The sequence below is a fragment of the Mustela lutreola genome, chromosome 5 (assembly GCF_030435805.1).
Source record: "Mustela lutreola isolate mMusLut2 chromosome 5, mMusLut2.pri, whole genome shotgun sequence".
Lineage (NCBI taxonomy): Eukaryota > Metazoa > Chordata > Mammalia > Carnivora > Mustelidae > Mustela > Mustela lutreola.
This window is the reverse complement of record NC_081294.1, coordinates 34,962,157-35,106,335: the sequence shown is the minus strand read 5'-3', so window position 1 is coordinate 35,106,335 and position 144,179 is coordinate 34,962,157. Positions and strand designations below refer to the sequence as shown.

General features: G+C 36.8%; 1 protein-coding gene across 1 annotated transcript; it reads left to right on the top strand.

The window, feature by feature from the left end:
- The first annotated feature begins 43,493 nt into the window (after positions 1–43,493).
- FGF10 (fibroblast growth factor 10) lies at positions 43,494–131,254 on the top strand. The gene is made up of 3 exons (XM_059173939.1): positions 43,494–45,000; positions 126,054–126,157; positions 129,583–131,254. The coding sequence occupies exons 1-3, from the start codon at positions 44,649–44,651 to the stop codon at positions 129,778–129,780; spliced, it is 654 nt and encodes a 217-aa protein (XP_059029922.1). The 5' UTR covers positions 43,494–44,648; the 3' UTR covers positions 129,781–131,254.
- Positions 131,255–144,179: the final 12,925 nt, after the last annotated feature.

The following is a 144,179-nucleotide window of genomic DNA, read 5'->3' as shown; positions in this document are numbered from 1 at the left end:
ATTGAATTAGTTACATTCTCCGTGTTCTCATTAATCTTAATAAAGTTCTTACTTTACTTCAAACTTAACTATACTTAGCATTACATTTGGGTTACTTATTTGAATGTCTATTTTCCAACTAGACAGAGGAGGGCTTATTTTTATCCCGAAAATCCTTATGGTCTGCACATTACATGATACAGAGCAGATGTTTCCTACAGGCTTCAAAACTGAAGTCCTCACACATAAAACATATACATTGAATTTTAGGCTGTGCATGTAGAAATTTCACATCTAGAGTAAGGAAGATGTAAGTCCCGGTCAACCGAGTGGTGCACAAATTGGGTTTCAAATACCAATTTCAGAAAATGCAGTTTATCCAAATTATTAAGAGCATGGGCTCTATATCCCAGAAAAGCCTGAATTCCTGGCATTACCAGGCTTATCTGTACTTGGGCAATCCATTTTACCTCTCTGGCTCCCAGTTTTCATGTGGATTATAATAGTGCTACTGAATAACGCTGCTATTAGGATTAAATGAAACAATATGTATTAAACACATAAAACAATAGCTAGCACAGGACAAGCACTAGACATTAGTTATTGTTCTCATTGTTATTTGTTCTGGGTCCTGCATTTTCAGAACACCATCAGTAAGGAACCCAGTCCAGAGACAGGTGACCAAGGAAACAAGATTGAAAACCATTTCATATGGAAGGTTAAAATATCTACAATTGTTAGCTGGAACTGAGATTTGAGAAGGGTGAGAGGGACAAGAGAGGGGATAGCTGCCTTCAAAAATGAAAGAATGAGCACCCTTGATCTAGGACACTCAAGAGAACAAAAATGAAACTAAAATCGGAAACCACATAGGAGAAGAATTAAGTTCAAAAGAAAACTTTTCTCAGAGTACGTAGAATGGAATGCCCAGAAGTATTTAAGCAGGATTTAGAGAAAATGTTGGGAGTGATGAAAAGTATGAGGCTGAAGCACTGAAGAGTGGGGAGGGCTAGGCTAGCTGGTTCCCACAGCACCTGAGCTCTATCCCTTTTATGAAGAACCTAGGCACAGAAAAATGACAAAAATTTGACTTTAGACACAGAACTTATTAGTGGCAGATCCTGGGCTAGAACCGAGTTTGCCAAATTCCCACTCTAGGCTTTTCTTTGGAAGTCCTCTACAAAAAGAACTTCCCAGAACAGGTAGGGATGTGCTCCCAAGTACGAGTAAGAGGCTAGAGTGCAGGTAAGGCAAGTACTTAAGAAAGAGCAAGGAGAGCAAACCACGTGGAATAAAGTCACTGAGGCTTACACAGTGTCTGGGGCTTCTCTTATCACGTTTTGTAAGTTATTCCTGATAGGAGTTTATTTGTATGTATTACCTGTGTATGATCATAGAGCACTATAAAATGTAAAGTTTAATGAGTATGACTTTCCAAACTTGAGAATGCCTTTGCCAGTTGTTCTCCATAAGTCCCAATTTTTCATCTCACATACATGTATGCCAGGGTTCAACTCAGTGGTCAGATAATCTATTAACTACTCTATACATTTATCTATCTAAGTGTGATATTTAGGCTTTTATGATAAAACATTTTGAAAAATGCAAGCTTTTAGAAGATTCACTGGAGGAGATGATAGGTCCTGGGAATTGAGAGAACCCAACTGTGGGCTCAGACTGCTTCCAGATTCAGTTCCTGAATTTAGGAAAACTGCTTAACTTCTCGAATCTCAGCTTCTACCTCTGAAAAATGGAGATAACAATAGCACCTATGTCACAAAACTCTGAGCATTAAAATGATTCATGATGAAATATTATTTAGTTTTCAGGGCTTTTTTCCCCTTTTTTTTCAATTTTTTAATGTTGAAAGATGTGAGAAATGATTGAAAGATCTGAACAAGCAACTAGAAAATGCTGACTTAAGCTAGAAAGGAACAAATAGTTAATTTAAAACTATCCAGATGAAGTTTGCTGGTGTTGGGTCCAGGGAATACCATGGACAGATGTTTTTCTGCAGAGGAGTTTCTCTATAGTATTACAAAAACTCAAAATTGAAAGGAAGCTCATAGGCCACCTGCCCATCTAATGCTCAAATAACCTCCTTCCACAGGGGTCAACAACCCTCTGCTTAGATATCTCAAGAGATATCATCCCATTTTACACAGCCATAACAAAACTAAGTGAGAAAGACAAATTTCCTTCACATAAAAGCCAATTGGCTTATACCGTAATTTATTCTACTTTTTCTGGCATTGACTGAATGAAAAATAAAAGATCAATGGGTTGATTGATTAAATATAACATTAGCTATTTCAAGTCTATTAGGGATGAAATAATTTTAAAAACCTTAACTGGGCAATAAGCTATATATTCTAAGTAGGTTTTTAATCAGCAGGTATTTTGTTCACCATGGGAAAGATAATGTTTTAGAAATTATTTTTATCTCCTAACTTCTCACAATGTTCAGTATTATGAAGCTTCTTTGTTTTTCCTGTCATAAGAATATATGCTTTATGAGAGCAAAGCCTGTTTGTTCAAGGAGATACTTCCCTGTACCTAGAATAATACTGACATATAATTAGTTCTCAAATATTTGAAAATATGAATAAAAGTGAATAAATTGATAAGGATGGTAGAAGGATAGCTCATGAAAACCACTTTAAACTTACCATATTTAAAAAATAAAAAAAGAACTTTTTAGAATAATTAAATAAATACTTGTTCATCTGAATTTCAACTTTATCTGGCAACTCTACATTTAGAAAAGAGAAAACCTAACAGCAAAAGTATGTGAAATCATCAATAGTTACCTAAAAAATGGAAGAAATATTTTTTTCCAAGACTATATTGATAGATTTAAGGAAATCACAATATACATGTTTAAAAACTAAAACACAACTTAAAAAGAATCAAAAAATATAAAGGTGAAGCTTCTTTAGAAATACAGTTTGGTTTTTAAAAATATTGTTGGACTCCAAGAGATGTTGTGACCTATACTATTCTGTGTGTGTGTGTGGGTGTGTTTTGGGATAAACCCTAAAACAGCTTTTAAGAGTTTCCTGCACTTTGTCCTTCCCTACCTGAAGGTCATTATGAGAGAGTTGTTACTAGGTTACAAGATGGCCTTACTCTTTGGGTTTCAAAGTGGTCTTGAAGAATTATTACATTTAAGGAAAATAAATATCAATTTACAATGTCAAAACATCAAACAGGGTTCTTTTACTCACTGACACTGAGGTAACGGACAATTTCCTAAATATTATGCCAATCCCTCAGCTCTTAGATTGATGACACTTACTGAATCCTCCAGGCTCAATTTAGTAATTAAGAAAGTGAGAAAATATTTCTTGTTAAATTACAAGTCTCCCTAATAATAGCATAAATTCCAAGAATATCAGAACACATATCTGAATTGTCTACCTTTTGCATACCCAGAGATTAACACGGATCGTGGTATAAACAGCTGTTCGATTGTTTATTGAATGAATCAAATTTTAGGACAAAATAAAACACAAATTTTCTATCTTTATTAGTTTAATTCTGGTATGTTTTTCTGTTCCCTCATACCTTAACATTGATAATGGTAAAATGACAACTCTGATGACTCCATTTCTTTATCTGTGAAATGAAAATAAAAATGTGCCTATCCCATGGTGTTATTATAAAGATTAAATGTGCTACTATATGAAAAGTATTTGGGGGGCACCTGGGTGGCTCAGTGGGTTAAAGCCTCTGCCTTCGGCTCAGGTCATGATCCCAGGGTCCTGGGATCGAGCCCCACGTCGGGCTCTCTGCTCGGTGGGGAGCCTGCTTCCTCCTCTCTCTCTGCCTGCCTCTCTGCCTACTTGTGATCTCCATCTGTCAAATAAATAAATAAAACCTTAAAAAAAAAAAAGTATTTGAGACCGTGGTTAGCACATAATAAATGTCATCTATCATCATCACCATCATCATTATCACTAGCTGCAGCAGCCTTATTTAAAGCTAGGCCTTTTTCTAATGAGAATTTCATTAGAAAGTTTATTGTCCCTATGGTTACTCCTCTGGTTAGAAGTCTGGTCTCTGGCTGGATGGACTCCTCTATGGCATTATAGAAGGAACATCACCCCTTCTGGAAGAACCTGGCCCAAAATGTTTCCTTGAAAAGCAATGTCTCCCTTCTATGTTTGTTCATCCTTCCTTACCAACTCTACTTAACAATCAGTCTTCTCGTGATTGTTGATTACCATAGTGACTGTATTGCCTGGCCCCTCCATTTTTCCTTTCATCCTAAAAGCCTATTGGAAAGGTCATTGTCTTAGCTGCTTTTAATCAGACTACATCAACTGAAAATAGAGAATGATTGTACAAACTGTCTTTTACAGTCCAGATCTGTTTGACACAGAATAGCATGTTTTACACTATGTTCATTATTTAACAGTTATATTAGAACTCCCTATTGTCTATTGCTTGAATAGACCCAAATTAATAGACCTAGATTAAATGTTTACTATATGTTATGGCTTAAAATATCTAGTATATTAAACTAGGTAATGTTCTTTCTGTACACACAATATCTCTCAAGTTCTCTTGTGCCAGTGTTGTATTGATAAGTATAATTAACATAAAACTCTTCTTAGCAACATTAATCTGTGGTTGTTTTATGAAGTTGCTAAAATCACCCTCCCCCACATTGTCAAAATTGCCCTCCTAAGTCACCTTGCATAATGGTTAAATATGTAAGACTTTTCTTTTGGGCTTTCTTGATGAGATCATGTTCCAAATGTGCCAGAAACTGATGTTTGATTCTCTCCTTGCTAGCTTCTGGAATCCAGGGATAGTGACACACCCTCAAATGGCCAACTACACTTAAAATTTACTTACCCTTTAATTTGTTTCACATAAAATTTTTTTTTGCAATGAATATTCAAATATATGTAAATAAATATTTTTTAATAGACTTTTTAAAAAAGATTTTATTTATTTCACAGAGAGAGACACAATGAGACAGGAACAGAAGCAGGGGGAGTTGGAGGGGGGGAAGCAGGTGCCCCACTGAGCAGGGAGCCTGATGTGGGGCTCGAGTCCAGGACCCTGGGATCATGACCTGAGCAGAGGGCAGAAGCGTAATGATGGAGCCACCCAGGCTCCCCATAAATAAATACTTTAATAAATTATATTTCAATGCTAATAAATTTATTTTAATAAAAATATGTAACTGCCTTTCTTACCTCAGTGGCTCTCATCTGTGACTTGGCAGCTTTTGCTGAATCCTTCCTAGGAAGTGAATGGAAATTTTTGTGGTTGGAAATATATTTTTTATATAAGCTTTATAAAACATGCTGATGTTTAGCCATAAGATTCTTCCCATTTCATACTAATTAAAAAATAATTCAACAAACTAGTAATATTGTCTTATTACACATTGAAAATAATAATCAAGATAATAAAAGTAAATAATAAAACCAAAATCTAAATGATAAAAAGGCATATACCAGTTATATGATATCCTAGCATATCATCTTATAATTGGGAACACCTTGTTCTTGGAAAATCTTGGTTTTTGGTGAGAAATGGTGGAATGGTAATGGGAAACTGCCTGTGGTACTCTTCAAAATACCCTCTACATGAACAACATTAGCATTCTTTCCTCTTCAAATGCTATTTTCTTTCTTTCTTTTCTTTCTTTCTTTCTTTCTTTCTTTCTTTTTGTTGGTGTAAGTATCCTACTTGATGTTGATGAAAGGGGCAACCAATGTACAGTCACATTATGTAAATGAGATTCTCTGAGTTAATTATTAGTAATAATTTGTAATGTGATGAAAGGATGTATAAATTTGAATTTTAATACATTTTTATTTATATACTTTCAAAATAATTTGCAGCCTAAAGGAAAATAGAATATATAACTGCATTTTAGGATCTTTTTCTTAATCCCAAACATATTGCATACATTTTAAATAATGCTAGACAGAACATATCATATCATGATGCTTCAATTATCCATTTTAATCTTAATAAAAATTCAGAGAATTTGCAAATCAATATTCAACATGATTAAACAGATATATTCCCAAGTTGTTTTAGAGCCAAACTTTCAGAAATATCTTGGTAGGAGAAAATATCCTTTCTTGGAAAGGTTGTTCTCCCAGTTTAAATAACTATAACTTTGAGTCACATAATGTACATTAATATCTATGTACCATAATAACTTAAAGTGGAATGTGTTCTGCTGATTCCTAATATCTATTCAAATATAAGTTATTAACTCAATTATTCAGGGGCCTATTTCCAGTTTATGAATTATTTATTTTCTTTGTTTTGAAAAGGCTATTATAGCTGTTAGGGCCAAGATAATATTAGAGCTCCAGAAATTGATGATAATCCTCATGAGATATTTAAGCATGCAAGGGAGGCACTGATTACAAAGGCAAATAACCTATAATTGAATGAAGAGCCTAAACAAAATGCTTCAGAATTTCAAAGACTCATTCTATATGGATTATTGAACAATAGCATAAAATGAACTCTTTAAGAATATCCATGTGGTTTTAGTTTGAAGTGAAATATAACATATAATTTTTATAAACATTAGATCTAGAAGGGTTTGATATCAAGAACTCTGATGTCATGTAAACCAAAACAAAGTACTGGCCATTGCATGGACTTGGCTGTCCTGCACCCATTAAATTCTAGGATGATTTAAGTTTTTCCAAAGAATATTGTTTGCCCCTTCCCATGGATTAAAATATGGCATAAGTAATGAATATAATAGGATTTAACCCACTGTACAATAGACAATTTTGAACTTGATGCCAAAATATAAAAATTGAGAAATTCAGGAGAGTCTAAAATGGCAGAGGAATAGAAGACTTTAGTTTCATATGGTCCCAGGAATTCAGCTAGAGAGCTATCAAATCATTCTGAACACCTATGAACACAAGCAGAGACCTAAGAAAAGAATTGCTGCAACTCTATCAATAGAAAAGTGATCATTTTCTGAGCAGTAGATGTGCAGAAGTGAATCTGAAGACAAACTGTGGGGGGAGGGAGTCTCCAAAAACCGGATACCAGCAAGGGATACAGCAGTGGAATACAAAATCTTAACTTTTAAAAGCCTGTTCTGGTGAGAGACATTCCTCCTCAGGGGCAGAATCCCAAGTGAGACAGTGGTCTCTAGATCCTCAGGGTCACAGAAACACTGGGGGTGCCTGAGTGTGGCAGAGTTCCTAGGCATCAGAGTAGGGAAGCCAGCTGCAATCACCTAGCCCAGGAATGCTCTCTCAGCTCAGGGTTGCCATATACCATGAACGCTGGCATGGTTGGGCAATGGCTATCTGAGCAGCGGCCCAATAAGTGGAAGAACCAGGGCAAAAACCTCCCTTCCTCCCCTGGTAGGAGTAGCTCAGGTATGCACTACAGGAATCTGCAGGGTCTGGAGACTCCAAATGGGATTGCATGCCTGAGACAGAAATGTACCATCACAGGCTGGGTGAGCTCAGAGTATGGCTGGGCTGGAGATGAGAGAGACAGGAGTAACTTACTGCTTTACCCTGAGGGTGCACTGAGGAGTGGGGCCCTGAGCTTTTGGCTCTGGGGCTGGAGAGTGGAGGCCACTATTTTCATTCCTATCCTCTAAAGTGGCAAGGAAAGCCTTCAGGGAATAAAAACCACATAGAGCAATCCAGAGCAGATTACTTAGCCTGGTCCCCTGGCAACAGTGGTACAATTCTGCCCAGGGCAAACACTACTGAGAATCAGCATAACAGGCTCTTCCTAGAGAAGATCAGCAAGATCCCTGCATCTGGCCAAGACCATGTTTACTGATCACACAGAACTGCAAAACTCCAGAGCTAGGGGAAAATAGTATATAGAATCTATGGGGTTTTTTCCCCCCCACAACTCTTTAGTCTTTCAAATTTTAATTTTTTTCTCTTTATTTTCAACCAATTTCTTATTTTATTACCTCTTTTTTTAAAGTCTTTTTCAATTTTCATCTTTACAGTTACATTCTATCCTTTCAATGCATTTAATTTTATTTTTGCACATATATAAGGTTTTTTCTTTACAATTTTAGGATATAGTTTTCTAACAAAGGGATCAAAATACATAAAGAATTCAGTGTATTGCTTTGTTCTGTTCACCTGTCTGATTATATTCTCTTCCTCTCTTTCTCTCTCTCTCTCTCCCCTCTTTTTTTCTTCTTCTTTTTTTTTTTTTTTTTTTTTTGGTTCTGGAACTCTTCTGAATTGCTTAGTGTATTTCTCTTGGGTGGTTGTTGTCATTTCAGTATTTTGCTCTCTTGTTCGTTTCTTCTTAGGGCAGAATGACAAGATGGAAAAAGTCACCTCAAAAAAGAAAACAAGAAGCAGTACTGACTGCCAGGGACCTCATCAGTATGGATCTAAGTAAGATGTTAGAACTAGAGTTCAGAATAATGATTATAGAGATACTATCTGGGCTTTAGGGGAAAAAAAAGTATAAAAAAGAATCCCTTTCTAGAGAAATTAAAGAACTTAAATCCAATCAAGTTAAAATAAAAAAGGCTATTAATGAGAAGCAATTAAGAATGGAGGCTCTAGCTGCTAGGATAAATGAAGCAGACAAGAGAATTAGTGATATAGAAGATAAAATGATGGAGAATAAAGAAGCTGAGAAAGAGATAAACAAGTACTGGATCACAAGGGGAGAATTTGAGAGATAAGGGATACCATAAAGTGAAACAATTTTAGAATAATTAGGATCACAGAAGAAGGGGGGGCAGAAGGCATATTGGAGAAAATTAGAATGGAGAATTTCTCTAATCTGGGGAAGAAAACAGGCATTCAAGTCCAGGAATTCAAGTCCAGAGAAGGACTTGAATGGAAAGGAGAAGGAAACAGGAATTCAAGTCCACAGAACTCCCTCAATTCAATAAAAATAGTTCAACACGTCGACAGGCAACAGTGAAACTTGCAGATCTCGGAGATAAAGAGAAAATCCTGAAAGCAGCTAGGGAGAAGAGGTCTGTAACCTACAAGGGTAGAAACATTAGACTGGCAACAGACCTAAACACAGAAACCTGGCAGGCCAGAAGGATTGGCATGATATATTCAGGTTGCTAAAGGAGAGAAATACGTAGCTAAGAGTATTTATCCAGCAAGGATGTCATTCACAATAGGAGAGAAAGAAAGCTTCTAGGACAAATAGAAACTAAAAGAATTTTTTATCCTAAACCAGCCCAGTAAGAAATATTACAGGGGATCCTTTAAGTGAAGAGACAGCCCAAAAGTAACATAGATCAGAAAAAAACAGAGACAATATACAAAAACAGTGACTTTACAGGTAATATAATGGCACTAGATTCATATCTTTCAATAGTTTCTCTGAATGTAAATGAGCTAAATGCCTCAATCAAAAGTCATAAGGTATCTGATTGGAAAAAAAAAAAAAAAAAAGCAAGACCTACCAATTTGCTGTCTGCCAGAGACTCATTTTAGACCCAAAGACTTAGACTTTAGACGCCAGATTAAAAGTGAGGAAGAGGAGAACCTTTACTATGCTAATGGACATCAAAAGAAAGGTGGCATCCTTATATCAGACAAATTAGATTTAAAACCAAAGACTGAAGAAATAAGAGATGAGGAAGAATACTATATCATAATTAAAGGATCTATCCAAAAGAAGATCTAACAATTATAAATATACCCCTATTGGGAGTCGCCAATTATATAAACCAATTAATGACAAAATTAAAGAAACACATTGATTGTAATACAATAATAGTAGGGGATTTTAACATCCCACTCACTGCAATGGACAGATCATCTACGCAGAAGATCAACAAAGAAATAAGGGCTTTGAATGACACACTTGACCAGATGAACTTCACAGATATAATCAGAGCATAACATCCTAAAACAATAGAATACACATTCTTCTTGAGTGCACATGAAACATCTCTAGAATAGATCATATACTGGGTCACAAATCATGTCTCAACCAGTACCAAAAGATTGAGATCATTCCATGCATATTTTCAGAACATAATGCTTTGAAACTTGAACTCAACCACAAGAGAAAATTTGGAAAGAACTCAAATACATGGAGGCTAAAGAGCACCCTACTAAAGAATGAATGGGTCAACCAGGAAATTGAAGAAGAGTTAAAAAATTCATGGAAACAAATGAAAATGAAAACACAATTGTTCAAAACCTTTGGGATGCAGCAAAGGCAGTGTTAAAAGGGAGGTACATAGCAATACAAGCCTTTCTCAAGAAACAAGAAAGGTCTCAAATACACAGCCTAACCTTACACCTAAAAGAGCTGGAGAAAGAACAGCAAAAAAAGCCTAAACCCAGTGGGAGAAGAGAAAGAATAAAGATCAGAGAAGTCAATGAAATAGAAACGAAAAGAACAGTAGAACAGATCAATGAAAGCCGGTTCTTTGAAAGAATCAGTAAGATTGATAAATCCCTGGCCAGACTCATAGAAAAAAAAAATGAGAAAGAGAGAGAGAGAAATTAATAAAATCATGAATGGAAGAGGAGAGATCACAACTGACACCAAAGAAATACAATTATAAGGACATATTATGAGCAACTGTATGTCAGCAAATTTGACAATCTGGAAGATAGGGATGTATTCCTAGAGATGTATAAACTACCAAAACTGAATCAGGAAGAAATAGAAAACTTGAACAGACCCATAACCAGTAAGGAGACTGAAGCGGTAATCAAAATTCTCCCAACAAACAAGAGCCCTAGGCCAGACAGCTTCCCAGGGGAATTCTACCAAACATTTAAAGAAGAATTAATACCTATTCTCCTGAAACTGTTCCAAAAAACAAAAATGGAAGGAAAACTTCTAAATTCATTTTATGAAGGCAGCATCACCTTGATCCCTAAATCAGACAAAGACCCCATCAAAAAGGAAGATTACACACCAATATCCCTGATGACCATGGATGCAAAAATTCTCACCAAAATACTAGTCAATAGGATCCAACAGTACATTAAAAGGATTTTCATCATGACCAAGTGAAATTTATTCCTGGGCTGCAAGGTTGGTTCAACATCTGCAAATCAATCAATGTGATACAATACATTAATACAAGAAAGAACAAGAACCGTATGATACTCTCAATAGATGCTGAAAAATCATTTGACAAAGTACAGCATCCTTTTTTGTTCAAAACTCTTCACAGTGTAGGGATAGAGGGTACATACCTCCATATCATCAAAGCCATCTATGAAAAACCCACAGTGAATATCATTCTCAATTGGGAAAAACTGAGAACTTTTCCCCTTAGGTCAGGAGTATGGCAGGGATGTCCACTATCACCACTGCTATTCAACATAGTACTAGAAGTCCTAGCCTCAGCAATCAGACAACAAAAAGAAATAAAAGGTATCCAAATCGGCAAAGAAGAAGTCAAACTCTCACTCTTTGCAGAGGAAATGATACTCTATGTGGATATTAGAATCACTGCATGAGGGAAAACAAAACAAAACTATACATGTCCAGGTTCCTATTCCAGAATTTGGGTCAGTTGGTCTGGGGTGGGGCTCAGAATACAGTATCTTTTAATAAGTTCCCTAGGTGATACTAATGTCAACCAGAGTTGAGAACCTCAGATATAAATAACAGATTTTAGATATAATGTATTTTATTGTATTACATGAAAAAATTTGATTTTGCTGAGATGTTAATTTCTATAGGTCAGGAAGAGGCTGGTAGACACATTTACAATAAAGTCAATTCACTGTTTCTCAAGTGGTAGTGAAAGGATCCCCTACACCATCTTCTTTCATGTATTAATTGGTTAGACAACAGTCCCAGAACATAACTTTTGTAAGCTCTGTGTATTAGTCAAGGTTCTTCAGGGAAATAGAAATAAGATATATATGTGTATAAATTTGTATTTGTAAAATACATATATTCTACATAACATTTTTATATATTTTGGGGCTTTTTAAATTACTAACTACAGATTTAAAGCTCTGAAATGTGCATTTCTTGGCAAGTTACACAAGTGATTCTCTACTTATTCACATTTCCAATAAAAGCTTAAGGAGACAGACACAAATACAAAGGGCAAGAAAAATATGGCAACAGCCTCAAAACAAAAAGATTTAGTAACAGGAAAAAGTCTTCACAGTCAGGGTCCATCAACATTTAAAATTATCCAAATAGTACAAATGCTCAAATCAAACTGATGTCATGCACTAAACTATTAAGGATTATCCCTTGAAGCTGAAAACTAGAAAAGTCACTGACATATGGAGAAGGAAGAGGGAGAAGGAAGAAGAGAGAGAGAGAAGAAAAGATTTTAAGAAATGGTTGATGCGATTGTAGAGATTGGCAAGTCTAAAAATCTGCAAGGTAGACCAGCAGGCTGGAGACCCAGGGGAAAGTTGCCCCTCTAGTTTGCAGACAGATTGGAAATAGTTTCCTCTTCATCAGGAACCTCTGCATTTTTTTTTTTAAGCCTTCAGCTGATTGGATGAAGCCTACCCACATTTGGGAGGGTGATCCGCTTTACTCAAAGTCTACTCATTTAAATGTTAATCTCATCTTAAAAAAAAAAAACCTTCACAGCAACATTTAGAAGAGTAGTTCACCTGGGTACTATGACTAGGTAGGTTGACATATAAAATTAATTGTTCTACTTTACTAACTACAACACAAAAGAAGGATGGAAGAACTTGCTTTTTATCAAACAGAATTGCATTCTCCTACAAATTCAGCTTCCTGGTTACCTATGTGTTCTAAGCAGCCAAAGTAAAGAACTGAAAAAAGAAACCATGGTTTCCTTTATTTCTAGACCTATGCTCCTTTCTTTATATTTTGCTTCCCTTAGGAGATGTCGTATTGAGAGAATCCTCTCAATCCAAGGTCTCCGGCATTAAAGAACTTATTTTTTTCCTTTTCCTCTTCATTTTTTCATTTACTGAATTAACATTCACCTGAAAATAATGGACTCACTTTTTTTAAAGGCACTCAGAAGTTAAAAACAACTTAAAGAACTATGGAACTAGAAGGTGTAAGTCTCGGAAGTTTGTTTATATTAACGTGGCAGTTTTCGAAAATGGTTAGTTTTTTGTTTTGGGGTTTTTTTTTTTGTTTTTGTTTTTGTTTTGAAATTCCTCCTATCCAAAGGTATGTCCTCTTTCCTTAAATCTGGGAAGCCCTGTGTCTGCTTGAACAAATAGAATGACATTACATAACTTCAGGCAAGGTCATAAAAGGCCTTGCAACTTCTTTCAGGTTTTCTTGGGATGATCACTCTGGGAGAGGCCAGCTTTCATGTAAGAAATCTATTCTGCTTGTCTGAAATTGCCATGCTGGAGAGGCCACACAAAGGCATTAATGCAGACAGTCCCCACTGAAGCCAGCTGTCCTAGATATCACTGCTGCAGTGTCAAACAAATGAATGAAGGCATCGTAGACTCTACAGACCAGCCTATTGACTGAACATCATTACATTACTTTATTTGATACCGTAAGGAGAAAAAGAACTGAGTTCTGCCTGAATTCCTCACTCACAGAACCCATGTGATATAATAAAACAGTGATTATTTTAAGCTTCTCATTTTTGTGATAGTTGATTACACAGAAATATACTGTTAACAACTAGTAATCAATATAAAGGACTATAATTAAGAGCTGAAACATTTATCTTTTATCTTGAGTCAAATGTAATAGCCAACTTATACGGAGCTGTTTAATACAAACATTAGCTTTCCTAAAGCTGTATATTCTTTGGGTAAGCTAGCACAGGTGTGATGATAATGTCATTGTGTTCTGTGGTTACTTACATCTGCTTTATTAAAGATACTTCAGAGAATACATGTTAAGGCCATTTGATTTTCTGTCCTACACTTGACCCATCCCCAATCATTGCATATCCATCCAACTGCACAAGAAATTCAGAGTAACCCTAGACCGCCCCCCCCCTTCCCTTCTATCAGCATAGTAAAACCTGCTGTGTCCACCTCTAAAATATTCTTCTAACCTATTCTCTTTTCTGCATCTCTGCCATCGCCCCCCCAGGCCACCATCATTTTTTGTTTGGTTTATGGCTGTAGCCCCTTAACTTGTTACATCACTTCCTCTCAGTTCTTTTTCACTACCATACTTAAAATTCTCACTTTATTTTCATTATCTTTAGAATAAAACTCAATATCCTAAACTTACAATAAGTAAATAAGCCATAGATACTTAATGTATAGCATAATTAATATAGACAATATTATATTCATATAATCATCAAACTAGCTAAGAGACTAGAACTTAATTATTCCCTAAAACAAAAGGATAATTATGTAATATCATAGAGGCATTAATTATTACTTCAGTGGCAATCATTTTACAATATACAAATTTATCAATTTAAGATGTTGTATACCTTGAATTTACACAATGCTATATGTCAAATGTATTCAGTAACACACACACAACAAAAACAAAAAACTCAAAATCCTCACCATCACCCACAAGATGTTTGATCTGGCCCCTACCAAAACTGGCAGTCTTGTATCAAGCAACACCACTGTTTATACACCATGTTCTAAACCACACCAGCTTTTTTTCTTTCTTTTTTTTTTTTTTAAAGATTTTATTTATTTATTTGACAGACAGAGATCACAAGTAGGCAGAGAAGCAGGCAGAGAGAGAGAGGAGGAAGCAGGCTCCCTGCTGAGCAGAGACCCCGATGTGGGGCTCAATCCCAGGACCCTGGGATCATGACCTGAGCCGAAGGCAGAGGCTTTAACCCACTGAGCCACCCAGGCACCCCCAGCTTTTTCTAAGCTCTCTGAACTTCCCAAGCTTTTTCTTGCCACAGTGTTTTTAGGCTTGTTCTTCCCTTTGACTACAATACTCTTCTCATGTTTGACATGCACATCCCCTGATCTTCTCTATTAAAAGGCCCTTTTTATTTTCCTCATAATACTAATTTCAACATTTATGATCTCACTTACTAATTTTTATGCTATTTTCCCTATTAGCAAATAAGCCCCAAGCAGAGCCAGAGGTCTCATTTCTGTTATCATACGTGTTATCACCCATGCCTAGCATTGTCCATAAGCAGAAGAAATGCTCAGTGAATATTTCTGAATACCTAAGTGATTGAATGAGTACTTCGAGTACTTGACACTTTTACTCCACCTTTAAGTAATACAATAATCTGATTGCCTAGAATCACCTAGAGCATAGATTCTATTGCAGAGTACTGATCTACTTAACTAGAGCATTTTCAATAAACATTTTCAGTTATCAACACAGCTGTCATACATCTATTGAGTCACACATCTGTTGAATGTCTGCTTTGTGCCTGATTACAGGATAGCATAATACAATGCACATATGCCTCACCAACCTATGGAACATCTTAGATCACATTAATATTAGTACTCAAATATTGTTATTTCCAACTTCCCATCTGCTTATTCAGGAACTCAAATGCCTTGACCCTCTCCCCCATTTCAGCAGCAAGGGTCTTCTATGCACTCCAACATTAACTAAACCATAGCTCCCCTCCCTACTACTCCAAGCTCTGCCTTTAACACTCACCGATGCTCTGGTTATCTCATACAAGCTTCTGAACCCATTAAGGTGCCGATTCTTAGCTTTCATCTGCGACATTAACGCTTTCAGTCCTATCAGTACTGCAGTGTTCCAGCTTACTATATTAGAAAAGGATAGGGTTCCATAGGTGGATGGGTTGGGCATCTGTACCAGAAAGGATAGACTTAACAATTACACCAAGTAGATTCAAAATTCTAAAAGGCTCAAAGCAATAAAAGTTCATTTCTTGATCATGTGATAGTACTAGGTAGGAGAACATGTTGGTGGGGCAGCCATCTCCCATATATAGTCATTCAGGGACCTGGATGTATGAAGGTTCTGCCATCTTCTGCAAGTAGCTTCCAAAGTTCCCTGGGAGATGTCTCCATTATAGGTATTAAAAACAAGAAAGGAGCACAGAGGAGCACCATGTGGGATTTTATAAGCCAGTCCAGGAAGTAGCACTATCACTTCACATCAGAATCCATGGGATAGAACTCAGTTCATGGTAATAACACATAATGACAAGAATAGTTTGGAAATGTGGTACCAACACAGGAAATCACTTTCCAATAAAAATTCATAAACTCTTAAAGGACAATAGGCTAAGCCTGCTACAGCCTAGTGTTTCAGAATATAGCAGACAGCTTTTCAGTCCACACAAAAGGCACTTCATGTCCCTAGGATCTGCACATTCTTCTACAATAGATTGGATTCACTAGGATCTTTAGTCCATGTGGCTAAATGTAAGCACTTCTACAAAGGTTCAAGGTCCTCCTTGTACCTTGGCTTTTGGAGCTTTCTTATGAACCATAAATTATATCTGCAGGTTTAGTATTTAAGACAAAATGTAGTTTTCCACTTCCAAAAAACTCATCAACCCTCAAAAGAAAATCACTAGAAGCAAATATATGTTCTGACAGTCATGTTGTTTAAAATTACCCACCTCATACCTCAAATCCAACCCTTCTGGGATCTTTGTTAGGAATTTGAGATGAGTCTAAACATTGGTATGAATTTATATTGGTAGGATTTGAGATGAGTATTTGAGATGAACCTAAGAATTTGAGATGAGCCTAAACATTGGTAGGAATATATATAGGAATAGGGACTAAAGAAAGAAATCTAGATGAGATGTAAAATTTGAGCAAAGACCAATGAGAATTTACTCATTCATTCACTCATTCATTCAGGGTCAAAGACACATGAAGAAGGTCCTGCCATCTTTCTCAAGTGGCTTCCAAAGTTCCAGTTTATAAAGCAGAAATAATATTCTTTACAGAAACTATAAACTACCTTATTATAGGTGCTATTTATTATTCTCTTGGTAATTTTCATAGAATTTTCTATAAAACCTATTTCACTAAAAATTTACAAGTCTAGGGATTCCTGGGTGGCTCAGTCAGTTAAGTGTCTGCTTTTGCCTCAGGTCATGATCCCAGCATGGCTGGAACTGAGTCCTGCATCAGGCTCCTTGCTCAGTGGGGAGTCTGTTTCTCCCTCTGCCTGCCACTCCCCCTGCTTGTGCTCTCTGTCTCTGACAATTAAATAAAAATAAAATCTTCAAAAAAATTAAAAGTCTAGCTTAGAGTTCAGAAGTAATTCCTGGAAGCTTTACACTATGATTTCATTGATGATCTTCTCTTAAGATCAGAAAATTAGGACAAATTAAATAGATAATAGGCATTTTCAAGATAAATTTAGGAAATAACCAAAACTAAGGCTGAAAATAGGATAATATATTTTAGAACTGTAACCATAGGCAAGAATCCATGTTCATGAAACTCAGTCTTCAGAAAACTGGTTAAACAATGACATTTGGGAAAATCAGTAAGTGGCAACTCTCCAATCCCCCTCTCTGAAGGAAAGCCTGGACAGGCCTGGCTGAGCTGGCTGGAATTTGAGGGGCCTCCTCAGAAGGTAGCAAAGCTCTTGCCTACATCTGTGGTTTAATGGCTCCAGAATCCAAATACCACTTGTGTTCCAAGAAGAGATGCCAAGGGTCAATTTGCAGAAATGTGTCCAAATGTGCTGTCAAACCAAAGAAGCCTTAGAGTCAAAGCCAAGAGAATCTAGGCAAGGCTACACTAAAAAACAATGGGTCAAAAATGGGAACTGGGAGGTAATGACCAGGATCTAATGATTTTGGCCATCCTTCTTTTAGGTGGTTTGTAAAGTAGAACACACCAGTATATTAAATAGGACAGAGCAGACAGTGAGCAAATTGGCTTTCAAACATTAGGATAAAAATTAATTCTACCGGAGAAGACTTCTAGGGATGTGAAATAAATCATAACAAATGTAACTTGATTTGAGAAAAGCCCATAGATCTTGGCTTTTCCTAAACATATTCATTATTGACTCAATTTTCAAAAAGACTTTTGAAATTTAACCACTAAAGTCATTGGTGGAAAATAATCAATTACTGAGAGTAGACTTACATAAAATCTGGGAACACCAGCAAAACACTAAGTCATGTATCCTCTTTTGAAACAGTTTAATTTGTTGTCACCTAACAAAGCAGAGGCCTAAAGAGTAAAGGTTTGATTATGACAGGGAGAGAATTTAATAGCAGTATTTTTTGAGTGTAACTTTCTTAGATTGGATTTCCCTGAAATAGACTCAGCTACAAGAATTCATGTGCAAGTGATTTTTGAAGCAAGCGCTCCCAGGAAAAGTCAGTAAGGAGTGGGAGAAGAGGACCCAGGGAGGGGGGAAACCCAAACAAGAATGCAATTTCAGCAAAGCCCCCTGCCCCAGCAGCACAGTAGCAACCTGATTCCACCAGGGATCTCTGGAGTGTAGGCTGTACCTCAGAATTATCCTGTCCCAGAGAAGGAGTGCCTTTCACACCCCTGTGTTGTACCAGACAGCATTAGCTAGGAGTCACCCTGTGCAGACATCAACACCAGGTACTTCTAGCTCTCTTCACAGGCAAGCAAAAGTAGTTTTCTTTTGAACAGTCAAAGGTATAGGCTGCTGGAAGCCAAAGTGCAACACACCTAGGGTTGGTACTCCATGAAGGAATAAAAGACATTTGGCGGGGAGGGTAGGGTGTGGAATCTGGGCAGAAGACTGAAAATTGTGGTAGTGTCACAGATGATTTCTTGATTGATTAGTTGATTTTTAAACACAGAGAGAGAGATCACAGGTATGCAGAGAGGCAGGGAGAGAGAGGGGGGAAAGCATGTCGCTGTAAATAGTGCTAAACTAAAAACTTGTGTACCTATGTCCTTATATGCCAGTGTTTTATTACAATAGGGGAGATACTAAAAAGTGGAATATCTGGGTCAAAGAGTACGAAGGTTTCTAATTTTAAAAGGTAAAGAGAAATTCATTTGATGACCTTGTTTCCTATATCCCTGAGAAAATAGAAGCAATCAGAGAAGAATTTTCACAAATTGCCTCAGATACATTTCCCACTGGCCAGGATCTGCATCATGTACCATGTATTTCCTCTGGTCACAAATGATCCATTCATTCTCCTCTCTAAATCCAATGTCTCTGTCCATATACTCTCTCATTCCCTCCTTTCCTGCCCAAGAACATTGTTACTCTAGCAATGCTCTGCACTTTCTCTCTCCCACACGAACTCAATTTTTCCATTTAGTTTTAATATATGTTAGAATATAACCACTTCTCACTATCTTTACTGTCATAACCTTTGGTCTAAGTTATCGTTCTTTCCTGGATCCTGGCCCAATCTGCTAAAATGATCTCTCTGTTTCTATCTTTGTTTCCTTATAATCTATTCTCAACACAGGGGTCAGAGTCATTCTTAAGATATATCAGGTCTCCAGAGTGAAGATTCTCTAACAATCCTGTTGGAATTTGTTAATCATCTCCAATGTCCCAGTCCCTATATGGCCCCTACTTTCTTTTGTAGTGTTTATCACATTTAAATAAAATCAATAATTTACATATCCTAGATTATGCTGGATACTTTATACATTAATGCAAATCACATTCAGTTCTCATCATTGCATTTTTATCTTTATATTTTCCAAGATTGTGAAAAATGTTTAAAAACTAGAAGGGATTCTTGCAACAGACATCTAAATCGCATCACCTACATTGGACCAGTAACATTTCCCTGTATTTGTGTTATCATGTTTCCTTCTCTATCCTCATCCTATACAGCCAACTTATTTTTTATGCACTTCACAGTAAATTGCAGCAATCAGGCTTAACTTTTATGTCACTGAGGCCTGATGATATTGGACATTTTTCACGTGATTATTGTCCTTTCATATATCTTATTTTATAAAATGTCTGTTCAAATATTTTCCCTACTTTTAATTAGGTTGTTATTGGTTCATCGAGTTACAGGGTTTCCTTCTATATCCTAGATACCACTTCTTTGTCAGATGTATGCTTTATGTGTATTTTCTTCCCATCTGTGGCTTGCGTATTCATTTTCTTCATTTTGTATTTTGACAAGCATAAGTTTTAACTTTTGATAAAGTATAATTTATCAATTTTAAAGTTGCTGCTTTCTGTAACCTTAGAAACTTTTGCTTATACACACAGGGAAAGAACATTTTCTGATGTTTTTCTTTTTTCCCCTGAAAGTTTGATGATTTAAGCTTTTGCATTTTAGTTAATAACTCATCTTGAATTAACTTTTGTGTATAGCAAAGTAGGAGTTAAGCTATTTATTTTTATTAATTAATATATTTTATTTTTAGAGCAATTTGAGGTTCATATCAAAACTGAGCAGAAAGCACAGAGAGCTCCTGTCAGTCAGGGTACTGTGCATTACCAGTTACCAGGCTCGGGGTGGAACTACAAATATTTCTGTCCACTGGATCTTAATAGGAAAACACAACACAGTCAAGCACTAGATGAACTAATACTTTGCTTCATAGAGAAAAGACAGCAAAATCAGCTTCCATATTGTGTGTGACACATGGCCAACAGGTCTCTCCCCACAGCCAATACAGGACAATTTGCTCACTTATATCCTTCTCTAGCCTTGGGGCTCTCTTGGGGAGTCTGCAATACTTGAAGCTGGAGGAATGCCTGAGGGCCAATGACTTCCATGCCAAAGCAGAACAAAGGAACACTCATTGCTCCTGAAACAGGAAAAGATACTTGCAGACAAGGTGGTAAAGCCCGCACAGGCTGTGAGGTTCTTCATCTGTTGGTGAGTTACTGTTGCAGACTCAAGGATCCTTGTTTTACAGCAGAGTGGGGATCGAAAGACTGAATGCATGAGACCGCATTCCTCAATAATTCCCACATACAGCCTGTCCCCACACACGCATAACCTACCCCCCACTATCAACATCCTGCACCAGAGTGGTATATTTGTTATAACTGACACATTGTTATCAGGCGGAGTTCATAGTTTATATTTGGATTTACGCTCAGTTTGACAAATGTATAATGACATGTTTCCACTATTTATAGTACCGCATGGTAGTTTCGCTATCACAAAAAACCTCAGTGACCTGCCCATTCATTTCTTCCTCCCACTCAAGACTGGCGACCCCTAATTATTTTGAGTGTCTTCATAGTATTACCTTTTCTAGAATGTCATATAGTTGGAATCATATGGTACATATGAATCCATTTGGGATTGACTTCATTCTCTTAGTAATATGCATTTAAGTTTCCTCCATGTCTTTCGTGGCTTGATATAGCTCATTGCATTTTAGGGATGAGTAATATTCCATTTTTTGGATGTACTACAGTTTATTCACCCCTTTACCAATGAGGTATGTCTTGATTGCTCCACAGTTTTGGCAGTTATGAATAAAGCTGCTATGAACATCTCTGTGTGGGTTTTTGTATGAACGTAAGTTTTTAAATTCACTTGAGTAAATACCAAGAAATATGACTGCTGGATCACATGGTAAGCATAGGCTTAGTTTTTTAAGACACTGCATGTCTTCTAAAGTGGATATATCATTTTGCACTCCCATCAGCAATCAATCAGAATTCTCATTGTTCCACATTGTAGCCAGTATTTAGTGCTGTCAATAACCTCAATTTTGGCCATTCTAATAGGCATGTAGTAGTATTTTTGTTGTTGTTGTTTTAATTTGGAATTTTCTAGTAACATGATGTTGATCAACTTTTCATATACTTACTTGCCCTCTATATATCTTCTTCAGTGAGGTATCAAAGTCACTTGCCCATTTTTAAATTCAGTTGTTCATTTTCTTATTGTTGAGTTTTAAAAGTTTTTGTCTATTTGGATAATGGTTCTTAACCAGATGTGTCTTGAAAATATTCTTTCACAGTTTATACTTGTCTACTTTTTCTCTTGAGATGATCTTTTATAGAGCTTAAGTGTGTAATTTTCATGAAGCCCAGCTTATCAATTCTTCCTTTCCTGGATCATGCCCTTGGTGTTGTTTCTAAAAAGTCATTGGCATATCCAAGGTCATCTGAGTTTTCTCCAATGATGTCTTCTAGGAGTTTTATAGTTTTGTGTTTTGCATTTAGGTCTATGATCCATTTTGAGTAAATTTTTGTGGAGGTGGAAAGTATATGTCTGGATTAATATTTTTGCATGTACAAGTCCAGTTTCTCTAGCGCCTTTTGTTGAAAAGACTATCGTTGCTCTATGTCTTGTCTTTGCTCCTTTGTCAAGGATCAGTTGACAGTATTTTTCTGGGTCTACCTTTGGGCTCTCTATTCTATTTCATTGATCTTTTTGTGTATCCTTTCACCAATACCAGACGGTCTTGATTACTGGTAAATTTAGTAGTCTTGAAGTCAGATAGTGTCAGTCCTCCAACTGTTCTTCTCTTTCATTATTGTGAACTACATGAACTTTAAAACCAGCTTATACAAAATAACTTGCTGAGATTTTAATTGGGATTGTATGGAGTCTACAGATCAGGTTGGAGAAAACTGACATCTTAACAATATTTAGCCTTGTTATCCATGAACATGGAATATTTCTCCATTTATTAAGTTATTGATTTCATTCATTGGAGTTTTGTAGATTTCCTCATATAGATCTTGTGCATATTTTATTAGTTTTATAGCTAAATATTTCATTTGAGGGATGTTAATGTAAAGGGTTTTGGGGTTTTTTTCTTAAGATTTTATTTATTTGAGCATGAGTGGGGGGCGGCAGGTAGAGGGAGAAGGAGAAGCAGACTCCCTGCTGAGCAGAGAGCCTGAGATCATGATCTGAGACAAAGGTAGATGCTTAACCCACTGAGCTACCCAAGCACCCTGTAAATGTGTTTTTAATTTCAAATTCTACTTCTGTATTACTGGTATACAGAAAAGTTATTGACTTTTGTATATTAATCTTATATCCTGCAACCTTACTGTAAATGCTTCAGCTCTGTGAGATGTTTGTTTGTTTGTTGTTGTTGTTTTTAAAGTTTTTCTACATAGGGGCACCTGGGTGGCTCAGTTGGTTAAGTGTCTGCCTTCAGTTCAGGTCATGATCCTAGGATCCTGGGATCCAGCTCTGTATTAGGCTCCCAGCTAAGCCAGGAGCCTGCTTCTCCCTCTCCCTCTGCCTCTCCACCCAATTTGTGCTTTTTCTTGCTATCTCTATCTCAAAAAAACACTAAAAAAAAAAAAAAATTCTACATAGATAATTATGTCATCTGCTAAAGTTTGTTTCTTTCTTCCTATTCTGTATACATCTTATTTTCTTGGGTTATTTTGTTAGCTACATTGATTGTACAATGATGAAAAGCAGTAGGTAAAAGACATCTTTGCCTTATTCCTGGATCTAGTGGGAAAGCTTTGAGTTTCTCACCAATAAGTATGATGTTAACTGAAGGTGTTTTGTAGATGTCCTTTGTCAAGTTTTAAAAGTTTTCCCTTCTCTTCCTAGTTTGATGAGAGTTTATACCCCTAAATACATGTTGGGTTCTGTCAAGTGCTTTTTCTGCATCTACTTATATGACCATATGATTTTTCTTTTATAGTCTGCTAATGTGATGGATTATATTAATTATTTTTGAATGTTCAACTAGTCTTGCACACCGGGGTAAATCTCACTTGCTCACAGTATATCATTATTTTTGTACATTTTTGGATTTGATTTGCTAATATTTTGTTAAATATATTTGAATGAACATTCATGGCAAATATTCTTTTCTTGTAATATCTTTGTCTTGTTTGGTATTAGGGTATGCCTGCCCCCTAAAATGAGTTAGAGAATATTCTCTTTGTTTCTAGCCTACAAAAGAGGTTGTAGAGAATATGTATAATTTATTGCTTTAATGTTTGATGGAATTCACCAGTGAATCCATCTGGACCTGCTGCTTTCCATTTTGGAAGGCTATTAATTATTGACTCAGCCAATTTAATAGATAAAGTCAAGTTTAGATTCTTTATTCTTCTGTGGGTTCTGGCAGATTATGTCTTTCAGGAAATTGATCCATTTCATCTAGGATACCAAATTTGGGGGCAGAGAGTTATTCATAATATTCCTTGATTATCTTTTTATTATCCATTAGATCTGTAGTGATGACTCCTATTTCTGATATCAATAATTTGTGCTTGTTCTCATTTTTTAAATTAATGTGGCTAGAGGCATATCAATTTCATTGATCTTTTCAAAGAACTAGCTCTGGTTTTGCTCATTCTCAATTTCATTGCTTTTTGCAGTATATTTATTATTTTTCTTCTTTAATCTGCTCATTTTTTTAGTTTCCTAAAGTGGGAACTTAGATCTTAATTTTAGCTCTTTATTCTTTTCATTCTTCATTCTTTTATTCTTCATTCATGCTACAAATTTTCCCTTAAGCACTGCTTTTACTACATCCCCCAAATTTGGTAAGTTGTATTTTCAATTAATTCAAAATATTTTTAAATTTCTCTTAATATTTCTTTTTTGAACCATGTTTTATTTAGAAGTATGTGGTTTAATCTCCAAGTATTTAGGGATAATTTTTACAGATAATTTTTACAGTTATTTTAATTGTTACTGACTTCTAGTTTAATTTCATTTTAGCCTGAAAGCAAATGTTGCAGGATTTCTATTTTTAAATTTGTTGAGGTGTGTTTTATCACCCAGAATGTGACTTATTTTGGTTAATGTTCTATGTGAACTTGAGAGGAGTATTTAGTCTGCTGTTGTTGGATGAAGTAATCCATAAATATTAATTATATTTAGTTGAATGATGGTGCTGTTGAGATCAACTATGTCCTTATTGATCCTCTGTCCTTAACTGCCATTTCTGATAGAATGTTTTTAAAATCTTCCAAATATGATAGTGAATCCATTTATTTCTCCTTGTAGTATGTCAGTTTTTGCCTCATGTAGTTTGATGTTCTATTGTTAGTGACACACACATTCAAAATTATTATAATTTCTTGGAGTACTGACCCTTCCATCATTATGAAATGTCCAACTTTATCCCTGATAACTTTCCTTGCTCTAAAGTCTAATATAGCTACTTCAGCTTTCTTTTGATTAGTGTTACCATGGTAGAACTTCCTCCATTAATTTACTTCTAATCTATGTGTATTTTAATATTTAAAGTGGGTGTCTTGTAGTTAACATATGGTTGGATATTGCTTTTTGATCCAATCTGACCATCTGTATTTTAGTTGGTACATTCAAACCATTGCCATGTAAGATCTTACTGATATTGCAGACTAATATGTATGATATTTATTATTGTTTTTATTTGTGGCTCTGTTCTTTGTTCCTATTTTTATCCTCCACATTTTTTCAGATATTTTATGGATTTGAGTATTTTATATTATTCCATTTTCTCTCATTAGCATATCAATCATATTTAGTATTGTCCTATAGTTCAAAATATACATTACCACTAATCTAAGTCCAATGTCAAATAACATATACCACTTCACAGGTAGTGCAAATATCTTCTAATAATAAAATATTCCTAATTCCTCCCTCCTATACTTTGTATCATTGTTATCTTTAATTTCTCCTATAAATAGTATATATTAGCATACATATAATCAAATACAGAGGGGCCATTATTTTGGACTGTTATTTGTTATATCAATTATGAATAATAAAAATAAAAAAATTACCTGTATTTATTCATTCTCTGATGTTCTTCCTTTTTTAAATGTAGATCAGAATTTTTTACCTACATCAGTTTCTTTTTCTCTGAAGAGTTTCTTTGAACATTTCATATAAGGCATATGTACTGACAAACAACTCTCTCAGTTTTCATTTGTGTGAAAAAGTCTCTTTCTTCTTCACTTTTGAATGGTAATTTTTCAAGGTATATAATTTTATGTTGGCAGGTTTTTTTCTCTCAACATTTTAAAATATTTCACTCTATTCTCTTCTTGCTTACATAGTTTCTGAGATGTCAGATGTAATTTTTATTTTTGTTCCTCTATAGGTATTTTTTCCTCTGGTTTCTTCCAAAATGAATGTTCTTAATCTTCGATTTTCTAAAGTTTAAATATAATATGCCTTAGTACACTTTGAGGCTCCTGAATCTGTGATTTGGCTTCTGACGTTATTTGGGGGGAATTAATTACTACTTCTGTTCCTTTCTCTCTTTTTTCCTTTCTGGTATTCCCTATGTGCATACATTATATCTTCTCCAGTTATCCCACTGTTTTTAGATATTCTTCTGTTTTTTCATTCTTTTTTTTTTCTTTGCTTTTTAGTTTTAGAAGTTTCTATTGTCATGTCCTCGAGCTTAGTGATGCTTTTCTCACCCATGTCCAGTCTATTGATGAGTCCATCAAAGGTATCCTTCATTTTGATTACAGTTTTATTGTTGTTGTTCTCTAGCATTTTTTATTTTGTTAGAATTTCCATCTCTCTACTTACATTACCTGTCTGTTCTTGCATATAATCTATCATGTCATAAAATTTCTTAGCATATTAATACAGCTTTTTAAAAATTCCATCTCTGATAAACACAACATTCTTTCCTATCTGACTCTGGTTTTGATACTTGTTTAGTCTCCTCAAACAATGTTTTTTGCCTTTTAACATACCTGGCAATTTTGTGCTGAAAGGCAGACATGATGTACTTGTTAAAAGGGACTGTGGTAAATAGGCCTTTAATAATGCAATGGTAAGCTGTGGGGAAGAAAAGCTTTTTGTGGACCTATGATTATGTCTGCCTTTTGATGAATCTACACCCCTGGACTATGAACTTCACCATGACTTCTCAGTACACCTTCCTATCCTTAGATGGAACAGGATGGCTACATGGGGACTAGATTTGGTATTTCCCTTCTTCTATATAGAAAGCTAGGGCCTGCCAAAGTTGGACATTTCCTTTCCAATAGTTAAATTAGGTTCTAATAAAACTCAGAAGGTTACACTCCTATAAAATAATTTTTCCTGAATAGAAACCTCATTAAGAAGAATGTAATGCTCTGGAATATTTAAACATGGTTTCTGTTTCTTCCCCTTGTGGAAGCTGGAGACGATTTTTCTCCAATATTCACTGTGAGGACCTGGTAGCGTTCCTGAAAGTAAGATCTCTGTGGAGAATTTTAAGTCTGGGTCCCCATGGTTTTTAACTCTCAGAGTTGTCCTCCAGCAATTTGTCAATAACAGTTCATATTTTCCTGCCCTGGTGCTGGTTCCTATGGAGAGATCTGCTCATGCATTTCTGCTTTAGCAAGTTCTGTTTCCTTGTATCTGCCTGTCTCTCCAATATTTGGGTCAGTGGTTTGATCTATGATCTCATTTCTCTAAAAAGATCTAAGAGGGGTGCCTGGGTAGCTCATTTGGTTAAGTGTCCAACCCTTAATTTCAACTCAGGTCATGATCTCAGAGACGTGAGGGGCTCCATATTCAGTGGAGAATCTGCTTCTCTCCCTTTCGCTCTGCCACTCCCCTCACTTGCACTCTCTCTAAAAATAAATAAATAAAACTTTAAAAAAAGATCTAAGAAGAGTTGCTGATTTTTCAGTTTTTCCAGTTTTTGTTGTTAGGACAGTTGATATGACTTCTAAGCTGCTTACATGCTGGCCTGGAAATCCTCAATCTCAATTAAGTCTTTTTTTTTTTTAAAATTTTTAATCTGGATACCCAGTTATTACAACATCATTTGTTGAAAATATTTTCCTTTACCACTGGATTGCTTAAGTAACTTTGGTGAAAATCAAATCACCATACAAGTATGGATCTGTTTCTCAAATTTCTCTTCTATTCCATTATCACTTTTTTTTTTTTTTGGCCTGTCCCATGCTGTCTTGATGATGCAGAATTACAGTAAGTCTTTAAATCTTCTATTCTTCTTGAAGAGTGCTTTAAATATTTTAGATTTTTAGATGGCTATTCACATTTCAGAATCATTTTAGATTTTTACAAATTAAATCTATTAAGACTATGATTAGGATTACATGGAATCTACAGATCAATTTTGAAACAATTAACATTTAAAAATACTGAGTCTTTCAATTTATGAACAAGGTATATCGCTCCATTTATTTAGGTCTTTTTAATTCCTCTCAAGAATGTTTTGTTGTTTTTAGTGTCACTATCTCGTATATCTACTGCTTAATTTACCCTTAAGTACTCTACATATTGTGACATGATTGCCAACAAAAATTTTTTATACTTTATTTTTCAATTTTTTACTGCTAGTTTGTAAAGGTACATAGGTTTTTTTCCATATTAACATAATATCCTATGTCATTGTCGAATTTAATTTCCAGTACTTTTTATAGATTCCTTAGGATTTTCTATATAAATAATCATATTACCTGTGAATTACAGACAATTTTCTTTCTTTCTGATCTTTATATCTTAAAATGATTATATCTTGTCTTATTCCAATGACTACCCAGGACTTCCAATCACTGTTAAATAAAAGTGGTGACAATAGGTATTTTTACCTTGTTTCCAATATCTAGGAAAAAATAATCATTATTCTATCAACCAGTATGATATTAGCTATCTATTTTTACATATGTCATTTAGCAGATTAAGGAAATCTCATTTTATTCTTTGCTGAGAATTTTTATCATAGATGGGTGAATTTTCTCAATTTTTTTCTCTGCATTTATTCAAATATTTTTCTTTGCTTTAATACAGTGATTTAATCATTATTTTAAATGTTAAAATAGGATATTTTAAAAGTAAACCCTGCCTAGTCAAGATTTAACATATTTTAGTTACATATTTATCTTATTAAGGGCACCTTGGCCCAGGTGGTTAAGCCTCTGCCTTCAGTTCAGGTCATGATCCGGAGACCCTGGGCTTGAGTCCTGAGTCAGGCTCCCTCTCCCAAGCCTCTTTGCTCACACACTCTCTATCTCTAATAAATAAAATCTTTTTTTAAAAAGGCATTTAAAACACTGTGTAGTCAAGATTGAATGTTTTTTGTGCTACTATTTGTTATGCTAATATTTGGTAAGTTATTTGTCTATATTCCCAAGAAATATTGGTCTTTAGTTTGCTTTTTTTGCAATGTCTCAGACTATTAGTCTCATAAAATAATTTGGGAGCAATTTGTCCTCTTTTTCATGAAATGTTTAGTGTAACATTGGGATTATTTCTTCATTAGTGTTGCTTAAAATTCATTTGTGAAATCATCTGGGCCTGTAGTTTATTTTGTGGTAAAATTTTCTATAATAATTTGATTTACTTAAGAGATATACAGCTATTGCTGATGTGAGTTTGGGAGTCACTGAGCTTCTGTAAATCTATAAATCTATGTCTTTCAGAATTCTAGTCACTCTTTCTTCTCCTTTTCCCTTTCCTCCTTCTTTTTGCCATATTTTCTCTTTTCTCTCTTTTGGAGTACCAATTACATATATATTAGAACTTACAATATAATGCTATAAGGCCCAGAATATCTTTTTTGTTTTTAAAATGTTTTTCTCGGGGTGCCTGGGTGGCTCAGTGGGTTAAGCCTCTGCCTTCGGCCTAGGTCATGATTTCAGGGTCTTGGATGGAGCCTCGGGCTCTCTGCTCAGCAGGGAGTCTGCTTCCCTCTCTCTCTCTCTCTGCCTGTTTCTCTGCCTACTGGTGATCTCTCTGTCAAATAAATAAATAAAATCTTTAAAAAAATAAAATGTTTTTCTCTATATACTTCAGATCATTACCATTGATCTAGTTCAGTTTCACTGATTCTTTCCTTTGGAATCTCCATTCTATTATGAAGTGACATTTTTAGTAAAGTTACGGTTTTCAGCTTCAGAATTTCTATTTGTTTCTTCTGTTGAATTTTTTTTTTATCTCTACTTTGATTTCCCACCTTTTTCATCATTGTGAGTATATTTTCCTTTATCTCAGTTTACCTCATTGAATACAAACTCTTTAGAGTCTTCCTATGCTAATTTCAACATTTGGGTCTCCCTAGCATTGGTATCTGATGAATGTCTGTTTTCCTAAGAAAGGGTCACATTTTCCTGATTCTTCTGGGTAATAATGAAAGCAACCATCTCTGTTTAAAGAAGTCTTGTATAGGAGGCATGACTGAAATAGTTAGGGATGAAGTCTAGTTGGTTCAATAGTAAGACTGATATTAAAAATGAAGTCATCTTTCCACACAGATGAAAGGGAAGGACAAGGAGTATTTCCTTGGGATAAATTCCTAGAAATCACCTGCTGAGTTAATTTGGGTTATATACTAGATATTATGAATGATAGGCTGAGGATTCTATTATATTCCTGACTGATTACTTTAATTGGATTCAAGTTGGATGCAAATTCTTTAGTAGCTCAAATCCCAGCTCAGTTATTTTATTTTTAGCTAGGGTCTATTCTACATATGTGTATTATAGGGTTTAGCCAGATAATTATATCAAACTTACACAGAGAATCTGGGGTTCCCATTCTCTGGCCCTCCACCTTCCAGAATTGCCCTTTCACTTTACATTGGTCAAGGTCATTATCCTGTATTTTGGTGTTTCAGACCAAAATGTTTCTGGCTTTCCATCAGAGTTTCAGTCATCCACATGGTTCTCACTATTGTCTGCTTCTCCCTTCAAGATACAAACTCTGCTGCAGTTCTAGAGACTGCATCTACCTATGACAATGGCTGGCTGAAGAAAAGAGGGATCTCCTTATTTATCGGTAAGATTGCCAGAAGCCTTCCCTTATGCCAGAACTATGTCATATGCCTATCCTAAATCCAATTACCAACAAAGATAATGGTATATTATGTTTGATTCAATGAGTTCCATGGCCTTGAGGAGAAGGGTGGGTTCACCAAATAAATTAGAGCTGGTCATAACGGGAAAAGCTGGTGATCGTTCCTGGATAGCAGCCAATAGCGTCTGCTACATAAACCTCTGCTTGCAAAATACCAAGAGATATTTTTCACATAGACTAACAGAGGAATGATAGGCTCCAGAATTGTGCAATGTGGTGCTGCTAAAATTAATGACGAAGTAATTTTATGAAAATAGTATTGGGAAATTTATAAAGTCAAAATTGATTCATTTTCATCTAACTGCATAGCCACTTAAATGACAGAGATTAGTGTTGGTTAAGAATTCAAGGTATGAAAAAAAAAGGAATTCAAGGTATGAATACTCTAAGTATGGATATACAAGAAAAAAGGAGAAAACTATAGTTAGGGAAGTATATGGAGTGATAAATAATCATATTGAGAAAAAATATGGATAAAAGGATATCATTAGACTAAGATTTTTTTTTAAGATTTTATTTATTTATTGACACAGAGAGAGACACAGTGAGAGAGAGAGCACAAGCAGATGAAGTGGGAGAGGGAGAAGCAGACTCTCCACTGAGCAGGAAGCCCAATGTGGAGCTTGATCCCAGGACCCTAGGATCATGACCTGAGCCGAAGGCAGACACCCCATGAATGAGCCACCCAGGTGCCCCTAGACTAAGATTTTCTTAAGAAGTCTATGGTAGGGGCACCTGGGTGGCTCAGTGGGTTGAAGCCTCTGCCTTTGGCTCAGGTCATGATCTCAGGTTCCTGGGATCAAGCCCCGCATTGAGCCCCGCATCAGGCTTTCTGTTCAACAGGGAGCCTGCCTCCCCACCCCTCCACCCCCGCCTGCCTCTCTGCCTACTTGTGATCTCTGTCAAATAAATAAATAAAATCTTTTTTTTTAAAAGTCTATGGTAAGTTTTCTCAAAAAAAGAAAAAAAAAAGTAAATAAAGTATATTAAAACAAGAAATGTCTGGTAATAATGAAAGCAATCTTTTCTGTTTAAAGAAGTACCCTAGAGAAGACATGACCAAAATAGTTAGGGATGAAGTCTAGTTAGTTGAAGAGTAAGACTGATATTAAAAATTAAGTCACCTTTCTACACAGACGAAAGGGAAGGCCAAGAATTATTTCCTTGGGATAAATTCCTAAGAATCACCTGATGAAAGATTTTATCATTTTTCTGCTCATTCATGCAATTTTTTGACAATTTCTTTTCAAAATATCCTACTGACTCAGAACTTTCAACTGCTGATCATTCCAGTATCTTTGGGAACTACAAAATATTAAAAATATAAATAATCAAACACAGTGAGCTCATCAGGGATGTCTACAGTTACTCTTGATTTCTTACCTTGAATCAAATATCAGGGACTTGACCTCTAAGCCCTTCCCATCCTAAATAACCTAGATTTTTGCCAGTCTTTTTACAGTTAAGTTACATGAGATTTTTAAAAAGCTATTAAGTCAGAGTACCCCTTAATTCACATTTGCATTTACTCACTATATTTCTTACTCTATTACTATCTTTCTAAAATAAACAGACAAACTAACCTGTTTTACACTGTTTTTGCTGCCATAGATGAATATAATGAGAGTAATGGGAAGTTGGGGTGCACACCTTCTAAAGGTTCTCTCACTAGTTTGGTGGATAATGTTGGGCAAGTAATTTTTCATTCATGGACCACAGTTGCTTCATGTGCAACTATAGGAAAAAAATGAAGAGACCATTTGGTATTAGATGGGCATTTCTGTTCCATTATTCCATGATTCTAGAAAATAAGCTGAGTAACAAGATCCCACGTTCAGTGTTAAGTATCATCCATTTTTCTATTGCCATGGTGAAGTGCTGATAAAATACAACCTTCATTATTCTGGGTCTCATATTTTAGAGAATTTTTTAAAAAGATTTATTTATTTATTTATTTGAGAGAGAGAGAGTACAGAGGGAGAGTGAGAGGGAGAAGCAGACACCCCGCTGATCAGAAAGCCCAATGTGGGACTCGATCCTAGGACCCTGAGATCGTGACTTGGTCCCAAGGGAGACACTTAACTGACTGAACCACCAGATGCCCTATGTTAGAGCATTTTAAAGCCAAAAGTTATTTATCCATTTTCCTAAATATTAGTCCTAGGCCTCACAACTGTTTGTGTCAGAATCAGAAATATAATCTAGATGTCCTAACTTCCAGGTCTCATATATTCCTTCTTTTTTCATCTGATTATGTAATAAATATGCACTGACAAATATTCTGAATTGTATTTCCTTCCCCATGTGAACACTGTAGTTGATACTATCAGTGGAGATAATTAAAATACAGGTTATCAAGCATTTGTCATTCCATATCTTATTTGTTTCTGGACAGACTCAGCATCCAACAGTATGAAAATCTTGAAAGTAAAGGCTGAAAAATTGTATATTTTCCTATAAGAAACAGCTCCAGGAAATTGTCAGAAAATAAACCCAGAATAACATTCAATAGCACACAGTATACACAGCTGCTAAGGCAAAAACTGATTTGAGTTTCAAAATATTGTTTGATTTAAAACACATTACCTTCCCTTTTTATAAATTTTAAGTCCTTTTGAAATGAAAAATCATTTAAAAATCTACTGGTTAAAGTTTACCTCCCTCCCAAATAAAAACATGTTACTTTTTATTAGCTTTCAGTAGTGCTAAAAATAAAACATTATCAGGAAATAGGGATGATTTATCTAAAGGGTGTTAAGATGCTGTCTCTTTTGCAAACTGTGTATGCGGTGGGGGTGGGGGGGACAACTACTCCCCTCTGTCCCATTCCTGTCTAATCTTCCAGCCCCCTCCCCAGGAACCTCACACACTCTTAGACTTGAGCCTCACCCACTTCTTTCCACCAAAGAGGAAAGTTCCTGGACTCTGGCTCTCAGTCTTACACAGCTACTTTGGTGCAAGACAGGGTACTAGATGAAAGCCCCTCCATATTATGCCACGCTCCCTCCCTCCCTCCAGTGGGCGCCTGTAGGGAACAGCCTCTGTGATAAAATATCTCACCTTAACCTCCTCTTCTCAACTGTAATTTAATTCCAGCTCCTGCTCTTTCCTGGTGGGAAATGAGGGATACATAGCTTTCTCTTTATCCTCCACCAACATAAGGCCAACCACAAATTTCCAATTTTCCCTAATAGTCACTTAGTGGGGTGGATTTGAAAAATTCACATGGTAGTAAAGACAAGTCAAATGGGGGGGGGGGGACAAAAAACACATTCCCTCCAAATGACAGAAACAAATTTTTTAAGACAAAAAAATTATGTAAATGAAACTGGCTCCCAAAACTCTACACAATTAATTTCTTCCTAAAACATTTGCGGGCTGTCATGTGGATATAGTCTTGTGTATTTTTCAGTAGGCCTAAAAGGGTAATGTTTATCAATAAAATGTTCCTAAGTACCAAAACTAATTATACTTTATATTGCTAAATCTGGAAGTTGCTTTATTTAAAAAAAAAAAAAAAATCTGAGGTTTCTATCTTTACCAAATATGTGGCTTCCTTGCTGTCTGTATTTCATTTCCCTTGCTTATTTACCAAAAGATAAACTAGTCACATTTTCCCCCTGGCTTTGCTTAGTTATAATTTTTTTAACCTCACAGACAATTTTATTTTGGACTTTGAGAATGGGTGATCCTCTCCTTAGGTTTACTGTGTTTGTTCCAATTTAAAATTTTATCCAATTTAAAAATGCATTAGCAGAAATTCAACTGACACATGCAAAACACAAAAACGGAGTTCAAAATGGCTGCAGAGTTTGTTCCCCATATTCTAACACTAAAGCAGTGAGTAAATAGGGATCTTTTTTTCTGTCAAAACCCCCTTTGTTCTCTAAAACTGACTTGGCATCATCCCCCAGGTCTTTAGTGCGCAGATTGGGATCTGGCGTTAAGAATCCTCACTGAAGGAGGCTCGGAATGCTCACTGGGAATATCCTCCAGTAGCTCAAAAAAGTTTTTTCTCCACCCGTTACGTTGAAACTATGTGCATCCATCCAGCCCTAGGTTTCTATGCTAAAAACCAAATCGCATTTTATCTTTGCACAAAGCTAGCTCAGGAGTCAGGGGAAGAGTAACATGACACATAGAGCACAGCCTCCAAGTTAGGGAGAAAAGCTCTCTTTACTGTTACTGTGGTGGTACCAATAATCAAAGGAAAGAGGCTGTTGTGCAGAACAAGTGTCTGCATTTAGGAAGGGAATAAAGAAGCAGAGGGCATGCTTTTGACTATGTATTCAAAACCCAGAACTTTCTGGAGGAATAAAATCAGGCACCTGAAAGAGAAAGATACAAAAACATCAATGTAAAAAGGCCCACTGTCCTTACTCCTGAGATCCTTCCAATACAGAGAGCCCCAAATTTTGAAATCGACATTTCTGAAGTTCAAAGCACTCCATCTGGGTACCTACCCAGAACTCTTCTATTCACAGGATAGTGGCAGAAGATGAGTCCTAGCCCCCCAACTTGAGCAGGTTCTTGGACTTCAGCACCTATGTCTAAGGTCAGTACTCATCTCTGCTTCCCACTCTTATTTGTCAATGACGAAGAACTCACATGTCTACTCTCTTAATACCGAAGTTTCTCTGATAAATCAAGTATTCAAATTTGCCTTCCAATTACAATGGACTACCTTCTCTGTTGTACTAAGTAATACTTTTACTGGTGTTATTTCTGTCAATCTAGAAGCTGGCCTCTAGCACAGAGAGAAACCAGCACTAATTGATATAAATAACACTCATCTGTTATAAGTAAATATCAAACAAGTGCACAAGCTGTTTATATATTTGGAGGAAGGTAGTCAAAAGGTACAAATTTCCTGTTATACGTAGTTACCAAGGATGTAATGAACAACATGATGACTACAGTTCACACTGAGATATGATAATATAAGAAAGCTGTTACGAGAACAGGAGTTCTCTCACAAGGAGAAATCTATTTTTTCTTTTCTTCTTTTTGTATCAATACGAGAGGATAGATGTTAACTAAACCTATTACGGAGAACATCCACCATATATGGAGATCAGACCATCATACTGCATACCTTAAACATATACAGTGATGCATGTTAATTATTTCTCAATAAAACTGGGGGGCGAGGAATGAAAATGGGTCATTTTAGCTCTTGGCCCATTTTCCTAATTGATGCTTTGGAGTTAAAAAAAATTATTTTTTCAGTCAATTCCAGATAAACTGACAGGCTTTGACTTTCAAAATTCAAAAAAGACTACATGTCTAATAAGAGGTACTTGAAGGGGTGTGCGTGTGCGTGTGTGTGTGTGTGTAAGAAATGGGTTAAGTAACTTCTCACAGTTACGTTTCTAATTGCAGAAAATACAAGATTAAATCACTTCTTATATACACTTCCCTATTTTTAACCACAGCAAATATAGATAAAACAGTAAAAACAACACTGGCAAGATAAATAAGTCCAAAAAACATTGCTCTCTAGTGCTATAAAGTAGGAAGAATATATCCGAATCCATCCACAAATGAGCATGTCTTTGGTTTAAGGCAAAACAATATTTCTTTCTCACAAGTTAGCCAAAAAGTTTCTAAGCCCTTTCTCCCTCTGCCTATAAAATTTAAATATATCAAGCCCGAATATCCAAACCTCACTGACAACTGAAACAAATGTGGAAGCCAGAACGGTAGGGACAAGGAGCAGCCTCTGTACATACCTGAGCAAAAAATTCATTTCAAAATGACATTTTTTAAAACTCTTATGCTGAGGGCAGGCTCTTTATCCCTTAGCTAGGATTCAAGCGAGTTATTGAGATGCTCTCCTAATTTAGGGATAGTCTAGTATCTTCTCAACCACAAGGACATGCTCTTCTAAAGGCACAAGCTGGAATAAACTCTGAGAATTTTCCAAACATGCTAAACACCTTGGAGATTATGAAATGTTCTCCCTCCCTGTCCTACAGCTTCAGCAGAGGCCACTGCTGTTCCTGCAAGTGTATTACATCTTCTAAGTATGTGAAGCCTTCCTGCATCCTGCTAGTTCAGTGCAGGCGTGGTAGTTCAACATTCAGGCTGGGCAGCTGGCTCCACCTTCCCAGGCCACCGCCTCCTTCTCCTCCTGTCCACCCGCCTCACCCTACCCCCCCAGCCCCCCACCCCCCCACCCCCCCCACCCCGCTCCAGTTTATCCTGCGTCTGCTCCACCTCCTCCTCTTTCTCCCCCACCCCCAACCTGTGAAGTAAGGGCAGCAGAATTGGGAAGTTCAAGTCTTTTCTCCCTATAAAGGTTCACAGTTTTATCATCATTCAGGCTGATAAGGAGAGAGAATAAAAGACAAAGGCTTGATCCAAGCTCCGTAAATCCTGAGTTATATTCATTTCTGTAAGAAGTTATTTGTCTGTGAAATGTATGGAATTATCTGGACAGTGATCAGTCCACAAAATTATCTATATATATAGTTTATCTTGGGAGTTTTTGTACTGTACTCAGCTTTTACACATAAGGTAGGCTGCATCTTCAGTTTTAAAGAATAGTCTTTGGAGGAAAACTAAGTAGGCTAGAAAATAATATTATTTATCTCCCTCCTTCCTTTCTAACTAAACTATAAGTAAAGTTCAATGTAACAAATTTGCTCACAAAAAATTAACTTTAAAGATTAGGAAACATTTATATTGTTCATAATAAATTGAAAAGAAGAAAGGTAATTTTTTTAAGGTAATTTTAATATGGAGACTTTACTATAGCTTTCCACAGATACATGTTATTTATGAACATAATTTCTACTTAAGTGGATTAATTTTCTGAAGTTATTTGTGTGAGAGTATTTTATTGAACATTTAGCAACCTTTGATTTTGAACTTCAAAGACATTCACTAAATTAAAAAAAAATCTCTGCAATAATTAATCATAACTCAATACTAAATTATATATTTCTTAAGGACAAATGCCATGTGTCATTATCTTTTGTGTAGTTCAAAGAATAGAGCATAGCAAGCAAGCACAAGATGTTACACAATGCCCTTCGTATTAAATTACACTCTTCTGTTACCTTGTACCTATACAAAATGGATTACCACACACTGGTCACTCACTGCAAAAGATGTACATTCTTGTCACTGTCCTGACTATGACACAGAATTCATCCCAATTGATTCAGATGAAAAGACTTGAACAAAGTTACCAGTTATAGAGGTACAGGTCAGTGAAATAGACAAGCAAGGAAAAATGATGGTAGACCAGCAACAGAAAGGAAATTTTACCACTCCTTAAGCTTATAGGGCAAGGCGAGGAAATAATATTACAGGGACTCCATTCAAAGTTGGAACCCTGCAGGAGGGTCATCCAGTAGGAAATGTGGATCTGGAAGAATGTGGCCATGGCCAGAAAAGTTATGGTCAATTGAAAAGGAGGAGGAGGAGAAGAAATACCCAGAGTTCTCTCTCTCCTGGGCCCTGATCTTCTGACGATTTCTTTCTCTCACAACAAAACCAACAGCAAGTCATTGTCCAAGGGACATTGGTGAGGCACAGATGTCAGCCAAGAGCTGAGCAGAAGAGGGCTGGAAATGGATCTGGGGACAAATCCAAGAAAAATCCAGTGCCATGAATATCACATTCTCCCAACACAATAATATTTCTAATAGTAATTATTGGAGAATTAATCTTTGTTGAAGTCCATTTAACAGAGACAAAATTTGTCATGTAGGAAGAATGGGTTTCAGGTCAAATTATATTTGATAATACATAAGTTTTAATAGGAGGCACATAGAAGAGTATATAGGTAGGGGAACTCTTACTGGGAAGTAATTAAAATAAGCTGGAAAGCATAAAATAAGCATCCAAATGTCTGAGAGCAGAAGGTAAGGAGAGCAAGTTAGGTTGAGTTGGCAGAAAAGATGCAGCCCAAATGCCTAGTCTGTAGAAGAACCTGTAATATGTGAGGGATTATGTGAGGAACACATAGCAGGAAAAGATTGAGTCTTGATCCTGTGTGAAGCCAGAAAACAGCTCTTCTTATAGACAGTAGGACAACCAGAAAAAAATTTCAGAGGCTCTTTTTCCTCCTCTCAAATCTCTTCATTTGCTTTCTGAGTCCTAAGATAACTTTATTTTGTTCACCATTAATAATGAAGTACCTGAAGTCATTCTACTCATTCATTTAATCATTCATTCATTCATTCATTCATGCTTTTTACAAGAAATGCTGCTCTGTCTTATTTATTTGTAAAATCCCGTACCATACACAATACCCAACTGGCACATAATAGGTTTCCATAAAACGTCAGTTAAATAAAAACCAGTTAATGAATGGATGAAGAAAGAAACTTACTACAAATGTTTGTTGTAAGGTACTGCAACTTTGAAGAAAACATGACGACCTGCCAATTGAATCATAAACATAAATGACTTATCAGAGGGTTTAAAATTCTGATCAAGGATACAGGACTAGGTAACCTAGAGGGCTTGAAGTGGAAGAAGGCACTGCTCTACAAAGGGACAGCTGGAAACACAGAAAACAAACAGAACGCTTCATACTTCACAGCTTTGTCAAGGGAAGGTTCTGTTTACCCTCAGCTGGGAGGAGACAAATAGCAGCTTTGTGGAATTATGTTTGGTGTGTTTGGTGCCAATAGGCAGAGTTGAGGTTCCAAGAATGTTGGTGATTTATTGGATAGCTTAAACATTCTTACATAATTTTTTTTTTCCTTCAAAAAATCTTTGCCACTACCTTGGCCATTTTTCATTCTTAACAATAGATTGCTAAGCCTGTTTGAAAGCCTGGGAATACAAAATTTAATCTAGTGTCAAGCCCTGGGGGGAAAAAAATTATTTAAGCTAATACCTATGCTTTGAAACATCAAATTTTATGAAAATTTAATCCTGGAATAGAGAAAGCAGAATCAAATGATAAATCCACTTTTTTAGAAGATGCCATGAATTTCCTGGAGGAGCACTTATAAATTCAGATTATATAGAAAAAAAATTCTTGATTATTCTGCAAGCATGTGGCATGCATTGCTTTCTAATTGTGTTCATTTTACAAGTTTTGATAACATAGCCCCCTTTGCCAAATATGTACATCAAAATTTATTCGGCTAGTCAACCGGTACCCAATTAATAATTCGACACCAACTTATTTTATTACTTTTCTCTGGCTAATCTATTACAGCAAAGATTTATTAGTTTTGCATAAGTAAAGCCTCCTAACCCCTTATCATTTCCACCCTGGCAACTCAGACATTAGAGTGATGAGTGGTCAGTGATAAGAAGAAGAGAAGCCAAGAGGCAGGAAAGAGAAAACAGACTAGGCAGGTGTTACCAAAAAATTTAGGACAGTAGCCTATGGTTGTTAAAATTCGGACTCAGCATCTGAGTTCTAAACTCTGTTCTACCACTGAGTGACTTCGGCATCAGTTCCTTCAGCTATAAAGTAAATGAGCTTGGATTCAACTACTGCTAAGTTTTCCCCTGGCTATCAAGTTCTATACCACTCTCTTGTGTTTTAAGATCTCTCTTCCTTTCAGTTGAAACCTCCTCTTAAAAAAACAAGATATCACTATTTGCTTTGGCCCAAATATCACTGACCACAAGCATCATCTCTAGCTACATCCTGGAAAGACCAGAAGTTCCAACGATGCCTTAAAACTGGCATCTTCCTGGGCTTCCTGGGCTTAGTTGGTTAAGCATCTGCCTTCAGCTCAGGTCATGATCCCAGAATCCTGGGATCGAGTCCTGCATCGGGGTCCCTGCTCTGTGGAGAACCTGCTTCTCCATCTCCCTCTGCTCCTCCCCCTTCACTCGTGCGCACATGCACACACACACTCTCTCTCTCCACTGAATACATAAAGCATAAAACAAAACAAAACAAAACAAAAACAAAACCCTGGCATCTCTCCCACATCCAAAAGGGAACATGGCTGGAACACACAGTCACAAGGACTACCCTTGCAGACTTCAAAAATGAGGCCTGCACATGTCTACTTTGTCGAACAGCCTGGCTGACTTTTGACCTGACTTCTTATTATTTGAAGCGGCTTACTGACACTGCCAATTACATCACACATAATCGAACACACATCTTGTCACCGAACCACAGATAGTGCCAAGCAACATAAAGGATCCAGGAAATACATACTTAAAGCGTAAACCGCTCACACAGAAGAGCTACCGAAGGATCTGGAAGTACATACGCAAACGGCTCCTCTGAGGTTAAATAGTCACAGCTTAGGATTCTTCAGTGGCTGCTGCCACGGACTTGCTTTTAAAAGCTTCAGTAGCTTCTTAAGACATCACATTAAACAAAAGGCCACATCTATTTCTTCCAATAAAGAGCTAGCCCAATATTACTGGGTATGTTTAGGACATAGAAATAAAGCATGCCTTCCAGAGGTTGGAAAAAAAGAAAAACAGCCTTTTAGAATTAGTTTAGGCACCACTCCAATCTGAACCTTGTACTGTCCTTTTCAATCGCTGCAGAGAAACAATTAATAAAGGAACCCATTAAGACGTGATTATTGCTGCTAAAAAAGGAAGGTAGAATTTCAGTCCTTTGAAGTAACTGAGAATGATTCAGGCCTCATTACAGAGATATAATCTACATTCATACATTTATGTTAGTGATTCAAATCTATTGGGAGAGATTGAATTCCGTTAAATAGTGCATCTTTCCTGTGGAACTTTTCTCAGGCTTTCTCGGGCTAACCTCAGAGGTGACCTAACAATGCAAAGCAGAGGAGTATTTAGGGATTCAACTGTGCTATAAAAGAAAGGCTGTACAGAAAAGAAAAAGAAGAATGAGATATAATCTAAAAAGCTATGTCAGCTTTTCCTTTGGGCTGTTTTGTGAATGCCCTTCCTGTCATCACGCTGTACAGAAGAACGGCGGAAGGATTCTAGAAGTTTTAAACACTGCACCTGCTGCAACTAGATTTTAATATGGAAGTCTGACGATGTGTTTTTTTTCCCATTTCAAACAGAATTAAAATATGAAACTTCTCACAAAGATCCCAACAGCTTTCTCTGCTGGAGCAGAAAGTCAGTAGATGTGGGGGTGAGGGGAATAGAGGGAGGAACTACCTTCAGGGTAGGAGGGGGTGTCTTTTGTGAGTCTTAAAAAAAAAATTGAGAGGATCTCAAGCTTACATCAATCGTGTTGATGTCCAGTGTAGAGAAACCTCAAAATTACAACTTCCTTTATTTTATAACTTTTTACAGCAGAATCTTTACTGTATGGTTTCATCAAACATTAAAGAAAAAACAAACATGCAGTTTTAATTAGTTTTGTCAGTTCAAACATTTGGATTCTACTGAACAGTTGGACTGAAACTCAAATCCCTTGGAAACACTACGCTTTCTCTCAAGCATTCGTTAGGTCAGGTATAAAACTGTGAACTAGAAAATTAAAATTAGCACAGTGATTTCATTTTTAAACATCCAAACTTTAATGAAAGAACAAAACTTCGAGCATACGAATGACGTATGTTCTTTATTTAAGTTTCCAATTAATGGCTACAAAAATCAAAACTAATTGTATTAAATTAAAATAAACCTACTGTGCTATTCACCACATTGTCAAAATCTTTTCAGTAAGTATTGCAATTGGTTATAAACAAATGCAATTAAAATCCTGATTCTAGCATTACATGGTTCTATTTCAAAGGCTCTGAATGCATAGGAAAATATAAGCAGATGCAAGTAGTCATTTTTTTCAGGTCACTAAACAACATAATTGGGCAATCATTGCTAATGCCCATCGCTAAAGTTAGATTTTTTATTTCTCTGTATTTTCTCCTCTTTACAATGAAGACTAAGGTCAAATGCACATTGTAGGGATTCTGGCTTGTTGTACATACAGACCCCAGCCCCTCTGATTAGCTCCCTTCCAATTACAGTTACAGAGGTCAAACTCCCAAGTTCACCTTGAAGCGATTCTCCATCTTAGAACAGCAATCTAACTATTAAGTTGAAGCATATGAAATTGGCGCTTTGGAAGGTCAAAAAAATAGAAAATACAGCAATTTCATATGCTTCATCATAACACTAATGTTTAACTGCCTTACAGAACACAAATATTTGACGCCATGACATCTTCAGTTCCTCCTCCCAGTCAACCCTTCCCTACCCAGTACACAGCAATTCTTGTAGGGATCCTCTAGGAACTATCTCTGACTGGGATCAGAACCGATTATCACAGTTATCAGCGTCTCGTGCCTCTTCATTCTTGGCAAGGCTTCCTAGCCAGGGATTTGGTTCTATCTATACCTGGACTGTGAGCATTGCTAGCGACCCGGTGAGGGCGAGGAGGAGGGAGAACTGGTAGTGCAGCTCTATCGTAAAATAGAGCCCTCTTAACATTAAATGTAATCATAGAAAAAAGAAGGACGCCCCTATTATGACCAAGTGCAAAGGAAATCGCATGGAAAACAGCAGAACTTTCGGCCAAATCCTATGGGTAAATCTTCGCAATCTCAGTAAAGTGCGTTCGCTTTGAAGTGCACGCGTGATTCAGTAAAGGACTCATGCTAGCAATTAGAAACTGGTCCTTTCGGTCCCCTAGTTCATTTGCGCCAAGGGAGAGGCGACTTTTAAGGGTGACGATAAATCTCCCTCAGCTTAAAAGGCAGAGAGGGCCAAAGTGTGAACTTTTTACTTCAGCAACGGAAGCGAGAAATCAGTGATTCATTAAAGCGGAGACCTCCTTGGAAGCTGGCAGAAGAGGAGGAAAAGAAGCTAATTATGTCTCCCTTTTCTGTGCTCACTCCGACCAGTTTATAATCTGCCGCTTCAGAGGGTTTATCCACAGCATCCTCCGCTTTCTCCCCCAGCCCGCCCCTCCTTCTGGGAGCCGGGGAGGGGGGACAACAGTCGGCCAGGCGGCAAGCTCCAGGTGGCTCACAAGTGAGAAGGGGGCTCCCCAGAGGGGACCGGTTCAGGCTGGAGGACGGCAAACTTCGGAGAGCCAGAGGACGCAGCTTGCGCCGGTGGCCCCGCAGCCCGCACGCCGCCGCTCCCAGCAGCGCGCCGGAGCTGGAGGCGCGGGGCGGAGGCTGCGGCCGCGGGGCCACGGGGAAGGGACCCGGCAGCCCCCAGCTCCGCGGAGGCATCGGGCTCTCCCCTCCTTGCTCCCCTACTCTCCCCCCACCACCCCGCCTCGGCCCCCTCCCCCTCCCTCTCCCTGGCGTTCCCAGCAGCCGAGGGTTTCAGATGTCCCACCGCCGTTTGACCCCCCTCCCCCCGCTTCTCCACCCCTGCAAATGAGGTTTGACCAGCAGAGGCAGAGCCCACCTCTGGCTTAGAATCACTGACATTTAGACTCCAGGCTTCAACCTGTTTACAAGCGGGCTTTCCAAAGGAAGGGGGTGGTGGGGTGGGGGGGAGGGAAACAGGGCCAAACAAAACACCAACCGCCATCTCCCCCAAACAAGAAGTGACTTTCTGGAGGCCTCAAGTCAACAGGCACCACCAAAAAGAGAAAGCAAGAGGGCGAAGCGAACAACGGCGACCGGCAGCTCGCTCGCCTCCAGTTCTGACAACTCCAAAGGGACGCGCTTTTAGAACCGGCTAGCAGGCGGGGGCTCTGCCGAGAGGGGCGAGAAGGTGCCAAGCCCCGAGAGGCGCAGATCTCTCCCCCAGCCTCCCACCCCAACCTCTGTGGGTTTTTTTCACCGTACTGTCATCTGTTTTTTAGACCTTTTTTTTTTTTTTTTTTTTTTTTTTTGCATCTACCATGGTGAAGAAAGGAGTGAAGAAGAGAACAAAGTAATTCCTAGGGGAGTGAAGATCGCTGGGGACCAACACTACCACCGCCACCACCAGCTCCTGCTACTGCGGCCACCCACGTCCACCATTCACCGGGAGACTCGAGAGACGCAAGGCAGCGGATCCGAGAAAGGAGCCAGGGGAGGCAGCCGGCCCTTCCGAGGAGTTATGGATGTTGGTGCATTCACTTCTGGCCAGATCCGCGCCCAGAGGGAGCTAAGCAGCGGCCGCCACCTCCAGCTGTCTCCCTGCCTCGCACCAGGTCTTACCCTTCCAGTATGTTCCTTCTGATGAGACAATTTCCAGTGCCGAGAGTTTCAGTACAATGTGGAAATGGATACTGACACATTGTGCCTCAGCCTTTCCCCACCTGCCTGGCTGCTGCTGCTGCTTCTTGTTGCTGTTCTTGGTGTCTTCCATCCCTGTCACCTGCCAAGCCCTTGGTCAGGACATGGTGTCACCAGAGGCCACCAACTCCTCTTCTTTTTCCTCTTCCTCCTCCTCCTCGTCCTCTTCCTCCTTCTCCTCCCCTGCCAGTGCGGGGAGGCATGTGCGGAGCTACAATCACCTCCAAGGAGACGTCCGCTGGAGAAAGCTATTCTCTTTTACCAAGTACTTTCTTAAGATTGAGAAGAACGGGAAGGTCAGCGGTACCAAGAAGGAGAACTGCCCGTACAGTAAGTAACAAACGCGCGCTCCCCTCCTTCCAATTATCCACCCCCCACCCCACAAGGGGGGGAAAATCTGTTCCAGATGTGGCCAGCTAAATATTTACGTCCCCAACCCCTGTAAAATGATTAAGTGAAATACTTTCACACTAAATCACTCCCCCCCCCATACATTGTGCTGCTGCACCCCCTCTCCTTGGCGCAGCTCCCTCCACACCCCCCCGACTCTTTGCCACCCTCTCTGCCCCCTCTCTCCGGCTTGTCATTCCCAGGACCACGCAGGGCGCTGGAGAGTTGTTGCTGTGCCTAGATGCCCCCTTTCCGTCTCCATAGCCCTTCCGCACCCCATCTCAAGGTCCCCTCTCCCTCCCTTCTGGAAATGGCTCGAGTAAACACATTTGGTTTCTTTTCGCTGGCAATCTTATTAAGAGTTTTGGGACAGTTTCCTCAAGCTGAAAATAATTATCCGCTGTCAATTATAGGGGCTTTATGGGACCTTTATTTAAGAAAGAAAAGTCAATTCTGCTGGCTCCCCACCCCGATGTCTTTACCCCACTGCCTATCTAAACAGGAGTGCAAACATTTTTCTGGTTCTGATTTTTTTTCCCCCCTCATGTTGGTTTGAGTGATCGCAGTCCACGAAGTTAGCTTTTCAGGCACCACCGCTGCTATTTGTCTTCTGCCTGCCTTCTCTCTTGGTAACATGACGCTCACTCACGTCTGCATTGTCAATGGCATATGCGCTGCTTTGTGGTGTCCTGTTGTACTCCTTTCTTCTGAAACCTCTCATATTGCAGAGCCATACTACTACAGCTCTGTAAACATCTGGGACTGGATTCACACAGACCTCACACAAATTTCATTGTCATTCTTTTATTTTCAAAGTAAAAGTCATAAGTCTGTTTCCATGGCTATAGTTTGTCCCCTTGGATGAGGTTTTCTGCTCAGGACGAATTACGCCCTCCGCTTCATCCCTGGATTTCTTTCCATTTTCTTCTCTCTCTTTCCTTCTTTAGCTCTTTCACTTCTTTCTTGCAGGGCTGTGGGCTGGGTAGAGGGAGGGAGAACTAGAAGAGGAGGGGTAGATATTGTGTCTCTTCTTGAATCAGTCCTGCAAAGCCAGATTATTCCATTGGCTTCCTTTCCTAGTTACTTTCAAGTGGTGAGACTTATTCACTCTCTATTGATTGCTGTTTGAAAGGATCCTGAGGCTATGTAATGGCACACTGAGGACAGTAGACAATGACATTTAAACATCTTTAATGACCATTTAGCATTATCTCAATGGTCCTTCCAAATTACGCTTTCTGTGTCAGTTGTTTGGGAATTTCTTGGCAACTGACTTAAATACAAGGGTTGGACATTCCAAGATACCTTGGCCCAGAAAAGTATCTGGTACTAAGGAGAAAGACAGTTAATCAGAATTTAGCATTTTCTTTTTAAATAAAGATTTATAGGAATTAAGACTTAAGATTTCTTATTTGGGAATCTACATATATTCAGCATTAATTTCTGTTCCTCTTCAGCAGCTGTTTCCGTTTACTAAAATTAGCAGTATGTTTAGAAGTAATAAAAGTATTGTGAAAGTATTTTAAAGTATTCCATCTTGTGTTTAATATAGAGATTTTAAATAGTCCATTACCTATTTTTTTTCCATTCTGATTCATAGAAAGGGGCTGAAATAATGTCATTTATGATTTTTTTGTTTGAAAGTCATTTGTTACCTGAATTCATTAGATACTGTACATAGATGTTATAGTTGTTGATTAAAATTTAATACCTTTGTTCACTTCTAAAACAAAAGAGTTGTGTCATCCAGGTAGGATGATAGGGGAAGAAGTAAGCTAAACACTTGCTAAAGAGTGAGATGGGAGTTTAAAAAGAAAAAAAAAAAATCCCCATTGACTGAAACCTTTCTTTGTATTTTTAGTTCATGGAGATAAATATATTTTCAAAGTGTTAACCTTGAGCAAAATTCCATTTGTTATTTGTTTCTTCTGAACTAATTTGATTTTGCTATTGGTATATTTTAACTGTCTTTATAATGTGATACAAGGACCAATCTATACTAGGTTGTTTACACAACTGAAATTAATATTTTCCAAAATAATAATTGTGTGTGCTTATTTAATAAAATGATTGTCCGGATACACATAGAAATATATTTTTACAACAAGACTTATCTGTGAAGAGAAGAGTATATAATTTTTATTGCATAAAAACTAGTGTGGAGAATTTCCACTTTATCCAAAATATAATAATATCTCTTCCATATGATAAAGTGTAGCAACAGCCCTTGTTAAAATATCATATCTTATATAGTAATACAATGTTAATCAATGGTTGAAAATGAAAGGGGGTAGGGCTTACTGCTAAATAATGTCAAACCATAATAATTTAGGCTTTCCAAGAACATCTGTATCAAAACATAGCAAGTGAAAAGTAGAGGTTGGAAAAGTCTTAATTTCACATGTGGCTGGGTAATCAGAACACTGCTACAGTTTCCAGCTGGACTGATTCAGCTGAACTACATGGTATCATTAAGATATTGTCTAAATGTTGCATAATTACATGTGAACAAACTTTTGCCATGCCTACAGGGTAACCAGCCAGCCAGCCCACCAAATGGTAGCCTGCTAAATATTAGGGTTTCTGAAGAGTGTCAGTTCCTTGTCCAAAAACCACTTTTCAGTAACATTTTCCTAAACAAGTTATTAATTATTCTCAATATACAAAGCTGTTCTTTTGAGGTTTGCTTATTTGAAGCTTAATTTTCTTTGTTACTTTTGACCCTAGTATTATTGCTGCTAAAATACAATAACAGCTTATCTAAGAGGTTACATGTTTGGGATGTCCTGGGTAATTAAACAACTGCTTTACTGGCTTTTTGCCAGCAAAATACTAACAAAAGGGAAGTAAGGAAATCACCCATAAGCATTGCAAAATCGTTTTTAACTTCTACCTCCAAAGCTGGTTCCCAGAAATTGGATGGTTCTAAAAATATTATATGCCTAAAGAAACTCTTCGCAATTTAGGTGATTATAACTTTTTTTTTTTTTTTTTTTTTTTGTGGAAGAAGGGTGGTTTTTGGTTTGATTCTATGCCATTATATGAAAATAGAATAAAGGGAGCAAAGATGAATTATGTTTTTTCAGCTAGAAGTCTAAGAAAGCTTGAATAATTTAGAATAGCTGTAGTGTATCTGTCACTAGGTTTGCTTAGGCTCATTTAAGTTTGTTTTATCATTCTTTACATCTAGCTCTTTGCCCTTGAAACATTACCACTCAGCTCCAGTTCTGGCCTCCTAGAAAGGCTGGATACAGCTGTTAGATACCCTTGCAACTGGGACTGGGTGGACTTACTTCTGGATGTGAGTGGACTGTGGGCTTCTCCCACGGTTGTCACTGGTAGAAAAGGGGAGTCTAGTGAAAAGAAAATGTATCCCTAAACTTGAGATTGCCAAGAATGGCTATTCTCAAAACAGAAAGCCACAGTGCTTGGGAGTCTTTGCAGAAAAGGAGTTCCGGAAACAACAGAGAAATCAGTGTAGCATGTGCCTATTTCTTCAAATATATAGATCACTTAACACATCATGGTCCTATAATTAAGGTATAACTATCCATATCTTTTCAAAGATGAAGCTGAAAAAAGGAAATTATCCAAGGTCATTCAATTGGAAACCAAATCTATTTGGTTATTTCTTTTACCTCCACCACTGGCAGCATTGATGCCAATAATATTCTAATTAGATGCCTCAGAAGTCTAAACAACAAATTCTAAAATCGTAATCACTTCTTGCTATGAACACCGACAGTTCTTCAGGTTCAAACTGGAACAGTAGTAAATTGGGAGAGGAACAGAAATGAAACATGTTCAAGGTGTCCTCACTGCAGGTGGCTACATGGTATCAGACAAAGTTAGTGCATTCTCTAAGTGAAATATCTCTTTCCATATTTTGTTTGGGAATATATCTGCTTATGGAAATACAAAATACATGTACACAGATCTCATCTCTTGAAAAGGGCATTAGAAATACATGACCATTTAAGAAAAACCCATGAATGTCATTGTGTATAGTAATTGTTTACAGCTGAGGGCAAAATGTTTAATTGTTCCCACGTGTAATAAAGTAAGTTTTTTTTGTAAATACCAGTGTGAAATTGGGCTGTTGCAGAAACTTCTGATATACGACTCTAAAAAGGGCAAAATCGTAGAGACCTCAAGCTATATATATATATATAAAGAAGGCTTTAAAATGAGTCTACAAATCTAAAAGGTATTTTACCGCATATAAATGACAAATTACTGTCTAGGATTAAAGGTCTGCCTTATTACTTCTAAATCAGGACTAGGACTTATTATAGGAAGTTAAGTAAGGGCGAGAAAGTAATAGGGATTTGAATATCATCTCCTAATAAATATACAATGGATTTTTGGAAAGAAAACCTATATACAACTGGTATCCTCTTTAAGTTGTGGTCATTTCTAGAGTTTGGTTGCATAATTTACAGCTGACAGCACTTAATCATGCGCACTGAGGATTTATGAAGGTGGAAGGCACTGTATTTAATGTTTACATGACACTGTCCCGTTGCCTTTACTGCATTCCTACCATATGGACCCTCCACTTTGATGGCTTTATCATAAATCCATTAAAAAATGCACAGTTACAGAGTTTCCTCTTCATAAACCTGATTTATAACCTACTAGAAGAAACCCAAGAAAAGAGTTGGCAGAAATCATATGCCAATATTAGAGTCTGAGAACTGAGAAATGCCAATTTCTAGGTAGGTCTTGGGTATTTTAGGATTCTATTAGGCAAAGGTATGGCCCATTCTTTAAGAACAGGTGTTTTCAAAATGATGATTAAGCACAGAATTTAAAAGAAAAATTGTGTCTCACAGAGCCAAGGAAACTCCATTGCATGCACATTTTCTTCTATACTTTTACTGTCTGGTTTAGAGCAAAAAGGCTTATCCCAGTTCATCTTTTTAGTGTTTAATGAACTTATAGTAGAATATGAATGAGCACTTTAAATTCCTGCAGAGTTACCTTCATGTGCAGAGGCAAACCCCATTTATTATCCAAATGTCTGACTTCCCACAAGCCAAAAATGCTGGAAAAAAAAGTTGACAGCTCATTTGAAATGGAGCTAATGTTCCTCACATTTATGAGCTGCCTGTGAATATCTACATCTTTCCTAAGCTTTAAATGTCTGGACACTTATCCAAAATTGTAGTACAAATGATATTTCTTTATTATCCTTCAGAAAGAAGAGTAATACATGTGTATGAGTTCAAAGTGATTTTAATCTATCTTAACATTAATTCTGTGAACTCTGCAATGAAGAGTAATTCAGATGACATTTTTAGTATTACTGTTCCAACATTTGTTCGCATTAAGAGTTGATACTTGCTTAATATAAGTAAAACATTAGCATTTCCCTCCCAGAATTTAAGTTCTTTTTCAATTTTCCAGTATGATGAGACATAAGATTTATGTTTATGTAATTTTAATACAGCTTTATCACAATCTAGAAGATAATGAACCTCATTTTGTCTCAAGTCTTTTATGCAGAAATATCTTCATTTTTTATGGTGTATTGCAATGATTTTAGATTCATTTACATTTACCATGTGACCAGTGGTGTTGTTACTTGGTTTTGCCAATCAAAAATACTTAACTTTTCATCACTGGCCTTCTTCCCCCGCAACCCTCTCTCCCCCGCCGCAGCCCCCAGTGCCTGCTCCCTTTACCTGTGCCAGTTAGTCTGGATGTCAAGTGGCAGCCTAGAACTAGGCCTCTAAATTTAGTGAAAGAAAATGTACCTGCATCTTGGGAAGTCATCAGTGACACTCTGGCCAAGGATTAATGAATATAAAATGTCAATGTTTTATAGAATCAGTTTAAAACCAAACATATAATCAGTACAGAGTTGACACAAATAGAAAGTTTCAAGATACCTAAAAGGGAGTCAGGTCATCCACCAAATAATAGCCTGAAAGGCTCCCTGGCCTTAAAATCAGGTCAGTTGTGTTCTTTCTTTGAACACTGTGTTCTAATTGGAACAATAAATCAAAGAAGACACTCCGAGTAGATTCCCATGTAAGGTGGACAACTGGACAGTGACTTTTTACTGCTGCTAACACGTGCATCCAATTACCATCTGAAAGATTCATAGTGCTGGCAGTAAAGCATTGCCTCGTTTTATAGTTCACCTAATAATTCTTTAGCCTAAATCTGTCCACCTTTACCTATATCTGATCTGTCAGTATGTGTGTTATCATTAATGAGGAATTTTCAAATGTTTGGCATGTTTCCTACAGTGAAAGATGACATGGAACGATTAATGAACCATTTAATTAACCTTAATAGAAGAGGCAAAGTATTGATTAAGTCAATAGATCCCCAACTTCAGGTAACTGTCAACTAAATATAACCTAATAACTGCACCACAGCTATCACTTATTTATGAATAGTGTGGGTTAACTGCAACTTAATTCCAAATAGCAATGTTTAACTGCAAAGTTCAGAACTTTTTAAAAAGATCATTTTTCTATAATCATTATTTTCTTTCAAGCACCTGGTGTTAACATGCTTTACTGAAAAACGTATGTGTTGGTTTTCATCCTTAACCTTGTTTGATGCCTTTCCCCTGTTTGAGGATAACCCGACATATTCATAAAGTCTCTACAAGTCAAGGTTCATCAACCTCTAATAGTTCTCTCTCTCTCTCTCTTTTTTTTTAAAGAATTTATTTATTTATTTGACAGAGAGAAAGAGTGAGAGAGGGAACACAAGTGGGGTTTGGGGGTGGGAGAGGGAGAAGCAGGTTCATTGCAGAGCAGGGAGCCCGATGTGGGGCTTGATCCCAGGACCCTGGGATCATGACCTGAGCTGAAGGCAGACGCTTAAAGACTGAGCCACCCAGGGGCTTCAATAGTTCTGTCTTGAGACATTTATACACCTGAAATATTAGCCACCCGTGGTAGCCCTGCCTCTGATACTTTTTCAGAAACCATGATGCCTTTTCAGTCCTTCATTATTTTCCTCCTCTTTTTCTTGTCCCCTCCTCCCACCCGACTTTTTCCTGGTTTCCAACCCCTTTCCATGCGTTGGTGGTACAGTGGTGAGCCTAGCCGCCTTCCAAACCCTTTCCATTCCACTTAGGCCAGGGAAAGTCATCCGTTATCATTGCTCAGCATGTCATATTTGGAGTCAGCAGCCTCAACCTCTTTGAATGTGCAACATCCAAGATAGATAGCTTATAGTCTATGCGATAAATTTCTTCAGCAATGTAGATTCCACGTACCCCATCAGGATTCTCTTCTCATGTTGAATCTCCAGTGAAGTCTTTCTTATCCCAGCACTCAGGTCAATTTCTTATAGCCTTGCCTTTAATGAAATAGGCAAACCACGGAAAAGTACCTTCTGTGAATGAATGCTGACTGGTTATTAAATCATCTTTCTGTAGTTTGCCCCAGATTAAGTATTCTGTTTCCAATTACTCTCTTTTTACAGGTTCCTTTTACCTTTCTTTTAACTTGTTTTAGTACATGTAACACTTACTAGCTACTTTGTCAATTTCCCTACCTTTCTGTCTTTGGACTCTTGTGAGAGAAAGTAAAGACGATTTAGAGAATCAAATAACTATTTTTCTTCTATTTTAGTCAACATTTATTTCAAAGAAGATGAATGCTAACCATAAAGGTTTTTATTATTTCCAACTTCGTGATTTCCCTTAAATTACAAAGCTTCTCTCTACATCCCTGCCAAAGGTAGCTTTAAAAAATAAAACTCGTTTTCTTATTAATAATGATTGTCAAAAAATGTAAAATACATATGCATATATATACTCCGACCTGACCAAATATAGAAATGCATATATCTTTGTTGGAAAAATATTAAGACACTGACAGAAGTTAGAATTTGAGTTAATAGAAACAGGTGTGTTCGTATTTCTTTCAAGGAAGAGGCTTTTTGTACTGATGGCTGAATTAAATTTATTTTTCTTATATACAGAATCTGACTATATATGTTAGATTGCTCTGTTACCATAGTAATTAAAAGTCAAGCTTCTTTTTCCAATTGACTTCAAATTAAAAAAACACAATTGGTTTCAAATTATATAAATATACAGATGTAGATATATTTCCAAAGCTTAAATTTATTTGATTTATTAATAGAATTATTAAAAGAAAAATTAATATTTTGTAACATGGGGGAAATGGTGACATATGATATTAATTTACAAACTATTTCTCATCTAAAGTGAGCTATATTTACAATGTTATTAATAACAGTAATTACCAATATAGTAAACCAGATTTTTAGGGCATTTTTTTGGAACATTTCCATAGAGGGGTATGATTCTACAAATATGAAAAAAGAAGTGCTAAGCATGTTGATCGGATTATGGAATAAAAACTTAATAAACAAAACGACAGAAGTGCTTTAAAGCTGAAGCAAGAGAGACAGTAAAGGACATATAATTAGAATGTTCGAAGCCAGAGGAAAAGCAGAAGAAGCCAGAGAGCATTTAGACACAGACCGTGGAAGAAGGAGGACATGCTTTTTGTTAGAGTGATGGAGACAAGGGTTTTGAACTCCCAGGAAAGAGATCAAGCTAATGAGTAGCATTGCAAAAGGGCTGGCATGACAAGAAAGGTGTGAAGGAAATATAACCCAAGCACAGGCATTTGATGGCATGCTAAATTAACTGAAATGAGAACCTGTGATCTAAAAAGAATCCTACAGAAGTGATCGTACCACGGTATCAAAGTCAGAAAGTCTAAGTCCAGAGTTCCTGCTAAAGAGGCAGTAGGAAAGAGGGACTGAAAGTGTGGGCTTTGATTAAAACTGATTGCAAGTATGGTCCTGGATTGAAAATGCGCTTTGAAGACACAGAAGTGGGTGTAGTTAAGGTTTGGAACTGCCAGACAACAGTGTATGACTTGGGCAAGTTGTTATCAGTAAAACAATAACATTAACAATACCTTCCTCTTTCCTATATGGTCGCAATTAAGTGAGATTATTCATTCATTCAGCAGAAATTGGGTGCCTGCTTTGTGTCAGATACTGTGTGACACGTACATACAGAACTGAAAAACGATGGTTTTGCTCTCATAGTCTAAAGACATGACCGAAAGAAAGAAAGATCAAGTAAACAAAGATGTGATGAAAAATTGGGGTAAATGCTAGGAAGAAACAAGTAGTATACTCTAAAAGAAAACAACTGGGAGCTATTCTAAACCTCACGGTTAAAAGACAGCTGAAGGTTGGGGGTAGGAAGAGGATGGCGAGTGATGCCTCCTCCAAGAAGTACAGAATCCGTGCACTGAGCCTGGGGTGTGGTGAGAAGTTTGAAGTCAGACTTAACGAATGGACTAGATTAATGGTGCCTGGTGCCTAATAAGGCCTCATCAAATGGGTATTATATAAAGAAAATGTATATATAAAGATGATGCTTCCCTTTGTTTTAAGGAAAAGGATCAGGAAAGCAACTAGCAGATTATTTGCTGAAGAAGGAAGTAAAAATACTGGAACTGAAGAAAGGCAGGAATGAGGAATACACCTAGCATTTTTATTAAAGGGAAATATTTGAACATCTGAAATTATTTAAGATTTGCAATTGTAGTATTTGTAATGCTCTACAGTTTGGGGGGAATGAGAAAAGATCTGGTTTATTAAGAAACTAGTAACAGATATTTGAAAACTGAAGATAATTTGAGGAGAGAGAGAAGAGTTGAAAATTAAGAAGATAACACATGAGTTCAAGGACATATTGTAAAAGAACAAAGGAAAACAAACAGGGACGAAATAGGTAACTATGGAGATTGGAGGAAAGGAGATTATTGCAGAAAAGGCAAAAAGAGAAAAGTGATTCTAGATGAGATATTTCAAGACAAAGTATGCTCCAAGTTATGATATGATTTTGAGCCAGGATTATCAGAGAGGCTCAGCTCTCAGTAAATTCTGTAGAAGGTTCTTGATTCTCATCCCATGACTGTGGCCTTTTTGGTCCATAGCCTCCAAGGGTTTACAATCTAGACAGAGATCCTCACAAGGGGTTGGAAGAGAATATAAGACATTTATACTAACAATCAAAGAAGCAGGGCAGAAATGAAATGGACAGCAACCCATGCAATGCATGAATGACAGGGGCAGTATCACACTGATGATAAGGACTCTAGCTAGACATCGACAGAAGGAGAGGAGCAAGAATGTCCTAAAAGAGAGCACAGAACCTTGTGTGAAGTTTCCAGCCAATAACAGGTAGGCAAAGGAGGTGGAGCAGAGTTTACAGGCTGGGGCTACCTTATGAGACACTAAGTAAAATACACTAGAAAGTGCTGTCCTGGGGGCCGGGGGTATGGTATATAAATACCCTTATATATGAGAACTTCAATTTTCTGCTAAAATGTTACATGAACAGATTTTTCATTTAAAATTGACCTTTGTTATTTGTTTTACTTCTTGAAGTAAAGGAAGAACAAAGAGAAAGCAGAGCAATATTTTACAAGGCTGTATAAATTATAGTATAATAGATGTAACCTAAACATACTGAAATTCTAGCTTGATCAGCAAAACAAACCAAAACTCAAAACTGATTTTATATTAGGGACACAAAATAGTTCTTCTGATCCACCCCAAATGGCATTCATCGTTGCTTAAAAATTTAAAATAGTCTCTACTGCAGAAGTTCTTAAAATATACATAGCCCTGGGAAGGGTTTTGTCATTTCTCAGCCGATTCCCAAAGGCTACTATTGAAGCCTCATCAGTATTTGTTCCCATTGTGTATTTCTTCTTGTCATTACTGTTCTAAATTAGCTCAGGCTTACCTGGTTTAGATGATTAGGAAAAGAAACAAAGTAGATACAGCTCCTTTTCTTGCAAAAGAATATACTTAAATTTTTTAAAACAAATGAGGCTTAAGACATGGACAGCAAGTATGAAACTTACACCCAAGATGAAGCCCATGAGCTCTGGAGACCAACTTCTTGATACAGAATCGGGGTTGTAAAGCTCGGCAGCTTTGTGGTCTCGGACAAATTACTACATCATGATCTTTGCAACAATTAAGTAAAGATAACATCACCTACCTCATCAGTGTTGGCAGGAGGAGTTTGTAAGCTTACAACTGAGACTATAAATGTGAACTTCTCAATACAGGGCTTGGCACACTTTAAGAGCTCAGTATGTTAGCTCTCATTACCATTTTATGCTAGGACTGCTGTGTTTTTTTAAAATTATCTCATTTTCTAAAATGATCCCTAAGTCATGGCCTAATATAAGATTAGACAGAAAGCTGATTATCATACTACTATACTTTATTTTATAGTTTATAAGGCATTTTTATGTGTTCATGAGTTGATTTGCAGGAAAATTCTATAAAATGAATAGTCATTGTTACTCCCATACTATATTTAGAGGAGAAAACCGAGTCTGAAAGTTATGATGCCAGGCTCAAGTGCGATAGTTAGCATAAGTGAGTCAGGATTCAAACCTAGTCCAGGATCAGCAAAGAGACCTTCTGCCTTGGTGCTGGGACAGTCTCACCATGTACCTCTTGCCCTGGCATATTTTTGGTAGCACCCTATTTACTCTTGAAGGCCAGTTTGTTCTGTGTAAGGCACAAACCTACACAAACTAGTTCCCTATTAAATACTTTAATTTCTTAAACACAATGTCCTTGAACAAGAACAAGTTCTACATTCCTTAACAGGTCCTGTGAGGCTCTCAGTATTTCTTCCCTACTGATTTCCCACCCCATTTCTTACTATACTCCCCATTATAGACATACTGAGTAGATGTTAGTTCCAGAACATTCCTTGTCCCCTCATGTCCAGACCTTGTATATACAACTGGGTCTAGCCGGAGTGACATTTCTTCCCTTGCCCCTAGCACTTCTTCCTTTCAAAATCCTCTTAGATGTCACCTCTAGGATACCTTCCTGAACACTCCCCAACCATTTGTCTCTAGTATTTTAACACACTTTCACATGTGATTAGATTACCCATCTAGTTTCCTGATCCACAGAAAACATGTTGAGGGTAAGGACTGTACATATTATATTCACCTTCACATGCAAGCCCTCAATACAGAGTCTGGCATATAATGGGTCCTTTCTATATATTTACTGGGTTAAAAATTGTTGTTTTTAACTGCTTATCCTCAGTACAAATCACTTAGACTCCTTGGTTCTGTCACTTTGTCTGGAAAGCATGATTAATATACCACTTACCCAAAAAAATGTGGTTTAAGTAAATTATCTTTTAAAATTACATTGGGTTCTAAGTTCTACAATTCTAAGAACTCAGAAAATGTTAGGGCCATCATTACTTAACTGAATGTCAAGTACTCAAATTCACACAAACTTCTGGATGGAAATATTATGTAATCCTTGAATTGGACCCATATTTCTCCAGTTTTTCTAAAGCTACTATTGACTACGGTCAGTGGACAGAAATGATGACTTTATTATCTTTTAAAAATTGATGTTGGCTGTGAGATACTTTTTGTTTCAGAGTTATAGTTGGATACTGGAATATTTGGTAACAATTAAGAAATGAGCAATTCTTGGTAATTCATTTAGAGAAGAAGAATGTACTGCAAAGAGTGGGAGTAAAGTGTATGGTTCATAGTCTTAGTCGTGTCAAAAGTATAGTTCATAGTCTAAGTCGTGCAATCTTAGGCATGCCATTTACTTTAACCTGACCTCAGATACCTCATCTACAAAATTAGTGCAATGAACTAAATTATTATTAAAATATTTTTACTCGATACGCTCATTGCCTAGATTCAGGACCAGATTCTGCGAGCATACCAATATTAGGATATAACAACTATGATATGCTGAATAATAGCCATCCAAAGATACGAAGTCCTAATCCCTGGAGCCTATGAATGCTACTTTTTATGATAAAATTTTTGCAGGTGTGATTGAGTTAAGGCTTTGTAGATGAAGAGATAATCCTACATTATCCAGATGGGCCTTACATGCTGTCACTTGTTCTTATTATAAAAGACAGACAAAGGGAGACAGATGCACACAGAAGGCAGTTCAGTGATGGAAACAGGGAAAAAGAGACTTAAAGATATGATGCTTTGGTTCTGAAGATGAATGAAGGAGATGTGAGCCAAGGAATGTTGCTGTAGAAGCTGGAAGAGGAAAGAGAGTCTCCCCCAGAGCCTATGGAAGGAGCGTGGCACTTTCATTTGAGCCCAGTCAACTGGATATTGGGATTTTGGCCTCCAGACTGTGAAAGAATCAATTACTATTGCCTTAAGACATCAACTTTGTTGCAATTTGTTACAGCAGCCAAAGGAAACTAATATAGATTTGATACCTCAGAGTGGGGTACTGCTATCACAAATACCTGAAAGTGTGGAAGTGAGTTCAGAATTAGATAATGGGAATAGGCAGGAAGAATTTTGAGACACATGATGGAGAAAGCCTTTTTTGTCTTAAACAGACTTCTGTAGAAATATAGGCATTTAAAAGCACTCTGGCAAGGGCTCAGAAGGATGTAAAGAGCAGAGTAGAGAAAGCCTATGTTATCTGAAAGAATACATATCTCTTCACAAATGGAATATTGGTAGAAATATGAATATTAAAAGTGATTCTGGGGGCGCCTGGGTGGCTCAGTGGGTTAAGCTGCTGCCTTCGGCTCAGGTCATGATCTCAGGGTCCTGGGAGTCCCGCATCGGGCTCTCTGCTCAGCAGGGAATCTGCTTCTCTCTTTCTCTCTCTCTCTTTCTCTCTGCCTGCCTCTCCGTCTACTTGTGATCTCTCTCTGTCAAATAAATAAATAAAATCTTTAAAAAAAAAGTGAGTCTGATGACAGCTAGAGGAAATAAGGATGTTACTGGAAATAAGGAAATAAGCATGTTACTGGAAACTGGAGGAAAGACAATCTTTGTCATATAGGGGCAGACACTTAGCTGAGCTGTGTATTACAGTCATGTGGGCAGTAGAATTTGCCTATGGTGAACTTGCAAATGTAACTGTGAGGAATTCCAAGAAAAGTGTTGAAGAAGCAGCCTGATTTCTTGTTGCTTTTAGTAAAATGTGAGAGAAAAGAGATAAAGTGAAGAAAGAACTATTGAGCAAAACAGAACCAGAACTTGGTGATTTGGGAAATCCTCAGCCTATCCAGTTAGGAGCTACACTGGTAAGGAAGTGTGCTCTACAGAAAAGGCCCGAGGTTGGGGGCAGGGCTGGCTGGAGAGCCTTTATCTAGTGCTGGAAAGATTAGCAACATGACTCATAGGCTCCCTCAGCCATTTCAACAGACGCTAGGAATAGAGATTATAAAAGGAGGATCTGAGGAAGACCCTCCGACTACCAACATGGATGCCTATGACATACATAGGAGACCCACAAGATAGTGAGAATGTTTTATCAGCAGAAACACTGCCAGCTTAAACTGAAAGAGACAGAGCTGTCAGATTCCCACAACTGTACAGGCAGGAAACAGACCAATAAAACTATTTGGCTACAAACACATGGTAGCTTTAAAAAAAAAAAAAAAAAAAAAAGGAAGGAAGGAAGGATCACCAGGATCACCACGAGGGCAGAGCCTTCGGCACAGAAGGCAGAACCACAGGTGTAGAGGCAGATACCCTAACCCTTGGCCCAGAGGTAAGACCCATAAGCTATGGATGACTATTCTAAGGCACTAAAATCTACAGGAATTTGCCCTACTAGATTTTGAAATTGGTTGGGACTGGTGACACTTTACTTCCTTCCACTTTCTTTTTTTTGTAATGGAAATGTCTGTAACTGCCATACTATGCCTGTCCCACCATTGTATTTTGGAAAGAGATACTTTGTTTTCTGGTTTTACAGATTCAGAGATATAGAGGAATTTTGCCCCAGGATGGAGCAGTGTCTTTCCCACAACTGATTTAGATACTGTAGATGAGGAGACTTGGGATTTCTTAACTGATGATATTTAAATGAGATTTTGGAGTGGAGTTTATGTTGCGTATAAACTTTGAGGGATGTTGGGACAGGACGAATATAGTATACATGAGAGACGGATGTGAATTGTGTGGGTCCAGAAGGTGGTATAGTATGCTGAATAATGGTCATCAAAAGATATTGGGTCTTAACCCCTGGAACATCTGGACATTGTCACATATAGTGTTTTTGCAGCTGTGCTTAAATCAATGATTTTGAGGCGAGGACATTATCCTAAATTATCCAAGCAGGCCCTAAACACCATCACAAATGTCTTTACAAAATAGAAGCAGAGGGAGATTACATACACACACAGAGGGTAGAGGATGATTGATGATGGAAGCAGAGAGATTGAAGATGCTGTACTACTGGCTCTGAGGACAAAGGAAGGGCCATGAGCCAAGGAATATGGCTCAAGAACCTGGAAGAGACGATGTATGGTTTCTCCCTTAGAGAGCCTTCAGAAGGAATGTCACCCTGCCAACATTTTTATTTCAGCCCAGTAAAACTGATATTGGACTCCTGAAGTTCTGGTCCCCAGAACTGTCAGAAAATAAATTTCTGTTGTTTTAAGCCACCAACTTTGTGGTCATTTGTTATAGCAGCCCTAAGAAACTAATACAGTCACCTGTGACCATTTTATGTGGCCCAAATTAAGGATAATTTGACAAAAATAGTGTCTTATCATGGACAGTACCAAGCATGAATTCAGATGTCAGTGCGAACACTTTATCCACCTCTTAATTGTCTAAATGTCTAGATTCTTCATCTGATCAATTAAGAGTAAAATAATTTCTGTAAAAGTATCTAGCCAATTATCAAGCTTATAACAGAACCTCAAATTTTAGTTGAATCTAAATTGACAATGAGTTTAAATGACCATATATCTTAAAACATTGTTTAACAAATACAGTTTATCTGCACATAGTAGCTTGATTGCTGGTCACTACCAGGGCCAAAGAAGGGCTTTGATTGTTTGATGCAGAACTGTGGCCTGACTTTTCCACTGGGTTATAAATTCAGTGTGGATTAAAGAGTATCTGTTCTCTTCCTCCTCAGTGGTCTAAGAGCCACACTCCTGAACCACATGCTAAGCCCATGGAAACCTTTCCAACTTAAAGATGCCCTTTTAGAGTTAAGGTGAGAGAAGATCTACTTAATAAATGGATAATATAGGGGCACCTGGGTGGCTTAGTGGGATAAGCCTCTGCCTTCAGCTCAGGTCATGATCCTGGGGTCCTGGGATCAAGCCTCACATTGGGCTCTCTGCTCCGCGGGGAGCCTGCTTCCTCCTCTCTCTCTGCCTGCCTCTCTGCCTACTTGTGATCTCTGTCAAATAAATAAATAAAATCTTAGAAAAAAAATAAATGGATAATATAATTAAAAGGTAAACAAGTGGTACTTTCCAAAGTATTTCAATGTCTCTCAATATGTTGAAGCCACATTTGTTCTCTTTGAAACTATACCCTGCATCCTCTATCCTCTGTCACTGTGGATAAAATTCAATAACATCCTAGTTTAAGCTTTTCACATCACAAAAACGTTTCCATAATGGTGCAACTCTCCTAAAATTTATTATCATGACTGTTTATATCACTTAAAATTTTAAAGCTGGAAAAAAGCATGGTTCTAAAACTGGCATTTCCTCTTACAGAAAATTAGTTCCTCTCACAGCAGTATGGGGCTATGAAGTTGCAGACAGCAGATATGTGTTTTGTCATCATGTCTTAGGGTAATGGGGCTTTTTTTCCAATCTTAGGCTGATGATGACACCTCCTAAGTTGGAGTTTGATGGCACTCACTCCTTTTTCTCCTTCACACTCAGAGTTAACAGAGTGTTGGGGACACAGCAATTTGAGAAGAGAGGGAATGGTGGTGATATTGGGAAAGGAGGGTGCAATTAGGAATAGGGCTGTCCTACAAGGGACCTGGGTAAAAGATCTGATCCACAGTTATCTTCAGCACAATGAGCATGCTGGGCAGGAGGATCAATCTTCCCATCCCTGGTGGCATTTGAAGATTTTTACTTCTAGTTTCTGGGACTGCGCAAATAGCATAGGTCCCTCCAAATCTACAGGAAGCTTCCAAAACATGCTTAGCAATACAATAGCAGTTGTCAGCTCTGACTTGAGAGGCAGTCCCTACCGATTTCTCGTAATAAAAATAAGATTCCTTCTAATAAGTACATAGAAAAGACATTTGGAACAAAAAGAGCAAGAGAGGCCAGATTTGAAATAGCTAGTATTTTTTTTTTTTAAAGCAACATTAAATATTCTCAGAGTTGGGCCTCTGGACCACATGATCAGAATGAACTAGGGTGTTGGCTCAAAATGCAAATGGGAGGGGTCCTCTTCTGCAAGGACCGCACAGGGGCAGGTGAAACTGGTAAGAGGTACACACCCAGGAATCTGAACTTTAATAAACACCTCAAGTGATTCTTAATACCAACAAACCTCTAAGAAAAAGTCAAATTAAGGATGACACTAAGTTAGGTGTGGAGGTGAGGAGATAAAAGGTCAAAGGTGTTTCGAGCTGGAATAATCTAAAAAACTTGGCAGAATGAATTTCGGACGCATACTGCATGTTTGCCTATTTTCCATTTTTGCATATATTCGGGGAATGGGGAAAGTGCCAGTCTATTTTGTAAAGAGAAAGTCGTTTTAAAAGTGAGTTAACACATATGCTGGAATGTAAACACTCTCTGGTTGAAGTTCCTGGTAAACCTGAGGTGAGGTCAGTTCTCAGCTCACTGTGTGAAGGTCCGAGGCACATAGGCCAAGTCTGGGGTGAGCAGAGAGATGATGTGACACCTGTGTGAAGCCGGCTGTCTTCTCCCCGTGTTGGGTGCCCTGCCACTGCTATTTATGAGCAAGAGCTGGGGATGCTACATCAAATGACAATGGTGTAAACAAACTTTCAGTGACTCAGGGCTCCTCCCCACTTGTTTTGTTATTATTATTATTTTGAAACCACAGGAATCTGTGTACAAGCACCCCTAATCTCAAGAGTGTTAGCTGGAATGGAAACCTCCAAGTAATCACTTGACTTTGCTGCACAGTTTCCAAAGCTAGAATCCTGAAGCTAGAATCCAGATGATAGTCTAGAGTTGCCTGAAAATGATCTTTCAAACTCCAGCAGCTCTTTAATGACTTAGGCATTATTGAGAGGAATTCCTCTCTGTGGTAAGGCTCTCTTTCCTTCAGTTGTGGAAATTACCTCAGCACCAGTTCGCATATATGACCCTTTTTTCAGGTGATTCCTACTGACAGGCACTACAGTGAAGGCTGTGTGATATGCCCACCTTGGGGGTTCCATGAATATGCAAATGATGGCTTCCCTTCTGGTTCATGACATTTCTTTATTCCTACAAAAGACATCTTGGACCAGATTTACAGCTCAAATAACTTACAGAATGTCTCTTGCAAAGTCACATGGAATATGAATCTGGAAATATTAATTAAAAAATCAACAATTAGCACACCCCTTGATATATCTTTTTTCCCATGTTTATTTCTTTTTACATATTTTTTCTTTATACTGAAAGCTTCAAAGTCATTTAATAAGATGAGCCAGAATATGTCCATCTGAGTTGAGCTATATGTAATCATAATTTATTAATCTGAGATGGCTACTGTACTGACCAACCTCAAGTAGTGTGGTTGGGTTTTTCACAGTCTAAAAAGATTTCATGGGGTTTTAAATTATTTGTTATAGCCTGCTGTTCCCCCTGAGGTATCTGGCCAAAGATGTTTTTGCCCTAATGTCCTGTGTTCCAAAGAAGGCATCAAATTTTTTCAACTTTTAAAAAAAATCTCATATTGAACACTGCTGATTTTATTCACTAGAAATATGCCATACATAAACTGTTATATTATTTTCCTTTTTGATGACAAGGATTATAGAATAAAGCATCCTGTTCTGGGCCTTCCTACTACCCCATGGTCTTATTCAGTGACTGACACTTAAACTGAATTAAAGTTTTCAACTAGTAATAGTAACCCTTTGTCCTACAGTAAAACTAGAAAGAAACTAGAAAAAAAAAAAACTTAGAAAAAGTTGTACTCTTAAATTCATTCTTATTTTACCTTAAACATAATAAACATTCAGTAATACTCTTACAATTTCTTAGATTAACTGCATGGAAAACCCTTGTTTTTCCATGTTGATCACTGAAAATGTTTGGAGGCAGTTCAGTATTAATCAACATATGGGTTCTTCATGTCCCACTGATTGTTTATCATTTTGGATATCAACAGAATCCACTGAAACACAGGTAAAGTTTTATTTAAAAAACAATATAACAGCGATTTTATTAGGCAACATTGAATGATTGGCGTAAAATGGGGGAACAGTCTTAACTACTGATACCTAGCTCCAGGGTTGTAGAGATTGTTTCAATTCTGTTTTTAGAGTGGGATAAAAGAGTAACAACTAGTGCCATTAGTTGTTTAGTTAGTCCTATCTTAGTTAGTCCTAAATACTTCACATGTGTACTCATTTAATTTTCGAACAATCCTATGTGTGGGTACCAGGAGTGTCACCCTAGCTTGCAGATGGGGAAATCTAAAGGTGCCAGGAGGCTGAGTAATTTCACTGCAGTCTTAACAGCTGATAAGAGGTAGAGCTGGGACTCGAACCCAGGTAGAGTGGCCCCAGGGAGCATGCGCTTAATCAGTATGCTACAGCACCCTTCCATAGGATACAACTTACAACCAGTCAGATTTGAAATCCTTTAGTCAAGCAGAGGCAAACTGTCAGTACGGGACATTAGGAAATTAAACCTGATAGCTGGAGTTTTATGCAGTGTTCTATGCTTTCTTGACCCAATTTTGCCTCTAAAGACCAAAGAAGATCTCTTCTTGCTATCTACCAATTTGTACCTGCAGCTTCAAAAGGCCAATAACGTCTGTCTTGATACTCACGATGACTAAAACAGAAACAGGGGGGGAAAATGTACTTTTCCAGCAATAAACTTTTTAAAGAATGATAAACTGGAAATGTTTTAAAAAACAAAGTTTTATAGTACAAAGTTATTTTTCTATCAGTTCTTTCAGCTCTTAATTCTTTATGTCATTTATGTACGATTAAAGATGATACTTTTGACCTAATCGCCTATGAGGAAAAAATACCGTGTTTTCAGGCAGCTTGGGAAGTACTTATCTTGAAGCCAAACTTCCCAAAGATATAGTCTTTCAGTAAGAAGGCATAATGTTAAGAGTTTACTTTTCCCTTTTTATTTAATGTCCCCATAGTTTCCAAGTTCAAGATTCGAAGTATTCTCTTTATTAAAGAAAGTCATTCAAATTAAACCCCTATACCTATATGTAGCCATTTTTAAATCCAAGGAGAACTTTAAAATGATCCAAATATTGAATCAAATAAAAGATTTACTCCCCTGTCTTAGCAAATGTCTTTCTTAATGAATTTCAACCAAACTTACCTAGACTCAGCTTTTGGCATACCTCATGCAAATGGTCGACGTGCTTTCTGCTTTTGAAGGCAAATTGATATTCACAAATCATATGTCACAAGCCACTAAAAGTGTCAGAACCCCACAGCAGGCCCTTGGTGGCTTGTTAATCTCCCCTGTTTAAAGGAAACAGACTAATTCACTTAAATCTAATGAAAGCCATGCCTGCTCTAGCCCCGTCCCTCAGAGTGTCAGCCCATGCAAGTCCTGCCTTCTTTCTTCACCTCCTTCTTTCCTGGCTCCAACAATTAAACATGAAACTAAGAAGCAATGATCTCCTTAAAGTTGCCATGTCTGAGTTACTTCAGATGTCACATATGTACAAAATATTGAATTTTTTTCTCATTGAAAGTACATACAAGAAGGTTCCCCCCGCCCACCTTTCACCATTGTTCTCCACAAAGCTTAAAAGATAAACCAGGATGCTAAATGGAGGGTCCAGATGTATATATAACCTTTTGCCCTCATTATTCTAGTTGGCTTCCATTAGGAGAAGAAGGAAAAAATAAAATAATATGAAATAGGAAATAACTGATACAGAGTGGTGAGAATGAACTGTTATAGTGGATTGGCTAAAATCTGGAAATATGATCTGAATGATGGAAGAGTTGTTTACCAAAGTACCAAACCATAGGTGATTGGTATGTTGACAGAAGGGAAGGAAAGAATTTCTCTTAATTCTACGTACCCAGAAATTGTCCAACTGTGGTCAATCATGCCTAAGCTATATTATTTTTCAATATTTCCTTTTTATACATATTTTTTAATACTTTGTAAGAAGAGTCAAATATTCTCTGACTCTTTTTGCCCAAATCCACACAACCTTCATTCTTTTGACTAATAATTATGCCTGCTTTCCTCTTCCAATGTTGGGTATGTTTCTCTTTTAATAGCATTATCTATAGGTGGTTCTCCATGCTGAAACTAACTGAAACCCATGGTAAGGTGATATTTTTCTATTAAGTACCTTAGTGGCAAAGGAAGAGATCTGGGACAGGGATGACAACAGATCTTTACTTTTAACATATGTCCTAATCAAGCTTAAAGTCATAAGAGTGAAAATCTGGAGTTAGGACATTTAAAGGGAAAAACAATTTTCATTGCAAGCATACTGTACATGTTAGTCATGGCTCAGTGGAGTAGAAATTTTATGGAGCAAGAAGGGGGAGGTGCAAGAAGAAGGTTTTGAGTTTCCTTCCAAATGTATTTTTAAAAAAGCATTACAGAATCAGGATTTATTGGGGGAAAAAAAAAAAAGGAAGACAATAATGAAAAGGAAGCTTTTTCTTTGGCAAATTACCTGAGAACAGAATTGACCACCAGTAAAGGGGCATGAAGAGACCAAAAGAAGACAATTAACTGAAGGGCTCCCAATGTGGCAATGTCTGGAATCTCAAAAGACAACCTGCCAGAGACTGCTGACGCTAATCTTGGGGCATAAAGTCTGAGTGGAGACTGCAGGAAGGGAAGGAGCTTTCATAGGTCATTTAGGTCACCTCCCCCGTCTCTCCACAAACCACATTCTTTGTCATTTTAGATATCTTAAACCCACACTGATATTTAAACATCATCCTAATTGGAAAATCAGTAGTTCTCACTAATAACCAATTCTAGCTTTGAATATAATATCTGGAGAGAGAGAGAGATATATATATGTATACATATACACATATACATATGTATATACATATATACATATACATACACACATATACATATGTATATGTGTGTATGTATATATGTGTGTGTGTGTATGTATATATATGTGTGTATATATATGTATATATACATATATACGTATATATACATATGATACATATATATGTATATACACATACCTCAGAGAATCAGAGGGTTAAGTTAAAATTTTTCATATATATATAAAAAATTATATATATACAAAAATTTATATATATATACACACACACACATATATGTAGGAAAAATTTTAACAACCCTCTGATTCTCTCATTTTAGTTCATTTTATCTTGGTTTCTCCTGAGAAGTAACTGAGTCTAAGTAAGCTAATTAAAATCCTTACATTTTCCATTTATTTCTGTCTCTTTCAATTCTTTTGTTAATGCCTTAGCAGTTTTCATTGTACAGGTCATTCATTTTCTTCATAAAATGTACTCCTAAGTATTTTATTTGTTTTGATCCTGTTATTAATGGGATTGTTCTCCTTATTTCTTTTTCAAATTATTGGTTGTTAGTGTGTAGAAACACAACTGATTATGTTGATTTTATATCCTGCAACTTTACTTTTTCCATATAAAAACCATCTATAGAAAACCATCCACAGAGTATATAGTGTCATAATTCTACCTTGACTTCTTTAAATCAAAAGGATTGACATAATGGTTGAATTCATTTGGATACTTTGGCATAGAGGACACTTTCACATAGATGATCTTATTTGATTTTCACAACAGCTCGTTTAATCAGGCAGAGTAGGTATAATATCTTCATTATATGTATGAAAAAACTAATCATATTGCACTTAAATTAGAATTCTCTTCCCGATTTCTAATTAATAATCTTTCTGCTGTACTATTCTATTTCTCCTAGATCAGGCTTTCTTAGCCACAGCACTGTTGACATTTTGGGTCAGATAATGCTTTGTGGGAAGCTGTCCTGTGCCTTGTAGGATGGTTAGCAATGCCCATGGTCTCTCCTCACTGGATGCCAGCAATAGTCCTGTCCCAGTAGTAACAATGAAAAATTGTATTGTCACAGGCCATGGGCTGAGAGATTGACAACCAGATTGTATCTGAATAATAAGAGTATTCAATTCCTATAAGGTATCCTGAAATTTCCTAAATGTAAGATGTGTATTTTCCTGCTACTATACATGGGATTGCTGAGTTGTCACCTCTTTGATCACCGAGGTGTCTATTCACTCACAGAGGACAGAGTCTACCATCTTCCCTTTATCCTTCTAAGGCCTTTAGTTTCCCATCATAAGGTCATTTTCCATCTTTACTTTAGAAAGAATCACCGTAAGAAATGCTCTTTTTCTTTTTTCCTCTTAAAAGTTTAAATTCCAAAAGAAGAAAACGTACCTTAGATAAATAATCTTAGAAATCTCTTAGCCATCTAATCCCTGGTCTATAGCCAAGATCTGAGCCTTGAAGTCTTCTCTATTATTTATCTATTTTGTCTCATTTTTGAATTCTTCTTTTTTTTTATAGTATTCTCTGAAGCCGAGAGCTTCTGAAATATATAGCGAATTTTACAATGAGATTCAAGAAATCGTGTTTATTACCAATCAAGTTTTTGCCTCACTACCATGTGATCCAGGGCTATCTTATCTGTGTAGTTGGGAGTACATGAAAGAGCTGGAGAGAAAAATTATGGAGGAGACATTTATCTGGGGAAACCAAGAAAATAACTGATGAGAACAAAAAGAATGACTAAGATTCCCCATAGACCGAAAGTGTATGCAAAATTATGAGTGATTACAAGTAGATTTGTAGACAGTGATATTCTATTTTCTAATTTAATAAATTTCTTAATGTCATAGAATATATACCAAGTGGCTAAATATTATTTTCTTCATGTGTTGAAGAGGCTTTCATTAATCAATGAAGAAAGATATTTTCAGTGACCTTACTGGAAAGTCACATTTAAAGTGGACAAATCCTTCACACTTCATTTTCACTTTTCAAAAAATATAACTTCTTTGGTGCTTCTTGGGTTTCTGAGATAATTTGTTTCAAACTTCATACTCTGAAAATTGCTTGGTTCAAATTCTTACGGAAAATTTATAGGAGTCAAGCTTTACTTGAAATGTCTTTAAACCTTACAGCCTATAGATTTTTTAATTGCTGTTGATTCCAAGAATACCTAATGGCTGAATCTCACTGGTTCTCTCATAATTTTCTTTCCTTATGAAAGCTTAAATATTTAATTCATTACTGCTATTTAAGTTTCCTGGTAACATTCACAATTAGCTATTAAAAGAGAATTATGTTTAACTGAGATTCAATAGTTATTCCAATGCAAGTTTTTACTTAAAGAGCCATATTTTTTCTATTACAAGCTGAAGACTATAGTAAGAGTGAATTAAATGATGGGCATTTAGAGATTTGAAGCAAGTGAACAGATTTTTTAACTAACATGTCATTTTTAGGTAAATTATCTTTTTTTCTTGTTTCTCCTCCAGCTGAACTCCAGGAAAATTGATAGTTTTGTGGAATACTGGACAAGTTACAGAGCATACTTACTCAGGAGTATATTAATTAGTTAGCAATAATTAGTACTGAGTACCCACTACATTCTAGGCCCTGTGAAATATTTTGGGGACAACAAAATTAGTCATTGCGGTCTCCCAAATGGAGCTCACAGTCCAGAACCAGAGACAGACACAGACATAATTATACAGTACATTAAGAACAAAAGAACAGTGTAGTGAAGGCACAAATAGAGAGAAGAGTTAAGCCTGCGTTGGTCTGAATGTCTTGGGCAGGAACACTCAGAGATGCGTGATGGGAATTCGTGTTTCTCCAGGGAAGAATCTCTTCAGCAGAGAAGACAGGATATACAGAATATCTCCAAGAGGTTAGGGAAATTGTAAATAGAGGGAGAGTAGCATATACAAGGCAAAGAGGAGTATAATGCAGATTTGTTCTCTAGCATATAGCACATTTTTACTCTAGGATCTCTCTATATGGGAGAGAGATTATGACAAAATGGATATAGAAACAGCTGCTGTGAACGTTAATATTGTCAAATATGAGGAAATACTAGAATAGTTGCTATGCTATATGCTGGGTTATAGAAGCTTCAATTATGTGTTGGTTAACTCTATCAAAAATAGTATGGAACAGATTTTTTTTTCATTTTTCAGAAGAATTAAAAGATAATTTATTGAAGTTGATAAGGACATGAATAGCAAAGCCCTGATGCCACATTAGTCTGCTGAGACCCAACCATTATGGAATCTGTCCCTTTGCTATGTGTGCTCTGTGGCTGAGTAAGATTTCTTAGAGAGTATAGTGTCCCCAGAAGACTTTCGGAAATGGCAGCAGAAAGTGTAAGAGCACAGAATTTGAACAAAATAAACACAGATCGCCTTGGGTAAAGGGAGCAACTGAGAGAGCAGTAGGAGGTAGTTTTGGGTGTAACTGAGAGGAAGACTTTTTGCAAATGCAGATATAAGTGAGTGAAAAATGACATCGAGGTGCTCGGGAGGTGGAAACTACAAAACTGCTGAGCAGACAGTCTGAAATCAGTGAGAATGCAAGTAAATTGAAGGAGAATATCAAATGCAGATTTATTAACTGCAACATAATAATGAGTTTGTAAGGCACAAAGAATCTGTAGAAGCCCAATATTTCTAAGTTTTGCCAGACTATGCAAGACAGACTTCTCTCTCTCCTCCCTGGCTCAGCTCCTAAACAGAGCTATTATCTGGAGAGATAATTCCAGATGCTCTGACCCCTTCCAAATTCTTATTTGATGATCAGTCATCTGGAGTGGAACTCTTACTCTCCAATGGGCTTTCCGAGTGATACACCAACCTTTGCTCTCCTAATTAACACTATGGGTCATCTCCATGCACCCAGTAGTTCTTGGAGACTGTCAGAATTCTCAAATCTATGACACTGCCCCTGGGAAGGAGTGGGATGGGTGGACCCCTTGAGTGGCCTTCAAATGCCTCGGCATTAAAATAGAAGTCTCTCATGAGTGTCTGAAAAGTCTCAGCTGTTATTCCTCCAACTTAAAAAATTTTTGAACTCAGAAGGCAATAAACTACAAACTAAGAAGGCCCAGAGAGCTTCTGTGGGACAGCAGAAGCTGTTTTTAGCTGAACTAGCAAACTCTGATTGTCATCATTCCAGTCAAGATTTCAACACTGAAGAATAATCTTGATACAGTTGCCTCTGCAAGGCGACTCTTTCCGTTTAAAACTTTGTATTATGTTTGTAAGTGCAATAACTTTTAGTATAGACATTTCAGGACACTTTGGTTTGTATTCTGTATTGGGTCAATGAGATAATGAGGAGGACATTTCATTCAGAAAAAGTGGCAGTATGGAAAACTAGAAATTCACCCGTGTTTTCATCAGCATCCATCCTCCTTAGAAGACCCAAATCTTGAAATGTCATTAAGACAGAATGTTTTCTAGATAAGGTTATGCCCTTAATACTCTTTGACAGTCAGTCAACTGGAAGATAGAGTTGCTAGAGGTGTTTTGTTACTTTTAGTGGTAGTGACAATGATCGTCATCATGTGCTGAAAACATTAAGTAATTGCAGCAAAACACAAAGTGACACAAGAGTCCAGGCCCCAAGCTTAAGAGTCTTACAATCTAAAATAGGAGACAAGGCTGCTAGTATAGTTGTTAGAATGTATAAAATTTCCTACTTATAAATACAGATGGAATGGTATGTAAAGTCCATACAGAGGCAGGCATGAAGAAGCCACGGGGGCTTGAGAGATGCTCTTTAAAGGAAGAATGCAATCTAGAAAAGTGGCTGAGATGGCAAGGAATTCAAGATGGTGGCCATGGCTTAAAATAGATCTCTGACTAGTATACTGTGTTCAGATATCTAGGACCAGATGGATTCACAGAATGAATGGCTACCCTAGGGAAAAGAATGTGAGATATTAGCAGGAAAAGCTATACTGATATATCAAAAGTCATCAGAATATTTTAAATGTCAGACCCAATAGGAAAGTCCAATTAATACATTAAATTTCTTACCCTACAAATCTGCTTCTCTTAATGAAGTATATTTTAAACAACAAAGTCTGTTTTAATTAAAGATGAGTCTTATGTGATTAAGATAATGTCATTTTATAGTGGAATAATGAATTGTAACACTTGGACTTCAAAATCCTCTGAACATGTCTTGGCAAATGTCATCCCATGAAATCATGATATGTCATTATGAGCCAAAGTGTTGAATGAACACTGGTCAACACAAAGCCTTTTTGTGGTTTCTAAGATTTGAGGATTTGGGATGATTTTAAGGCCAACTCTAAAGGTTCATAAAAGGATACAGATAATCCAAAAAGAAAATTTATTCCAGGGAAACAGTATTTTCTAAACAATCACAAGGCTAAATATAGATTTGGTATTTTTAAGCTGGAATGAGGTTTTCTAGTCCAGTCAGATTAGACCACAATTACCTAGCCAGCACAAACTACCTTAACTAAGGGACAAGGTAATCAACCATTAAAGAGTATCTGCCATATGCAAACAATTTACATGTGCTGCTGTATAGGTCCCTACTGAAATGTCCAATGAACAACACCCTCCCTCCGATGCAGTCTACACAATTGCCCCAAAGAAGGTACTTCCAACCTAGACTTCTCTTGCCAATAAAGTGGAAGGTTTTGTGAGTTCCCTGAAAAGCTGATTAATAGCAAATGCCAGATAGAATAATTAAGGATTACTTCCCCTAGGAGATCCAAAATGTCATGTCAGTGTCCGAATATGTATCTGATTTTTTTGCCATCCATCCATCCATCCATCCAGTTAGTGTGTCAATATAATTTTTCTTTACAAAATCCATGATGTAAAAATGTGCCAGTTCCAAGCACACCTAATAGCAGGAAGAAAACCCTGAAGACTTTACTAGCACAAAACTAAGTCTAAGCACTCTGCAATGTACTCTGTACAGTTCAAAAGAAGGATAAGATGGTACTCCCACCTTTCCAAAACTTTGAATCCTGCTAGCGGGCTCTCATTAGGGTATAATGAGCAGCTGAAAGACTTGAGCCTTTGTGCATACTGAGGCTTGGAGGCTTGGGCCTGTGTATATTGCATCATACAGAAAGAAAAAAATGTACCACCATGTCTTACTTGGTGAATATCATTCTGAAATTTTCTATTTTTGGAAATGAGTCCTATTAATTATATAATATCCATTTTTTTCTTGGCTTTTAAAATAGATATGTCAATTTAAGGTACAATGTACTGGCGTTATAGCATTCTCATGGGTAGAGCATGTACCATTAAAACTGATGTGTGGAGATAATATGCACCACATGGTTTCTTACTGTCTATATGTCTGGCTTTAATCACAGATCTTCATGAAATGTTGCAATCCTGGAGTGAGCTAGCTGTGAGATTCTTCAGGGGTACAGGCTGAGCTGTGGATTATAGGTGAAACTGCATTATGAGGCTACTGAGGTTAATTATGTCTGAAAGTTTCCTGTACAATCCACGTCAGTTGACAGTCCGTGCATGCTACATAAACAATCTGGAGGGAGTCCTTTATTAGCAGAGTAAGAAAGCAGCTAGCTGTCTGTGTTCTATAAAGTCCTTTTGGTTTTTAGAGATTTTGACTCAAATGGCCCTCTGTTTGCTTAATGTATGTTTATTCAAATCTCTACTTATTAAGCCAAATAATGAAAGCCAAGAGGATCAAAATATTGAATCTACATTCTCAGTCTCAAAGAAGACTTCTTAATTTAAGATCATGTGCCCCAAGACAGCAGTCCAGTGCACCACACGGAAAGCATCCCAGTGTTGACCCAGAACTCCACAGTCTGTGCTGGAGTCCGGCTGGGAGCCTTCCTAACCTGCAGAACTTTTGTAAAGAAGTTAGCCAACAAGCACAGGTTAAATGTCTCCTCCCCTGGGTATGCTGTATCTTATTTATTGGAACTTCTACCATGTGGAAGTCTCCTAATTCTCAATTATCTTGACCTTCTTATCTGTGACACTCTTTCAGTGTCCAACAACAACAACAACAATAAAAAGGACAGAAAAACGTGGGGGTTGGGGGGAGAGCACAAGAGTCTAGGCTGGCCTGGAAATGCTTTTGTCTTCCATCAAGTCTCCTGACTTTGCAGTCACTCAGCCTTTGGAATACATCAGGTCCATGTTTCCTCCAGCTCTGTTTCATCATCTTATCATCTGGTGGGTATGGCACATTCTGAAGGAAACAGAGGGAAATGTAGAATTCCTACAGGTCTTCTGAATGACCTCTGTAGGAAAAAAGGTCAGTAAGCTTGTGGGTCCTGAGGACCTTGAAAGTAAAAAGGTACTGGGCTCATAAAGAAAACCCTTTATTTACCAAAATGTGAAGAAAGGAGGAGAATTTTTCCCTCAATTGGCATCTTTTCATTACACTGCTTAAGCACCTTACAAAGAGAGGTCTAAGAGCACAATGCCTAAGATCAAGGATCCTGGATCCACTCTGAATCATGGCTTCACCACTTAGCATGTGACCTCAGACATGTTAACTAAACCTCAGGTGCTTCTTATCGCTCAAATAGGATACTAATAGAATCTCACTTATAGGATTATTCTGATGGTTAAATGACTTGATACGTTGTGTCCCTGGTAAGTGCTCAAATTTCAACTGGAAATGATCAATCCCATCCATGTCTCTGACATCAAGATCATTGGTATCCATTTGCATATACATTTTTAAATCTGGAAACTAATGGGAAAAGAAACACACATAGATTACAAGATATCTAATTTTGTATCCCAGTACTAGTGAACTGTGTGACTGTGCAATTGCTTTATCTTTTTGGATTCCAGTTTCCTCAGCTGTAACATGAGCAGGTTGAAGTAGATTACTTCCATGGCCCCTTTCAAGTCTAACATCTAATTATTCCAACCCTAGAGTTTTGTCGTTGCCAAGTCAAAATAACTCATCATGTTTCCAAATTGCTTTAGAGTGTTTGTTTTTCACCAAACCTTGGGAAATTACAGGTAGTGTTAGTGATCTAAATGGCTTCCCTCACCTACACATATACATATGTAGTTTTTCTTTATAACGATCCTTCTAAAAGTTTTGGCAGTTGGAGCAGGAAGAAGTGAAACATTAGATTTTTGAAAGCAAAGTATATTGCAGGGAAAGGGTTATAAGGTCACCTGGTTAGTCTGAAGTGTGTAATTCTTTTCTCTCTCACCTCATTCTTGGTTCCTCAGAGTAGCAGTTGAGTAATATCGTATCAGTTTGATAAGGCTCCCTTGCCCTTCCTAACAACTAAAACCATCCTGGACACCTTTTCATGGACACTCCCTCCATTAAAGCATCAGAGAACTTTAGAGCTGCTTTTAAAAACAGCAGATAAATTAATGATTTTCTTGAGAAATATTCTTCATGAGAAGAGTCTGACTAAGAAAGAGTTGATAATGCTGTGTAAGATCCTTACACTGAGTAAAGACATGGGGCATTTTGGCCTCCAGAAACACATTTAGGAAATATCCCTAAGACGTTGATATTAGAAGAGGAACAGACGCAAACTCCACTACATTTGGCTGCCAGTAAAGAGCTCGTTTTGTTTACATTATTACTCTCCAAAGAAGACAAGATGAGATTGTCATTATCCAAATGTTGTCCAGTGTTTTCCAACTCAGTTCCTGAGCTGAAGTAAAAGATTGCCAAAAATCATGTTTACAACATTGAATGCATTGTGTAATAAAGTGTTAGGTAGATCAGCTAATAAAATTAGTTATTTTAGACTTAAATCTAAGTTGAATTTGGGTCTAATTCTCTTCCCCAAAGGGAACAGAGAGAGTTGATTTTCTGATAAACTGAAACATATCCAACTTTTTGTTGATAATAAAGGGGTGAGATCCCTTATCTAGATATCGCCCATGGGAACCACTCTTTTTCAGTGGGAGAAGTTGGCCAATCTCAACTGAATTGCTAATGGTCATCTTTCTAATTGATTTTGATTCTCAAATTTGTTAAAATGAAGTTGGCAAAGAGCATTCTTTATTGTCCCTCTTGGCTGACCTATGGACTCTGAGCTGGAATGGAGTTGGTAAAAGTTTAGGAATGGAACTGAAATTACATCCTTAGATTCCCATCATTAATTCCTAGGGGAGACTGTAACAACTTCACCTCCCACCCCTTCCTGATGCTGAGAGTTGTATGATCAGCATTCCCTTGTTAAGGCATTAGTGGATCAGGCCTCTTGGGGAAAGCACTGATGTGCTTTAAATATTTGACCCAAATTATCATTCAGGATAATTTATCTCAATTTATTCTACTTATAAAATGCAGATTAGGAAAACTGAATCATGATGCTTTAAAATAAATGCACCCTGTTCTTAAAATAGCCATGAGGAATCACACATAAGAAGTCTTCTACATTGTGCTGTACTTACTGTTACTTGAGTGTTGCTCAAGTATTCCAGAAAAACATGGGCCACTGGAATCTCCTTGTTTTTATGATAATTTTGTAAACTAACAATTAGTCATCCTTCACTTTGAATCTCAGAAACCTGAGGTGCTGATTCCTTCCCTACTTTCTTAGTAAAGGATACCATTTTCGTGTAGACTGTAAATACACAGCAGGATATGTTTACACTTTTGAGTCCTCAGCAAGCTTACCTCTGTTACTCAAGACTATTCATATCAGAGCCTTGTAAGCTGTTTTCTCTTTCTGTTCAGTGTTTTAACATGTCCACAACAAAGACATTATTCCATGTAGAAAGGGAATATACTTTGACTTTTCCATAAATACTCCATTTAGAAGATCATTTGTAATATTAGGTTGGGACTGCATGCAGTAGAATGTTTTGGCAGATGCTGAAGAATCCAGAAGCCAAAGACTACACTTCCTAAACCAGTTGTCTTCTTCCCTACACCACTTTCCCCATGCTAAACACAAGTTCACTGAGTGTTCTTGTCAACCCTGTTTTCCTGTTCATGCTGCTTTGACCGTAGTTCTGCAGAGTATGGACGTATAGTTTAGAGACTGGGTAAGATGTAAAGAGAATAAAGTCACTGCCTTTTTAAGATCCAAGTTTACATCAACACTGCCTAGCTATAGAGAAAGCCTAATGAAGAAAAAGGGAACTGGTATTACTATGTTAGTGAATCATAAAACCTAATAAAACCAAGATCCAACCAAAGCCGCCTCTGGGAGTGAGGTTTTAAGAAGCAGGCAGGAATGTGCACTAATTATCAGATTGTTAATATGTTACATGTGTTTTGGAGAAGAGATAGTGTGACTCAGGGCAGGCAGTAGCCTACCCAGTAGCACTGGGTTTTAGCTATCACAGATTTAGTATTAAAACACCAGCTGCATGGAACAAATTCCCATATGTCCCCAGGTGCTACCACCAAACACCCTACCACTTTCAGAGATTTTAACACTTCTATGAGGACTAGGGACCATCTGGACACCTTCTCAACAGACTAGGAAGTTTAGATATGTATGTTAGATGATGTTTAAAAAGTTTTGCTATAACAATGAACAAAACTTTGATGGCTCTCAAGTTCTTCATGAGCAATTAGATGTAAGAGAAAAGTGGTTATTTGACTTAAAGCCAATGTAACTGCCCTTTAATATGAGGTGGCTGGAGAGTCAGGGAAGACATACTATTTTAAATACAATATAGTACATATTATATGTTTAATAAGCACTTCTAATTAAAAATGTACCTTCCTCTTAATATGAGAAATGTCACCAATTACAATTCTAAGGTAATATATATGCTAGACAAAAACATTTAGTAACAACCGAGAACATCAACATTGAACATGTCACCCACTCTCTAACTTCCATTTAAGAGTTTAACTTGAAGAGGAAATTTAAATGTCACAAGAGTGCAAATGAAGAAATGTATATATTCTTTGTTACACAGTATGTTTGTATTCTTCAAAAAAAGGGGGGGGGGACTTTGTAACATTCAAAAGGTAAGGTAGATGCGAGTCAAGATGGCAGAGAAGTAGCAGGCTGAGACCACATCAGGTAGCAGGAGATCAGCTTATCTAACCATTGCGAACACCTACAAATCCAACAGGAAATTGAAGAGAAGAAGAGCAACAATTCTAGAAACAGAAAATCGATCACTTTCTGAAAGGTAGGACCAGCGGAGAACTGAATCCAAAGTGACAGGAAGATAGACCGCAGGGGGAGGGGCCGGCTCCCGGCAAGCGGCAGAGCACCAGAACACAAAATCAGGACTCTTAAAAGTCTGCTTCACAGAGGGACATCGCTCCAGAAGCTAAACCGGGAGGAAGTCCACGCGGGGGCAGCGTAACCCCAGGTCCCGTGGGGTCACAGAGTGTCACAGAGCTTGCAGGTATCAGAGTGGGGAAACTGGCAACAGTGACAAAGTCGAGGAGTGAGCTCTCAGCTCGGGCTTACCTTGAACCAGTCGCAGGATGGGGGAGCTCAGAGCTTGGCCGGAGGCCATGGAGATGGAATAGACTGGGCGCTTTTCTCCACGTGCAAGCGATTGAGGGCTTTCCCCCAAGCGCAGCCAGAGGCCAGGCAGATGGTAACAGTTGGGCGCTTTTCTCTGAGGGCGAACTGAGGAGCAGGACCCCAAGCTCTTGGCTCCTCCGGGCCGGAGACTGGGAGGCCACCACATTCATTCCTATCCTCTGGAGCTTTACGAAAAGCGCTCAGGGAACAAAAGCTCCAGAAAGCAAACCAGAGTAGATTACTTAGCCCAGACCCCGGTAAGGGCGGTACAATTCTGCCTGGGGCAAAGACACTTGAGAATCACTACAACAGGCCCCTCCCCCAGAAGATCAACAAAAACCCAGCCAAGACCAACTTCACTCACCAAGGAAAACAGCGGAATTCCAGAGGAGGAGAAAGCAAATCTTATCTGGACAAAATGACATGGTGGAAAAACTCACCACACACACACAAAAAAAAGCAAGAGGCAGTACAGAAGGCTGGGGACCTAATCAATACAGACATTGGTAATATGTCAGATCTAGAGTTCAGAATGACGATTTTCAAGGTTTTAGCCAGGCTCGAAAAAGGCACAGAAGACATTAGAGAAATGCTCTCCAGAGAGATAAAAGCCCTTTCTGGAGAAATAAAAGAACTAAAATCTAACCAAGTTGAAATCAAAAAAGCTATTAATGAGGTGCAATAAAAAATGGAAGTGCTTACTGCTAGGATAAATGAGGCAGAAGAAAGAACTAGTGACATAGAAGACCAAATGACAGAGAATAAAGAAGCTGAGCAAAAGTGGGACAAACGGCTACTTGACCACGAGGGGAGAATTTGAGAGATAAGTGACACCATAAGACAAAACAACATTAGAATAATTGGGATTCCAGAAAAAGAAGAAAGAGAGAGGGGAGAAGAAGGTATATTGGAAAGAATTATTGGAGATAATTTCCATAATATGGCAAAGGGAACAAACATCAAAATCCAGGAGATGCTAAGAACACCCCTCAAAATCAATAAAAATAGGTCCACACACCTGATAGTAAAATTTACGAGTCTTAGCAACAAAGAGAATATCCTGAAAGCAGCCCGGGAAAAGAAGTCTGTAACATACAAGGGTAAAAACATTAGTTTGGCAGCGGACCTATCCACAAAGACCTGGTGGGCCAGAAAGAACTGGCATGATATATTCAGAGCACTAAACAAGAAAAACATGCAGCCAAGAATACTATATCCAGCTAGGCTATCATTGAAAATAGGAGAGATTAAAAGTTTCCAGGACAAACAAAAACTGAAAGAATTTGCAAACACCAAACCAGCTCTACAGGAAATATTGAAAGGGGTCCTCTAAGCAAAGAGAGAGCCTACAAGTGGTAGATCAGAAAGGAACAGAGACAATATACAGTAACAGTCACCTTACAGGCAATATAATGGCACTAAATTCATTATCTCTCAATAGTTACCCTGAATGTTAATGGGCTAAATGCCCCAATCAAAAGACACAGGGTATCAGAATGGATAAAAAAACAAAATCCATCTATATGTTGCCTACAAGAAACTCATCTTAAGGCCGAAGACACCTCCAGATTTGAGGAGGTGGAAAAGAATTTACCATGCTAATGGACATCAGAAGAAAGCAGGAGTGGCTATCCTTATATCAGATCAATTAGATTTTAAGCCAAAGACTATAATAAGAGATGAGGAAGGACAGTATATCATACTCAAAGGGTCTGTCCAACAAGAAGATCTAACAATTTTAAATATCTATGCCCCCAATATGGGAGCAGCCAACTATATAAAGCAATTAATAACAAAATCAAAGAAACACATCAATAATAATACAATAATAGTAGGGGACTTTAACACTCCCCTCACTGAAATGGACAGATCATCCAAGCAAAAGATCAACAAGGAAATAAAGGCCTTAAATGACACACTGGACCAGATGGACATCACAGATATATTCAGAACATTTCATCCCAAAGCAACAGAATATACATTCTTCTCTAGTGCACATGGAACATTCTCCAGAATAGACCACATCTTGGGTCATAAATCAGGTCTCAACTGGTATCAAAAGATTGGGATCATTCCCTGCATATTTTCAGACCACAGTGCTCTGAAGCTAGAACTCAATCACAAGAGGAAATTTGGAAAGAACCCAAACACATGGAGACTAAACAGCATCCTTCTAAAAAAAATGAATGGGTCAACCAGGAAATTAAGAATTGCAAAAATTCATGGAAACAAATGATAATGAAAACACAATGGTTCAAAATCTGTGGGACACAACAAAGGCCATCCGGAGAGGAAAATATATAGCAGTACAAGCCTTTTTCAAGAAACAAGAAAGATCTCAAATACAAAACCTAACCCTACACCTAAAGGAGCTGGAGAAAGAACAACAAAGAAAGCCTAAACCCAGCAGGAGAAGAGAAATCATAAAGATCAGAGCAGAAATCAATGAAATAGAAACCAATAAAACAATAGAACAAATCAACGAAACTAGGAGCTGGTTCTTTGAAACAATTAATAAGATTGATAAACCCCTGGCCAGGCTTATCAAAAAGAAAAGAGAAAGGACCCAAATAAATAAAATCGTGAATGTTAGGGGAGAGATCACAACCAACACCAAAGAAATACAAACTATTATAAGAACATAGTATAAGCAACTCTACGCCAACAAATTTGACAATCTGGAAGAAATGGATGCAATCCTAGAGACAAATAAACTACCACAACTGAACCAGGAAGAAATAGAAAGCCTGAACAGACCCATAACCAATAAGGAGATTGAAACAGTCATCAAAAATCTCCAAATAAACAAAAGTCCAGGGCCAGACGGCTTCCCAGGGGAATTCTACCAAACATTTAAAGAAGAATTAATTCCTATTCTCCTGAAACTGTTCCTAAACATAGAAATGGGAGGAAAACTTCCAAACTCATTTTATGAGGCCAGCATCACCTTGGTCCCAAAACCAGACAAGGATCCTATCAAAAAAGAACTACAGATCAATATCCTTGATGAACACAGATGCGAAAATTCTCACCAAAATACGCCAATAGGATTCAACAGTACATTAAAAGGATTATTCACCACCAAGTGGGATTTATTCCAGGGCTGCAAGGTTGGTTCAACATCCGCAAATCAATCAATCAAATTAATCAGTACAATACATTAATAAAAGAAAGAACAAGAACCATATGATCCTCTCAATAGATGCTGAAAAAGCATATGGCAAAGTGCAGCATCCCTTCCTGATTAAAACTCTTCAAAGTGCAGGGATAGAGGGCACATACCTCAATATTATCAAAGCCATCTATGAAAAACCCACCACAAATATCATTCTCAATGGAGAAAAACTGAAAGCTTTTTCGCTAAGGTCAGGAATACAGCAAGGATGTCCGTTATCACCACTGCTGTTCAACATAGTACTAGAAGTCCTAGCCTCAGCAATAAGACAGCAAGAGAGATTAAAGTCATCCAAATTGGCAAAGAAGAAGTCAAACTATCACTCTTTGCAGATGATATGATACTATATGTGGAAAACCCAAAAGACTCCACTCCAAAACTGCTAGAACTTGTACAGGGATTCAGTAAAGTGTCAGGATATAAAGTCAACGCACAGAAATCCATTGCATTTCTTTACACTAACAACAAGACAGAAGAAAGAGAGATTAAGGAGTCAGTCCCATTTACAACTGCACCCCAAACCATAAGATACCTAGGAATAAACCTAACCAAAGAGGCAAAGAATCTATACTTAGAAAACTATAAAGTACTCATGAAAGAAATTGAGGAAGACATGAAGAAATGGAAAAATGTTCCATGCTCATGGACTGGAAGAACAAATATTGTGAAAAGGTCTATGCTACCTAAAGAATCTACACATTTAACGCAATCCCTATCAAAATCCCATCCATTTTTTTCAAAGAAATAGAACAAAGAATTCTAAAATTTATACGGAACCAGAAAAGACCTTGAATAGCCAAAGGAATATTGAAAAAGAAAGCCAAAGTTGGTGGCATCATAATTCCAGACTTCAAGCTCTATTACAAAGCTGTCATCATCAAGACAGTATGGTGCTGGCACAAAAACAGACACATAGATCAACGGAACAGAATAGAGAGCCCAGAAATAGACCCTCAACTCTATGGTCAACTAATATTCGACAAAGCAGGAAGGAATGTCCTATCGAAAAAAGACAGCCTCTTCAACAAATGGTGTTGGGAAAATTGGACAGCCACATGCAGAAAAATGAAATTGGACTATTTCCTTACACCACACACGAAAATAGACTCAAAATGGATGAAGGACCTCAATGTGCGAAAGGAATCTATCAAAATCCTTGAGGAGAACACAGGCAGCAACCTCTTTGACCTCAACCACAGCAACTTCTTCCTAGGAACATCACCAAAGACAACAGAAGCAAGGGCAAAAATGAACTACTGGGACTTCATCAAGATCAAAAGCTTTTGCACAGCAAAGGAAACAGTCAACAAAACCAAAAGACAACTGACAGAATGGGAGAAGGTACTTGCAAACGACTTATCAGATAAAGGGCAAGTATCCAAAATCTTTAAAGAGCTTAGCAAACTCAACACCCAAAGAACAACTAATCCAATCAAGAAGTGGGCAGAGGACATGAACAGACATTTCTGCAAAGAAAACATCCAGATGGCCAACAGACACATGAAAAAATGCATCTCATCACTTGGCATCAGAGAAATACAAATCAAAACCACAATGAGATATCACCTCACACCAGTCAGAATGGCTAAAATTAACAAGTCAGGAAATGACAGATGCTGGCGAGGATGCAGAGAGAGGGCAACCCTCCTACACTGTTGGTGGGAATGCAAGCTGGTGCAACTACTCTGGAAAACAGTGTGGAGGTTCCTCAAAAAACTGAAAATAGAGCTACCCTATGAGCCAGCGATTGCACTATTGGGTATATATCCTAAAGATACAAATGTGGTGCTCCAAAGGGGCACATGCACCCGAATGTTTATAGCAGCAATGTCCACAATAGCCAAACTATCAAAGAACCTAGATGTCCATCAGCAGATGAAAGGATCAAGAAGATGTGGTATATATACACAAAGGAATACTATGCAGCCATCAAAAGAAATGAAATCTTTCCATTTGCGATGACGTGGATGGAACTAGAGGGTATCATCATGCTTAGCGAAATAAGTCAATCGGAGAAAGACAACTATCATATGATCTCCCTGATATGAGGAAGTAGAGATGCAATGTTGGGGGGCTGGGGGGTAGGAAAAGCAAAAATGAAAGAAGATGGGATTAGGAGGGAGACAAACCATAAAAAACTCAATTTCAAAAAACACATTGAGGGTTGCTGGGGGGAGGGAGGACGGGAGAGGGTGGTGGGGATATGGACATTGGGGAGGGTATGTGCTATGATGAGTGCTGTGAAATGTGTAAACCTGCCGATTCACAGACCTGTACCCCTGGGGATAAAAATATGTTCTATGTTTATTTAAAAAATAAATAAATAAAGTTTAAAAAAAGGTAAGGTAGATCTAACATACTCTAATTCACCTAAACTAAGAAGAATCCCCCTACAGCTTCTTATTCACTACATTACTGTGCTTTGCTTTATACTTAGTTGTGTTACTACCAGTGCAAGAGACAAAAATAAAGGGGAACATCTTCAAATTACTTATGAAATAGGTGCATTTGTTACAGATTCATTTCTGTTCAGACATGGAAATATATGAGCTAGCTGGGTAAACTAGAAATACTCTTTCAAACATAGCTGCTTTCTAGCAAGGAAAATAAGAGCTGTTTTTTATGATAAATAGCTCAGTTTTCTCTCCCTAATGATGACTTAGTAGACAGTTGGCTTAAAGACAGTTGAGACAGTTGGCTCTTAAAGCTAATAGGAAGAGACTGTAAAGGCCCAACAAATTTCCTTACCTCCCAGCTTCTTTTGCTGAAGAACAATTTTCCAGATACATCCAATTTTACTAACAGAATCTTCTATTTAGACGGTATCTGAGAAGCTCTTGTGACATTTGCAAAGTACCCTCAGGATTTCTTTCCTTTATTATTTCTACCCAATTACCAAAGGATTTGAGGCAATTAAAAAAATACAAATGCAAACCACCACCACTAAAAAAGGAAATAAGAATAGGAATTACATAATAAGGGTTTTGTGGCAATAGTTTTATTAAAAGCTACGCTAGAGGTTGCTATTAAGCATAACATTTAGCTCTAAGCTTATTGAATGTAAAGAGAAAAATAGAACAATGAAATAGTTCTCAAGAACAACAAAAAAGTAAAACAAACAACAACAGTGAGACTGTCTGGACAGTCAAAAATATATCTTTGGCACTGGATTCTTTGGTGGATATAAAAGAGAGAATGACTTATAGAAATGGAAACCAAATAAATAAGAAGAGTGTATTGACCAGACATTGTTTTAGGTACCTACATGATTTAATTCATAAATATTACAAGATCCCTGTGAAATGAACAGTATTTAACTCTATAGGAAAGATGAGCACACTGAACCTATGTGATTTAATTCTACCTACACATGGTACTATGTCACATTAAAAGAACTTTTTTTAAAAATTCCAAAACATGTTTTCTAAGTATTGCATCCATTCTTGTTACATACCTAAGATATAATAATAAGAAGCCTTAAAGTTTATTTTTAATAGTAACAAAACAACTTCTGTTAGCATTTATTGACACACACTATACATCAACTCATTTAAATCTCAGAAAATCACTCGCTAGGTACCTTAATATCTGTATTTTACTGATGAAGAAAAAGAGCCATAGAGAGATCAACTTCCTCAGTCCCCATAATTACAGAACCTAGAATTTTCCCAGGGTAATATATAAATCATATACTCATGGTGATCTAAATTAATGCTGGTGTGCATCTTAGAACACTTTAATGTTCTTGGGCTTTCGACTGCCAATCTCAGGAATCGGTTATCTCAAAGTTCGGACAGGAGTTGGGAAGGAGTCAGGCAAAGCTTCTTAAATGCACAGTTGAAATTCTGTTCCCAAAATGTAAGAGCCTGGCTTGCAACCTGGCCCAGAGAAGTGTCATGCTCTGACACTTCTGAGAAGCTCTGTTGCCTTTTGTGTGTTGTCTTTTGGAGAAATGGAAGGTCAGGTATGAGTTCCCTGTGGCAGCTTTTGTATTGTGTACAAACAGCTTTTTTGCTGAACCCTTGAGTTCTGACAATGGATTTCAATACACCCTGTATTTGTGCATCAGAAACTTCAGAAAACTCCCTAGAGTTTTATCAAAGCCTTTTATCAAAGCCTTCACCCCATTAACTAGGTCAGTGTTGTGGTGCTGTGTTTGTTCAATCAGCCCCAATGCTGTGACCAGTGCTGAATGACAGTCACCCACTCACCTGTCAGTGTATCTCCAAATGGGCTCCTCTTTCATGGAATATGATTCTGATTATTTTTGGCCCTTCTCAGCCTGAGATGGAATCACTAATAATAGAATGATTGATTGAGTCTACAAATATCCACTAGCTTCTAAGTTTTACCACTGAAGTCACAGTTCTCAGTTGTCAGAAAATTCACAACTTAGAGTTCAAAATAGTAAGTAAGGCATAAATCAATAAATATTTAACTCTAGATTGTGTATCTGTGTATGTGTGTGTGTATTTAATTTGATGAAAGGCACAAATTATTAGATTGAATCAAGTAACTATATTCCTCTAAATCCTATCTATAAAAATTGAAATTCATATTGTTCAGTCCAGTAGCTCCAAACAACAAACTATTAGTAATAGCAAAGTAGCACTGGAAATGTTAGCATAGAAATTAGTCAGTGGTGACCTGGATGTCTTCTTTCCTTAAGGAGGTGATTCCCGGAGCCCCTGGGTAGCACAGTGGGTTAAGAGACTGAGCCACACATCAGGCTCCATGCTCAGTGTGGAATCTGTTTGAGATTTTCTCTTCCTCACCCCCTCTCCCTCTGTCCCTCCGTCCCTCCAATTCACAGGTGTATGCACTCTGTCTCTCAAGGAAGGAAAGAAAGAAAGAGAGAGAGAGAGAGAGAGAGAGAGAGAAAGAGAGAGAAAGAAAGAAAGACCAACAATGAGCCCTGAAAAAAACACCTACTCATGGTTTTCAGAGGGAAAACACCCATTGTAGCATGTTTCTCTTTAATTAAGCAAACACAGCATTTATGATCATCTGACTCAAGTTTTACTTGTAATTCCCAAATCCTCAGAGACTTTTCTGTTGTTAAATATTTGGAAAACCACGTAACTTTAAAAACAAAGTAGATTATGTTAAATAAGATAAATCAGAGAACATGACCTGTCTTTTATCAAGCACAGCCTCAAAGCACAAATAGTACGAGAATGAATCACTGACTTATTTTATCTAGTATCTATCTGTTCACTTATCTATTGTTGAGTGATATAGCACTTTTTTATGTAAGAAAATTGGAAGACATGGTCATGTCTTACAGCATGCCTCATGCAGCTGATTAGTGTATTTTGAGAATGATAAATAAAAAACTCATATCATAGATTGTTATCTTCTCTCAAAAGAGAGAAAATAATATTTAAAATCCAAGAGAATTTAAATTTTAACATGGGCTAAACTGATTTAGCTTTTGTTTATCAGTTTAACAATGCCAGAGAAAGCAATCTGACCTGACCTGACATAACCAATGGATATTCGCCTATTTTAAGTGTTTTCTAAGTTCTTAGCTATAGGGTTACCTGGGTGGCTCAGTGGGTTAAGCCTCTGCCTTTGGCTCAGGTCATCATCTCAGGGTCCTGGGATCAAGCCCCACATCGGGTTCTCTGCTCAGCAGGGAGCCTGCTTCCCCCTCTCTCTGCCTGCCTCTCTGCAAATAAATAAATAAAATCTTTTAAAAAAATAAATAAATTCTTAGCTGCAATATAATACATATAAGTTTTCTTTGGGCATTACTTTCTAAGCTACCTAATGATGCAAATATACATAATTTTCTCAACATGGAAGTTACCAAAAATCAATATTCCTCTGAAAAAATAACTGCACTGCCATCTAAAGCATGAATCAAAACCAAGAATGACCACAGTGGTTTTATAAGCTCTCTGCTAAAGCCAGATACTCATTTTTCCCTTATAATGCAACATGAATAAAAGTATTCTTCACTTAAAAACACTCTTACTGAAAATTTTAAACTGGATATATTTCTTGAATTATATGATATATAATTTAAGAGCATATATAACAAATACTTATTATGCATTTCATATGTGTATGTTTTTTTTTAAGATTTTATTTATTTATTTGACAGAGAGATACAGTACAAGCAAGCAGAGAAGCAGGCAGAGAGAGAGGAGGGGAAGCAGGCTCCCCGATGAGCAGAGAGCCCGATGCGGGGCTCGATCCCAGGATCCTGGGATCATGACCTGAGCCGAAGGCAGAGGCTTTAACCCACTGAGCCACCCAGGTGCCCCTTCATATGTGTATGTTATCCATATGTTTATGCAAACATAACTTTCTCATTGCTAATAGTATTACATATTTATTGTTAGAAATATGAAGATAATGAGGTAATAAAATAACAATTATTCAAAATTTCAGTACCTAGAGGTGACTGCTGTCCTATGGTCAATTTTCTTTTATTCTTTTCTCTGTATCTATGATATTCTGTATTATGTGGATATTCCTAGTGGATATCATGTTGGGCATAGTACATTTTATCTTGGTATAGCTTCATTTTTCCTCATAAACACTTTTTCATATTGCTAAATATAAATTTATATTTATAAATAGTAGCTTAAGACTCATGTAAGATTCTGACTTGTAGCTATATCATAATTTACTTAACCACTTACATCATATATTTGTTATACATAGTCAGGAAATACATATATATCATTACTTAAATACTCAAAATAATCCTACTATTTTAATATCCTACTAATTCTAATCTCTCAGATAAACAAATGAGAGTTAGTTTTCCACAGCTGACAGATGGCAAAACTAGGATTGCTTGTACAATTATAAATGCTGTGCTCTCAAGCAACTCAACTTCACCGTCTTCAAATGATCGTCTAGAAGTCCACCTTTGAGGTCAAAGAGTACTCAAATTTTTAAAGTTACTGACACATATTCCCAAAGAGCTTTCTAATGCTTTCAAAAGATATTTATCCAGAGCAAAATTAGAGTACCAAACTATTTTCAAAACAAAGTATGAGTCAAAATGATACGACATATCCACCTAGACAAAGTCTAACTTGACTCAAAAATAGGGGCTACATTCCAGCAAGGGAAATAACAGGATCTTACTAAAGGTGGTGGGATACAGATACATATGAGCACACATACACATACAGGTATTTTTTCTTAGGGAAGAATTGCCATTTTAAAAAATTAAGGCCTGTAAAACAATGTTAAAAAAGATGAGGTAGCTAAATGGCTTTGCATGTGAACTTAATAGAAATCTGGCTGCTGGGGTAAGTAGAAAGAGAAGTGAGAAGCTTGCAGAAATGAAGAGGAGGTGAAACAAAATATAAAGGAGGCAAAAGATTACTGAGATAAGTGGATAGTGAGAAATGTGCTCATAGTGGAAAGTAGGAGGAGGGCAGACTGGGATTGAAGTAGCCTGGAAAACAGGCACATCTTTTTTTAATCTTAAATTATTTACACTACTATGACCTGTATCCCCTCCCTAGTTGCAAACGTTAAAGGAAGCCCACTACATACACGATGACTTGCATGAGTTCACAGAAAAGGAACCCAGTTTCACAATGCAGTCAGTGTACGGCGTCCGGAAGAGAAGATCCATGGAAAGTGAGATTGAAATTGACAAATAAGATCGAGCGTTTAGTACAAGCAAGAATTTAGAGACAGAGGTGAGGAAGAGAAGCAAAACTCATCACTTCCCAGCATCTTCCCCAAGCAGGGTTGCCAGAAAAACTACAGGACTTCCAGTTAAACATGAATTTTCTTTATATCTCAGAAGACAGGGCAAACCCTAATATGCATAGTATCAGAAAGACTGTAAAATGCAAATCCCATGGTAAGTACCTGCTATGGTCTGAATGTGTCCTGTCAAGATTCGTCTGTTGAAATCTTAAATTCCAAAGTCGATGGTATTAGCAGGTGGGACCTTCGGGGAGGTGATTAGGTCATGAAGGTGGAGCCCTCAGGAATGGAAGTAGCGCTCTTGTAAAAGAGATTCACAGAGCTCCCTTCCACCCTGTGAAAACAACAGAAGTCTGTATCCCAGAAAAGGATCCTCACTCCCATTCCAGCACCCTAATCTCAGACTTCCAACCTCCAGATCCAAAAGCAACAAATTTCTGTTTATAAGCCACCTAGTCTGGTATTTGGTTACAGCAGCTGAGCAGGTCAAGACAGGACCCTGTTTCTGTCCCTAGTTCTGCTTCTATTAGGATAGGGACTATTTCACCAGCAAGTTTTATTAATATTAGCTTTAATATCTAGATTTCATCCTACTATTGGTTTCATGAAAGAAAATTACACTTTTAATAACTCACTGCTTGCCCACCTCTAAAGGCTCAACTCTTTAGCTAAGACATTTCCTTAAGGAAATTCTGCAAGCCTAGCAGTGCCTTGGTAACTATTTCACCTGTGGTTCAGCCAGAAGACAGGTAGAATCTTTGAGATCTATTAACTATCCTCATACTTGTGAAATATTTTCACTCAGATGGGTTCTATTTACATTTTACACCACATTATGACACCCCTAAGAAAAACGACACACTGCAGAATGGTTGTACAGAAGTCTCCCTGTATTTAACATTCTAAATTTAATAAAAACATGGTCCCAACAAAAATAAAATCATATTACCAGACACTAAAAGTAATTGTTCTATAGAAAAAAAATGGAAAAAAGAAATTGTTCCTCCATAGGAACAATAAAAGTCTTAAACTAGAGACATTGGGTTCCATCCATCATTATAATGGAATCCTGCTCTAAAGGCATAAGTTTAATTAATAATTAATTAACAATTACTGGTGGAGCACTAACTATGTGCTACAGCTAGAACTTATGCTCTGTGTAAGGTTACAAAGTAAGTCACAGTCCCTGAAACCAAGAGCCATATACTCATATAGGAATCAAAGTACGGCTAAGCTATAAAAGGTATATCAAAAAAGGAGTGATTTCAGCAAAAGAAGGAAGATTTGCCAAGGGTGAAGCACCATACAGAGCATACCTTCACGTTTTTGAAGGATACATTAAGGGTCTAACAAAGATGAAAGGGAAGTGTTTAAACTAGCCTGAGATATGTGAACACTCCAAGTACTTCAGTATTGCTCGAGGGTAAAACAGGAGGTAAGGAAGGCCAGCAAGGCAAAAGTCATGCTATCAGTAAGGGATTCTCATGCCATACACCAACATGTTTTAAGCAGTAGTGTGTAACTTACACGATCTCCTAGATGATGACATGAAGGAGAGATAGAAGTGAGGCAGACATAGTCCAAGGAGGATAAACCAGACATCCCATGACACAGGCCTGACTTCAGCAAGAAGCAGAGGGGATGGATTCATCCATTTATCCATTGTTTTCTTCAAACATTTATTGTACCTGGGTCTGACTCGACACAAAACCTCTTTATTGAGTAGATCAAAAGGAAAAATTACAAGAATGGCTGTCTTACAAAGAGTGCCCAAAAGAACAGGAGAAAAATCCAGAGAGTGTGATATCCCAGAAGATACAGGAGAAAACTGTTTACAAAACTATGGAAGAATAGCTAAGCTACTCCAAATGCCACTGACAAAAGACTTAGATAAGAAGAGACCATTGGAACTTGGCAACATGGAAATCGTTGGCACCTAATGCAAAGGTGCCAAGTGGAAGTCCAGTCCTGTTGATCTGAGGAAGAGAATAAAAAGTGGGACATATAGACAACTTATGTTCTGCTGAGACACGTAGGAAAAAAATGGAGAGAAACTTGGGAAAACCCCGAGGTCAAATGTAGGTTGTTTTTCTCACACCTCTCAGAATGACTAAAATAAAAAAGATAAGAAACAAAAAGTGTTGGCAAGGATGAGGAGAAAAAAGGAACCCTCATGCACTGTTGGTGGGAATGCAAACAGGTGCAGCCACTGTGGAAAACAGCATGGAGCTTCCTCAAAAAGTTAAAATAGAACTACCCTATGATCCAGGAATTGCACTTGTGGGTATTTACCCAAAGAATACAAAAATATTAATTTGAAATGATATATGCACCCTTACGTTTATTGCAGCATTATTTACAAAAGACAAATTATGCAAGTAGCCCAAGTGTCCATCGATAGAAGAATGGGTAAAGGAGTGGTATGTATATATACAATGGAATATTATTTAGCCACAAAAAAGAATGAAATCTTGCCATTTGCAACAATATAGAGTTAGACAGTATAATGCTAGGAGAAACAAGTCAGAGAAAGACAAATACCATATGATTTCATTCATATGTGGGATTTAAGAAACAAAACAAACAAACAAATGAAAACTCTCTTAACTACAGAGGGCAAACTGATGGTTACCAGAGGGGTGGTGGGTAGGGGAATGGGGTACAAAGAGGTGATGGGGATAAGAGAATACACTTATCATGAAGAGCACTGAGCAACCTATAGAACTGTTGAATCAGTATGTTGTACAGCTGAAACTAACATAAGATTGTATGCTAACTATACTGAAATTAAAATTAAAAACAATAAAATTTATAAAAATACTTGAAATCTAGGTGGAAAAAAGGTAGGTTTTTTTTAAGATGAGAGATACCCAAACATATTACAGAGAATAATCCTGGGTTGAAATTGATGATGGTAATGCTTGAGCTAATATGAACAGAATTTCAATAATAATGGTAATTTTAATGTATTAATATTCTAACAAACAGAAGAATAAAAAATATGGTTGAAATTCTATATCTTGGGAAATACAATGTTGGTTCAGTTTTATTTTACTTGTTTTTCCCCAATGTATCTTCAAATTGAATCTTCTTGTTTCCTCATTCAATCATTAATTATTTTTTCAATAAAGCAAATAATATACTGTCAGTAATTCCCTATCCTTTGGCACTTGAAGACCACCATTTTAAAGGTCAAGATATTTTGCAGACTCCTACGTGGAATCACTATAATTACATTATAGTGATAAAAAGCCAGTATGAATGCTTTAAAATAAATTTTATCACTACAACATATTCACATGCTTGGGAAATGAGGCATATCTAGGTTATAGGCCATGTGTAATGTGACCACTGATCACAATAACTGAAATCCCTAAGGTACCCATGGCCACAGATTGAAGGTGCCCATACAATATGAAAAGAAGAGAGCCAGCAAGTAACTGTAATTACTACTGTAGCCTGAATCAGGGAAGTTGCTAGGAGTTTACAAGTGCTTTTATCCAAATTCAAAAAAGTTATTTTTCAGATGAGATCCTTTCAAAGTCCGAACACTTCCTTCCCTTTACTGACCCCTAGAAACCACTGACCCTGTACATACCAAAATCAGAACAATGCTGAAACTGTTATTATTAGCAAATGTTTCACAGAATATCATCTTGAAGGAAAACTCAGATTCTCTAATACTAAGTGTTGGAAATACAAAATATTTTTATTCCTGGAAGCAGAAGTGGGTCAGGGAGTTTAAAAAAAAAAGAAAGAAAGAAAACTCTATTTTGGTAAAACGAAAAATTATTGCCCAATTATAACTCCACTTTAATCTGGCATTTTTACTGTGTTTGATTTACATTTAGGGAGCAAAAACATTCATTGAACCTTTTTAAAAATTTCAAATGGTTTTGTAGCAACTTAATGAAAAGTACAATTGCTCCAAATGCTGTTTTGCTAACAAGTTTGTCTTGAATGGAGCATGGTACCTGAATGTATCCCATGCAGGGATACAGTTTCCGCAACCCCCTAAACTGGACTGTGAGGATGGACCACATTCAAGGACTTGGGCTGGGAAAGAAGCAGACACCTTTCTGTGTTGTCATGCACATGCCCTTCTCATCATTCTCTACAAACATCCCTTTGTTCACTTGCTGCCCAGATTTCCAACAGAAATCCTGTTCTCTTGGCTTGTCCTCTTGGTCCCAATGTCTGGATTCACATCTGTCCAACTCTCCTGTTCCTTAATCTATAGCTTTCCCCTGAACTGTCTGCACACAAGATTTTTTACTCATCCAGAAGAAATAGTGACACCCTTAAGTTTGCAGACAATACTAAACTCTAAGGAGAAACACTCTTCAGCCTAAATTACTGAAATATCTGAAAGTGTGTTAACTGATTGTTTTAAAATGTAGACAAACTTTAATATGGGCAATGTTACATAGAATTTTTATTTCCTTTATTCTAAGGGTCCCTTAGCTCCCTCCTCCTACTTATGTTTTGCTAGACAGCTTGACCTAGAGTTGGCAGTCACTAAATATTTTGAATAATGGATTCTGCTTTCTCCATAAAATCTTTTGTTGCTTTCCAAATCCAAAATCCTCATTCCCTTGAACTTCTGTTGAAGTTATTGTTTGTACTATGACCTGTATACTTACAGATGTATTCGTGACCACTGTATTTGCCCCTTGACAGGATGTGCCCAATACAGTATTCAATGAATTTTCATGACTGAACTAAGAGCAAGGTCTAGATGCAAGAGTGTGACTGCTACTTCCTACAGTAAATGATATATGGTACTTGACAAGCAGTCATCGATTTGTCTGTGATGTTTATGAAATCAAATTTAAAACAAAAAAAATATAATTTTAGAGAAGAGACAACTAAGGAATAAATAGCAGTATGTGGTACAGACTGAAAATATGCATCTACCAGCTTCCAAATAGGATTAACTTCACACACATCAAAGGAACAATGGCGTTAAGGGATACATACCTAGTTCTTAAAGCTTATGTTAGAAAAGACAGGGCTGCTTTTCCAGCTCTGCCTCTATAGTCACCAAAGGGCATTTCTGCAAAGCCTACTGGATTAGAATATAGAAATAAAAATAGCCATTATTTGTTAAACAAATAATGTATTAAATAATTAAATATTTTATTTAATCATTAAATAATTTATTAAATAAATATATTAAATATTTTATTCCTTATATATATTAAATAATTTATTCCTTATATGAAACTTATGAAGTAGGGTTGTTTAGTATCACCTAAAATAATAAAAGGTAGAACTGGGTTCAGGTCTTTCTGATTTTAAATTCTACGGTCAATCCACTATCCTGTAACTTCTTCCCCATCACTTCTGATCAAAGGCAGTCATGTTTCTGTTCTTACAACTGGGTCCTACCATAGCAGTGCTCAGCTACAATGATAGTTCTCTGATTGATTAAGGTCTCCAAGTGACGGTGTGAAATATCTTCTAAGACAATCCCCTTATCATGGGGGTGTTCTGTAATGTGGACATTATAAAGCTTTTATTGTTTTGACCAAGTCCTGTCATTTTATGTCTTCCCCCCTACCTTCCGTTTCTCTTTTTCTTACCCTCCTCTCCACCCCTGTCTCTTTCTGTATCATTGATCTACCTGAATATGTAAAATAGTGAACCATATTATGTTGGCCTTTCAATGGAATCAATAAATCAGATCCATGACCTAATAGGTAGAACTGAGTGATAGAGTTTTACTTTAAATTCCTGTTCCTAAGAATTCCTTAAAAGCTAAATCTAAGCAATTTTTATTTTGCCCAGTATTTATTATATACATCAAATTCCAAGAAAACATGTTCAATGATTCTGCATAATATAAAAAGGAAAGAAGCAAATTCCATTATAAAACCTGATACTATCGGGCACCTGGTTGGCTCAGTTGGTTAAGCGTCCGCCTTGGGCTCAGGTCATGCTCCCAAGACCCTGGGATCTGACCAGTTGGGGGTCCCTGCTTCTGCTCCATGGGAAGCCAGCTTCTCCCCTTCCCTCTCCTGCGGCTGCTCCCCCTGCTTGGGCTCTCTCACTCATCCTCTCCCTTACTCTCTCAATTAATAATTTTTTAAAATTAAAAAAAAAACTTTACACCATCATATTTATTAGATTAATACATATATTTATTGCCATTTATTTCACCAAAAATTCAAGTGCAAACTTTCACTCTGGAACCCAGACATCAGACAGACTCCAGAGATGGTAAAAAATAGAAACAAAGAATTGATTAGAGTAAAATTTTCCCTTATTAGATAGTGATATAAATCAGATCATCACATAAATCCATCCTAATTTAGAGAGCTTCTCATGTTAATCTAGGGTATTTATAGGGAAGTAGATTGTTTTTTTCCTGGGATGATTTTACTTTTGACTTCACCTTTTTCTTTTTCTTTTGAATAGAGGAAAATACATAAAATCCTAATTCTTTTTTATCCTTTTTAAAAAAATTTATCCAATGTGGTAGATTCTAGTTCTTAGAAAGAAGACTAACTGTGTATCGAAAACAGCTATCCCATTGGAGCCTAAATTCTCAAAAGGCATTCTCTTTCAGAATTTAATGTTTGCTAACACATTTCAGTCATAAAGTAAAAGAGATGGGCTAGCAATCATGTATGTTAATATACTTAGAATAATGAAGAGTAAAACTATCACACTGGCAGAAGATAACATCTAATGCCATCATTACACAGAAATAATTAACTGTGTCCTGGGATTAGCTGTGTCTTAAAGCCTGCATATGCCATGTTCTTTAACTTTCTAACTTTTATTATGTCTCATAATATTTTGTTATTAAGTCAGTGCTGGGTGTGTTTTTAAAGAATTAAAGGAAAGTATCGAGAAGTTGAAAAGAGAGGCACTTTATGAGTACAAGGGTAGATTTCAAAGGTTTATGACTCTCACTCAAGTTTATAGTTCTTAAGCAATCCTTGAAAGGACTGGGCAAGAGGCAAGCCCAAGGAATGATATTTCTGTTCTTTGGGCCACTCTCATGTCACCTTCCAAATTCTATGTTGATGCATACTCTTGCTTTTCCCCTCACACCCATTACTTCAGCTTCATCTGCTACTATTATTTTTTTTATATATTCCTCTTTTCTTTATTGCCACTCCTTAACTAGCTAAAGCAGTTAATGCATGTAAAGTGGAAAAGTTCATGGTCACTTCGGCAGTAGTGGCAATTTAAGTGGGAAAAGATCATGTCTATATTCTAAAATCCTTCCTTCTTAGTCTTCCATAAATTCTAATTTCTTACCATTTTATGTCCTATTAGCCTAATAGGGAAGAAAACAAATGTAAATTTAAGGGAAATGAACAAGGTTGCACTTACTTTAAAGAGGAATGTAAGAATGGAGACCTAAGCCTTTAGAAGCAAGAGCTGGGTGTTGATAGGAGCATTAAAAAAATGGGGGCAGATGGCCTGAACTGGCTGGTAGTCCTTTGTTCAAGATAATAAAAAGCCTGAAAAAGGGGGAGAATTCAGTCAAAAGTGAGAAGGTGAGAAGCTTAAGAGCAAAGGGCAGAAAGCAAGATGTTAAAGATAGGGGTCAAATGGCAAGAGGAAAACTTTAAGAGGACACCGTTCAAAGAATTTCAAAGTGGGAAAAGAATAAATAAGTGGAAATTTCTCAGCATGGGCCTAACAGGTCTCTGTTTCACATGTAGTGTATTGATAGGAGGTTATCACTGCCTTTCAGAGAATTAGCAAATAATACAACATGAAAAATTCTCTTGGTAGGACAGAACATAGCCCATTCATATAAAGAAGGATAATTTCTCTTACAAAGTGCTGTATACTAAAGTTTTATTTTTATTTTGTGTTTTTCCTATTTTCCTCAACCCCACATTTCTTTAATATATTGTAAGAACAGAAATGTCATTTCTACATTTAAAATTTAAACCCCAGTTACATTATAGTATGTGTAACATTTCTGCGGGCTGGGTTAATTTATACTTGCTATACTACCAAATTCTAAAATACAAATTCTAAAAACAAAATTTTTAAAAGTTCTTTGTGCTTGGATTTTAATCTCTGTTTTGAGACAGATTCAATATTTTAGAAGTTTTCAAAAAATACCTTCTTTAAACCATATTAATTGTTTGCTTATAGAAAGGAAAATGGTAAAAGGAAATGAAATTTTTAAAATTAAATATATTTTGTGTTAAATTAACAGAAAATTAGGTTCATTGATTTGGCTTTATGTGAACCTCTATCCACACTCTATCCACATATTAGTGATATGCCCTTTCAAATCATTAGTAGGTAGCTAGTTAGATAATCTTAATCTAAATACAGTTTGCTATTCTAAATTAATTTTCTACCTTATAACATTCCTCATTGGAAATAACAATAAAATTTCTCTATTATTTGTCTTTGATACTTGAAATCACAAATAGCTAATGAAATAGAGAAACTCAGCTATTGGGGCATTTCTGATAAATAAAGTTACAGATAAACTTTACATTGTAAGTCAAAGTGAAGGGAGGCTTTTGTTACACTTTAGCCTCTTCATAATAAACGTTTCTTTGAACTTGTGCTGCAATGAGAGAAGGCAAGGGGAAAGCTCAGCTGATCTTTTAAACACATCAAAGCTTGGGAAGCCAAACACGCTGGACAGGTGCTTTTGTCAATCTGAATGGTATCTGTCCCCCATCTTCCTATACAGATAGGGCATCTATCTCCTTTCAATGGCAAATAGGAGCTCCCATCACTTCAGGAACTCTAGGAGGTCTACGCAGAGCTTCATAATTTCTATGTCTTTTAGTATCTCTCCACTTCGATGATCAAGACATCTTTTCTGACTACATGGCACTCAAAAAAAAAAAAAAAAATACTGGCTGTGGAAAATTCAGATGATTGAAAAGGGAAAGGAAAATCGCCAATAAGGCTATCACTCAGAAATGATCAGTTATTTTAGATTATCTTCCTCCTTTCTGATAATTGTAAGTAATATATAAGATAGGTACTGAATAGTAGCTTTTAGAGAAATGCGATCATACAGTATCATACTTAGAGTTTACATTACCAGCAAATCCTATCACTAAATGATGCTATTTCTAACATTTTTCGAACATATTTTCTGATTGCCAGTGGAAATATAACAATAATGTCATACAATAATAGTTTAACACTTATGTTTAGTTGGGCATTTGGATTGTTTTCCATTGTATTACTACATATAATAATTTCAGTGTACTTTTTAATACACCAATCTGTTTTTGTCATTCCTAATTTTTTTGTACAGATTTCTAGAAGTAAAATTATTTGGTTAAAGGGTTTAACCGTTTTTTAAGGCTATTCCAGTAAATTGCTTAATTGCTTTAAAATGTTCCAATTTAGGGGCTCCTAGGTGGTTCAGTGGGTTGGGCCATGGTCTTTGGCTCAGGTGGTGGTCCCGGAGTCCTGGGGTTGAGTCCTGTATTGGACTTCTCCTGCTCTACAAGGAACCTGCTTCTCCCTCTCCCTCTGCCTCTCCCCCTGCTTGGGCTCTCTCTCCCTTTCTGCCAAATAAATAAATAAAATCTTAAAAAAAAAAACAAAAATAAAACAAAACAAAAAAGCCAAGTAAAAAAATTCTTAAAAAATAAGAATGTTCCAATTTACACACCTATCACCAGTTTACCAAACCCATATCAACACTGGCTCTCATTGGTTCTTTTTACCTTAGCTAATGTGATAAGCAAAAATTTTCTTGTTTTAATTTGAATTTCTTGTATTAACTAAGAGAATTTTGTATGCCTAAAACCTGTATTTTTCTTTTGAGTTGTATTTTGATGTCATTTGCCTAATTTTCTGTTGAATTTTAGTCCTTTTTCATTGATTTATGTAACTCTTAGTCAACTGGGGTTAGTTTCCTTGTCAAATTTATAGTAGAAATGTTCTCTTTCTAAATCTCTTTGTTTATTATGCATAGAATAATTTATGGAATCATTATTTTTTTATATTCAAATCTTTCATTTTCAATTCGAGAGTATGTCCTTGTGTTTTATCTTTTCTCATGCCCCAGGACAGGTTATTTCCCTATATTTTTATATCTGATTACATGATAGTATTGTTCTTCAAAGTTAATGCTTTCACTAACTCAGGGTATAACATCAGTTTGAGGACAGGATTCAATCACTCCCCATTATGTAAATATTTAGGTAATTGCCCAGCATCCCATAATGAATCTTCTGTTTTTCTTGCTATCTGAATCATAAACTCTATTTGACACACTAATTATTTATTATTTTCTTACACTATGTTTATTTCCAATTGATTTTAAAAGCATGTAAAGATAAAGGATAAAATAAAGGTAAAATAAAGCAAAGAAAAAGTAACAGTTGAAATTATAGATGGAGTTAAGAATCAATTAACATGAATTTTTTACCTTCAAACATAATTATACAAGGAATGGACGGTAAATAGTGTCCCTTGGGTTTTCAAGCAGCTAGTGAGAATAGACAAGTTTAGTATGCTGTAGGACTGAGGACTCACAAGTATAAAAAAACTTAAAGCCCTTAAAAATTACAGATTATCTGCTTGATGAAACCATAAGGAAGGACACTGTTATATGGTAAAATGTATTCTTTACTATATTTTTGCAACAAATGGAGCAACACTAAAAAAGAAATCTATTTTACACTAACATACTATTTTCAAGCCCATAGTTTTAGCCTTCTGGTAAGTTTAAGTATAGTTTTAAAAATCATTCTTATAAGAATGAATCCTATATTCCTCAAAATTTTTGATACTGCTGTGATTTTTTAAAGATATTGGGTAGGCATAAATTTAAAAATATTTGACCTGAGACGTCCTCCCAATGCCTCTAATGTATGCAAACAGTTGAGGGCAGAACAAGGATTAACAACTTGAAGAGTCGGGATGGAAATGACATTTTCATGAGTAAACTGAGAAGTGATAAAAGGTCATGTCATATTTCCAAAAGAAGTCCACACTCCCTCTGCTTGATGGAAATGTTTATATGTAGGATAACTAAGGCCCCAGCTGTCATCCCATCCATTACCTTTTGTGCCACTGTCACATTGTTGAAGTCATTATATCTGTATGATGTATTTTACTACCTGATAGAAAATGTTTTCCTCAAAATTACATATTTTTAAGGTTAGATTTTTGTTATTCTTAACTATTTCTTCTAATGTGACATAAGACTGCTTTACTAAGTTAAAACATCAAAGTTGTATCAAGTACATAATAAATGAGAGAGTGAAATGTTTACAATATTCGTAACTCTTTATAGTCATCCTTTTGTATCTCTCAATATTTTATTTCTTCTTATAAAGTCCTGCATATTTTGCTCATGATTGCTTCTTATTTTTTTATTTCTTATGATTTATAAAGGGATTATTTTTTAATATTGGTAGTCATACAGAAAAATTATTAATTTTAAATATCTTGTATTGAACCAACTTAAAGAACCATTAAGGTTTTCGGTAGATTATTTGGGTGTTGTAGTTAGGTAATCCTATAACCCAAAGGTAATGATAGTATGGCATCTTCTTTTCAATATTTATCCTTCTAATTTCTATTCAATTTTGTATTTCACCAACCTGAACTTCTTGGTTAATATTTTTTTTTAATTTTTATTTTTAAGTAATCTCCACACCCAACATGAGGCTTGAATCCACAACACTGAGTCCAAGAGTTTCATGATCCACTGACTGAGCCAGCCAAGCACACCCTTTGTTAATATTAAATACCAGTTGTATCAGAGGGTGTAGTTACCCAATATTAAACTATGTTTGAATTTCTGGATAAATCTAATTTAACCACAATGGCATCTTCTATAGTGTATTATTGAATCTGATTAATATTTAAGATGTAATGGTAGCTTTCTCTTTGTGTTATCTTCATCATATCTCAGGGTCAGTGGTATGCTTTTTCTTTTCCAAAATAAAATAGGATCATTAATAAAGCATGGGCTTATGTGGTTTAGAAAATTAAATAACATTCACAATTACAACCAGTAGATCCTAGATCCATTTTTAGCACTAGAGAAATTGCTGACAACTGCAGTGGTAGTAAAGGTAGTATTCTATCTTATCTAAAATCAATTCTTTTCTCACTTTGAGTCAGGTAATAAGGAACATAGGTTCTAAGGATATTTGAAGGTCACCTCTAGTATTGAGGTCATTATTATTATTAACATTCACTAATTATATTCCAATATTTTAATATTAAAGAATATAAATTATGAGTTATTAAAGTGGGTCTGCATATGTAATAAAGCATATTCTATACTGTGTTGACAGAATTATTTTTTTCCATTTTCACAACACGTATAGTCAACAGGGAGGAAAACAGTAAACTAAAGCTTGATATAGAGACAACATCTAAGCATATATCTTCACTACTATGTAAATTTTTTCAAGTATTTTTATTAACATATAATGTATTATTTGCCTCAGGGGTACAGGTCTACGAATCATCAGGCTTACACATTTCACAGCGCTCACCATAGCATATACCCTCCCCCATGTCCATAATCCAACTACCCTAGCCCTAGCCCCCCACCCCCAGCAACCCTCAGTTTGTTTTGTGAAATTGAGAGTCTCTTATGGCTTGTGTCCGTCCTGATCCCATCTTGTTTCATTTTTCCCTTCCATACCCTCCAACTCTCCCTCCCTGCCTCTCAAATTCCTCATATCATATGATAATTGTCTTTCTCTGATTGCCTTACTTCGGTCAGCATAATACCCTCTAGTTCCATCCACGTTGTTGCAAGAGGCAAGATTGCATCTTTTTGATGGCTGCATAGTAGTCCATTGTATACATATACCACATCTTCTCTATCCATTCATTTGTTGATGGACATCTAGGTTCTTTCCATAGTTTGACTATTGTGGACATTGCTGCTATAAACATTTGGGTGCACGTGCCCCTTTGGATCACTACATTTGTGTCTTCAGGGTAAATACCCACTACAATGTAAATTTGTAATGATTTGTTTTCCATGATCAGTTTCCATGTACTAAACAATAAATTAATACAAAACAAATAGAACTACACTGATTTCTATTAATGATGCTCAAGTTGTAAATCAACAAATAAATTTAGCATGTCAAAAGTTATATTTTGCATGTAGCCTTGGGATCATAAAATCTGAATGTTTCCTCCCAGGAGAATTCCCAAGAAGGCTGTTTACATTTTCTTTTGATAAGGTATACTGAATATGAAAGACTTCTTTTATTATATACCAAAATATATACTAAGTAGGATACTAGCTGTGAACAGGACTAAGGATACAGTCAAAACTCAAGATTTTAAATGATCAAAATTATCAAAACTTCTTGATTAAAAAAAAAGAGATCTGGAGACCTTTCCAATCTAATAGTGCTTGCTTGAGGGAAAATGGAGTAGGTCATTTTTTTCTCATGAGGATGCACAAGAGTCTCTTGGCGAACGACTACTGATCATTGTTTTGTTGTGACTCACATATTCCCACCTGTATGCATCTGTCCTTATAACTTTGTGGTTAGAAAAAGACAAAGTATTCTGATCTTTATGATTTGCTTGCTGTTATTTACCCTTCCTTATGTTTAAGTTAAAATTCTGACTCTGGCACTAGTGAAAGAGAAAAGTTCTGTGCTATAGAGATTTTCTAACACTCAGTTATTTCCTCTCAGTGGTTATAATTATTTCCACTCAGCCCTTCTGAGGTTGGTTTATAACCAGAATATTTATTTGCAAGCTGATTAAACAATATGAGGCATCAGTTTTCTTGTTCTCCTGGCATTACCATCTTGGTAGAAGCTACTTTGCGTAGCATCGTTTTTCTAGAGCTAGTAGAAAAAACATTAGGCTAGGGTTAGAAACACCTGGCTAACCACTGCTGTATAAAGCAAGGTAATTCATTTAACTATTTTATACATCCAGTCTGTCCAATCCAAATTACTGACATTCTTCAATATAACCTCTAAAGACACTTCTGTTGATAAGTGTCTAAGGTATTTCTGAGTGTAGTTTTTGTGTGAAGTGATTATATTCCCCTTCATAGATGGGATGATAATGTGGCAAGCATTTCTTTTCAGTGAATCAGGAGAAAACTTAGGTTGGTATTGGGTTTCAAGAAATCTTTGCAGATGATTCCTAAGAATATTCAAAACACCCTTGAGAAAAGGCTAGAAGCAGCAGTATTTTTCAGAGAAATTCTCATTCTAGACTACAGGGATAATACGGCAAAATGGGAGAAGATGGAGGCCCCAAAGTTACAGACAAAACAAGACAGCACTTGAATCCTCATTTAGAAACATGATCAGGGGCATCACAAAGTTTCAAGACAATGAGATTTACTGGAAGCAGAATGTGAGGAAGATAAATATGTAATAACAGCATTAATGTAAGGAAGTGGTGCCTTTCCTAACTGTAGGTGCCAAAGAAATGATAATCACCTTTTTGTACCTGTGACCATTTGCTTCTGAAAAGAAAGCAAGGCCCAGAAGAGTTGGAGAATGAAAGCTCAGATGGAGGAATAGGAAGTCAGACCTAAAAACAGATGAGAGGGTCAGGCTCTGCCTTCTCTCCTGCTGCCAGCTCCTCCCTCTTCCTACAGTCAACTCCCCACACATAAAATACAAACGTAGAGATAGTGGGATCCAGGCACACATCATTTATCATTCAAACTGGCAGTCTTAGCATCATCTCCTCCCAATGCACTAGAGAGGCAGCTGCTGAGGATACGGAAATCTAATCACAAAAAGGTAAGGACTCACTTCATCTGTTAGTCAACTGGAGTTAACATTTTGAAAACCAACGAAATGCAACATCATCTAGCAGTTAAGAGCCTACACATTTGATGCCTCTTTAGAGTTTGGACCTTGACTCTGATCTTTCTCAATTTCAGCTTATATATATATAAGCTAGGGCCATCAAGGTAAGGACCACAGTGTGCTTGGCACAGAGACAAGTACAAGTGCTTTGGACATAGATATAATTTTTTGCTGCTAAACTTAGATTATTCTTCTGTCTAGAAAGTAATCCCACTCTGCAAGAGCTCAGTGCATCTGGACACATGTACTCATTGTTCCATCAACTCAGCTTCCTTCTGCAATAAATTACACAAATATGGGGAATATTTTCTGTCTAGACTGATTCTAATGTGTTTTTACATAACTATAGAATTGTCTTCCAAATTAGGTTCAATTAGTCCTAAGTTTTTGTAGGCCTATCTTTTAATTAAAATATAATCAATTATTAGTGGTATCCTAAGTCCTAATATAATAGTCATATTAAGCCTAGACTTAGAAACTTTCCCGAGATGGCTAGTGATCAAGAGCAATGTGGTTTTGCCAAATGAGCCCTTTCAATCCGGTGGTCTTGTTTTCCTCTCCTCCTCCTCCTTCTTACTCTCCAATCCTTCCTCCTCCCCCGTTCTTCTTCTTCCTTTTCATCTTCTACTAACTACAAACTTACTTCTCAGCTCACACCGAATGGGTTTCCTTCCTTACTTGAACAAATTATGTGCCAAAGAACACTCATCATTTAAACTCTTCCCAGTCAAAGTGCGGTCCTTGGACCAGCAGCAATGAAATCACTCAGAAATTTGTAATGCAGACGCTGAGCACCCTTTCCCCCCACCTCATGTGATTAGTTTGAGATGCCTTCTCTTAACCTAGTCTGTGGGTGAGCTAGGGAAGATATGGTTTCACCCACTAGAGGGCAGTAGGGCATGTGCACCATTAGGCACTACATTTACTTCCCAAGTATGATGAAAAGTTCTTTTAAGAATCACCTGCAGTTGCCAAAGGGATAGTATACTTAGTTCCTTTAAAGGAAAAAACCACAAAGTCAAACCAGGTTACACAGAGAAATTCAACATGTGAGATTAATGAAAGAAGCTGTTCATGGTACCAGCGTAGTAGAAAATCAGGTGCCAAATCCTAAATTGTATTTTTGGCTTTTGTTCGTAGATCAGAGATTTCTAAAGTTGGAAAAGACTTTGATAATCACCTCTGGGGCAACCTCCTTATTTTCCAGATGAGGAAGGAGATTCTGAGGGGTTAGCCGGCTCTTCCAAATTTATTTAGCTCACGACGTGCCAAGCCAAAGCTGGAACTACTATCAACAGACTCCCTACCAAGAGTAAAACATTTTTAACAAAACACTAAGCATAACTCTGTAGTATTCAGTGGTAAAATGGAGTTATACTTGTGCTTTACACATATGTTGGATTTAACACTATTATCTCAAGAGGGAAGACAGAAAGGGAAGCATTTGTACTGTTTTTCCTTCAGTTATTTATATTCAACAGCACTACCATCAGAAACAAAACCTAGATGTCTCCAGCTCTAGCCCCAAGTGTCCACATGTAACTATCAACCAATCATTAAGTATTGAGTAATCGTAATAGTTATGGCACTGTTTCGCATTCCTTTTAGCATGATGCTAGCATGATTTCTGCTCTTGGTGGTCTTTGGTTATGTGTGTTATAATAGCTTGGCTGGTAACTGTTTTTAATTTTCAGTCCCATGTGGTTTTTTGCATGCAAAATGGGATCAACAACATTGTGTCAGACCCAGCGATACAGAAGGTGATGAAAACTGAGCTGGTAGATCCTCATTCATCTAAGACACTGGCAAGGCTTTACAGAGAAAGGAACCCTAATTGCACATACAACACCCTCAGTACAACTTGCTCACATGTCTTCAAAATGACCTTTTAAAGAATGTTTTAAATGTCAGCGCTTTTTTAGAAAACATTAAACCAAACATGGAAATTGTATGAGAACAATTTCTGAGTCTCTAATTAAAGGCACAAAGCTACATTTTCAATTTCCTCTTCCTTTTTCTCTTATCAATGCAATTATTTAATAAAAACTAAAATCACGTAAAGTTAGTAGACCTAAGCGTTGGGATGTGGATGGATATTTATGCAAGCAGTTCCTTAGAGTCTCAGTTACTGGGCAAAGCTCCAAGATTTAAAAAAAAAAAAAAAATGTAGTGAAACAAAGTCTTAGTGGGGAGACCCCAGAAAGAAAGAAGCTCTAAAATAAGTGCATATACTTTTAAGGAAATATCTAATCTTGCTTAATTTCTACATTGACCAAAAAAAAAAAAAAAAATGTAAATCTAGTTCCCAAATAAATTTTTCAGGGTCCCTTCCCATTCACCCATGTCTCTTTTGACCTTTAGCTATCCTGTATAAATGATGTCATAACCAACAGTAATCATTTTACCAGTCATAACTATTTAAAGTGTTACTCACAAGATTATTTTTAATGATCAGAATATGAATGCAAAATATAATTGCTAGGATCAAATCAGTTTGAATAAAAGATCCAAGTAGGATTTTTCCTATTTTAAACTAAACAGACTGTAATCTTGCAAAAAATAGCAATGTCTAATCAACTGAGCTAATAATCCCTACCCTATAAGCAATTTAAATTGTTTTGTTATTTTCCTGAAAGATCAGGTTATATACTATTTCTATAGGGTCTGTGTTTTCCTACCATAACAACAGTATAATAACCATAAAGAAAAACAGTAGCATTTAATAAACTTTATTTTAGCATTCACATAAAAATGCATATGCAGTTATTTTAAAAGAATATTACCATTTGGACTTGTGCTATCTATTTCATCTGAGAATATTCTTCCCCCCCGCCCATTATATAAAAGAACAGCTCTCAGTTATTGCTAGTAATAGTAGTGGCATACTCATGTTTATATCTCAAATATGTCTTTAATTTTCTGAAGCAGAGGCAAATTGCCGGTGATATCTTAACGTTTAGAGGTAGTTAATGCCAAAAGGCTTGGACCCGGTCTTAAACTGAATATTTCCCAGGTGTGTGGTATATTGAAAAGTGGAACAACTAACAAAAACCAACTTCCTATTCATGTTAGACCTACTTAGGAGAATTTTAAGTAAGGATTAATTAGACAATGAGACTTTATACATAGTCAACCTCACAGCTCCCAGAGATAAAAGCTAGGACCTGCTCAGTTGTAACATAAGCCATATGTTGAGAAAGAGAAGTATCAACTACCACTGTCTCCTTGCACCTTGTTGATAATGTCTTTTTAGTCAACTTTCTTTTGAAAATCCAATACTTTGGGAAATGCTGGAAAGCTATTGACTAAAGGATTAAAGAACCTGCCGTTTTTGAGTAAGTGTCAGCTATTGAAGTAGTAAAAATATATGCAAAACATTTAACTCCTGCGAATGAGCTCATAAATATAAAAGGACAGCTTAAGAATGACAAGAGGAAACTGCTATTAATGTGGCTTATCCGAAGCCAGCTTTGTACTAGCAGATACCCTGGGGATACTAAGGCTCTAAAAACTCTATGTCTCCGTGGGAAGCCAGGCTGACTATTACAGGAGGAGGAATCTGGCACAAATTCACAGTTGTTTGTCCAGATTCAGTAGAGACGAAAGATGAACTGGAACAAGACCTTGCCAGTTATCCATTTGGAAGGGCTGGGCTCTTTCGCTCGACAAGACTTTGCCACCTAAAACAGCTGTTTTGTGTTGTAGACTAGATGGTGATTTTGCCAGGACTGCTTAGAAGGCCTGAGCCATAGATGTCAAAACAAATGTTTCTGATATTGAATGTATGCTCATTCTGTGATATTTTTCACTTACCATGTGAATATGGCTGCTAGTTGAGGATGGAGATGTTGATGAAGAAGACAGTGATGTCTGGTTAAAAGCCCATCATCAAAATACACCAACCAAATAGGAAGACATCTGCTTCAAGAAACATAATAAAAACTAGACTTGGTGAAGTCAAAAGAATTCCATGACATATACTTATTTGCTAAAAGTAAGAGCAAAATCTTCATCTGTAATATCAATTCTTCACATATAGCAACAAATTATTCTGGATAGGAATCTAGTTGAAATAATTTTCCTTATATGGGTTTCTTCTCCTTAAACTTCTTTTCTTTTTAAAGATTTTATTTATTTATTTGACAGACAGAGATCACAAGTGGGCAGAGAGGCAGGCAGAGAGAGAGAGAAGGAAGCAGGCTCCTTGCTATACAGAGAGCCCAATGTAGGGCTCAATTCCAGGACCTGGAGACCATGATGTGAGCCAAAGGCAGAGGCTTTAACCCACTAAGCCACCTAGGCACCCTCTCCTTAAACTGCTTAAAAGTATTTATTAATGTAGGTGAGATTGTCAGTCTATGGTCAGAATTAGGGGGAAAGTACAGAATCTGTCTGAGAATATATCTTCCAAAGAAAGTTAACTACATATTTTTTCTGCTTCTAATAAATTTGTCAAAAAATTTGTCTATTTGTCTAAAAAAAGACCTAGTGTGTCAATACTTCGCTTCAATTTAAAAGTCAAAAATACCTCTGACCTTCCAAGGTGATTACCGTACAGCATAGCCAGTTAGCAAGGGCAATTGAAGAAAGGAAACTATCAGGTTCCAATAAGTCGTACACTCCTCACTCTACAAGGATGCCAGTATTTTTGGAAGAGTTGAATGAAGGTGAAAGAAGATAAAACATGAACACAATGGTGAGGCACAGGCGTTTACCAGGATCATGTGTGCAGCCCTTGAAGCCTGGGAGTGGGAAGACAGCTAAGCAAATGTCTCTGAAGCGCTCTTTTCGGAAATCAAGTTTGTGTAACTGGACAAGACATGTGGCACAAGTCTGTGCAATTAGATCACAAGAGCCTCGTACCACAAACATAATTATTAGCAGCTGTTTTTGTTGAATGGCAGGTTAGAGACACAATAAAAAGAGGAGTTGATGATGATGAAAGAGGAAGGGCGTGAAATGATGGGACTCTTCTAGGAGCTTTTAAGTCTCCACATAAAGAGAAGACTCTGTCATCCTCTCTGAACTTAAAGTGTTGACTAAGAAAGCAAAGAGGGATAAGAAGACTGTTTGTAGGCTAGAGGAATGAAGATAGGATCTCCCACCATGTCAGAAAGCTGTTAAGCACTCAAGGTGAAAACATCCCTCAGGGTTTTAGAGTCAACAAGGACCTGTTTATATTTGGACATTTGCAGCAGACTTCATTGCCTTAACATCCTTGACCACGTTTCTGAAGCAAAGTACATCCAGGGTGTGGACTGCGATACTAGGCTCTATGGTTAGGGGACTTTTTTTTTTTTTTTTTTTTTTAAAGCTTTTCAAACACACGTTCTTAGGACTGCACACTTATGTAAGGAGAGAGAATAAAGTGGCCCTTTTGTTGTGGTTGAAGCAAGCGGAAATTAGTAGGAAACGACTGGGCAGAATAATTCTGCACTCAGTTGCGATTTCATTTTTTTCTTTCTCTTCGGATACCATGCAAGTCACAGTGGCTCTTTTTATGCTTGGTAGGTGGTTTTACACAGTGAACATGACATTTTTAAAAAATTTTTATTTATTTATTTGACAAAGAGAGATGCAGAGAGAGAGGGAAGACAAGCAGGGGGAGTGGGAGAGGAAGAAGCAGGCTTCCAGCTGAGCAGGGAGCCCGATGGAGGGCTCCATCCCAGGACCCTGGGATCATGACTTGAGCCAAAAGAAGATGCTTAATGACTGAGCCACCCGGGCGCCCCAACATGTAATATTTTTAAAATATTTTCATAGGGTAATATTTGGTAATCAGTCTCTTGAGGTAACAACTCATCACTTTTGAGTTGAATATATATATACACACAATTAGAATGTGAGGGACCCGTCTCTGGGTGCACTGGAGACCGTGCTGAGAATGGGCAGACAAACTGGGGCGGTGAAGGGGGGACACTCTGCATTCCTGTCTGCCCTGGAAGGTGAACATGAACTGGCTTTGGATTTTACCTGAGTACTCAGAGTTGCACTGGCACCCTCAAAATAAGAAGGAATCCCTGCCAATAGCTTTCCCTCCTTTCCTCTTTCCAGAGGAAAGTTAAGTTTGCCAAAGTTGCAACAGGTGCTTTGCACATGAATTTATGGAGATAAATAAACTAATTTGTTCCATGATTATCTACTGGGCATCTGCTGGGCAAGGTGCTGATAGTACAGATGTGGCCCACAGGGAGAAACAGAAGAGTCATACTTTCAATAAATAAACTCAGGGCAAATGGAGAATCTTCCTACCTCTGGCCAACTTCACTCTCCTCATTCTTCACCATAGTTCTCACTTCTGCCAAATGACCCCAGATCAGAGTTTTGAAAGAATCTGAAATCTGCATACTGAACATTTCTCCTTGATAAGAAAATTAGTCCAGTTCTTTTATCAATGCATCAAGAATTAAGTTCAGCGACAGAGTAGCGGTAACCTATCCATAAATAAAAACTGCTTAATAGAGTTCCATTCCTGAGCCCCATTTCCATGCTACCATAGTTTAGTCAAGCTTTGTGAGCTTTCATGTCTATTTTTATTTATTTGATTAATTTTCTTAGTTACAATTGTATTTAAACTGGTCTGTTTGTATAAGACAGATGTGCATATTTCTATTCATCTATCTATTTAATAACACGGACCAAGAAATGTATACTGTATTATGGGTTCTGAATTTCTGGGTCTGTTTTGGTAAAATGTGGAGATTTTAAATATATCTCCTTCTAAAATTAAATTATGACACTAGATTTGAAATCTCTTTGGACATCATTTGTAAAGCTTCTTATATGAAAACAAACAGAGTTTACTTTGAATCTTACCCAAGAATAATCTACACTGAAATATTTCAGTCTGTAGTAAATTAAATTATATTACAGTCAGAGTTTTCTTTTGGTCATCTAGAATTAGTAGGAGAGGTGGAAATATTTACACTAGGAATTGAATAGTGTGAAACTACTTAATGTTACTTTTTCTTCATAGATGTTTCAGTTAATTTACTAACCTCACTTGCTAAAAAGCCAACCGCTTTACCTAGAATTGTATTTTGCCATTTTCATGGCAATCTGACAAATTATTTTCAAATTTCTAGCTTCCATTTTTCCCTATACCGTATCTATGCACCAAAATTTTAATCACCATGAATTATTAAAAATTATCTTATTTCAGTTGAATTTAATAATTATTTGACAATACTGTATAAACTAGTCTGAACTGAGCAAGTCAATTCAAATTCTTTCTTAAAATTGATTTTTTAATCGAAGAATATTAATTGAGTCTTCTGGGGAAATGTTTTCAGATTTTGATAAATTAACATAAACAGAAACATTTCTTCAAAACATAATATTGTGGCATTTTTTCTGGCATAACTGAGGTATGCTACAAAGAAGTTTAAGATCACTTTTCTTTGAATACTATTTTCCCCCCAATTTTTAAAGGTTTTAACAATTACTTTACTTGAAAGAGCAAAGTAAAACATTTGCAGTTTGCATGGTTTGGATCAAGTCAGTTCAATCATTTTATTTCTCTCAGTGTTTCTCCTCTGTCAACTTTTAGGTTTTGGTATTCTGTTTATTTTATTCTATAATCTGGATCCTAGAAATAATATATATTTAAGAAATCAAGTAGATAGTAGTTGTAACCTATCTTCTAGTCTTAAATATTAAATTTTCAGCATGTTTTGATGAGAAAAGTTTACTAAGACTTACACAAAGAAGAGTATAAAATAACACCTGTCTAAAATATGCATATATATTTCTCTACTTAGTTGCCTCTCAGCATTGTTTTTTAAGTTCTCCAAAGTGTTCCTTTTGATCATCTGGGACCACCACCTACATAGAATCTTCCTTTATAAACCATCAGTTTTTATTTTCAAACTTGGATCACATAGCTCATGTTTTCTCTTAAAAGATATGTGCACTTTCTCAAGAGCATACTATTTTATTTTTCTTAAAAGATTTATTTATTTATTTGAGAGAGAGGGAGAGAGAGAGCATGAGTGGGAGGGCAGATGGAGAGGGAGAGAGAGTTCCAAGCAGACTCTGTGCTGACTGTGGAACTCGATGCAGGACTCAATCTCCTGACCCTGAGATCCCAACCCAGATGGAAAACAAGAGTTGGTTGCTCAACCCACTGCACCACCTAGATGCCCCAAGAGCATATTATTTTAAACCAAACTAAGCATTAGTTTTTAAATAAGATGTGCTATTGAGATAACTCTTGGTCATCATTCACCATGGGAAAAAAAGCTACAATGTGCCAAAAATAATTCTTCTTGTCTAATATTTTCTTTGTAGATAGCTATTAACTCAACATATAATGAAAACAACAAAAATATTCAGTAAGGGTTTAAAAATCATACATAGCATTCCATTTCTCATGTATAATGACAAAGAACAATAAAGGATATGCACTGGGTTCTAATATCAATCGTTAGTTGCATCTCACTAGAGAAGGAATAATATACCCCCCATCCTCTGCGACCCCCACATGTAGCCAAGGTAACAGTATCTGTTCTTAGAACATCTCCTCTTCTCTCATGCTGCTTTTCTGATGTTGTCTATGCTAGAATGTCAGACTCTTCTTACATGGAGTTTTAATCTTTCTTTTTATGCTTTCTCCAAATACCAATTTCAAGTACCAAGAAAACACTTTACATTCATTTCTATGCAAGCATTCCTTCCAATATGCTCTGCAAAATACTGGCGATGTCCTTTAATTCATGATCCGAAATGAATGTGTGATGCTGTCTTGTATTTCCAGCCTAAGAGACCTGTATTCTTTGCCAGCTGTGTGTTGTGGCAATGGCAGGGCAGTTCTATGGACTCTGAGGATACAGAATCACTTTAACCTTGGTGTATGGCCATAAAGGGGAAATCTTCAGTTCAGAAGGCCATGAGCTTCCCATCTTGATTAAGCCCCCTTTTCAGCAGAAGCCAGAATTCCTCATCGCCAAAATCACAAGTCACAGAAATACATAATTTCATATATGGTAAATTTTTGGTTTGGGCAGTATATAAAAAGCAGGCAAACTTTTTTTCCACACAGTTAGATAAAAATATATATACTAGTAGTAGTATTTATATTTCTTAGCAATATAATTACCCACTATTTAAGTATTGATGGAAAAAATCTTTGAAAGAGTTAGATGATAATTATAAATTATTTCATGCCACATTGAAAGCTTAGAAAATTTACAATACATGTGTTCAAAGTGAGCCTGAGTTTGAATCCTAAAACTTGTTGTACATTAAGTATTTTAAACTACTTAGGGGTGTTCGTGCTTAGCGAATTTGTGAACTCTTCAATGCATCAAGTAAGACTTTTTCTTGCCAGAAACCCAACACCAAGATGTGTTCTACTGAACCACTTTATTGTTTTCATTAAATTGAGGAGAAAAGATAGTCTATATTATATATAATTATATTAAGGAAATTCATAAAAACTTTAGTAAATGTGGTAGACATTTTATAGGAATGTCTTTAGGCTAAGTATCTGTACTGATATGGTGCTCATTTGGTGAAATATGCCATGAAGTAATTTCTTCAACCTTTTCTGTTGGCTTTTAAGTTTTTCTTCCTTTATAAATAAAACACAGTGGTCAAGCCCAACTAGAATGAATTATTTCTGGGTAATGAACAAGATAAATTAGTCTATAAAACATTAAGTGGATATAAAATTTTTGCCTGGCTGCCAACAATTTGTAAATGTTTGTAGGAGCCTCATGGTGTAGTAGAAAGAACATGGACTATTTCAGTCCTAAGTAATCTTCTAGAGGTGCTTGGTAAGCTCCTCAATGGCCCTGGATCTCCTAGTATCATCTACTACAAGAAGAGAACCAGAGATGAACCAGGCAACTATTAGATTTTGCCAAGCTCTTCTCAGACTCTACAGTTTACTAAAACCTAAATTTTTCTTTTTCTCTCTCTTCTTTTTTAAGATTTTGTTTATTTATTTGACAGGCAGAGATCACAAGTAGGCAGAGAGGCAGGCAGAGAGATGGGAGAAGCAGGCTCCCCTCGGAGCAGAGAGCCTGATGTGGGGCTGGATCCCAGGACCCTGGATCATGACTTGAGTTGAAGGCAGAGGCTTTAACCCATTGAGCCACCGAGGTGCCCCCAAACCTAAATTTTTCTTAACCCTTATATGATCTAAACTTTTTTCATTAAAAAAATGAGACCAGGTTTTCTTATTTAGTAATTTTAGTTGATTTTTGAGGCTTTAAAGTCTGTGCTTTAAATTAGACTGATCAGAAATTTAGATTGAATATAGAACACTTCTCAAAATAATCTATAATAACTTGAGGGATTTTTTTGGGGGGGTGGGAGGTGAGGAAGTATTACAGCTAACTTTCCTGCCCACACCTCCTTATCACGGTAGATCTAATTTAGAAACTCAGTGGACTTTTACTAGAGCTAATACATTTCCAGTGCTATTTTGTATTCTCCATAGATTTTTTTTCCAACAGCAAAAACATGGCAGTAACTGTCCCTTACTCTTGCACATTTAGTATTTAACGGCCTCCCTATACGTAATGGCAGACTTTCCTTCTCTCCATGGCTCAAGTGAAGAGACACATGACTCAAGGCCACATGAGGATTCCGTCAGGTTTGTTTCCCCAAATGTGAAATGCAGGAGGCATAATAAGATAGGGCCAAAGTTGGGCGTGGCTAGGATGCCCTGGATAAGAAACGAGGATTTCTAATTTTCTAAAGGTAATCCTGAAGAACTGATTTTACTTAAAAAAATGGGGGAAGGAGGGAAAGGCAAAACTCTAAATAGCTTTATGACTTTATATAAAATATATTTTCTGGTCCAGAAATAAGTTGACATTTTGGGAAGAAATATTTTCAGTATCTACTCTCAGCCTTACCCACACCCTTCTTACCATTTAAATGAATTGTACTGGGCTTTTCTGACGTTATCTTCAGCCTCCTTTTCTAAACTCTTTTGTTTTATGCTATTTCCTACCATCTGTCCCCTTGTAAACTGGGATCCAAAGTCAGTTATCCTGGGTCACAACAAATGACTCAAACATGTAAGCATTTTGTTGTTGTAAGCAGCTTGTTTGTTTTCCAGTTGCTGATGGTTGAGAATAACGGGTATGATTCCCATTTCTAGGGGCACACCAGCTTTTCTAAGTCTTTACTTCATGCAAAGTTAGCCATACAATCTTTTCTCACTTTACAAGTTAGTTAAATTTATATCAACACTTACTGTGGACAATTCTCAAAGATTCCAAATAAATTCTCATCCTTACAAACATTTAAACTATGTCTTGTCTTTGGGCATGCAACCCTGAACACACCTGATCTCATCTAATCTATGTCTCACTGTGAATATATCCTAAAAACACAGAAAGTAACGTTTGAAAACATGGCACTATGAAAATGTTGATAACTGGGGCGTCTGGGTGGCTTAGTGGGTTAAGCCTCTGCCTTCGGCTTAAGTCATGATCCCAGGGTCCAGGGTCGAGCCCCCACATCGGGCTCTCTGCTCTGCAGGGAACCTGCCTATTTGTGATCTCTCTCTGTCAAATAAATAAATAAAATATTTTTTTTAAGTTGATAACTAATTATTTCTTGAAATAATTCAATGAAGCAGACAAAAGACAATCTCTGGAGAGGGAAAAAAATAGAAATTGTCACATTTATGAAATCTATTTAGTAGAGAGACACATTAAATGACCATATGCAAACATTTGTTGATCAACATGGAAGACTCCAGGGCGCCTGGGTGGCTCAGTGGGTTAAGCCGCTGCCTTGGGCTCAGGTCATGATCTCAGGGTCCTGCGATCGAGTCCTGCATAGGGCTCTCTGCTCAGCAGGGAGCCTGCTTCTCTCTCTCTCTCTCTACCTGCCTCTCCATCTACTTGTGATCTCTCTCTGTCAAATAAATAAATAAAATCTTTAAAAAAAAAAACAAAAAAGGGGGTTTGGGAGAAGGGGGTGGGATTATGGACATTGGGGAGGGTATGTGCTTTGGTGAGTGCTGTGAAGTGTGTAAACCTGGTGATTCACAGACCTGTACCCCTGGGGATAAAAATATATGTTTATAAAAAATAAAAAATTAAAAAAAAATTAAAAAACAAAAAACAAAAAACAAACAAAAAAAAACATGGAAGACTCCAGCATCACATCTCATTTGCAATTAAAATGCAGTATGATATTAATCTTTAACACACTTTGACAATTAATTTACAACTGGGACTATTTACAACTGGGACTATCAGAAGTAGTTTCTGAGGGGCGCCTGGGTGGCTCAGTGGGTTAAGCCGCTGCCTTCGGCTCAGGTCATGATCTCAGGGTCCTGGGATCGAGTCCCGCATCGGGCTCTCTGCTCAGCAGGGAGACTGCTTCCTCCTCTCTCTCTCTGCCTGCCTCTCTGCCTACTTGTAACCTCTCTCTGCCAAATAAATAAATTAAAAAAAAAAAAAGAAGAAGTAGTTTCTGATACTTTTCATGGTATGTCACTGACAATGGTTAAATTACAATACTGGTCAATTAAATATAGTCTTAAATTGAGGAATGTTTTAGAATCTACCACTATATTCCTCAATAAGACCAAGCTAATGACTGCATTTATCTTTGAAGCACCAGTTGAAAATGTAAAAAAAAAGGTCACTGATCTTTAGCAAACTGAGAAAAATGCCTATCTTCTTATTAAAGATGGTAAGAATTTTCTGCTAACATACGTCCTGTTTCTGTCTGCAATTCTAAATGAATGTCAAGGGTATCCGAAAGAATTATGGATGATGGAGAAACTAAATGTCTCTGTTGCATTATGCTGAAAGGGCATTTGAAATCTAAAACAGTTCAAGGTGGGCCAAGATTAATGATTAGCCCACTGCGGTGTCCTCTTTTTAAAAGTGGTGAGATCATCCTAGAAGAAGTATATGCATTGAACTCTGGGTGGAAAATATGGGATCAAGTGAATCCCTACTGATTTGTAGCAATTTCATGGCCATCAGTGTGACTTCAAAGGGGCCACATGGTCCCTCAATTTTTTAGAGTTGTTGACACCATTAGCCCCCTGAAAAACGCATGTGAAATACTTAAGGGAGTGAATGAAGGCACTTAAGTTTCAACCAACATTTGCATAACCTTAGTGAGGAGAAGAAAACAAAGATTATGGTAATCCTACTGCAAATCTTTAAAAAAAAAAAAAAAAAAGGTCTCTAGACAAAAATGAAGTGTATTTGTACACAAATTCCAAATCCACATAATTATAGTTAGGCAGATGCTGAGTCCCACACCTATCAAAAATACACAAAAGAAAAACCTAGCACTTCCTTTCCACGTTCTTTAAAATTTTTTCATTGATGTTAAGCTGCTGTCATTTTTTGTATCTATTCTTGTTTGTGGATCTGCTTCGCTGCACATGTTTCTGTCAATGCTTTTTCATATCAAAGGCTTTCTCTGTCTCTGAATCATAGTGTATAGAACACTGTGTGGTCCTTGGACCAGCAGAATCAGCATTTCCTGGGAAATGGTAGAAATTCAAATTCTTTAGCCCCACCCCAGATCTACTAAATCAAAAATCTCAACAATCTGTATTTAAACAAACTTTCCAGATGATTGTAATGCAGGCTCAAGTTTGAGAACCACTGGTATGAAAAACTGGCTGACACCCCACCATCTCGATTCAGCAGACAGTAAATACCTATTGAATACCTACCCACTGCTCCAAATTCTATGCAATCCTGTGAGCTGTAGTCAATTAGCCCCAATTTGCAAATAAGGAAACCAAGATTCAGGAATTATAAATGACCTATTCAAGGTCATACAGTTGATTAAGTAACAAAGCTGACATGTTCAGCTAAGTTCTTTTGCTCTTTCAGAGATATTTCCTTCCTGTTTACACCTAAACCTTTCCATTAATTTTGTCACATAAAATATAACTTTGATGTTCTCTTTAAAAATTGGTGTGTGCATATGTGTCTGTGAAGTTATTAGCTACCCTGTGTGTGTTTGTGCACACGTGCATGCACAACTGTGAGTGAGAGACAGACAGTGGAGGGCAGTGTGGAGAAAAATGGGAAAATAAGTAGATAATACAAAAAATAAAACTAGTGTAACAAATGTTCCTGTCCAGTCACTCCCAATATAGAGCAATTAGATACATTTTGACATTCTTTCAAGACAGTTAACTTAGAATCTAGGTGCACTTTTTGAAATTGTTGAAAATCAAGCAAATACGTAATCCCGAACAGGTGTGCTTAAACTAAGAGATATTAACATATTTGTTACCCCTGAGCTATGTGCTCTTCTTTCCCAGTCAGTCTTCAAAAATCCATTCTCCTCTTCTGTTTTGCATTCACCACTCATGGACTATTTTGCTGGGCACATGCTAACTATCAATTTGGGGAGAGTTTTCTACTCCATAATCTCTGTGAAGTTATTTGAGCTCACGCAACTACCCAGCAAACGAATAGCACCAGATGTTGGTTAAAGGTGACAAGACAAACTACTGTAGGGAGGGAGAGAAACTACGATATTAATTGAAATCAACTCAAACTAAGACAAAGGTGATAGAGGTTTTTAAGGGAGAACAGAGAGGGATTACAGGAAAGTGGAGAAGGTGATTAAAAGAGAGAGAGAGAGATGAGAAACTTTGGAAGTGAAATTTACAGAAGGGAGTAGGTAGGGAATTATTGAAAATGGTTTGGGAAGGTGGGTTGGGACAATGTATGATTTGTAAATGGACAGCATTGCATTTTCTTAAGACTCAGCATGGGACCTGAGGTCACCTTTAGGGACACAGCCTAGTGCAGGTGGAAGACAAGCATAAGTTTGATCAAGACTTTTAGCATAGTATTCAGGAAGATCCTTTGTGATGTGTGCGAGTTCAGCAGTTCACATCATGTGTTGAGACCTTAATTTAACTGTTTCACATTAAAGAAAAATGAAAGCATTATTTGAAATATTCTTAATTATCATGATAAAAATTATTTAGAAAACTGCTATGTATTTTTTCTGAACGTGACCTTATAAACCTAGAATCTGTTGGACTTTCTAGATGTAAAGTAGCATTTCACTGTCAAAAATTATGAGTGGAATCAGGTTTTCAACCAATTCAAGGGTTCAGTGAAGTACCAGCTGAAATAATAATTGCTGTGTAGTTTTTTCCACATCAGTATTTATGAAGCAAAAGTATACCCCATTAGATCATTTGCAAATTATCATAATTTTTACAACATAAGAAAATTATTACATGTTTTATCATAGATATGAAAGATAAAACTAATATAGCTTGTTCTAGACATAAACCTAAATATTTTTGTTTCCCCAGAATTCTGCACCATATTTGTGTAGAATGTCACTCTCTGGAATGTAATGGGAGAATCTCACAAAAAGAGATCCTAGGATTTCTACACAAAACCCCATATTCTGTACTCAGAAAAAAACACTGCCAAGTTTTGCCCATAATTTTGACTCAATTCTAACCAGATTTCATATTAAATCATCAGTTTATTTTAATGGAGGTGCTCAGAAGCTCTTTAGAGCATTCTCCTTTCATACCAGAGAAAGTCATTAGAGATAATGTTGAAGTCCATTAGTCATCAAGAAAAGCATTACATTATCAGTAATCTCTATAAATGGACAAAGAAGTGAATGAACTTGGAGATGAAGGTGTCAAATTATTATTTAAATAAATAATGTCTAAGGAGCTGTAAAATTTTAGCCACCTAGAAAATTAATCTATATGGAAATTAATCGCTTTGTGTTAACTATATCAGTATGCTTCTCTAAAATACTTTTGAAATCTACAAATCAAATGTTTGCTAAAATATGGAGAAGTATTCAAAATAGATAAAATGTTCCTTATCATTGCCTTTTTTATTTTGCCATCCTCAGCTTTATTCAGCAAAGCCTGATTTAGTGGAAAGAGAATGGGCCTAGATCCAAATACCAAATCTACCATACCCTAGGTGAATATATGTTCATCAATTTATTAATTTCTCCAAGGTCCAATTTCAATATGTGTAGAACATAATGCTTACCGGATATATTTTCTGAGACTCAGGTATGAATATTAAAGTATATGACACATGATAGTCACTCCCTTATCATCCTTGATTTTTGTGCTATTACTGTCTTTAAATTCAACTTACCCCAAATAGTGCTTTCCTTAACCAAGAATGTTGTCTTAAGACCTCACACTCTAGATAGCCTTTCAGATCCTGTTAGAGAACTCTTTCTCACAATTTTAATAATAGTTGAAGAGACATACATGTATTATTTAGAAAATTTAAAGTAGTTTCAGATTTGTAATAACTGCTTATAAACAACAAATATTTATTTTTTGTAATTCAATGACTTTTCCTTTAAAGTATGCTCATTTGGGCATTTCCTTTTACTTTTATTTTCATTTTATTTGGATGTAGACTTATTATCTCAAAGTTTTACAAATTTGACAACACTATCAAAAGAAAAAAAACTCTGGAGGTGCTTGGTTGGCTCAGTTGGTTAAGCTTCTGCCTTCAGCTCAAGTTGTGATCCTGGCGTCCTAGCATCGAGCCCCACATCAGGCTCCCTGCTCAGCTGGGAGTCTGCTTCTCCCTGTCCCTCTGCCCCTCTGCCTGATTGTGCTATCTCTGTCTTTCTCTCTCTCTCAGATAAATAAAATAAAAATCTTAAAAAAAAACTTTTTTTAAAGAAGAAAAATTCTGTATTTAATGAATACTGAATGTTTTTACTCAGCCAGTTGCTAGAATAATCACTCATTGATTCATTCAATAAAAATATATTGCACACATATTATGAACTATGTATATATACCCTGCTCTAATAAACAGAAGAAGATGACCACTGCAATTGCTATGGATCTTTGAGAGAGATACACACTTACAAAGGTATAATCTATGATGATTCTCAAGACCACACTCCAGAGTATGGATACAAAATCTCTGAGGTGTATAGCATAAATGTGATAACACCTCTGGGGAGTTCCATAGGCTTTTTTATATCAGGATATAATATAATCTATGTGGGACACTTGACAACAATTCATGAGAAAGAGATTTAGTTCGGTGAAGTTAGGATTTGTGTATTACATTATATTAATTATAATATATTTCATCACATTAACTAAAACTATCAAGCTACATAGGATTATAATTCTGAGTAAAATATTTAGAACAAAATAATAGGACTGATTCTGAATTCATGAGGCTCTGACATTTCTTGAGCTGCTTCAATGTTTCACAACAGGTTTTGAAAAGTACATTCCTCACCCAGGACAGCACTACCACTCCTCAATGAAGTAGAATCTACACTTTTACTGAGTGGTCCCCTTGAAGAACAATTGGTATGGAGAGCCAACCATAGCTCAAATAAACACTGAATTCTTTTCCCTCCCCCATACCTATCTTTCTTTACTCCTTCATTTTTCTTTGTATAGACTATTCCTCCCAACTTTTCAAATTCTCACCTACTAAAATCCTACCCCTGAAAGGTTCACCTCCAACATCAACCATCTTCTTCACGACAACAACTTTATTATTAAAAACCAAGACAATGTATTTTCCCTCTCATGTACCTCTCAGAATATTTTCTTTGTATTGTAATTACTTTAATTATACATGTCCTTATTCTACCCAGTTTTAAAACTTCTTGAAGGTAAGGACTGTGTCTTGTCTGTATCCTCCACAGTAAGAGTTAACACAAATCCTACATGTTGGTGCTTAATACATTATTTAACTTACTCAAAGAATCTTTTGGATTTCTTTAAATATTCATATTTTATTCATTTAGGAGAGAATGATGGGATTTTGCATTGTTTTTTACATCTAGCTTTCTCCTATCTATAACCATTTTATTAAAGTTTTCCTTGCCATTCACTTTCTCCATGAAAAAAATGTTTCAGGAGAAAGTTAACCACATTGGCCAATAATCTGTTTATTCTAATAGCCCAAAGAGAGAAGTAGTCTTGGATTGCCAGGAAGAAAATGGGTCAGATACTTCCCTTCTGGAGAATGACGAGAAGCATAAACTGGGAAAGAAACTTGTGAATGGCCCTCCTCAGATTAACTACTCAATGATTCATCAAAACATAACTCATGCTTTGGCAAGCTAAAAGAAAAAATGATTTATGTGAAAATTTTGACTTCTAGGTTATTTCCATTTGCATTTCATCAGTTTGCAAAATCCTCCCCATTACTATGGTGATGATGCATTCTTAACGTAGAATGTGCCATTAACAGGAGCTGATTTATGCCACATCACTTGTAATGTTGATAGTCAAACTTTGTTATTAAGGATTTCAAATATAATTGAAAATAAACTTTCTAGTTTGCTATTATTTACTTAAATAAATTTGCCAAATATTGGATCTTTCTAGTATGTTTTTTAAAGTTATATATTTTTAGATAAAATACTTCCTATATGCCAAAATTCTTAGCATCCGTACAAGATGGTTGCTACCTTGAGTCTTACGTAACTCCCTAACCTCACTTCTTGTGACTTCCTGCCTTTTTCCCTGTTCTCTAGTTGGTAAGTCAAACATGGTTTTTCTGAAAATACCGCACTGTTGCACCTTAATGTCCTCCCCTTAATGTGTTCCCACCTTTCTCACCTGGATGCTTCTTATTCAACCTTCAAAACCCAATTCAAGTCTCATCTCCACATAGTAAGTCTGCCTTGGATCCCCAGCCAATATGATGAACTACATTTATTTTTGCCCCTTATGTCTTCTATCTTAGCTCTTACTATCACTTAATATGTTCTATCATAATTCTCTACCTATTTGTCTTTTACTCCCAATACAGCATAGATTTTGCTCAAGGAAAGCCATAACTTGCTTGGCTTTATGTTCCCATTTCCTAAAAGAGTGCCATTCTTCACATAGGTCTTCCTATGTTTTTTAATTGTGCAAAGGCTCTCAAACAGATTTAGATTACCACCTGGTGTATTCATCTTTCAAGAGACATCAAAACTGATGTGGTTAAAACTTTAAGTAATAGAATTTCACTACAAGAATATGTCTTCAAATTTAGAAAATATCTGACTTATATGAATGAGAAATACAATTTTTGTTCCCTTCTATTAATAATATAATTTTCAGGTATAAGTTTCTTCAAGTAATAAAACAGTAATTTATAACTTTTAAGATAATTATAGATTCACAAAAATGGTAAGAAATACAGAGAAATCTGTGTTTCTTTCACTTATTTTCCCCTAGGAGGTCTTCCTTCAATTGGCATTTAATTTTGCATCAAAATATACAAATATAGAATGCTAAGTCATTAGCCCAAAAACCATCAAGTAAAATTCTGGTTCTCTTTTTCAAAAATACTTTCATAAGCAAACTTGATCCTCCTAACCAAAGAGCAGAGAACACTGGAGAGATTTTTTATTAAAAAAAATTTGACAAGCCCTCTACCCTTGAGCCCCTCAGAAAGTTACTTTCACATTAACAGATGTTTATCATAGAGACAGTCCTTGTTCATCACCACAAAATTATCAGATTATACTTTACTGACATACCCAAAAAATTCTTTTCAGAATTTGAAAAAACCTTAAATCATTTAGGTCTTCCCACTTTCTATTTTGAAGCATAGTGAACTTTTTCACACTAGTCTTAAGTGGTTGCAGAATTGGTTAACTGATGGATGAATTCTTTGAATACTGAGTTCCCAATCTGTGCAAAGCAGAAAAACCCAGGGGTTTCCAAACTAAATATGATAAATCGTGTACGGTGCACTCTCAAAAATGATTGGTCAAGGACTGAGAAACATTTGTAACACATTCTTCCTTTTGTCACCTTCAAAAATCCTGCTTTAATCTTTGCTAAAACCATTCTTCAAACTTTTCATCCTAACAATTTTTGGTCACAAAAGCATACATAGGGAACAGCTAGCAATTTCCTGACAATGCTTTTTTCTTAGGCAAAATAAATACTGGCCTAAATATTTTGCCCAAGATTTCAACCTCTTGCCTTGCTCTGTGTCTTCTCTCTGTGACATAAAGTACATTAGATTCCCTTCCCTGATACTTAGACATTTTCCTCTGTGGCATGCCTATTAAAGACTGTTATCTCTATGCATCATTTTGTCAGATGGTTTTCCAACAGGATTCCCTTGGGAAAGTGGGAAGGAGTGGGGAGATGTGATAGAGAGGCAAACAGACATAGAGGGCAAAATAGTCTGAAAGCCAAAAGCTCAGGTGTTGGATCCATCATTATTGGCCTCTGTCACTTTATTTTTTATTTTTTAAAAGGATTTTATTTATTTATTTGACAAAGATCACAAGTAGGCAGAGAGAGTGGGGGGGGGTGGGGGAGCAGGCTCGTTGCTGAGCAGAGAGCCCAATATGGGGCTCATTCCCATGACCCTGGGATTATGACCTGAGCCAAAGGAAGATGCTTTAATCCACTGAGCCACCCAGGCACCCCTGGCCTCTGTCACTTTAACATCTTATATGTGAATTAGACAATCTCATGTCTTGTTTTTCATCTGTAATTAAGAAGAGCAATGCCTTCTTAGAGGACTGTTGTGAAAATTAAATAGTTTATTTAATTTTATAATAGTTTATATAATATAATAGTTTATTTTCACAACAAGAAAGTTTTTTTTTAAATATTTTATTTATTTATTTGGCAGGCAGAGATCACAAGTAGGCAGAGGGCAGGCAGAGAGAGACAGGGTGGGCGGGGGGTGGGGGAAAGCAGGCTCCCTGCTGAGCAGAGAGCCCAATGTGGGGCTTGATCCCAGGACCCTGGGACCATGACCCGAGCTGAAGGCAGAGGCTTTAACCTGCTGAGCCACCCAGGCGGCCCCAAGAAAGTGTTTTTAAAAATACAAATAAACAGATGTATTTGTTTGTACCTTAAAGGTAAAATATCAAATCCTTTCCCTATAGTTACCTATAGACCTTTCAGAGAAAATTGCCTTTAGATGCACCAACCAAACATGTGTATTAGGGGGAAAAGGTTCTCTTATCTATCAGTGACAAATTCCCTCAGTTTTCAATTCTTTCTAGGGGGGGGAAAAAAAGCCTTTGTAAATGCTGATGGATACTGGATATTCTCCCAACCCAGAGTAATGATTTTGTTATTTTAAAGACAATGTGGATGTTGGGATTAGTCTTTCTGTATCACAGAATGTCAACACATTTTCCAAAACTGAATTTATCAGTTAAATGTAGCCAAGGGATTTAGTTTATCTAAGTGTCCTACAAAGCAGAAATAGTTTACCACTGTTTTTACAGATTGAGGCAAATCTGACATATTATTGACATATGCTATGGATTTAATTTAATACCATAGTACAGATGTGTGCTCTGATAAGTTTTTGTGAAATCTAGGCTAAGATAGAGTTGTTTCAATATTTATGGGGTTGAAAATGCAGAGTTAGCAAAGGAAGCATTTTAATTAAAACAATATTTTCCCTTATATGTTCAGAGTAAAATATAAGGGAATTCTTTTAAAGACTAATTACCTATTTCAATATAGTTGTTATGTTTTTAGGCACACCAAAAGAGATTTGGATTTTTTCTAATTTTTAATTTTTAAAAATTTATTTAAAGATTAATTTATTTGAGAGAGAGAAAAAAATCGCATGGGGGGAGGAAAGCGGCAGAGGGAGAAGAGAAAGAGAATCTCAAGCAGACTCCCTACTGAGTACAGAGCCTGAAACAGGGCTCGATCTCACCATCCTGAGATTATGACCTGAGTGGAAATCAAGAACTGTTTGCTTAACCGACTGAGCCATCCAGGTGCCCCAGTTTTTTAAATCTACTAATTTTAAAACTATCATAAATTAAAACTCAATAGTTCTGATTTTTTCTTTCACCTAAATGTATGTGACCCCTTAAGTTTATCTTTTTTTTTTTTAATCGTATGTTTTAGGTATCCTAGAGATAACGTCAGTGGAAATCGGAGTTGTTGCCGTCAAAGCCATTAACAGCAACTATTATTTAGCCATGAACAAGAAGGGGAAACTCTATGGCTCAGTAAGTATTCTGCCTTAGTTTTCCAAGTCCACTGCAGTAAATCATTACCACAGTTTTGGAATGTTTCCCTCAGACATTGAAGAGCTTTGTTATCATTCTATCGCTAGTGAATAGAGCCACGACAGGCTGGTCACCAGAGTTTCGAGGGCTGGCAAAGCAGCTCTTACAATTCTGTAATTTCCTCTGTTGTTCACCCATCAGCCTACCACACAGGCTGTTGCTGGCATTCATCAGTCAATGCTCTGAACTATTAATGGGTCAGACTCTCACGGAAGCATCTGGTCAGATTGGCACGGGTGCTACAGACAACTTGGAGAAGAATCATTGAAAACAAAGATCTTAAGTTGAGTAGGAAACCATACACTGTGTGTGTTTTAAAGCTGAAGATAAAACAGGGGCTTGGTATTTTGTATTCTGCTAAAACATGAGATGGGGAGACAGATTAGGAAATTCACTATTTGCGTACCTTCAATCAACTCCATAATTTTATTTACCTAGACAGTAGTCATTAATTCCCTGATGTAGCTGGTATCTAGCCCATGATTAGGGTACATACACCTCTGTGTTTCATAGCAAGTATTAAGGAATATCACTTCAAAATGTGTAAGTAACCTTATTTTGTTGATTAGCGTAAGAACAATTGCACTGCCTACCCGGAGCCAGTGGCTCCCAAACTAGATCACAATCATTGGGAAGATTAAAACACACTTCTAGATTTTTTGATATATTAAAGCTGTCCCAAGATCTATGAATTTGCATTTCTAACAAGGTTCCAGGTGTTCCCAATGCAACACTTTGATAACCCAACTTAAGGACCACTGGTCTGATTATAGATAGTCTTGTATTTCATTTGGTCCACTCATAACTGGGGAGTTAGGCACACACACTGTGGGCCAGTCCTTTTCTCTAGGGGAACTGCCTTTTGCATGGCAGGGCGAGAGAGGTGGTTAAAGGAATTTAAGATTTTTCCATTATGTGCAGTTCTACTCCTAAGCTTAGAAGAGTAGTGGGCCATTTTAAAAAGTGGTACCATTTAGGGGTTCATAGCATAATCACTTTTGAGGCATTTATTTTTATTTTCTTGAATGAACATGACTGAGTCCCTCCTTAATCTAACTATTATAGGAATCACTGGGGGAAGGACCAGGTTTATGCCCTTTGCAGAGATACTAAAACACTAAGTCAAAACTTAAGCTTTACAGTAAAGCCAGATCACATGAATTTAGATTGAGAGAAATAAAAGGTAAACAATTTTAACTGCGATAAAAGATTGAAATAACTTTCAGTTGATAAAGTATACCTCTTTAAAAAGGTAACATCAGAGAGAAATGGAGCATTCTTAAATGAAAAGTGTCATAAAAATACTTAATAACCTTTTTCTTCTGTCCCAACACAATTCACATACTGTGCCTACGCTTCCTACTGAACTCTAAGACGTATGAATTGTTTCATCCCATTTCTGTATCTAAAGTAGAGACCCACTGCTTTCTATCATAGCACCCCCATGCAGTTATCTGCAATGGGATTTACAGAAATTCTCTCATGAATGTGCTTATTGTTGACAGTCTTCCCCCAATATATTGTTAACTTAAATTGGACAGGGGCTGCCTTGTCCCACACTATACCCTCAGCAGTCAGATCCATCCAGAGCAGACCCCCAAGACCTTTTCTTTTCTTTTGACTTTCATGCTGATGATTTGCCTACATGCTATAAACACGTAGATCCCTAGGTCCCTCCTCCAGAGATTTTGATAAATTTGAGCTAAGGTGTAAATATTTAAAAAACAACTGAGATTAGGAGTTTGCTAGAGGTGTATCTCACTTTGAGACATTGTTCTAGGGGCACCTGGGTGGTTCAGTCAACTGAGCAAATGACTTCTGGCTTCAAGTCAGGTCACAGTCTCAGGGTACTGAGTTCGAGCCTGGCATCAGGCTCCACACTCAGTGGGAATCTTTTTGAGTCTCCCGCACACACGCTCTTGCTTTCTCTTTCAAATAAACAAATCTTAATTGCTCTATAAATTTATTTGGGGGAGGGAAAAATAAGTACTGCTGCTTTTTTATACATAGCTCTGTTGCAAATATAAAATCATTTCAAATAACCCCAATTCTCCCAGTCTCTAAACTGCATCCCTTTTATTAGAATGAATGTAATTATTCACGTAAAAAATCATCTCTGTTTCGAAGCCATATAGTTTTAGACAAACTATGTTTGTGATGGTTCTGATAATGTTCAAAATGATGATCTAGTTCACAGAAACCCAGACACTTAAAAATACAGATATTTAGGAATTGAGAATTGAGTTAAAAAAACAAAATTAAATCCCAAGGTGAGAAAAACTATTTGAACTGCCCAGGAGAGGCCAACTTAAAGATCCCTACAATACCTTGGGTTTGGATTGGGAAACGTAGAACCAGAAGAGCAAAAGCCCCTATTCCTTAGCTTCTTATCTGCTTTAGTGTGGATCTAAGAGAAGAATGACATTTCTAAAGGCAGAGTTTTGAGATGAGTGGTTACTCTTCATCAGTAATTCAGAGTGAGATACTGGATTTATGGAATGAAGGAAACATGAATTCTTGTCCCAAGATCCCCTTAAAAACACATGGCCACTTGAAACAAAGCCAAAGGACTATGGCTATAGAGTGGAATTTCCCAGGATCAAAGTCTCAGGTTTATACAATGAAGGTAGTGATAGTCACCATGTTTGTAATTTCTTTGATATGGTAATTCACAAAGTGAGGAATTCCATGTCCTAGTTTTCAATTACTTCTAGACCTAAGAGTAAATCTATTAAAATTCCAAGTTATGGAAAATTATATATTACCTACAAAATAGAGAAATCTAGTATTTGTAAAATAGGAAGACATACCTCCACCCCTCCCTGGCCTCTTGGTTATCTCAAATGATTATGATTTTGCTATAAGGTCTGTTTTCTTGTCTATATGGGTGTATTTATTATGGATTTATAGGTAAAGTTTGCAAAGCTGATAAGCTCAAGTTTTTTCTTAAATTCTGTTTTTCCCACGAGACCCCTGGTCATTACTCGGGGAAAAAAAAAACGGATTATAAGACTATTCTTTGTCGTTGACTCATCACAAATACTGTTGGAGAAACGTTTGCTTCTTAATAATCATTCTAGGCACTTAAGCCATGTCAGAGTCAAAACACATCAGCTTTTTAAAAGGGCCCTAACATGTGGTTATGATGATCAATTAAAATGAATCATGAGCCTTCAAACACGGATTCTGTTCTGTGGTTGTGAGCTTTACTCTTCTATTGTTGACACGGTGCATTAAATACTTAACCAATGTACAAATGGCAACAGCAAACAAAACTCTCGAATTGGAGTTCTCTGTATGGTGTGTGTCAAATGGAAGTAAGTACCGTCATCAGAGAAATAAAAGATTTTATTTTTCTCTTGCAGAAAGAATTTAACAATGACTGTAAGCTCAAGGAGAGGATAGAGGAAAATGGATACAATACATATGCATCCTTTAACTGGCAGCACAATGGGAGGCAAATGTACGTGGCATTGAATGGAAAAGGAGCTCCTAGGAGAGGACAGAAAACGCGAAGGAAAAACACCTCAGCTCATTTTCTTCCAATGGTGGTACATTCATAGAGGAAGGCAATGTTTGTGGATGCAGCAGAACCAAAGGTTCTTTTGCCAGGACTAGTTGGTATTCTTCACGAAGACAGTAGCTCAAAAGGCAGAGACACATTGCAGATGTCTGCTCGCTTGAAAGAAAGGAAGTCTTTGAAGGTTTTGTACTCACTGCTGACATATGATGTTCTTTTAATTAGTTCTGTGTCATGCCTTATAACCGAGATAATAGGCAGATTAAATGGGATGGAAGCTACTCCTAAGCGAACAACATTGTATGTTGGCTGGGATTTTGGTGAAGTTTTTGTTTCTGTTGTTGTTTTTTAACCTCTGAGATAGGACTGAAAGGACATGGAACAATCTGTTGAATGATCTTCGGGAAAGTTATTTATGGAATACGAACTCATATCAAAGACTTTCATTGCTCATGCAAGCCTAACGATTCAATGAGCAGTCAGACACGCAAGCATTTACTGGAAAGCACTTGGGTCACGTCATATGCACAACCAAAGGCGCTTTGGGCATGGCATCATGGAAGAGTTGGATAAAATTTAAAAAATGTAAACATGTTAGTGTAAAACTGTTCTAACAAAACAAATAGTATGGTATGCTTGTGCATTCTGCCTTCATCCCTTTCTATTTCGTTCTAAGTTATTTATTTAATAGGATGTTAAATATCTTTTGGGGTTTTAAAGAGTATCCTCAGCAGTTGCCCTCTGATTTACCTTTTCTTTTTCTTCAGCACACCACATGCATGTTCATGACAAAGTGTTTTTAAAACTTGGCAAACACTTCAAGAATAGGAGAGGAGATAGGAAAGCAGGGTGAGAGCCCCATGTGCTATGAGTTAACTTAATATCACTTCTGCAATAAGAACCATCAACAATAAATATGACAGTGTCATGGCACGGCTTGATGAGAGATATCTGCCATTGTTTAAAAACATCTATCACTCCTAAGGCTTCCTTTCATAAGAACTAGACCAGAAGGCCAAAGTCTTCTCTTTCAATACACCAATGGGGCTCCAAGAATATACTAAAAGAAGGAAAATTGTTATAAATAAATTTTATTGGCCCAGCCTCATTATTTCCCAACGATTTTTTGCCACATGTCATGGTGGTTAGAGATGAAGAGGCTGTCTGCATATATAAGATCCCTTTATAAGTCCCACATAGTGCATCTCCCCCAAAGGAAATTATCAAGGAATTTTGAAGTGTAACTCTCCCAGGGGCTTAAACTGAGCAACTATATCCTGGTATATGTGTAACCATATACTGAAGCCTGTTCGAGCTGTATGATCTGTTCGAGCTGTATGATCTAGTCTTTACAAAACCAAATAAAACTTACTTCTTGTCAATGTAAAGAGCTTTGGAAGACTCCATCATGTAATCATATCAAAATTCATTTTGTTAGAGCAGGTAGAGAAAACAATACATAGGAGTATACCAGTCATCATCACATTGTATTCCAGTAAATAAATACATAAGCCTTATTTGCAGTGTCTGTAGTGATTTTTTTTAAAAGTGTAGAAAAATACTATTTGTTTTAAATACTTTAAGTGATAACTATAAGATTATATTGATGCTGCAGTTTTATCTTCATATTTCTTGTTTTGAAAAGGTCTGTTTATTTTTATTGTTTGGACACAGTATTTTGGTACAAGGGAAAGACTCAGTGCATGTGTCTTTTTACTAAAGTTTAACCTCTAGAAAGGCTGGTGTTTTGTGATCCTCTCTTATAACTTAATTGCGTCAATGCTTAACCAGCACTTCCAGTTAATCTGTCATTTAAGAAATAGTTTTATTAAGAAACTTACCATAAAGTCATTCCTGTAAAAGGTCTTATTTTTTTCATTCCTTAAAAAAGTCGGGATTTCAAAAGGTATGCATTTGAGGCAGAGAGTTTTGGGCTTATGGCTAAAGTTGCATTTCATAGCACTTGGCTTCCAACTTGCTTCTTAACAAATCAGATTCTAAAAATGTTTAATTTTTGTGGTTGGAATCTGTATGTGAAAACATAATTGGTAACTGAGTCTGAGACCTATAATGTAATGTATTGCTATCAGAACTAGATTATCTTTGCTCTTTTATTCTAAAATAATAATTGCACCTGACACATGAACACAGACCACCCAAAACCAAAATTAAACATTTGGTGAGATAAATACAGGAATAGATGACTGCACGAACAGCAAACAGGGCACAAACTGGATTCATATTTCACACAGTCACTTAGATTACCAAGGAGACTATTTGTAAACAGACATCATTATCGGACTCCAAACACTAAAACAGCTTCTAGCAAAATATATCAAAGCTTACAGAGGCCAAAAATAGAAAACATCTCCCTTACTCCAATACCCCCCCCACACACACACGGACGAACAGTTTGGTAAGGAGAAAGGAGATTCTCTTGCATTTAAAAATGGCATCTTTGCTTGATATTGAGGTAGAATTCTGATCCCCTTTTGCAGCTGGTTTGTGCTAGTGAAGAAAAAGCACTTCCAGCCCTGAATATTGTGTGTTTAAAAAAAAAAAATCATCATCATTTTGGGAGCTCAACCTCTGTGGGAATTGTGGTCCCTGGCCACGATGTCAAGGTGTCAGCCACAAATGTGTGCCCATGTGAGTGTTGGTTCTGAGGAGACGCCTCATAAAGATATAGAACCCCTCCCTCCTCCTACCTCCCAAAAGGCTGAACAGTGTATAGTATGTTACATTTAAATAAATCAATAAAAATGCTGGGAAAAGAAAATAAAAATATTGTCCTGGTTTGTTTTATTAGCCTATACTGAACTCTACCTGCTAACAAAAAGAGAAATTCAAGTGTTCTGTGCATGGCAGGATGTGGTGAAATGCCCCACAGTCCCAAACAACAACAAAAGAAAAAAAAAATCATTCAAACATTTGTGAGTTTTCTTTAATGTTTTACATGTGTGAGTCAGCTATCCTTACTCTAATAACAACCAAATGCTTTAGATTTTTCCTAAGTATTCAGGTCCACCTAGTTTACACAGTGGATGAAGAAGGATGAATTGAAAACAAGGATGGCTTGTGAAACAATGAAAGGCGTTTGGAGGAAAGCCAGGAGGCTGCAAACTCTGATTTCAAGGGGAGAGAGTAGGCCAATGAATTTGATTTAAAAAGTAGAAAGAAAAAACTATATAATTATGCATGCTGGGTCCAGAGCACAAGCAAGGTTATGGACACTATCTAAATTGATAAGCATTAATGCTGCACAATTCCAATAATTTGGATGTTGTTAATTCAGGATTTATGATTATGCAGCCAAAAAAAAATTACCTTATCCTTATCAGTGAAGGCTCTAGCTAGTCCAAACTTTGTTTAAATAAAAATATCTGTAGGAAACTATGAAATAACTTACAATACCTATTGCTTTAGAAGTAACCCATGTAATACAAACAAATACCGTGTTGATTAAGAATTCTTGTCTGTTTCACTTGACAGGACTTTTGCAACTTAAACAAAGCAGTAAAGAAAAAAAGAGGAGCATTTTGGAAGGATACTGGAAAGAAATGGGCAGGTCTGAGTTCCATCAGAACCAGGACATGAAGCAACTAAACTCTGCACTCATTTCCTCTTACCTCTGACTGGCTTTATTTGCTAGGCTACTGGTTGCCACTAATTTACATTTTTCCAACTCTTAAAACCCAAAACCTCTTTCTCTCAAGATCCCCAAATGGAAACATCTTAGGTATGACTATTATTGGCCAGGACTGGATAGCACCCCAACCTCCAGAGCAAATAGTCTGACAAGGCATAGGGACATTGGGATTGGCCAGGTTTGGGTCACGTGATCAGAGCGCTGCAAGGTGCAGGTTTTGGCAGCCCACACAATTGGAAGAAATGAAGAACGGGTTACCAAGGGAAGGGCAGTGCTGGACAGAGGCAAAAACAAAAAAGGCTCTTAGTTACACCTGTTTAAATAAGACCAATGACACAAACATATACCATTTTCCAGAACATGTATCGTTTAATCTTATATTTTTCATGAATTCTAATTGGCCTTCATATAATTTGTTCAAATTGGAGACATTTCAAGATGTTCTCCTTTTATGTGTTTTTTTTTTATGAGAGAAAGATTACATTTGTTTTGTTTTGTTTTCTTTTGTCTTGAAGCCAAGAGAAGGGCCCTGAATATAGTCAGAATCACTATAATTCTGCAAACTTTGAAGAATAATAATTGAGATGAATGCAATTTTTCACTAAATCAAAAGGTAATCCTACTATATATCAACCTCTACCATAATGACATCAAAAGTATTTACCTCAAAAGTATGTACCAGTATTTTCAAGTTAATCAACATGTAGGAAAAAATCTGCAACTCAAATGCCATTTTTTTAAATGTAGAATAAAAAAGAAAGGAGAAAAAAACCTGTTTTATGTCTTCTACTATGCCTTGTATGCATTCACTATGTGACAAAAGAAAGCTTCATAGCATGCATTTCTGTCTTTTGCTGATTAGAATAAAACACAAAATACTCCTGCAAGTGAATAACCTAGTGAAAACACCTTTACAAACACCACATCTTAGTTAAAGTGGAATAATCATGATCAAACTAATGAGATCAAAGGAATTGGTTTCATTCCTAAGTGGCTCATAATGAATATTTCCATGTGGCTGCTCCATGATATCAGCTAAGGGCAACAATTCTACACTCAAAGAGAAAAGCCATATGTCAACCATATATGCATGTGGCATGTATTATCTTACACATTTTTATTATCCTCTACAAAAGAGCCTATGTTCATTTTTTAATATAGGCAATTGCATCCTCTAGAGATGAGCACAGCAAATGAAGAATCAAAACATCCCATGTTCCTCATTACAACTGTAAATTGAACATATGCCTTCATACAACTTAGGCAGTGACCCCAGCTGTATAATAACCAACTACAGTGAGGTCTTAACCTCCTAAAGTTTGTTTTTAATTACCTTATACACATCGTAAATGACTAAATAATCTTATAATTTTCTAAATTAGTTATCATTTCTGTGCTCAATTTAAGCTGCTGACAATGCAAATATTCCCAGGTCTTTCAAGGAGCAGTAAATTAAAATCAGTGTTTCATAGGTATTATAAATAAAAAAAAACCTGCCTTTTATGGTTACGGGAGGCATTTGGGTTAGAGGTCTCTTATCAATTCAATTCAACAATAAAAATATTTTAACATCTGGTATTTAACTGCCAGAATTTTCCATACCCGTTGTTTTCAGTGATATGATGAATATTTTCAGACATTAACAATATTTAAGCCAATATCTGTGAAACTGATATAAGAAAAAAAACCGTTTTTTAGGGAGCTTTCCAACTAACAAAAGAAAAACACTGAAAAATGACATTGCAAATAAGTTACAAACAATATCTTATTTATTTCCCTGATAAATTGATAGTAAGTATAAAATGCATTTTATAATGCAAGCTCAACCTCATGCAGGAAACAAAGAAATTTAATAGGATTTTTAAAGTCAGACTGGAGAATTTTTCTCTTTATCCTACCCTAGGAGAAAGTTCTGCACTCCATTCTCTAAAATCTCCTGAAAAATAGTCAAATCACACATTATCAACCACGTTTTCTCTTTTTCCTCATTCTTAATTCTAGGTGATATTAAATAGCTATGTGAAATCTATTTCCTTATTAAACTCAGAAGAAGATAGATTTTATTTAGACCCATACCTGCCTTCAGTTGCTTCCAATGAGTAAAAGACTCCATAGTAATGTTAGTAGAGATTGTTGGAGGCATCTAATATTGAGTACCTCGAACTGTTATTTTCGCTTTTCTGATTTTATTTATTGTTTCATTTCTATTTCTCTCTATGGTTAGAAATATTCCCTAGTGATAAAATTTGTGCTTCCTAATCATGAAATCATTCACTCTCACTTTCGAGAAAAAAGAAAACCAAAACTGAAACATAGGACCTGTTAGGGGTTGTAGTCCAAAAGCCCCCACATCTTAGAATGTAGACTTATTAGGAAATAAGGCCTTGGGGTGTCTGGGTGGCTCAGTCGTTAAGCATCTACCTTCCATTCAGGTCATGATCTCAGGATCCTGGAATCAAGTCCCGGATCAGGCTCCCTGCTCAGCGGAAAGTCTGCTTCTCCTTCTGCCTTTCCCCACTGCTTATGTTCCCTCACTCACTGTGTCTCTGTCAAATAAATAAACAAAATCTTCTTTAAAAATTAAAAAAAAAAATTGTTTTTAAAAAGGAAATACAGCCTTTGCAGATGTAATTAGTTAAGATCCAGTTAAACCAGAATGGACCCCTAATCTAGCATGACTTGTGTCCTGATAAAAATAGGAAACTCGGACACAGACATGCACAAAGGGAGAATACCATATGAACACAAAGACCGAGACTGGGGTGAGGAATTTGCAAGCCAAGCAACAACAATGATCACCAGCAAACCACCAAAAGCTCTTCACTCACAGCCCTCAGAAGGAACCAACTCTGCCAATACCTTCATTTCAGACTTCTAGCCTTCTGTACAATGAGATCATGAAATTCTGTTGTTTAATGCAGCCAGTTTGTGGTACTTTGTTATGGGAGCCCTGGGAAACTAAGAGAGAGTCTGTAACATAAGACCCACAGAACTCCCAGGAGGATGTCTGACACACCTGGAATCATAATGCTTTCATTTGATACACAGAACTGTGTGGCACCAAGCATCATATCAAACCACCTTAACCAACTCCTAAGCCATGGCGGCACTGCAAAGTCTAATGTATGGTTTTGCTCAATAAATCTTTACTTAACCCATAGATGAAATATCCCCACAATGTCACACTTTTCCCCCAAATTTTGTAGTTTGCTCAATGCCCCAAATATGATAGATTCAAAAAACAACACTTGACCAAAGTCTCAAAATGCTAGTTAGATGAAACTGATGGAAGCCAGAAAACTTAGTGAGTTCACTCTCTAAGTAAACTTAGTGAGGAACAGACATACTTTCGGGAGTTCTGATATTTTTAAATCTTGACCTTCCTCGTTTACTAGAAGAACAACAAAATACAATCAGTTTCGGACATACAAATATAAATCTACATATGGTAGCCCCCATTAATTCCTGAGGATTTATGACAATTTTAGGAATTAACATCTCATATGTGAAATATTTATAATTAGACTATAAAAAAGACAGGACTTAAAATAATGGAATTGGCTAATATATTGAAATTTATGCATCTAACGAATATTGCCCACTTCAGAGAACATTAGGAGACCATATTTATATTAATGATATTCTTCATCTTAAAATCAAATGTTCTCAATTCCTACCTCCTTTCAGGGGCATGAGCTGATGCAAGTGACTTTCTGTTCCGTCTCATCCACAGCGGTTTACACCAGAGATAGGTACCTGTGCTCACACTCATTTACAATCCTAGCTTCCATCTTTGTAGATCTAATTTTCCCAGTAGAATTACACAATTAGCTTTTGACTCCAAATATATTACTGAATCAGTTCCTATGATCCCACAGTAGTTCAACCACCCCCCTTCTCCAAAAACCTTAGTAAATCCATCCGGAACCAACAATGTATAAACGAGGAAATGTTTGTGTTAAGTACCCAAAACTACAAGGATCTTTTGTAAATATAGTCGCATTTGCCAAACCGTTTCTCCTAATTTGTTTATTCCTCTTCCTTTGATCATTTACCATCTGAACTTCCATCTTCTTATGTACAACTAGTAATCAAATAAGCAAGAAGTCAGCATCAAAATAGACATCTGCTATGGAAACAAAATGACTCCCAGATAACCCAGTGCTGTCAGTGCTTCATACAACCACAGGAGCATTCAATGTTCAAAGTATCACAGTTTGGTTCCAGGATACAATGTAGCCCCATCACAGGAAAACTTGTTCAAAATCTGTCTCCTCTATCAAATGCAGTAAATCAGCTGACAGGTTGAGCTATCTCATTCTGCTTTTATGCCCTTATTTTAGAAATGACAAGACCGAGGTTCAGTTTCTTTACTAGAGCTCAGTGCGAGGTAACGAATACAGGTCTCCTAACTCCAAAATCACTGTTCCCTCCATTACATGGACACTTGGCCAAGAAAGAAAGAAAGAAATGAAGACCACACCATTTATAGCCCAAAGTTTATATTTTTGTTTTAGTGTACTTCTAAGGATAATGAAGGTGTTTCCTTTACTGACGCATCTCTCTTAATGGAAGTTGTTTGAGAGGAATAGCATACACTTTTGAATCAGAGAGAGATCATTTTTAATTCTAGCTCTTCCACTCTCTGGCAGTGTAAACTTACAAAAGTTATCCCATTTAAGATATAAATGAGTGAAAAAATGTGAATAATAATTCCTAATATTTGGGACAGTGGTAAAGATTGAATATTTGTATCTGCTAACTGTTTTCTGCAACGACTGGCAAGCAATAAGTGCTCAATACAAGTTGACTTTCTGCCCTCTCATTGGTCAATTGTTAATATTTATAGAACTTTTCCTAATGTGCTAAAATAATGACTGGGTCACTTTCAAAATCTCCACATTTCTCAAGAAGATTACTTCGTTACACAGATTTCAGGTTTAATTCATGTATTATTTCTTTCTTCTCCAGAAAACCTTTTTCTGACCACTGACTAGATCATCAATGTATATTAAAATCATGCTTCTCTCGGCACTGTTGATTACTGGGCTGTGGGCCAGCTCATGAGGAGGAACTTTGGTTCTAAAGTATAATTTTCTCCCCTGGGAGCGGGGGGAAATGGGCTTTCTGAGGCATCAGAATGAAGGAGGCACAGAAAATGTAAAAAGAACATATGCATGGACATAGCTTCCTTACTTCAGATATGGCGATGCATTGTCTATGGAAAGTCTGGTTTGATAACGAAGAGGGATTGATGTTCACTTGGAAGAATAAATACCTTGAGCACAAGGGTTTCTAGTCAAATTCTAGATGCTTTAGTATTGCAATGTTTTAGCAGCTTTTCAGCTTTTTGTCGACAGAAAGAAAGCCTCACTTTCCTAGAAAGTAAAAGTGATAACTATCCAACCCACAGTGAATAGTGAGTACAAACAACCCCCCACACACACAAAAAAATTTTTTTCCTATCTCCACTGTGTAGCCACCTGCTTTCTGTTATATGTTTCATCCTTTTGCAAGTAAATTGGGAAAAGAGGGAAACTATGCCTATCTATCCTCTGTTTCCAAGCAAACTGGTTAGCTTTTAGAATCCTGCATACTTAATGGGTGGTACACTGCCCAGGTCCCCTTTTCAGGACCTAGGCACTCATTCTCTAGATGCCAAAGGCAAGTTGCATGTTTCCCCTGGTCCCTGCTGTGGCAGCCACATCCAAAGACCACTCAGCTTTAAGTATAAAAGCCTTGGCCCCTTGCTCAGTTGGGAATAAGGGTCATGCCTTATTTGATGGGTCATCCCTGTGGGATCAGCTGAGACATCTGTTGTGATTTCATCTCAGATCAACATTTTCCCCCTCTGCCTAGAGCTATTTACTTCACCTCTCACAGGTGTTCATTCTGAGAGCACACCCCCATAAACTTCCTACATGCAAATCTCCCATCACAGAGTCTATTTCCCTTGGAACTAGTTCTAAGACTTCCTGTTAAGCATAGTTTGTTTTTAAGGTAGGGACTATTTGATAAAACTGTAGCAAAACAACTAGCCCTTCTTCTGAATAATGGTTGTCTCTGTTTTTAACTCAAATAACAAATAAATAGTAAGTCCACTGGAGAAACCTAAGGATACACACAGAATACTTCCTAGGAACAAACTGATGAGGAAAGCAGACATTTTTAGGACTTGCTTGGACAGAGTTAACAGCATAAGTGATTAAGAATGGGTTTGCAGATCTAGTTCCAGGATATGAACTACAGGTCCATGGGCACTACGCTAAGTGCCAACATCATGCAGAGGCAAAATGGCAGTTGTCTAAATATCCTTCCTTTTTTATTTTATGAAAGAACCAGCTGAGAGAACCTATGATAGATGCAGTTCTGCTGTGGACAACCTAAAGGTTAGAAAAGTATACTCAGACATTTTTAAAGGCATATTCCTAAATGTTTCCTTACGGGAACGGGGTGGGGGGGAGAGGATTCAGTATAAAATGAGAGATGTGTAAGTAGATGAATTTTACAGTAAGAGAGTTCATTTCAATTTACCATGAGTCCAGAAAGCAAAGAATACTAGTTTCAAAACTAAGAAGAGTTCCAGAGCAGCCCCTCCAAAAACAGTTTCTAAGTATTTGTATTTTTGTGAAGAAAATCACTGATAACAATTCACTATTATTTTTCCCCCCTGTGCTATGTTGAAATTCCATTACGGAGAGCCTCAAACATCATTATCCAGGACAATTCCCTATTATTATGTTGGAAATGGAACTTAATTTTAGGTTTTCAATTCCAAGTCCTAAGTGGGAACTAAATGTCACAGAACAAAATGTCACGCAATGAGATCGGATACTCAAATATGTGACAGTAACCAGATGTTTCCTTAACAATTACCACATAGCAAAACCAGTCAAAGAAATGAGGTACAGTGCTTCTCACAAGTCAGAGGGCTTCCACATTGTTTTGCAGCATGCTGGTATTTGCCAGTTTATATTCTGATGAGCCCACCCTGGATTGCCTCTGAAGAAATACAGAATATAAAATATGGTTATTTATGTGAAAGACTTTTTTAAAGAAATTTTTCAAAGAAGTCTCAAACAGGGCAACCCATAGTATTGACAACAAAATCCAGGTTCTCATTAAAAAAGGAAGTAGACAGAAATAGGTTAATAATCATTCAACTAAAATCCTTATCACCATCATCCCTGCCCTAACACGCTCCCATTAACTGCTTTGCCATTTGTAAGGCATGAAAAGAGGCTAAAAGAAACGGGATTTAGGAGACAGATGTTCAGCTCAAGGATGAAGCAGCACAACTAGAGCAGACCAAAGAACGTGCTGCCCTCCACTCTGGATACTAGTTACGTCCTGATCCCAAGTCTCAGTCCTTGGACTGGCCTCGACATTAACATGAAATTGCAAGTTTCAGGGAGTGAGTGATTGGTTTTAGGACAGATATCCCTTTAGCCTCTTGATATACAGTTTTAACACTGTGGGAAAGTAGTGGCCAGTAGTGAAAATAAAGATGAAACGCGGAAACATTCTTCAAGCCCAATGGAGATAGATACCTAAATGTCCATGAGACAACAGTAAATATTAGTTTACTGGATTTATTAGTTTAATCGATTTGAGAAAATATTTTAATAACCCAAGTCAGAAATTGGGTAGAGAGAATACACAGCCTTTTTTTTTTTATTGATCTTATTTATTTATTTGACAGAGATCACAAGCAGGCAGAGAGAAACAGGCAGAGAGAGAGAGAGAGAGAGAGAGGAGGAAGCAGGCTCCCCGCTGAGCAGAGAGCCCGATGTGGGGCTCGATCCCAGGACCCTGAGATCATGACCTGAGCCAAAGGCAGCGGCTTAACCCACTGAGCCACCCAGGCGCCCCAATACACAGCCTTTTGATGTAAAAACAAACTTAGATTAAAATAAATCTTAGAGATAGTCATATTGTATAACAATTTTAACCCAAGAAAACATAAAAGCCATTTAATTCACCTTATATATGCAATGTTTCTTTTCTGGAGGCTGTCAAGGATTACATAAACTAGTATATTTGTATTAATATGTATCAGTTCAACACAGGACAAGATGACAGTTTTGGAAGTATTTAAGTTCTAAAACATATCCTTAAACAACTTTTTCAAAAATCTCACTCTTCATTATATCTAAGATATCCCTGGGCAGCTAAAACACAATATAGTATATGTTGGGTGTTGTTTCTGTTTACTTTTTTATTCTGATCCTGTTAGTAAATCTTAAAACATTAAAGAATACAGTGTCCCTCATTGTCTACTTTCACAAAAATAATCTTTGATGAAATTTGCATTTGTCTTCAGCAGCCTTGCTATGCAAAATGCAAGAAGCAGGTGACTCCATCAATTTGGAAAGAAAAAGGCCAAGATCTTTCCATGATTTCTTGGAAATTTTAACACGGTACACTTGTTTTAACTGCTGAATGGCATTCCATTTTATGAAAATAGCATTATTTATTTATTCGTCTATCCTCAAACTGATGCACATATAAGGTTGTTTCTAAATTTTTATAACCACTGATACAGTGAAACATCTCATCCAAGTCCCTTGGTGTCCAAGGTCAAAAGGCCTTTTCAGTGTGTAATTAGAGATGGACTCTAGGGTTTTATCACCTTTGAACTTTCCCACATATTGTCCAGTTGCTCTCCAAAAAAAAAAACTTTTCATTTTAACATGGTTTATGTTTTCATGTCATTTGAAAGAGATTCTTCCTACAACTTAATGTTATAAAGCTTTTCTTACAATTTTTCTAAAAGTTTTGAAGATTTTGCTCATATTTAGATTTTCAATTCATGTGAAATTTTTTTTTTTTTTTTACAGTGTAGGATACAGATAAAATTTTATATGGACAGTAATTGGTATCCCTATTTGTTTTTAGGTCCATCCTTGTCATATATATATATATATATATATATATATATATATATATATATATAGTGACCATATACATTTTTTCATCCAAACCAAAAAGTTCTCAAAATTAAAGGGGGAATTGTTACTAATAATGCTTAGTCAAGCATAAGAAAAACTGTCCAGGCAAGCTGGGACATAAAATCATTCGACTCATAATCCAAATTCAAATGTGTGTGTGGGTCCATTTTTTGACTACGTGGTTTCTCTGCTAAAGTTTATCTATTCTTACAGCTACAACCCACAATTTTAGTGATGATCTTATAATGCCAGATAGTTTCAGGCCAGTTTTAACAAAATGTTAACACATGTCTTACAGTATAAAACAGTACAAAATTCAGATTGAGTGGTGAGCACCCCAGTGGCTCAGTTAGTTAACCATCTGTCTTCAGCTCAGGTCATGATCCCGGGGTCCTGGGATTGAGCCCCACACTGGGCTCCCTGATCAGCGGGGAGTCTGCTTCTCCCCCTCTGCCACTCTGCCCTGCTTATGTGCGCTCTCTCTCTCTCTTGCTCTATCTCAAATAAATAAATAAAATCTTAAAAAAAAAAAAAAGTTCAGATTGGGAACAGTTATTTTCAGCACATAACACTGAGAAAGATTAATATGCAGAATGTATCAAGAACTCCTATAAATTTCTGTGAAAATAAAGAAACCACTTCACATCCATTAAATTAGGAAAAATTGAAAATTCTGGTAACACTAAGTGTTGGAGAAGATTTGGTGAAATGGATAATCTTAGGTACTGTTAGTGTCTTGTCAAACAAAGAGGAAAAAAGGGAGAACAATTTATTTACCTTCTTCACCAGAAATGTCCCCAAATGTTTCATACCCCTTTTTAGTTTACAGGAGTTTTCAAATCAACTCATCTTTTTCCTCTAAAAACTGGTTTCATCTGAGTTAGTTTTTCTGCTCTCAACTGTTTGCTTGCAGAGGAGAGTATCAGTGAATTTAAAGATTGACAGTGTTGTTTTAATGCACCAAGAAATAAATGTGCTTTACTACACCAAGGGATACAAATGGGTAGAATATATGGTACTATGACAGCCATGGTGGAAAACATGCGTGGGGAACATGCGTGAATGACGGAGTTCAGATGCCTCGAACTGTCCTCTGGGATCACAGTGATCATTATTTTTTAAGCTCTTACAACTTATATTTTGTGATACTTACAGATTTCACAGGCAGTTGTAAAAAACAACAGAGCAAAAGCCTGTGAATCCTTGGGCTAATCTTGCAAAACTGTAATAGATTATCACAACCAAGATACTGGGAAGAAGAGAGTCAACACATAGGACGTTCTCATGACCACAAGCATCCTTTATATTGCTGTTTATAGCCACACCCATTTCCTTCTCACCCCCTGCCCTTAACATCTGGCAACCATTAATCTGTTTTTTATTTCTATGGTTTTGTCATTTTAAGAATGTGATATAATGAAATCATATAGCATGTAGCCTTTTGGAAGCAAGGAAAAGCAAGAGAGAGGGTAGGGGAGGAGAAGAGAAATAGGAAGCATCATTTTGGGATTTTGACTGAACTATTAAAAATGTATAGCCTATTTGGGGCAATTTGTTTTTTCTCCAGTCATCTCCTTCTCTTGTTTCAAACAGTTTCTACTTCTTCTCAAGCTTTTAGGTTTCCCCCTTTGTAAGTGCATCCCTGCCAGCTGTTCTGATAAATTTGGTGAAAGGAATAGTCTGATATTCTAAACTCATGTAGCAGAGTCCTTCCAGGTATACTCCTAAATCATGCTGGACTGGCCAATATTTCAGTGAATGTGGTGGTTACTATTTCTTTCACTCACCAGCTTATAATCTAGACTCCAACTGAGAACTTCTTTCTTGCTAAAACTCTGAACA

Coding starts and splice junctions, on each gene's coding strand:
- FGF10 (XM_059173939.1), top strand. CDS start 44,649: ATGTGGAAATGGATACTGACACATTGTGCCTCAGCCTTTCCCCACCTG. Junction 45,001..126,053: donor GAAGGAGAACTGCCCGTACA/GTAAGTAACAAA, acceptor CGTATGTTTTAG/GTATCCTAGAGATAACGTCA. Junction 126,158..129,582: donor AGGGGAAACTCTATGGCTCA/GTAAGTATTCTG, acceptor TTTCTCTTGCAG/AAAGAATTTAACAATGACTG.